The sequence below is a fragment of the Brienomyrus brachyistius genome, unplaced genomic scaffold (genome assembly GCF_023856365.1).
Source record: "Brienomyrus brachyistius isolate T26 unplaced genomic scaffold, BBRACH_0.4 scaffold143, whole genome shotgun sequence".
NCBI lineage: Eukaryota > Metazoa > Chordata > Actinopteri > Osteoglossiformes > Mormyridae > Brienomyrus > Brienomyrus brachyistius.
This window is the reverse complement of record NW_026042418.1, coordinates 1,901-143,910: the sequence shown is the minus strand read 5'-3', so window position 1 is coordinate 143,910 and position 142,010 is coordinate 1,901. Positions and strand designations below refer to the sequence as shown.

The 142,010-nt window shown below is 46.6% G+C and overlaps 6 protein-coding genes and 2 long non-coding RNA genes across 11 annotated transcripts; 2 read left to right on the top strand and 6 right to left on the bottom strand.

The window, feature by feature from the left end:
- Positions 1-12,050: 12,050 nt before the first annotated feature.
- Positions 12,051-15,459, bottom strand: sdf2l1 (stromal cell-derived factor 2-like 1). Its single transcript, XM_049005030.1, has 3 exons — positions 15,207-15,459; positions 13,959-14,155; positions 12,051-13,288 (listed from the first exon to the last, which is right to left on the bottom strand). Exons 1-3 carry the CDS (start codon positions 15,433-15,435, stop codon positions 13,010-13,012), a joined length of 705 nt encoding a protein of 234 aa, XP_048860987.1. The 5' UTR covers positions 15,436-15,459; the 3' UTR covers positions 12,051-13,009.
- Positions 15,460-17,044: 1,585 nt separating this feature from the next.
- LOC125728004 (ubiquitin-conjugating enzyme E2 L3) lies at positions 17,045-21,940 on the top strand. 2 transcript variants are annotated; one of them, XM_049005031.1, is made up of 4 exons: positions 17,045-17,202; positions 19,627-19,722; positions 20,278-20,464; positions 20,671-21,940. In XM_049005031.1, the coding sequence occupies exons 1-4, from the start codon at positions 17,176-17,178 to the stop codon at positions 20,823-20,825; spliced, it is 465 nt and encodes a 154-aa protein (XP_048860988.1). In that variant the 5' UTR covers positions 17,045-17,175; the 3' UTR covers positions 20,826-21,940. The 2 variants fall into 2 exon arrangements, with proteins under 2 accessions (XP_048860988.1, XP_048860989.1); XM_049005032.1 differs by lacking the exon at positions 17,045-17,202 and adding an exon at positions 17,216-17,335.
- Positions 21,941-37,789: 15,849 nt separating this feature from the next.
- On the bottom strand, positions 37,790-43,320 carry LOC125728017 (hypermethylated in cancer 2 protein-like). Its single transcript, XM_049005044.1, has 2 exons — positions 43,164-43,320; positions 37,790-39,882 (listed from the first exon to the last, which is right to left on the bottom strand). The coding sequence occupies exon 2, from the start codon at positions 39,851-39,853 to the stop codon at positions 38,243-38,245; it is 1,611 nt and encodes a 536-aa protein (XP_048861001.1). The 5' UTR covers positions 39,854-39,882; positions 43,164-43,320; the 3' UTR covers positions 37,790-38,242.
- A 1,793-nt stretch (positions 43,321-45,113) lies between these two features.
- Positions 45,114-72,333, bottom strand: LOC125728014 (phosphatidylinositol 4-kinase alpha-like). Its single transcript, XM_049005042.1, has 55 exons — positions 71,595-72,333; positions 70,852-70,968; positions 70,674-70,767; positions 70,205-70,293; positions 69,802-69,874; positions 69,449-69,711; positions 69,118-69,184; positions 68,797-68,945; positions 68,322-68,387; positions 68,130-68,226; positions 67,580-67,771; positions 67,397-67,497; positions 67,028-67,157; positions 66,602-66,728; positions 65,757-65,852; positions 65,399-65,582; positions 64,680-64,780; positions 64,014-64,182; positions 63,663-63,713; positions 63,276-63,384; positions 62,747-62,883; positions 62,234-62,367; positions 61,590-61,672; positions 61,158-61,228; positions 60,946-61,070; positions 59,803-59,884; positions 59,567-59,650; positions 59,245-59,334; positions 58,891-59,010; positions 58,630-58,722; positions 58,401-58,557; positions 57,054-57,181; positions 56,497-56,655; positions 55,696-55,847; positions 55,350-55,457; positions 54,728-54,948; positions 54,259-54,405; positions 53,487-53,566; positions 53,193-53,392; positions 52,657-52,747; positions 51,620-51,787; positions 51,299-51,352; positions 51,050-51,170; positions 49,809-49,938; positions 49,384-49,454; positions 48,963-49,035; positions 48,685-48,755; positions 48,331-48,440; positions 47,613-47,717; positions 47,175-47,300; positions 46,869-46,989; positions 46,501-46,660; positions 45,889-45,978; positions 45,532-45,615; positions 45,114-45,450 (listed from the first exon to the last, which is right to left on the bottom strand). Exons 1-55 carry the CDS (start codon positions 71,691-71,693, stop codon positions 45,399-45,401), a joined length of 6,372 nt encoding a protein of 2,123 aa, XP_048860999.1. The 5' UTR covers positions 71,694-72,333; the 3' UTR covers positions 45,114-45,398.
- Positions 72,334-72,726: 393 nt separating this feature from the next.
- On the bottom strand, positions 72,727-75,200 carry LOC125728007 (uncharacterized). The gene is made up of 3 exons (XR_007388895.1): positions 74,924-75,200; positions 74,653-74,718; positions 72,727-73,525 (listed from the first exon to the last, which is right to left on the bottom strand). It is a non-coding gene; the product is annotated as an uncharacterized LOC125728007 (long non-coding RNA).
- Positions 75,201-77,790: 2,590 nt separating this feature from the next.
- On the bottom strand, positions 77,791-87,011 carry LOC125728008 (voltage-dependent anion-selective channel protein 2-like). The gene is made up of 9 exons (XM_049005035.1): positions 86,838-87,011; positions 84,679-84,785; positions 83,949-83,998; positions 81,373-81,525; positions 80,128-80,180; positions 79,713-79,940; positions 79,486-79,636; positions 79,233-79,290; positions 77,791-78,840 (listed from the first exon to the last, which is right to left on the bottom strand). Exons 2-9 carry the CDS (start codon positions 84,743-84,745, stop codon positions 78,749-78,751), a joined length of 852 nt encoding a protein of 283 aa, XP_048860992.1. The 5' UTR covers positions 84,746-84,785; positions 86,838-87,011; the 3' UTR covers positions 77,791-78,748.
- Positions 87,012-90,171: 3,160 nt separating this feature from the next.
- LOC125728012 (uncharacterized) lies at positions 90,172-94,196 on the bottom strand. 3 transcript variants are annotated; one of them, XR_007388896.1, is made up of 3 exons: positions 94,073-94,196; positions 92,949-93,006; positions 90,172-90,642 (listed from the first exon to the last, which is right to left on the bottom strand). It is a non-coding gene; the product is annotated as an uncharacterized LOC125728012 (long non-coding RNA). The 3 variants fall into 3 exon arrangements; XR_007388898.1 differs by lacking the exon at positions 94,073-94,196 and adding an exon at positions 93,143-94,041; XR_007388899.1 differs by lacking the exons at positions 92,949-93,006; positions 94,073-94,196 and adding an exon at positions 90,963-91,878.
- Positions 94,089-124,109, top strand: LOC125728011 (zinc finger protein GLIS3-like). Its single transcript, XM_049005038.1, has 11 exons — positions 94,089-94,430; positions 96,622-97,040; positions 100,646-100,817; positions 105,097-106,255; positions 114,795-114,956; positions 115,068-115,178; positions 117,463-117,604; positions 117,904-117,994; positions 119,855-120,015; positions 120,900-121,079; positions 121,204-124,109. Exons 2-11 carry the CDS (start codon positions 96,683-96,685, stop codon positions 121,338-121,340), a joined length of 2,673 nt encoding a protein of 890 aa, XP_048860995.1. The 5' UTR covers positions 94,089-94,430; positions 96,622-96,682; the 3' UTR covers positions 121,341-124,109.
- Positions 124,110-142,010: the final 17,901 nt, after the last annotated feature.

Below are 142,010 nucleotides of genomic sequence, written 5' to 3'. Positions count from 1 at the left end.
GCTCCAAGCATGCATTACGGTAGACGTGCAAATGCAGTTCATTTTCAGTCGAACATTTATCGGTTTTCGTTACATTGGTCCATTCTTGACTTGAGTCTTCTACTTAACAGTGGAAATAACAAGCACCTATGAGCCCCCGCCCATGAGGTGTCAAATTGCCCTTTTGGTAAAAGGAGTAAGAATAGTGTATGTTAAATTATGGCGTCAGGCGTTGCATAGCGGAATGTGCACTTTGTCCCATTTATTTCCGTGTTTTTTTTCCAGGATTTTATTTTCTACCTTAATTAGACCACAGGAACATTTCTCATCTGTTCTGTGAAATTCTTTCCGTTTATCTTTTTAAAGAAAATTGTAAGCATTTTTTTCAAGTGAAGTCATTTCGAGCTGGTCTGAAACGAACGCCTCTTTATTATACACATTAACAACTTAAAATGTACTCGGTTGCGCACAGAGTTTCTTGTTAATTTGTAAATTCGAGTTGGCTTCATTCAAATGCGTATTTAAGCGTTTTAATGCTATGCAGTAAACGAAGTGGACATTTTTGGGAAGTTCAACAAAGTTAAGAATTGCCATAAATGTTTTTTAAAATACGTATTTATAATAAAACACGCTGAAATCAGAGCTGTAATTTTCTCAGCGTGCTTATAAATGCTATATATAATAATGATAAAAATCTTTAAAAAAAAAAGAATAGCCAAGGTATGACTGTGGCCTCATGGTTATGGTCTTGCTGGTTTTTGAAGTTTTGACTGGGACATACTGGGAAAGGGCTTGTTCTTTTCACTACTAAAGCACAGATTTCACCAAACCAAGCTCATGATGTAAAGTTCCCCTGTGGATTTTTCTGTAAAAATGTGGAGAGGTTCTTGGCTTCACTGATGTTGTTGTCCAAAGCCCTTTTTCTGTTGTACTACTGGAAATTTAAAACGAGCAGTGCAATGTTTAAAGGGCATTGGCTGACAGATGCATAACACACCATAGCCCTGACTGCCCTCACTTTAAGCTGCATCTTTTGTACTTAAACAATTATTTTCAAGTGTACAGAGGTATGCAGGCTTCAGAAATCTTAGCTTCTTATATCTAGGGCTAGGATTTGCTATAGTAATTTTAAACTGTGGGCACTGAGAATTCAGTACTTAACCCAAAGGTGAAAATGTGCTTCATCCTTGACACAAATGAATAAATAAGATTATGCACGTACTAAACAAAATTAAAAAAAAAAAGTTTTTTTTTGTTCCATAGATATAAATAGTGTAAAGGGGGCTCGGAATTGTAATAGATTATGTAAAAGGGTATTTTTTTTTAAAATTGCTGTACACTTAGTAGTGTTGAAATACAGCTTAAATATTTGCCTTTTTCAAAGCATGTTTTTAAGAACCAGTTATGATTGTTTTGCGAAGAATGTGTTTTTATCAGATGGAAGGACCCGATGTCCACATTGAGAAGGTTCCCACTGTAGTGCCTGTCAGAATGAAGGACAAGGAGGAAAGAAGCCTTCCCTTGTCATGTGCCGAGTGTGACTGCTCGCTCCCTAACAGTGGTGTACCGTGCGGAATCACACACCTGGAGCCTAGTCTGTTGAAACTGCATAGTTTTGCTTAAACACAGTAACGCATCAATAATGTGCTACACCCATTCGTACAAGTCTATATCTATTATATTGTGCAGGGGCTGTTGTCGCGTTACCGGTGATTTATTTATTTTTTATTTAAATGTTTTTTCTGATGCTGCGAAATGGTTCTGCTTGCTTTGTGTTGTGAGAAGGCAGCGATTTGGCCTGTTCTTTGTGTTCTTGCTCCCCTTTGGGCAGGATATCGCTTGATCCCTTCGTTTTCTGATTGTTGTGTACCTGTCTTACCAAAACACCTCCTCCCCCCAGTTATGTCAGTCCAGAAACTGCTGTAGCTGCACCGTATGTCTGCTTTATTTGTGTATATATATATATTTTTTTTTTTCGTACAAGCGGAGGTCAGTTGCTCTGACGACGTTGCACTACTGTTCCACCGTTGAAGCAGTGCAACAGTATTGTCATAGCATTCGCCCTCCGTGCTCTCAGCCCAGGAGAATGCAGGAGGATAAGGGTGAATGAGAAATCCTGTTTTTCTTTTTTTTGTGGGGGGGGGGGGGGGGTGGTGGTGGTCACTGGGAGCAAATGGCTGACTACATGTGTAAACAGTCACTGGGCCGGAGTGGTTGGGGATGTTTCTGGTGGCATTGACTGTTTGTGTAAGGTTTGTGTAAATGGCCACCGTCACTGAACACCAGTGCAAGTGAGTGCTGTCCTTTTATTCTTTGTGTTCCTTTAGGCTGAGCCTGATTGGCTAATGCTGTATTTCCATTTGCTGTGAGGTTCCCTAACACTGTGTGTGTGTGTGTGTGTGTGTGTGTGTGTGTGTGTGTGTGTGTGTGTGTGTGTGTGTGTGTGTGTGTGTGTGTGTGTGTGTGTGTGTGTGTGTGTGTGTGTGTGTCTGTGGGTTTCTTCATCAAAACCATGTTTTATGTGAATGATATGGGGGGGAAACAAATTGTTTTCTCTTTTACTTGTTTTTATAGGCTGAAATGTTACATTTCTTTTGTAAATATGCTGCAGTGGGAAAATTATGGCGTGAAACACTATGAAGGGATTTCTGACTTCTTTTATTCCCCCTGATGTAATATTACAGGCTGCTCGATATGTTTCCTCATATCGTAAGCAGAAGGTTATAATTTGTCTATCTCGCTTGGAAGTGTTTGAGGAGAGATTTTAACACTTTTGCCCATGGTACCAAATCCCCCATAAATTAAAGGTGGAAAATCCAAGAGTTTTTATTCCTAGAATTCCGAAGGTTCCGGAATAACAAAGTGAACAACTTTCATATATAAATACATAAATCACTGGAGAAAGTTTTTTTGCCATCTGTACCATTAAATGGAAACAGTATTTGTTTTTTAAAAAGCAGTTTAAATATATATAAAAAAAGGTTTGTTAATATGTGTATTTTCTTGAATTAATTTTAAGGTTAATTCTTGTTGACTTTTTTTTTTTTTAGGTTAATGGAGACTAAATGTTAAAATGTTCCTAATGATCTTTCATAGTTATGTGGTGTGAGAACATTGAGTGTGGACTGTGTGGTGGAAGTGTCAGGAGTGTGTCGTCCCAGGAGCGGTGTGTGATCTATCAGTGCATGCAGTGCGTCGTCTCAGCATAACTAGAAAGACTGTAAGGAACCGTGGCAACGGAAGGACAGAACTAATGTTTTAGGAAAAGGGGGCCAGAGGAGCCTGTGAGGAGTGTGTGCGCCCACGCCGGGAGAGCGAGGGAGAGCGTCTGGCTGGTAGCAGGTCGGTGGGGGGAGGGGGCTTATTTTTGTGGAATGTAAGGAAGGCAGGACCTCCACCGTGAGATGGGGAGGGGAGAAGGGGGCTCAATCCATCCTTGGTCACTGAGCTGTTCAAAGACACCCTACAAACGCTGTCGTGTTTTCGGTGCAGAGGTGTGTGTGTGTGTGTGTGTCTCAGCGGCGTCCTAGTGAATCTGTGGCTCTCTCTCTCTCTCTCTCTCTCTCTCTCTCTCTCTCTCTCTCTCTCTCTCTCTCTCTCTCTTTTCTCTCGCTAAATTAAGCCCAACGTGACAGAGTATTCTCCACACTTCATGTCCTCAGACCAGAAGTCAGTCCTGATTGAAGGAATCGAACGTCAGATTGCCGGAACTTCTCTGGCTTTCCAGAGATTTCCAGCTCGGTGTCCTGAGCCCATACTTGCGTGCGAATGCAGGCTATGGGTCTTCATAGTGGCACGCTCTATGTCCTATATGATGACACCTTCTGACCACCATTCCGAGTAGGAATATTGACTGTCCTTAGCTGCACAGCTTAACAATATACAGAGTAACAATATTGTCGTCCCCCAACCCCTCCCCCCAAATTTGTGAGGAAAGCTTGAAAATTCAAGCTAACATTGCTAATTAGTGTTAGCTGAGCATAAGAAACTTGAGGGGTGTGTGGGGATGTTAGATAGGAAAGTGATGGGGGGGGGGGGGGGGGCAACCTTACATGCAGGAAGGATGATCCGCGAAGAAGGCAACAGACTTGTTGCAACTTGCTGGAGTTTCTCTGTTGAAAATACCAGAATGTGCAGAATTGGAGAGTGTGAGCCTAGCCTAGCTGGGCTAACATGTCAGGCAGTTGGTAATGCAGCCGATAGCTGCATATGGGGCTGGTTGAACTGGGTGCTTAGGTTTTTGAAGCCTTTGCTTTAGTCTCTCATTCTTGGATATCAGTCCAAACTTGTCCTGAGAGCCATTTACTTATGGCTGAAGTGCAGTTTTGGTTTCTCTGTATTGAAAAAATAGCTGGGGAAAGCAGTACCCAAGTTCTGTGAGTGTGACATTGTGTAATGCGGCATTTGCGATCTACCCTAGTTGCGTAGCCTCTTGCACAAATCCAGAGACACAACATGAAAAGAGAGAATTTTTTTAAATCCCCCTTTTATTCCTTGAAGTTGTTTTTTGCTCATGTATGAAATTATGGTGAAACATCCTAACCTTCGAATTCTTGGTCATTGTTTAAGTGATTCAGCAGACCATTTAATGAGTTTATTTTAGTTTATTTACAAAGAGAGAATTTGCAGATTATAAACACCACACGGGAGAGAGTTGAGTATTAAACAAACCGAAGAGAAGCCATGATTTTACCATCTAGAGTTAGTTTAAATGTTTATGCAGAAAATAAAATCTCAGCTTAATGCACCAATAGCATGATGTTATATCAGAGGTTACTATAGATGTCCAAATCTTGACGAGTCTGTTAAGTACAACTAAACAAACTGAAATAAGTAAAACAATATAAATTACTAGGTCACTACAGATAGTGTTCATTTCCCTGTGGAAAGAAACGACAAGAAAATGATTTTGGAGGGTTAGATATGAAATGTTAATTTTAAAACTATTTCTTGGTTGCCTCCTTTCTTCCGTGGACCTAACCACTCCATGATGGTTTTCATAAAGGTTTTTTTTTGTTTGTTTAAGATTTGTACAACACTGAAAATTTCCCAAAAGAATAGGTGGGTATTTTGCAATAGTTATAGTGTAGGGAAGTAGCAAAATTGAAATTTGGAAAATGTAAAAATATGTAAAAAGCCGCGATTCAAAGGAGTCTGTTGTGCTTATTTAATTGGATGATCAAAATAAATTTGGAGGGAATTCCATACAAACAAGGTCAAGTGTTTGCAAGTCATTTACTTTATCATTGCTTCAAAATTCACATTGAATCATGATTTAATGTAAATGAATTGATGCTTGAATTGTATTTAAGTTTAACAATTTTAAATGAATCAAATTTCTATTAATTTTGTTTGAAATTTGAGGTTAATCAAAGGCATTTCAGTAACATTTACTACTGTTAGTATGCTTTCATGAGCACAAAATGTTTCAAATTCATTAAACTGTGGGTTATTTATGCCCGGAATGTTTCATTTGCTACAGACTCGTGTACACAATACAATGTAATCTTTTCCACAGTTAAACATTTTAATTGTTTACTTTCATCCTTCCATCCAAAGAGCAGAAGGCCTAAATAAATGTTATTACAGTATCACATGGACATTTGATCAGTCCCTCTAACTATATATTTACAGTTTTGTTTCTTAAAATAAATTCAATATAGCTGTGACTCATGCAATTTTTTTTCTGTCCTCTTGAAGATTAAGCTAGTGGATCCTGACTGTATCAGTGTGCTTCCTGGATGTGTGTGTTTCTGTGAGTGTATCACGCATTTATAACGCTCAAATGAGCCTGGGCGTGCAGCGGGTCGCCTTTTGGGGCCGCCAGGCAGTGTGCAGTTGCAGTGGCAGCTCGGCTGCAGGGCAGCAACCCCGGTCTTGGGCCCAGTGTCGAGACACAGCGAGCTGCGTTCAGTTTGGCTGCACGAGGTTGGAAGCCATGCAAGTACGTATCTCCCTCGCATACATGTGTGAAAGAGAACAACATGCCTACTGGTCGGAAATCTGTGTACCTCTTTGAAAGTCTGTATTGCCTTACTGGTGAGACCCTATCAATATTGCCTCTGCTTGTCTTTATCTATAAGTAGTGCAATATTGCTTATAGGGTCTTTTCTTTCAGGAATTCTCTTCTGCATCTTACAGAAATCTTACAGGAAACCACAGCAATGTTGTTATTGTTTATTGTTTTTTTTTTTTAAAAAAAAGGCAGCGATGATGTGTATGGCTGTGCAGGCAGCTTCTTACAGTTCCGAGCTACGGAGGTTGATGCAAACATCCAAGCAGGAATTGGGGCCTCAGAATCCAACAGCCTGTCTGCTTGAGACTAATGGAGAGCTGGGTGATACTACACTGAGCAATGGGGGTAAAAGATGGGGCTTTGTGTGTGTGTGTGTGTGTGTGAGAGAGAGAGAGAGAGATACCGACGTTTGTTTTAATTAGCCATTCTTTTAAGTCCCTTTTTAAAAAGTCATATTCAAAATATCTGCACAAGGAGGTGACCAGTTTACTAATTTGCCAGTGTTTAGCAGTCATCCGTTATCATAAATAGCCAGAAACGACATCAATGACCCTGTACATTTGTAAGCTTAATTCTAAGACCTTACGCTTGGGGTCTATGGTGCAGAAAGTTCCATATGTGTTAAGGCCGGTTTTGATGTGTAGGGCGGGATATCGCATGCTGCCGGAGAAGGTAAGACTTGTCCAACTCAAGGAAATGTATAATGAATTATTTAAAATTGTTACATTGAACCATTGCTCCAGGTATTTCACGACGTATGGCAGGGCTTTGTCTTGCCAAGCTACGTGTTTTCTGCTAACTTTTACTCTTTCCCTGTTGCACTACTGTGGGAACCGTCGCTAGCAGTGCAATAATGAAAGGGCATTGGTTAGCTCGACAGCGCCACCACCGGTGAGACGCGTCGGGATCTGTCCAGCAACCTCACGGGTCGTTCTGCAGCACGGAAGTGTCAAAATTCTAGAGAGGACCTAGTGCTTGTAATTATTTTATAAGGTCAATAAAAACTGGCTTTGGTTATTTGTATGTAGGTATAAATAATGTTACGCTTACAAAATACGTTGTATTTATAGAGTTATTACGGATAACGACAATAAAAAAGATTCCTTCCTACATTACATCTGAGTGGTTTTAATTTTCTTGAAAAATGGCTTTAATGAAAAATATACGAATGAAAGCATAAATAAGCTTATTTCATGGGGCATTATGCACTTTGTTACGGTCGTAATGCTTTTTCCGTGTACTGTCAACGATCCTAAAATAGTTCGCCACCAGCTGGACACAACCGGATGCGATTAAACATACTGGCATCGTGTAACAGCTGTCTGTCTTTGGGGAATGACCGTCTCGTTTCAAGAGAATCAGCGTTTATATTCCATTGAAATGTGTGCTTTACTTGCATTGGGTCTTTTGTAATCTACTGATTGTGACAAAGGAGTATAAGAGGCTTTTCTTTTTAAGGCACGAGTAAGCAATTAAGTGTGAATTACGGTTTAAAATGTTTCATGCGACTATCCTGTTTTTAATATAATTTTGTAAAATATTTTGCGTGCAGTAAATGAACGGCACGTTTTTTGGTATTCAAGTCATTTTTTTCTGCATGTAAATATATATTTTTAAAACTGACTTTTACCCCATGCGTCACAAACCACAAAAACTGCAATGAGGTGTAAAGTGTACTGGGTCAAATTCTGATGGCCATTTTGTAATCCCACTCGTATCATGCCATCTAAATATCATTGGAGAAGTTACGGAATCTCCATATAAACAAAACGGCATAGACCTGTCTAGGGTGTCCCTCCACCCCCCGAATAGCTTCAAACGGACCACACTGCGGACACAGACCTTACTGCGGAAAATGAATTTATACTGGATGGTGACCTGCACATACAATACAGTGTATTGTTTGAACATATTGTGTCTCCATTAAATACCTTTACGTAAAGAAAAACCGCTCGAATAATGGTCTGATTTGTATGTTTTATATTAAATGGGGCTATTGGGTGAACTAGAATTAAACCTTTATTTTAAATAAAGGCTTCATTGTTAACCATTATGTGGTTTCGGGTTTGTGTTGTAATTTAAATGTTGGGTGTTAAGTTGAGCATTTGGTTGATTTGCATACAAATTTTGCTTCGAGATAGGATTTAAAAATAAAAATCCATTGTTCGCTGTTCATTGTTTTGCAATTAATTTAAGATGTTTTAAGTGCTTAGTAGCGTGCCTAATCCTGTGAATGATACGGAATATCCAAAGGCAAGTGCCTTCTATTGTATTCCCGTCATGCAGTAATAATGTATTATAGTCAAAATCCAAAACGGCACGAATTAATGGAGCTGAAAGATGGAAATCTCATTTACGCGATCTATAACTAAGCTTTTGTTATATATGTCTTTTACTGACAAGCCTCTGATTTCAATACTGGTTAAAACGCTTCGGAAATGCTATGTTTATACTTTAATAATAACTCGTCAGCCTGCTTTGCGTAACTTCACAAAAAAATCATATTAGGCTATATACAACCGAAACTGCAAAATATATAGATGTCAAACGAACATCTCCCGGTTCACGCTGTTCCATAATTGACTGTGCACCTTCTTTTGCTTTATTGTGATGCGATATATACATATTCATTATAATGCATTGACTTCGTCCATGTCTTAAATTTTTAAAACACTGTGATTAAATGCAATGTGTGATTGACTCCCGAAAATGTCTAGAATTAATTATCGTTCCCATCTCATGCTGATAAGTTGCTAGTTTTTTTTTAATGTTTGTCCAGAGTTAAAGAAAAATACTCATATCAACGACTGTTGTACTCATTGACTTTTATAAAATAACCTTTTATAGACTTAATCTACAGATTTTCTTTAATGTTTTTAATATATAAAATCTGTGTACAGAAAAATGTCGAGCCGCTTATTTGTATAAATATCAATGACAAATTGTGTATTTTATCTGCGAGGTAAAAATAATCTTTATGGAGTCTGTAGACATTTTTGTACAGACGTGCGTATAAGGGGACTGGATGCAGCGTTTGGAAACGTTTCCAGTGGTTTCTGCTTAATGGAAAGTTGTGTTTTGATGCCATCTTCCGGACAGAAGATAAACCCCCCTCTTTTAACTACGGCTTTCGTTGTCATTAAAGAAAACCTTCCACCATAGTGACCCTGAAATAACATAGGCTACTTACCTGTATTAATTTCAAGGAAAACCGAATATGGAAGCGATTAATAATTATGACATTTATATATTCCGTAAATTAATATTTAGTTTTGTACCGAGTTATTTTCGAGGGATAAGGAATTGGTTTGTGGATAGTCTAACGAAGATGGTGTGTGTTGTTTAAATGTCATTAAATAAATGTATGCCTAATCAAACGACCAAAAATTAATAAGAATTCTTATTTCAGGTAGCTAGTTATCATCACCCCCCAAAACCACCGCGTTTCTAACGGTAAGCGAATATTTGCCCATATGCTAGACATTTAAACGACATCCGCTCTTTTTTGCAAATAACCGTTCGTGTCTTCGGCTTTTTCCATGCAAACTCTAACACACAAGAAACATTATTTTTATGCGCTTTATACTGCAGAATCAGTGTACGGGTGATGTATGCGATTTATTTTCACTAACACAAATGCGACCACGTGGGTCAGATAGGCTAAACAGGTATTTGGCTACACGTTATTTAATATAATACATTAAACTTGCTGTCGAGGTTACTGCTTTGCAGTTCCACTGCATAAAAGGTGAAATATTAAAAATGGGTATATTTTCGGTTACAATTTTTGTACCGAGTCCCTTGAAGAGTCACTATAAAATGAAAACGCAGCGGCTCCTATTCATTTTAACGTAAATCGGAGAGCATACCGATTTGAACAGGAAGTCTTTGTCCTGGACTTTGGACATCCTCGGGATACGTTGGTTTTTATTTTATCCACACGTTTAATACATTAGCCTTTATTAGGCTACGACGGATCGACGACACCACAGATAGCTGTCACAAATCACAATAATATTTATACAAGTAAAAAGCAATACTTTGCAGTCTGTCTCTCTCCCAGTTTACTTTTGCGCTCCTCAAACGATAGACTTATACTCGGAATTTGTTGGTCGTGTATTAGCCGTTGAGTTTCCGAATTATTCAGGGGCTGGAAGCAACTCGTTAACCTGGATGATTAAGATGATAGGTCACCAATACATAAAAGACGGTGGAAAGATGAGTAGAAAACAAACTTCCACATATGGTAGAGGGGGAGAAATGCTAATATGCGCCAGATTATTTTGAAACCTTCATCTCAAGCACGTGTTCTGTAGTGGGCTGAGGGAAGCTTGAAGACTCTCCCAGGAAATGCATGGCACATGGCAGGGGACCGCTCCGGTGGGATGTCAGTCCATCACAGGGCGCACCCTCCAACACGCTCGCTGCGGGAAATTTATGGGTAGGAGTAAAGCCAGGAGTATGATTTTCAGGTGAACTACAACCCCGATTCCGAAAAATCTGAGGCGTTGTGTAAAATGTAAATAAAAACAGAATGCAATGAATGATTTGCAAATAATATAAACGCATATTTAACTGGAAAATAGAACAAAGACAACATATCAAATGATGAAACCGAGAAATTTTATTGGCTTATGACAAATATATGCTCAATTTGTATTTGATGTCAGGAAAATATTTTTAAAAAGTTGATGTTGTGTGATGCTAAAACAAAACAGCTGGTTGAATATCTCACAACTAATTAGGTTAATTGGCAACAGGTCAGTAAGATGACTGGGTATAAAAAGAGCCCCCTAGAGAGGCAGAGTCACTGTGCAGTGAAGATGGGGAGAGGTTCACCGCTCTGTGCAGTGAAGATGGGGAGAGGTTCACCGCTCTGTGCAGTGAAGATGGGGAGAGGTTCACCGCTCTGTGCAGTGAAGATGGGGAGAGGTTCACCGCTCTGTGCAGTGAAGATGGGGAGAGGTTCACCGCTCTGTGAAAGACTGTGTGGGCAAATAGTGCAACAATTTAAGAATAATGTTCCTCCAATATAATATTCCAAAGAATTTGGGAATTTCATCATCTGCGGTACATAATATCATTAAAAGACCCAGAAAATCTGGAGAAATCTCTGAACGCAAGGGACAAAGCTGAAAGCCAATATTGGTTAGCCGTGATATTCAGGTCCTCAGGCGGCACTGCATTAAAAACAGACACGATTCCACAGTGGAAATCACTGCATGGGCTCAGGAACACTTCCGAAAACTACTGTTTGCGAACACAGTTCGTCGCTGCATCCGCAAGTGCCGGATGAAACTGTTCCCTGCAAAGAAGAAATGCATCTAAACATGATTTGGAAGCGGCGCCGATTTCTCCAGGCCTGACCTCATTTAAGGTGGACTGAGGCAAAATGGAAAACTGTCCTGTGGTCTGACAAATCAAAATTGCAAATTTGTTAAGAAAATCATGGATGCCGTGGCCTTCGAGCCGAGGAGGATGGGGATTGTCTAGCTTATCAGCAGACAGTTCGAAAGCCAGCAGTCGTGATGGTATGGGGGGGGCATTAGTGCCCATGGCTTGGGTAGCTTGCACATCTGTGAAGGCACCATTAATGCTGAAGGATGTATACAGGTTCTGGAGCAACATCTGTCGCCAACCAGATGACGTCTTTTTTTCAGGGAACGACTTTTATGTGTCAGTAAGACAATGTCAACCCGCATTCTGTGTGTATTACAACAGTCTAGGTGCAGACTGGCTGGTCACCCACTAAACATTTGGTGCAACAAAAATACAAAAAACCTCAAACTGCTGAGCAGTTGAAATCCCATATCATGCAAGAATTGGACAGCATTTCACTTTCAAAACACCAGCAACTGGTCTCCTCAGCTCCCAAACTTTTACAGAGTGTTGTTAAAAGAAGAGGTGATGCAACACAGTGGTAAACATCCCCCTGTCATGATGTGTTGCTGGCATCAAAGTGTACATATATTTGTCATAAAACAATTCAATTTCTCGGTTTCAATATTTGGCAAGTTGACTTTGTTCTATTTTCAATTAAATATGGGTTCAATGATCCGTAAATCATTGCATTCTGCTTTTATTTACATTTTACACATCGTGTAACTTTTTTGGAAACGGCGTCTTAAAAAAAGGGGGATTGTGTTAGATAAACCAGGTTAGTAAAGTCGTATTTAGAGATGAGCAGGAAGCTAAGAGCAGGCAAATGGAAACGTGGTTTTAGAATCGATAAAAGTAGGAAGAAACATATAAATGGGTTCCAGCAACCAGTTTTAGCAATAAGGCACTGCTGCCGGCCTGCTGTGAGGTCCCAGGAACATCACAAGAATAGGAGAAATGAATCAAAACTGTTAAATTCATAACCTCTATTGGAACAGCAGTGACAACTCGAAACACTTCCCTGCGTGATCTCACATGTACCAGATGCAGGAGACCCCAAACCCTCTTAACAAAATGAATGTAAATATTTCATCAGCCTTGAAACCAAAGGGGACATCAAACAGAATAAATAACCATTTATAGCTACGTGAAAACAAAACAATGAAAATCAAGCATGGTACTTTCTGGTCTTCATATACTATGGGAGGAGCAGTGGTCCTTATTCCATTTACACAGACACCAGATAGTTTATGAAATATTTCAGCACCATGCCCAAACTGTACATAAAGATACTGACCTACCTTTAATAACACATTGGGGGGCGTGGGGGTGTGTATGGTTCTTATTTAGGAAATTGCTTTTTTCATGCATCTAAAAAACAATGCACAGTCAAACCTGGGGTGGGGGAGGGTTGTACAGCTCAAAGTACAACTTTACACACAATTGTTCAAAATCTAAATTACAATTTCTCCTTAAAACACTCTGGAATTTTTCCCTTCGGTATTCACAAATGAGAGAACAGTAGCTGCAGAGGTTTTGGAACCAGAGCGGACAGAAAATTTAATTTTCTATAGAGTTCTTTCCAGGGCAAGGAATCAAGGTGAGGAGAAGATTATGTAGAGAACCAAATGGATGCTAGAGCTCATCATGGTGACCCAGCTCTGCACTCGTCTTGATGAACACGCCCTCCATGGTCTTCCAGTAATTGTGGTGGTTGGCGTGTGGCATGCCGTGCACCTCCCGCTGCCCGCGGATCGGGTGGTTGTACTGTTCCCCAGTGACACTGAGGAAAACCTCGGTACCCTTGTGCTTGAAGCGCACGGCCTCATCGCGCTCCCAGTATGTCCCACTGCACTGCACGGTCCACACATCCAGGTCGTCGCCCTCACCGTTCTCCCCGAAAGCACTCACCTCCTGGGGGTGGAATGGATCATGGTACGTCAGCAAAACTGAAACCAGACATAGGACTGAGGGACACTCAGCAGTGCCCCCTGGCCATATAGGCTGGCCACTTACAGAATACACTGTGGTTTCCAGCAGGCTGCTTAACATCAAAAAGTCAAATGTTACCGCTAGTGATGAACCATTTGCTATATTTTTTTACCCCACTAGATGGTGCTCTTGTTTTACATTGGGGCATGATTTGTGCCCTTTTTTGAACAGAGAAAATCTAGTGGGGTCAAAAAAGACAGCAAATGGTTCATGAAGTGTCATTTTGTCCATCACTAGTTACTACTAAAGACTGGCAGCTTTCATTTTTGGTTCAGGGTGAACCGAACCATTTTATGTTTAAGACAACACAAGGTCTACCTATAATCAGCCAATAAAACTGACCAGTCTCAAAACAGCACCATTTCACCTAATGCAAGCAAAACAGGCAGACTACATATTTAGCTCTCATACAGATATCTACCTCAGCTCTCTGCCAGCCATATGTGATTCAGCCAAGTCTTTAAGGGTTTGTTTCGGGGATTGACATGTCTATTATTGGGCATGTCACATAGCACCGCATCGGAACAGAAATAAAGAGTAGATTCTAGAGTCAACAAAAAAAAAAGAGGAGCATTGCCTGGCAACACCGTACCTGGTTGCCAGACAACGGAGAGACGAAATGATGAGTGTGGAGGTTGCGGCCTGTGTTCATGTGAGTGATGCGAATGGCTTGGCCGCACTTGATTGGTGCGCCCCTCTCACATGGTATGTTGGGCTTTCCCCGGATCCGCCAATAGCTGTTGGCGTCATCTGAGCTCTCCACCCCTGTCACCGACTGCTGTCCACTACCTGAAGAAAGGAGAAGAATCCTAAATCTGATATGTGAAACTTTGGGGCTGTTGTGAATCTCCAGAATCAAAACAGGGCCCTAGCAGCACAGCAATAATAATTTCAGTACTTATTTAGCTAAGAAATAAAAAGCCCATGAACATTACTGGAACTCTGGCTCCAATGTCCCAACCATCCAAAAACAGACATGCCCATCCAGCCCGCTGTCTTGCAAACAAAAATGCAATGTTTAAATGCAAGGTAGTTCCCATTTTTCTTCAGCCTAAAAGGGTAAAGTACAAATAAAGTTTCCCCAAGAGGAATATGCCTATGTAAAGAAATTCACTGTTTAGTAGCTAACTTGACGTAAGCGTAGTGGTCACATAAGCGACGTGAAGGTTGCCGGTTCAAAACCCAGAAAAAGCCCTGCGGTGATACTCTTTCAGAAACGTTGCCTACTTAAACGAAATCACCTACATATATATATATATATATATATATATATATATATATATATATATATATATATAAATGCCAGATATATAGATGAATGATGTCCGATAAAAGCGTCAGATGAACTACTAACAGCACGTATCAAAAGCGGGTCTGAAGTCTAAAATCAACCACTCGACTTATACTCGTTGATTGAAAAACTAACGCGAGGTGCCTCCTTGCTTGTCCCGCCCCCTACTTCCTCATCGGCACTTTCACCCTTCGGATGCGAATATATGCCGCCTTGGAGGCTGCCGGTCTTTTCTGGGGGACATACGAGAGAACAGTGAGGGTATGATGTGTGGAATTAATAAGATATTAGGCCTGCACCTTAATCGCTCACTTTGATGAACGATTTGACGGAGCTTCCTTCATACACGTTCAACTTGAGAAAAGACAGCAACGTGACAGCTGAAATTAGCTACAATCTTAAGTCGCAACAGAAATAACCATGTTAGTGATGCGGTGGTTTGAATACCACTGAATACGTGGGTTTCACATAGGCACAAAAACATCGCTGCCATGATCGTATTTTAAACACCCCACGCTGATCGAGCAAAGACTCACACAATGAACTTACCTGACCCATATTTAACGTCGTGAGAGTGCAGTCGGACGTTGTGCCGTGTGTTTAGCAACTTGACCAGGGAACCACACGTCACATAATTAAACTCCGCGTCTCGACAGTCGCACTGCAGCGCAATAAAAACGAGTAACGCCAGCCTTCCTAAACAACGTACAGACCTCATTTTGTTAAGCATTAGTTGTAGGAAGTGCTCCGTAGACGGGATAATACAGTCCGCGAGCATAATCAGACCCGTGATCCCAGCCAACCACAGCTTGACAGGTAGAGTATACGGAAGTAATGGGTCCACATGCTACTTTCTGATTGGCCACAGTGACTCTCGGAGGGATGCGAACGGCTTTGATTGGTCTATCTCTTCAGCGAATTCTGGAGATTGCGCGTGAACATTCATCTTTCTGGGTAGTTATGTACTTCAAGGACTGATAGGATTGAGATTGTTATATTTAGAACGAACATTTTAAATATATTAAGAACGACCTGGATTTGCATGCAACATACAAAACGTGTTACTTCTCATGTATCTCAGGTTACTTCGGTCAGTTTATTAAATGACGTGTTTTATGTACATACTTTGAAATGTATATACTGGAAAAAATGCGAAACTCCAGTTGAAAACTAAAAACAACAGCATACGGAGTGTAATGTCTCATATCATATGTTAACCTACCGAAAGATCATATGAGCAGGAATGTAAGAATATAAAATTGCTGATTTTAAAGCCGATTTAGGGCATGTGTGAAATATTATAGTGTTTGTCATGTTTTCGATAGTTGTTATCTTTAATCTATTTACAGTACGTAGCTTAATTTATCTTGCAGATTCCTTAATTCACAGTACATTTTAAAACATTTAATCCCATGCACAGTATTCACTCATTCATTTTCCGTATCCGCTCGTCCTATGCAGGGGTGCGGGAGTCCGGAGTCTATGCCGGAGATAACAGGTGAAAGGCGGCGAATAACCCATGACGGGGTGCCAATCCATTGCAGGTCAATTTGGCAACTCTAAATCACCTTGGCATGTTTTTGGACTGTGTGGGAAACATGAAGGAAACCTCACAACAACATGAAAAGAAAACGTGCAAACTCCACACGCTTGGAGCCGGGGCGGGGAGGCGAATCCTGCTCAACAGAGGTTGATTGAATACTTTAACCCTAACTACGGTACCACCCTCTCAACCGTACGCACAGATATCTCAGCCCAGTTCTATAACCACCCTAGTAGCACCAGCTAGTTTCATTCATGCCATTTTCATGTACTATAAAATAACAAGTTATCACTGTCGTCAAAAGCCTAACAATCAGGAGATTATGCAATCGAGAGTTTATCATCACGAATACTTTTTGTGGTTATTGAAAATGGACATAAAGACACCCACATGTAATTTTGATGGAAATCGGATCATAAATCCTCTACAGATTTTAATAAAACAGGGGCATGGAATTTTTAAATCTGGAACACTTAGGTGTTTCTTGCCTAAACCTACGAAAAGCATTTTAAACTCCGCAGCATAATCTTAAACAAACCATTTGCAATACATACAAACGCAATACATTTGCCTTTAATACTTATTTTTACATAACTGATGCTACTCTAGCTTATTCACAATCTTAACACAATGGTAACCTGTCTAATTGCGTGATGTGGCCATTCAGAATTTAAGTGTTTAATAAATGGCTTAGTTGTTTAACATCCTAGAACATTCTGTTTAGCTAGTTTGCGAAGGTCTTTAAACAGCTAATCGGTAGCACAATAAGGTAACATCCCAGGATTATGGGTCTCTAAAAGTATTTTTTATTTTATATAAAGTTATAGGGAGTTATACTACGCCTTGTTATTTCAAGGATGAGTCCACTACGGGCACCAGACGCCAGCAAAGCACTTTTACCGCCGTGCGGGAAACACAGGAACTTGAGACGCCCTGTCGCCGCGGTGCATTCTGGGAATAACCAGCAAATCCAAGATGGCGGCGAGCAGGAGGCTGCATAAGGTAAATTGTCTTATCCATTCCATTTTTTTCTTCTCCGTTCCTGAAAAAGTGTTATTGGAAACTCGCATTATCGTATCTGGTCATACGACTCTTTAAAGCGTACATTTTGAAGAGGACCTTCGACGTAGCACATGTGTGTGTGTGGGTCTAAGTGGTTGTCTGGTCGTTCATTACATGTAGCTAGCTCCCTTTTTGCGTGACAGTGAGTAAGCGAAGCACCGGCAAAATAGGCCGGGGCCGACCGGGAAGGAGCCAACTTCTGCGGATGACTGAAAGCAATTCGTTCTCACAACATGAAATGCCATCGTCTAACACACCTGGGGAGGCGTTTTTGATGTTAGTGACAGTTCGGCGTGTTATTGTGAGAATGATAAACAGCGCACTAGCTAGCGGGCTAGGTGGCTAACTAGCGACTTTTTAACGACACAGGAAGTGCCGTCTTATTGTCTGAATCATCGGACCCGCGTTATATGGCTGGCAGGACGGCTGATCTTTAGGGCACTGAATGTAAAATTTGTTGTTTTCGTGCAGTTTTCTTTCTAATTGAGCGGAAGTTTCTTCTCCCTTAACATTGACTGTGAATGTGGCGAAGGTAACGATGTTCCCATGGCGTGTTGTCTATCTGTTCCTTGGGTGGGTAAAGTCTGGAGTTAGGTACGATGTTTTGTGTGATGGAAATATACCCAATCGAAATGACGAATTCAGAAGAAATCAGGGTTTTCATGTGTGTATCCATTGTACCGGTTGGTATATGTATTTAAATGGATCCTCGAGTCATCCAGGAAGAGGTGGTTTCCACGCGTAATTCACCCGTCATTGTTGCTTGCTGTAAACATGTTATTTCCTTGTAGATATTTGCTTATTTATTGGGCTGTCTTACGTGTACATTTGTACACACATTAATATTTGTTCACTCTTAATACTTCATTGAAAACAGGCGTTAACCAGTGTTTAACAATATAATGAATAATTCGGTTCCTTAAGGGTGTTAGTTATAACTGGGAGTTTGCGTGTTCAAGTGGATACTCGTTTTAAATACTTTGAACGTGTAACATTAATTCAAACTTCTGTGGGCAGCGTTTGAACAGTTCAGAATGGGAAATATCTGTATACATCTTTTTAATTAATTTTTACGACCGACTGTATAAACCCGGTCGTTCAGCATCTGGCGAATGCGCTATACGCGCGCAGTTTCAATAATACGAGCCAAATACTTAATTTCCTTATTCGAATCAGCTCTGAGGAACCCAGAAGTCGGGATCTAATCGGTCAGTTGAAAGGCATTTCAAGTATCTAACAAACCGCCTTGTTTGTATTGAATGGAACAAAGTCTGTCACTGTCAGTTAGTTTCACTATAGAAACAGAATTGCTAATGGAACATTTTGGAAAGAAAAAAACTTCTTGGAAATCTGTAGCATTGTAGTAAATTGTAAACCAGTAATTAAACCAGTCATGTATATTTGCTTGACTGTTTCTATTGTTAAATGGAATAGGTATCTCGAAAAAGTCTATATATATATTTTGCAAGGTTTGTTGGGTATTGCTATGTGGTAGTTGGTCTGCATTTGAGATTTGGCTTAAGGAATTGTACAGGATTTGTCAGACGTGGCGGAATCTGTTTCTTTAGCTTCCAAATGCGGTACGTCTGAGGCAACACTGGTGTGGAATTCAAGGAACTTCAGAACACTTCCAGTAAGGCCTGAACTAACAGGTTCTAGCGCCTCGATGCACAGGAGTCTGTTTTGATGGACAGGAGCAGGAAGTCGTCTGCAGAGCGGACCGTCTCACGCGGGATTCTCATCTATGCGGGTCAGCCCACTGGGTTCCGACTCCTCTGAAAGCTCCCCCCGAGCTGAGATACGAGGGCCCTCAGCTGTGGTGTCCAGCGATGGTAGCTTCTTCACTTTTCACCCAAATCAAAATGAATGGGGGACATTTTGAGGTTCTTTTTCACAAGTTGGTTAAAAAAAGGCTCAGTTTAAAACTAAAATCAAAACAACTCATCCAAATCATTACAGGCAGATGCCCTGTTCTCATGACATAAACAAAATTCCTAAAGTTCATCAGCAAGCGGCAGAAGCATTTAACTAAGTATGACGTACAGCAATAGGAACAGGGTGATGATGCAGATGAAAGGACCCCTTGGTTCTTGTGGACATCCTCTAATGTTTGTTTTTAGGATGGGGAGCTGTGGATGTTATGTATTGCCAGCCACCGACAGGGGGTGTTGTGCTTTGAAAGCATGAGATGTTTCGCTCCCGTTTTCCCTCTGTGTTCTGTGCACGGTCTGGTTCAGCAGCTCTTTCGTATGAGGAGGCTTGTGAATATGGTGTGTGGGTTTGTCTCACCCTGCATGTTGGGGTTACAATTACTACTTAATTGCTCTGGATTCTCACCCGTTTGTTATTTCTTTCACCTCTCAGGAACTCGAAGAAATCCGCAAGTCTGGAATGAAAAATTTCCGTAACATCCAAGTCGACGAGGCAAATATTTTGACCTGGCAAGGTCTTATTGTCCCTGTAAGTATGTGGTATTTGTGGAATTGTGTTAGTTGTGGGGTCCCCTGGCTCATCCTGTGCCACGAGAGGTCTTAGAAACTGTTTGAAAAGGTTTTCCCATTAGAGGGGGTTCAGACTACAGAGAGAGCGCCTCTAGCTGGATAATAATAATGCCTGAGGTGTAAGAAGGAAACCGGCAGTAATTTATTGGAGGTATTTAATGTTGCTTAGAAATCGATGACAGACGTGCCTGCTTTCGGTTAACCTATAAGCTGATTTATGTGCGATTTCTCCAGGTCAGTTGAAGACTGCAGTGTTCATTTTTAATATTCAGATTTATGTAACTAAGCAGTAAGGTGTATGAGTAAGTCAGAGGTGGAAGTAAATGTCTGAGGATGACTAATAACTGAGTATCAAAGGTTTAGATGATAAAGCTTTTGTTGAGTTTTGTGGAACAAGCCTGTGTTTTGTTTTGTCGACTTTGCCTTAAGGAGCTTGATTGTGAGATAAGGGGCACAAAGCACTGGATACAAGAATATTTCTGGTCCTCAACCAGTTTCTGCCTCTTCCCCAAAGGACAACCCCCCATATGACAAAGGAGCGTTCAGGATTGAGATCATATTTCCTGCTGAATATCCGTTCAAGCCCCCCAAGATCACCTTCAAAACGAAGATCTACCACCCCAACATTGATGAGAAGGGCCAGGTCTGCCTGCCGGTGATCAGCGCAGAGAACTGGAAGCCAGCCACCAAAACCGACCAAGGTAGGGAGCGTGATGTCAGTCTTGGCAACTGCACAAGCCCAAAGTGTAGCTCCCTCCAGTGTCGAACATCTGCTGCGTTTTGTGATGCCTGAACGAATGGCGCGAGTGTGATTTTTATCTCATGCTTCTTTACTTAAATTTTAGTGGTTGTGTGTTACTTTCTGTCTAACTCGCACACTTTAACGTCTTTATTTTCTTTAAACTAGTAATCCAGTCTCTCATCGCCCTGGTGAATGACCCCCAGCCCGAGCACCCCCTGAGGGCCGACCTAGCAGAGGAATACTCAAAGGACCGTAAAAAATTCTTTAAGAATGCAGAAGAGTTTACAAAGAAACATGGCGAAAAGCGGCCAGTGGACTGATGAGACCCTCGCCTGCATCCCTGCCCCTTTAGTCCCTCCCCTTCCTTTCTCTGCCCATCTCTCTGACCCCACCCCTTTCCAGAACAAACCAACCAACCACCCACCTACGCACTTGTCATTCTAGCCAACCTGGAGCGCCACCGCTCCGCCCACCTCCATCTTGAAGCAGGACTTTGAACCAGACAAGTCTCACCTTTTGGGGTTAGCTTGAGGCTGTTACTAACTTTCTACTGTTTTCCTTTGTTGAGAAAAAAAATGGTTAGAGGAGAATCTGTAAAGATGGGGGAACGTAAAGAAATGAGGAAATAAGTTAATTTGCGTAACAAATGTTGTTCCCATTCATTTGTTCGATAACGGTAATGGCTGCGTAGCTAAACTCCCTGCTGTTGCAGACAATTTTCGCCTTTCAAGGAAGGATGCAAATCCATAACGGGGATGAGTATTCCATCTTTTTCATCTTTGGTGTTATCTCTTCTCAAACAACTCATATTTGTAAAAAACAAAAACAACAAAAAACAAGTAAACAGGAAGACACCTGAAGCAGCGAGGTCCTGGGGGTGTGTGACATAATGTTTGTTTAACACATTTTTTTTTTCTTTGCACAAGTTGCACTGTATTCTGTGGAATTTAGCTTTTTAGGTTTTCATGAATCCTTCTGTTTGTAACGCATTGAATAATCGAGAGTTGCAGCTTGGCCACTGATATATTGACTTATGTTCCCAAAGGGTAAAAGGGAAAAAAAAAAGATTAGGGCTGTGTGTGACTGAACATAATTATATATTTTTAAAGAATTACTGAAGTATTTTTTCTATATAATTCAATGCTTTCTTGAAACCAGGTTTGAGGAAATGTTACGTTATTTTGGCCTCGTCTTTTGCTGTACTGAGGAACACGACAGGGCTTGTCACCATCCAGATATCTATCGCCTGTGACCGTCGGACCCCCCCCTCCATGAATGTGTGCTGAGTATGATGGGGCATTAAGTAGTCAAACACTGCTCTGAAAGAAAATCACACATTAATGGGCAAATGATGTAAAAACGAGCCCCCGTTTCTCCCTTCTGTAAATTTCAGTGTGATCCTGAAAAATGAAATAAATGTACAAGACTAGTCCTACATCTCTGTGTATATGAGCGTATATGACACATTTCTTAAAATCTGTGTCTTTTTTCCCCTGCTAGTGATTTTCGTCGATATGATTTTGCCCCGCAAAAAACTGCAATTTACATTGCAGCTTAATACCCCCTGTAGTGACCCAAGTTGATTCTCCATTTAATAGTATTTTTCTTGGCCAACTGTTGTTTTTCCACCGATTGAAATTACAATAGCAAATTTTCATGTAATTGTCTATTTTCCAACATTGTTTATTCCATCTATCCATACATATATTAATATACTTGATTACTATGCTTTCGTGTAAATCATGAGCGCTTCGCGCCCCCTAGTGGGCAGGTCCTCCTAAATCGCAGTTTTTCTGTGACTCGGTCCGCTATAGAAGATTTTCGTGGACTTTTTATGAACGTAGATTGGGGTTATTTAACCACAAATGATTACAAAAAATCATCTGGACGCTGTTCAATTATGACCTCGTAGAGATAAACGAGTTTTCGTGTTTATCGTTGTGTTGATATTTAAGGAGAAATACGCCAGTATATCCGACCTACCAAATCGTACAAAGTCGCCCCCGTTGTTTAAAGAAGTTGAGAACAACGGTGATTAAAGAAGGTGAGGAATTAAATTACTTTTCAGAGCAAATGAAAGGTAGTAATAGAAGTGATTGGTGGAATGTGTGATTGAATTCTTTTGACTAACAATTAGTCTTAAATGTTTTTCTTCAGTAAAGTAGAATCGTAACTAACTTGCCTAATCTTTTTATAACAGTGTTCAGTGCCATTGTAAAACATTGTACCCTGACCTTACTTGAATTTTTAGAAAAGTGTGAAGACTTGGAGGTCCGAAGCAGGTTATACGTTGTCTGCAGTGTGTGATTGTGAGTGTGTGGTCTGTAATGGATTTGCATGCCGTCCAGGGTGCCCCCGCTCTGCGCTCTGTGCTGCCTGGCTCAATCTACAGCCTCGGTGTAAATGTGCCCAAGATGAGGGCTTATGGACGGCGGTTAGGTGGCATTAATCCCAGTTTATGATGGAATACATTCTCTTAGTTTACATACTTTTGAACTGATCCATTTCATTATGGTCAGGGAAGCTATCTGTCAAGGATATGAACCAGAATGCTTTGGGTTTTTCAAAAACGCTCGACGCCGTGAACCATTTTAATATCCCAGTGATTTATGAAAATCCCTAATCTAACAAAATGGTCAGATTTACAGAAGTTTATAAATCTGGACCGGTTTATGTCCGATCGTGTGTTTTGGTCAGCACCATGGACAGCTGCTTGGTTGTCTCTCTTGCTATAATTACATTTTATGTAATTTCAACAAATATACATACAACCCCAAATTCAAAAACGTTGGTACAGTATAGAAAATGCTAATAAAAGCTAAAAGTATTTTTAAATATGAACTCATGTCAGATCTGATGACTGCAATGTTTTCCAAAGTTTGGGAGAGTCGAATGTTTTATCACTATGTAACCAACATTTCTTTTAATGACACTTAATGAGCATTTGGACATTGATGACACTAGTTGGTTTAGCAAGTGGAATTTTCCCCTCAGTCAGAGACAGATAAGGACTGCAGGCAGGCTGCTCTTGTACTCGGCCTCTCAGCTTATGCAGGCATTCACTGGTAATCCAGGCAGAACGTGGTTTGGCATTGTCCTGCTGGAAAGTGCAAGGACAAGCCTGGAAAAGATGACGTTTGGATGGCAGCATATGCTCCTGCAAAACATACCCAAGCCGTGGACGCTGCCACACGGCCATCAGGACAGATGCTGGCCTTTGGACCAGACTCTGATAAAACCTTTCATGGTCCTTTTCCTCTTTGGCCCACAGAAAGTGAGGGCTGGATTTTCCTGAAACCTGTTTGACATGTTGGACCATAAAACACGATTCCCTCGGTCACTGTCCATCTCAGATGAGAGCTTCTGGCCAGACTTGGTGCATGACTTATGTTTCACATAGTAAAGCCTTAACTTGCATTTATAGATGCAGCAGTAAATGGTCTTGACTGACAAAGGTTTATGGAAGAATCCTCAAGATTACATGACGATATCCATAATTGATGCATCATAGTTTTTAAGACAGTGATGTCTGATGGATGAGAGATCAGGCTCATTCAGGAGTGGTTTTCATACTAACCCTTTGCATACCAAGATTTGACCAGATTCCTTAAATGTTTTCATTATATTGTGCACTGTAGTGGATCCATCCATCCATCCATTTTCCAAACTGCTTATCCTACTGGGTCGCGGGGGGTCCGGAGCCTATCCTAGAAGCAATGGGCATGAGGCAGGGAACAACCCAGGATGGGGGGGCAGCCCATCACAGGGCACAATCACACACCATTCACTCACACATGCACACCTACGGGCAATTTAGCAACTCCAATTAGCCTCAGCATGTTTTTGGATTGTGGGGGGAAACCGGAGTACCCGGAGGAAACCCCACGACGACATGGGAAGAACATGCAAATTCCGCATACATGTGACCCAGGCAGAGACTCGAACCCAGGCACTGTAGTGGATGAAATACCCAAAATCATACTCATTTGTCTTCAGGGATTGTTGTTCTCAAAATGCTGGATTTTGAACATACAGCGAAGGTTGGCATGCCTCAGCCCATTCTTGCTCTTGGAGAACTAGGCCTTCTTTGAAAGATCCTATTGTACTATTACATGATTGCTTCGCCTGTGTAGCATCACCTTGTCATTTCAACTTGTCACATTGTTATTAGTCTCTGTCTAATCTGACTGTCCTAACATTTTTGGAACAAGTTGCAAGCATCAGTTTCAAAATAAACATATATCTCCATAAAATATATATATACACACCCTATACTGTTTTTGTTTGAAAGTAAATTTACAGATCCCACCTTTTTGCAGATGTTTCATCAAAGGATGCTTTGATATGGAGGTTTTATCAAACAATTCGAATGTCTTTCTTCACTGACACAACTACTGCTAGCAATTTAGCATGATTAGCAGTGGTGGAAGTGGCTTGTAAGTGTCATAATCAGAATCAATGCATACTTTTATCCCAGAGGAAGCTGTGATGCAGCCTAGGACAGAATCCAGGTGCCCCCCCCCCCCTGTTGAATGTGTGTATTCGACACAGCCGGATCTGCTCTACCCACCCAATTTGTCAACATTAGCCTGCGCCACCTGAATCTGCCAGTCACGTTTATTTTATTCGTCCAGTCAGGTATTCTTCTGCGGAGCATCTGAAAAGTGGAGGACGATTCTTACCTTATTCTCATTAAAGCTCCTTCTTGTTAAAATGAAGTAACCTGAAGGTGTGAGTTTCGTGCCAGATGCATGAGAATTGGCAATCCAGTCAGCAATCAGTATATTACTACATTTAGTAGGTTAGAAAGATTATGTGTATTTCACTTAAATTAGTCATACATAACCATAAACAACATGCAACAATTTTGGTTTCCAAATCAAAGCTTGAATAACCATGGTTATGCAAGGCCGGTGTCTTCGAGTTGGCTGTTCCTGCGGGTGGTTCAGGCAGTGATGTTACACCTTCCCTGCCCACTTCTCCCCAGCGCAGTGCAGGTCGCTTCCTCCTTTGTTTGCAAAGTCAGTTTGTTTATGGTTTGCGAGTCTTTTTTAATGCATTTTCTCTTTAAGGAGCATCTTTCCAGTATATTACTGTTCATGTTGCATGTTATACTCTTATGTTCTTATATACCAGTTCATGAATTTGAGTTCCAAATTTGCCTTTAATATGCCAGTAGATGCCAGTTTATCTTTGTATTAAGTTTATGTTTGATTAGCAGACATTTCTATCCAAAGTACCTTACAGAAATCACATAATAATAATAATAATAATAATAATAATAATAATAATAATTTCTCTTTCCTGATTAGAGAGGTGTCCATGAAAGCATAATGTAGAGTCATAAATAATTCAAACATAAAATATGAATACGCCCAATGTGCCCCCCCCCCCCTATTTCTGTGGTCACAAGCCCCTACTGCACTGCAGTGTAACCCATTGTGTGAAATGCTGCCAAATCAAAATTTCTAATTGCCCCCCAACCTGGTCAGTCTAGGTCCAGGTCTGGTATTTGAATTCTCTCGGTTTAATATGCATATAAATCTCTGGATGTTTTGGTGCTGTGGGATCGCAAAGGATCTTTAAAAGTGATCATTAAGGTAACACCATAGGTTCTGTAGATGATTGTTAGCTTGGAAAATGACTAAGAAGTTGCAAAGCGAGTATCGCTCCTGATATAATTAATGTTAAAGTTTGACACAGTATTTCTCATAATGGTGCCACAAAGATGGAACAGTTGGGCAAGAAACGCCAGGGGGAGGGAAAGACAGAACAATACCAGGCACAACCGGAGTGTGGTGTGCTTTTCAGTGATGGGCAGCAGAGGGCGCTGTTTGTATGTGTGCGTAATGCACGTCTGCCTAGCTTTGGCGGGCGGGGGGTTGGAGGGGGTAGAGAAGGTGTGGACACGCTGGGCCCCAGACAGAGCCTCTGCTCTGCCCCCTTCTTTCACCGGCGTAAGCAGCCCCCTGGATCGTCATGGCAACCAGTAACCGACCTCTTAGGTGTTAAGGAGAGCCGTATAATGGTGGGGGTTGGGGGGATGCTATAAAAAGGAGACTGTCCAGTGCAGGCCGGCATTAACCCCCTCCTGAAGCCCTCGGCCGTCTTTGCTGCCCTTCTGGGTTTCACTGTTACGCTGAAACAGTCAGTCTGCTCCTGTCTTACAGTCACATGCCCCTCCCTCTTCCTAACCCCTTACAGGTGACTGTTTTGTTTACGTAATGACTTATGTATTAAAGTTATTCGGCTCATCAGACTTATTCTCCTTCAGTTGATGGCATAAATAAAAAAAATTCTTACCTGAAATTATTTGCCGATTTTCTGGAGGAATGGACATCTGAACATTCCACTCATATTTATATGTGGGTTATACAGCAGTTAAGGGACTTCAGTGCCATTGTCAAGGTTCCATTGAAACACTGAGGCTCTGTGTTAAATAACTGCTGACTCCACCAGACCCCCGGCAAACAGCTCTGATCTTGGTGGTGGGGGGTTCTGATTTAAGAGAGCAGTCGTCTAGCAGAGCACCTGGGGTTGTGCTTGTGTGGTCTTTGTCTTCAGTGCTCTCCACTTGTTATCCATCCACCTGAAAACATTCTTAAGACTGTTTTTGGTAAACAAAGTGTGTGACAGAGCCAAAGAGGATCACTATGTATGGCTTTTTGTAATAACGGACACCCTGATCTCAAAGGAAGGCAGGGAAAAAAATGCCAGGATACTGTCACGATCGGGGTGCAGCGAGCGCGGCGATCGTGCGTGTAAGGAGCAATGAGCATGCAGACAGGCGAATACGGGGCAAAACGGGAGTTTACTGGGGAAACAGGGACCAGGAAACAGCTCACGCTTACCAACATTAGGAAACATCAATGACGGACAACGCTAACAGGTAAGACCAGGACTTAAAACCAGACAAGACTAATCAAAGTAATCAAATACAGCGGGGTACAATCAGGGAAATACACGTGGGAAGGCAGGGGGCGTGGCACACACGAGGAGCGGACGAGCCGGGCATGACAGAGCCCCCCCCCAAAGGCGCGCTTCACCGGGCGCGCCCAGGAGGAGGCGACGAACGGGACGAGGGGACCAAGACCTGAAAAAACAAAACCCAAAACCAAGAACAAGAGACCGGGAATTAAACAGAGAGACAGAACAGGCACAAAGACAGGACCAGGGACAAAACCTGACAGAGGACGGGGAACACGGACCGACAGAGAAAGAGAGGGGACACAGAAGGAACCGGCGGGACACAAGGGCCAGGAGTGAACAGAGGGCACAGAGGAGGACGGGTAGCAAAGACAGGGGGAATACGAGGAGCAGAGACGGGCGGAACGAAGGGACGAGCAGAAAACGAAGGGACAGAGACAGGCGGGACAAAGGCAGGGGCATAGGGAGACAAGGAGGGGGAACCAAGGGGAGCCCGAGGGAGACCCAGCGGGCGACGGGCGGCAGCCGGAGGGGCCGCAGGCGGCCGGGAGGCCGGAGCCGGAGGGGACCTCGGAGGGGCCGAGGAGGCAGGGCGAGGGACCCGCGGAGGGGCCAGGGAGGGAGCAGGAGGGAGCACCGGGGAAGGGGACGAGGGAGCTGGAGGGGCCCACGGCGAAGGCCCGGAGGAGGGGGGAGCTGCAGCAGGCGACGACGTCCGGTGGAGGGCCGGAGGTAGGGGCCCCGCAGGCGACCGAGGAGCCGCCGTCGGGGAGTCCGCAGGCGACCGACCAGGCTCTGGAGAGGGGAGCGAGGCGGGGCGACGAGGCACTGGAGAGGGACCCGCAGGCGACAGCCGACCCGGAGGGCCAGGACCCGCAGGCGCCAGCCGAGCCAGAGCGCAGGCGAGGGAGGGCGAGCCAGGGGGCAGGGCGGGCGGGACCCCAGCCCTGCGTCTGTGTCCCCTTCCCCTGCGGGACACAGACAGGCCGACCCTAGTTCGGGGTCGAAGTCGCCGGGGCGAGGGACAAGGGGTTACAAGTTCTGTCCCCGAGGGGTCCCATTCCAGCTCCTCCACCTCCGAAGAGGGAGGAGCCAAGATGGAGTTGTCCGGGACCACCTCGGGGACTAGGACAGGGACTGGAGCTGCTGCAGTCGGAGGGGGCGCCTCTGGAGCTGCTGCAGTCGGAGGGGGCGCCTCTGGAGCTGCTGCAGTCGGAGGGGGCGCCTCTGGAGCTGCTGCAGGCGGAGGGGGCGCCTCTGGAGCTGCTGCAGGCGGAGGGGGCGCCTCGACAGGAACACGGTCAGGCTGCCGTGGCGCCGGGACAGGAACACGGTCAGGCTGCCGGGGCGCCGGGACAGGAACACGGTCAGGCTGCCGGGGCATCAGCCCGGAAACTGCAGGACGCTGCAGTGGGGACCTCGGCCCAGGTGTTGCAAGCCGCTGTCGTGGGGGCGCCCGCCCGGGAACTGCAGGACGCTGCAGAGGGGGCACCGGCACGGGCGTTGCAAGTCGCCGTCGTGGGGGCGCCCGCCCGGGAACTGCAGGACGCTGCAGTGGGGGCGCCGGCCCAGGCGCTGCAAGCCGCCGTCGTGGGGGCGCTCGCCCTGGAACTACAGGTGACTGCAGTGGGGGCGCCTCGGAAGCGGCTGTAGCAGGCGGGGACAGGAGCGTCTCGGAAGCGGCTGGGGCGAGATCAGGAACTGGGGCGAGATCAGGAACTGGGGCGAGATCAGGAACTGGGGCGAGATCAGGAACTGGGGCGAGATCAGGAACTGGGGCGAGATCAGGAACTGGGGCGAGATCAGGAACTGGGGCTGCAGGCAGTTGCTGTGGGGGCGCTCGCCCGGGAACTGCAGGGGACTGCAGCGGGGGCACCTCAGGAGCTGCTGCAGCAGGGCGGTCAGGGACAGGAGCGCGGTCAGGGACAGGAGCGCGGTCAGGGACAGGAGCGCGGTCAGGAACTGGAGCGCGGTCAGGAACTGGAGCGCGGTCAGGAACTGGAGCTGCAGGCAATTGCTGTGGGGGCGCTCGCCCGGGAACTGCAGGGGACTGCAGCGGGGGCACCTCAGAAGCGGCTGCAGCAGGGCGGTCAGGGACAGGAGCGCAGTCAGGGACAGGAGCTGCAGCAGGCGGCTGCAGTGGGGGCGCCTGCCCGGGAGCTGCAGGTTGCTGCAGTGGGGGCGCCGGCCTGGGAGCTGCAGGTGGCTGCAGTGGGGGCGCCTGGACAGGAACCGGAGCGCGGTCAGGAACAGGAGCGCGGTCAGGAACAGGAGCGCGGTCAGGAACAGGAGCTGGCTGCAGTGGGGGCGCCTGCCCGGGAGCTGCAGCAGGTGGCTGCAGAGGGGGCGCCTGCCCGGGAGCTGCAGCAGGCGGCTGCAGAGGGGGCGCCTGCCCGGGAGCTGCAGCAGGCGGCTGCAGAGGGGGCGCCTGCCCGGGAGCTGCAGCAGGCGGCTGCAGAGGGGGCGCCTGCCCGGGAGCTGCAGCAGGCGGCTGCAGAGGGGGCGCCTCTGCAGGAACTAGAGCGCGGTCAGGAACTGGAACACGGTCAGGAACAGGAGCTGGCTGCAGTGGGGGCGCCTGCCCGGGAGCTACAGCAGGAGGCTGCAGAGGGGGCGCCTGCCCGGGAGCTGCAGCAGGCGGCTGCAGAGGGGGTGCCTCTGCAGGAACTGGAGCGCGGTCAGGAACTGGAACACGGTCAGGAACAGGAGCTGGCTGCAGTGGGGGCGCCTGCCCGGGAGCTGCAGCAGGTGGCTGCAGAGGGGGCGCCTGCCCGGGAGCTGCAGCAGGCAGCGAAGGCGGCTGCGCAGGCGGCGGCTGCGCAGGCGGCGGCAGCGCAGGCGGCGGCTGCGCAGGCGGCGGCAGCGCAGGCGGCGGCTGCGCAGGCGGCGGCAGCGGCGAAGGCGGCTGCGCAGGCGGCGGCAGCGGCGAAGGCGGCTGCGCAGGCGGCGGCAGCGGCGAAGGCGGCTGCGCAGGCGGCGGCAGCGGCGAAAGCGGCAATGGCGGCTGCACGGGAGCGGGGTCCGCGGGCGGCAGGAGCGGAGGGAGCTCCTCGGGTCCGGCCGTTGCAGCGAGCAGCGGAGGGAGGTCCTCTGTACCGGCGATCGCCGGTCTCCTTCTCCCTCGCTGGCGCCTAGCGGTGGCGGGAGGCGGCGCGACGTCCGTAAAATCGGACGGCGGAAGAAAGGCCTCCGGCTCCGGGTAAGGGTAGAGGAAGGGCTCCTCGTCCTCGTCCTCACTGGAGAACCAGTATTTCCACACGGGATCGGGGTCGCGTGTGGTCAGCCTCCGGGCTGGAGGTAGGGCGGGTACTTCCCTTTCGTCCCCTGTCGGGAGCCAAAGCCTGGAGAGCGAGCAGGCGCCGAGACGGATCGTCTCCTGCGGGACTCTCCTCCTCCCTGTCCGCTTCTTTTTGAGGTCCGTCATTCTGTCACGATCGGGGTGCAGCGAGCGCGGCGATCGTGCGTGTAAGGAGCAATGAGCATGCAGACAGGCGAATACGGGGCAAAACGGGAGTTTACTGGGGAAACAGGGACCAGGAAACAGCTCACGCTTACCAACATTAGGAAACATCAATGACGGACAACGCTAACAGGTAAGACCAGGACTTAAAACCAGACAAGACTAATCAAAGTAATCAAATACAGCGGGGTACAATCAGGGAAATACACGTGGGAAGGCAGGGGGCGTGGCACACACGAGGAGCGGACGAGCCGGGCATGACAGATACAAAGTGGGGAAAAGCGTCCGGTCACGGTCGGCATGGTCGGCATGGTCGGCGTCCGGTCACGGTCGGCACTCGGAGGACGCAGCTGAGGGGGGCAGCAACCGGCGTTAGCATTATCAAACCATGAAAATACCCGTAAAAGCTGGCGAAGGTTTTTAATTTTACCCTCCCAAAAGCATTTCTCTATGCAGTCCTCACCCCTCCCATCGCCACCCTGACAAAAAAAACCCTTTATCTGCGGTAGCTTAAAGCAACGTGGCGACGTGTAAATGAAGGTGCCGGTGACCTTTGCAGGCAGCCGGACTCGCACCAACCCGCGAGCCGCTTACTAGGGAAGCTGCTGCACATTAAATAAATGTGAATGTGAGAGACCCAGGTGCTTAACCATCCTTCCCCCCCACCCCCGGGCGTAATCCACCCCCGCTTCCAGGACAGTCTGTCTTTGCCCATCACAGCGTGAAATAAGAAAGAGAAATGTGTCACCAAAAGGCTGGAAGCTCGGGTACTTTTCCCCAGAATCTGCGTTAATGGGAGACCTGGTGTTTGGGATGCCCTAGAAAAACCTCCAGGTGTGACCAGAGGAGGTCTAACCTCCAAAACTGCATCCCATTTCCGCCCATGTGTCCGAAGTTTGGTCTATCATCTGGAGGAGCCCAAGTTGCTCCTTAGGTGATCTGCTTGCCAGGGAGTCCAGGTGCTGGATCAGAGTAACAAGACAGTAAAATTCACAGAGTAACAGAGGTCGAGCAGATCTAAAGCTTTTCTTTACAGGGAAAATTCTGATAAATTTGGTGATTTGCTGTAGGGGAAAGTGGGTGGAGTTTTGCTGTAGGGCAACAACAGCCAAGAAAGACTTTAAAGTAGAGAAATAATGTGACTGGGCTGAAATGTGGGAGGGTAATTAGAGATAATAAACGATGGCTTGTGTGGGCGGAGCTTACCCGTAGACAACATGTAGTTTATCTGAAAAGTGGTGCTAAGCAATATTTTTAGGGATACTTCTTTCTTGTTGCTCATTTTAACTAAAGCTTTTTAAATTTATTGAGTGCTGCTGAATAAATTCACAGATTGCGCAGTCTCTAGTACCATGCTGGATTCCTGATTTGTTTACTTGGATTATCTGCAGATTCCTTGTACAGAATCTGGGATAGAATCCATGCCGACTGTAACCCTGTATTGGATAAGCTGTTCTGGAAAATGAAAGGATCAACTGATCACCTTGCCTGGATATATATGGGAGGTGTTTTCTACAAAAAATAAAATGGAAACGATGAAATGAAAATACAGTCTCCACTTAGTAATCTACATTTAGTTTCCAAAGTCTGCGCGCAAAAATCCTGCAAAAAATGAAAATTAAAATGAAAAAGCACCATTTGCATTTTAATTTTCCACTCATGTGAGTCAGATGTGAAAAATTTTAAAATAAAATGTAATAACCTTTTTGTCTTCTCATTTTCCAATTTGACCTCATTTCCGACAGTTTACAACATGCAAATATATGTTAATTAGAGTGGGCAGTGGGCGGAGTTATGGATCACGTTGCGGTTCCGTTGTTGTTGTTTCTTGTATATGGTGACCCGTGTCGCCGTGTTTTGCAGCTTACGATTCATGTAGCTTCTTATTCGTAACTTTACTAGAAGGGAAGGTTTGCACGGCACATCCTTCAGTTTTTACGTAAGATATCTTGGTAATACAAAATAACGTATGAATAAACGGTTTAAGCTGTAGCATGTGTATTTATTAGGTGAATTCATACAAGAGCTTCACACGTATTTACCCAGACATAATGTGACACTTCGAGCAAGCGTACACATTGATTTGAATGAGCCACATCTCCAAATGGAATGTGGAGGACATATTCATCTTGGGTAGGGCAAATGTGAAATGCATATAACACAGCAGGTACGTACACCACTGTAAGGACACTGAAATTAGCCCAGGCTAGATAGATGTTATAGGCTACCTAACTGAAAATGTGGCTGTCTGGGTCATTTGAATTCTAGTGTTTCCTTACAATGAAATACCTGCATAAATATGTGTGCTACCACTTAGAAATTCTATTCATATTTATTATATTTTCAAAATGTCTTAACTATAAACTGTGTAGCATGTGCCGTTGAGAACAGTCCCCTCTAGGGAAACTGGGAATAACTTAAGCCGTGAACGACGCTACAAATAAGAAGCTAAATGAATCGGAATCTGCAAATGAGTAGCTAAGTTAAGCCACGTGTGACTTTGTCTTTAGTTCGGGTGACACGGGCGCCCGTGTGCAAGGACAACGGGATCCGTAAACGACCCCCGAGAGAACGCAGCGGTGATCCATGGCTCCGCCCACGGTCCAATTAACATATATTTGCACGTTGTGAACTTGAAAATGAAAAAGCAAAGTAGGACATGAAAAGTCAAATTGGAAAATGAAAAGACAAAAAGGTTATTTAATTTTATTTTTTAATTTGTCACATCTGGCTGCTGCATGAGTGGGAAAATTAAAATGCAAATGGTGCCGTTTCATTTTCGCAGGACTTTTGTGCAGACTTTGGAAACTAAACGGCAAAGTGGAGATTGTATTTTCATCATTTCCGTTTTATTTTTTGCAGAAAATACCTCCCATACCTAGAAAACAACCACAAAATAGACAAAGCCCTTCAGTGAAATAGAAATGAAGAATCAGAGAGCAATGAACATTTTCAATGAAAACATTTAATGAAAAATATAAAATAAGTTCTTATTGATGTACATTTAAAAAAATGCGATTGTGAACGATGACAATCAGAAGGAAGAGCTTTTATGACACGGTGAGTTTCTAGCTACACACTTGTGTAACCCTTTACCCGAATCAGACGCTTTCTGAGGTTTAGGGTCTTACAGTCAGGGTGTTGCCACTAGCGAGAGCATTACGAACTGCTACATCTGAAGAGGTTATCGTAAAAAATGGATCTATACCACAGGGAGAAAACTGGTGTATTATTTTGAAAGGTTTCAAGTACTAGATTAGCAGCTAAGGTGTTTCCCTTTAAAACAGTGCACTTCCATTTCAGTTCCTGGAAAAAATGAGTTAAAACAGATTGCAGAGATCATTTTGTCAAACTAACCTCAACATTGGTTTTTCTTAATGTGATTTCTCCAAATATTACATCAGAACTGCAGACTAAGCAAGAAAAAGGTCCTTTGTTACTATTTTTCTGGCTAACAGGTTCTCTTTGGGTTACATCCACCCAGTCACTGCGAGATAAAGAGCAGTGATGAAGGAGGAGAGTTTGTCCTTTGGCAAATATTTCTGGGGGGGGGGGGGGGGGGGGGGGGCATGCACAGATACCCTGGTACTGAAGGGAAGGTGGAGTGATCACATGGGATTATTTAAAGCTCAAAAACCCTAGACTGGTAGATCACCTGCCTCCAGGTTCTGCATTTTTCCCACAATCCCTTGGGGCAGGAATTGCCTTTAACACACAGTGTAAATGGGAAGCAAGTGACTGCTGTTTAGTCAGAAAAGGATACAGGGAAGCAAAGAAAATACACAAAATTCCACACACGGGGCAAGGGGGGGGGTGTCTATATTCGAGAACCATTTAAAGCTTTTTCTAATCCTGTATGATGAAGCAACAATGAAGACAAGAACAAGGTAACTAACGGTAACAATGCAAACCAAAATCGCTTTTACACTTAAGGGAGAGCAAGAAAAGGTTTGGCCAACTGATTTGGTTTTAAGAACAGCAATAAAACACTTTTTGGCCGGTCGAGCTACAACTCGGAAACAACGAGGAATCCAAGGACGGACAGACAGGTGGGAGCGAGAGCAGAGCCGCGCCTCGGTAGTGGTTGCGAAAATGCCTTCTGAACCGGTTTCGCGGAGTCGGTTAACATGGCTTCGTTCTGTTAGACACTTAAACAGGACACATTTACGCACAAAGTAGCAGACAACTAGAGTAGGTCATAAGCTGTACAAAGCAGACCTGCCTCAGTCTCAGCTAGAGGGGGGGGCGATATGTACATTCATCAGCCACAGACGAGATAATCACAAACAAAACACAAAAATACATAACACTTGCGAGTCCGGTGCGAGTCACGACTGTCATGAGAGGCCGAAAACCGTGAGAGCGCCCTGCGTACGAGAACCGTGTTACATCCCCTCCCATGAGCACAGTGCTTGGTCCTGGGGGGGTGGGGTGGCACAGTGGGATCCGGCCCTGTGCAGCAACGCAAGACGTCCCCGGTTCTTCTCATGCCTGCTGAGGTACGGAACGGTACGAGTCTGTAAACAAGGAGAACCGTGCGCTAGTGCGCGTGACAACCTCCTCCCGCTCTCTGGCAATACAGTATCGGTGTCATTTCTATATCGAGCTGCCCTGCCTTGTATCAAGGCTGTTTTAACTAGATCTCTCAAAAAAAACCATGCCAGTGTATTTAGTAACAATACAAAGAAAATAATCAGAGGACACTCGAGTGGAGTGTCCTGCAGTCAGATAATGAACAAACCCTGAAGACAGTCACAGTCTGGAATTGTTTTACGATGCCCTTCCACAATAAAAACGGTTAAGGCTCTTGTCAACGCAGACACTTCCATCTGGCTAGCAAGACTTGCTAACCAGACCCTGGATTAAGGGCAGCGTGTCTTCAAACCCCAGGTGACCCACAGAGCTTTGTTAAGAACATCTGCTGAGATTTACCTGCTTAATTGGCACTTTTAACCAGAGGAAGTTACAAATTTGACACACTACTTGGCTACAGGCCCAGGGCTGCAGCTGCTAGGAGAACCAGCCATGGATTTGCAGCCTGTACCAACACAGGCCTTGTGTTCATCGGCCAAGTCTTTAACAGTGTGACACGTCGACTACAGAGCATGTATAGTGAGCGTCCTCAGAGATTCCTGACAGGAACACTTAAGGGTGCCTTGGGGGCTGATGAGGATGGGGTTAAGGCCTATTCAGCGTGCCTAAACTAGCCCAGAGAGCACATAAAACCTGAGCCCTTGATTTAGGGTTAGCATCTCCGGCAGCCATTTGGGGGAAGAGCCACCTGGAGACCGTAGTCCCCACAGGACCAGCCTGCGAGGCCTTTTCCTACAAAAGCTCATTACACCCCCCCCCCCCAAAACTCCAGCCACATGTGACCCCTGACATTCATTTAACAGGGACAGGAAACAGGCTGGCGTTGGCTTGGGCTGCTTTGGGATGCTTCTGGAAACTTCTGACACCCTGAAACTCACCCTTTGTAAGGCGTTTCATTGTCCCTTATTAAAAAAAAGGTATCGTTCCTTTTTTTTGACAATGCAACTCAGAGACAAAAAGCTGCTTTTTAAAACAGGACAAAGTTCATGTTTTATTTAACTACATCGGTACCTGATGTCATGCTGCTTTTGACTGAATGATGTCATCCCCGTGCTGAACTATGCCCAGTAAAGTGGGGGTGGGAATATCACTACCACAGGGGGCGTCCAGACAGATACACATCTGTGGGAATGTGTACAATTGAAGCATTACAAGAATCAGCTACAGGGTGTCGGAGAAGGGCGAGATGAAGATGGGATCTTTCCAAACCACCCAAATCCCCGATTCAAAGAGTCTCTAAAATGTTCAAGGGCCTCGAGTTTCCAGTTGAAAAGTGACGGCATGTATCTCACCCAGTTTAAGGGTTAAATTGGTTAGAAGGATGATGTCTCGTTAAATGAATACTCCCCGGAAAGAAATAAATCCCGTCTAAAAGACCCTCGTGTGAAAAAGATCTTATCCGAATCCCGTTCAGTACGAGCTTCATGTTTGGCAAAAGAGAAAAAGATTACATAAACTTCACATATTGTTTAAGGTTGATTTTTTTTTTGGTCTGACTTAAAATAAATGCCCTTTTGAAGACATGTATGAACTACACAGAGATTTCCTAAATTTATACAAGGGAAGAAAAATTTCCTGAAGCTTAAAATCAACGTTACCAACCCACCAATCAAAAGATGTTTGTTGGTCTGCAACTTCTCATTGGTTAATAAAAACACTCCAATCCTTCAGCTACAGAGCTGTTTTTTGCGGAACACCTCAATATCCCCCCACATTTACTTACATTAAAACTTTGGTTCTCAGTGCCCAAAGCACTCAGGCTACTGCTCTATTTATCGCTCTCTTGCCCTCGAGTTCTCGTCATTCTTTGGAAACCAAGCACATGTCCATTAGACAAGAATAATCCACCCAGGCTAGTCTGACTCCTTGAGGACCCGTAAGGCAATTTAAAGCTATTAAATAATAATAATAATAATAATAATGACAACGATAATAATACTAGCAAAATACAAACACAAACATCTTGAGTGGTGGGCAGGCTAAATTAATGCGCTGTTATGCTGCAACCTTTGAACATATTACTAATATTTAGGACACCCCACCCCCAATTTCGCTCGTCAATGTCTTGTTCGCGGAGAACAATTTAGAGGTAGTACGGTAAGAAGTCTATTCAGACAAATCCCTCCCGTTTCAGAAGGGGGGGGGGGGAGGGGGGTTAACGTGAATAAAATGGCGGAGGGACAGCGGAAACAGGTCCAGCAACAACATTCACAAGGACTTAAAGACCCACCCACCCCCGGAAGGAACCCCCCCCCATCCAGTTAAAACATTCACAAAGACATGTAAAGACTAACAGTTCGTTAAGACAAAGTACCATGTAAAGGTTTTCAGAATAGGGTGCATCCCTAGAGGCTAGAAATGAACATTAATAATAAAAAAAGCTCCCCCCCCCCCACCCGCCTTTCTGGGATTTTTTTTGTAAGCCCACAGATTTGGGGGGGGGGGTCAGGAGCTTTGGGGCCGGTTGTGTTTGAGGTACTAAAATGAGAAGAGTGAGGCTATCAGGCCCTACGGGGTTAAGTATGCAATGGCGATGCGGCCGAGGGTAAATCAGCAGAGCCGTCGCAAGGAAGACAAAACCCGACGGAAAGGAGCACCACCCCGGAGGGCGGGGGCCCCGGCGCAGGTCGGGAACGCTGGTATAAAGTGTCCATGCCCCAAATGGAGGATGACCACCAGCAGGCAGGTACCCACCTCACCCAGGTGAGGGGGCAGCACTGCTGGGCGGGCAGGCAGGGGGCTCTCTGGGTCTCTGCCTCATGCCGGGGTGGTGTGCATGCGCAGGTGGCTGATGAGGTTGCGCTGCTGCGTGAACTTGCCCCCGCAGAGCTGGCACTCGTACGGCTTCTCGCCCGAGTGCACGCGCATGTGCTCCGTCAGGCGGTACTGGCGGGTGAAGCGCATGCCGCATTCCTCGCAGGCGAACGGCTTCAGGCCCAGGTGGCTGCGCATGTGGCGCGTCATGGTGCCACGCTGCGTAAACATCTTGCCGCATATGTGGCAGGGGAAGGGCCGCGGGAGCCAGTGACCCTTCTCGTGTTGCCGCAAGGCTGCTGGGTCTTTGTAGCTCTTGCTGCACACCGAGCACTCGAAGGGGCGGGGCTCGGTGCCAGGGGGTGGGGCCACCCTTGCCGATAGGTCCTCGGCCTCCTCCTTGATGCACAGCTCCTCCTCGGTGTGCGTCTCCACATGGGCGTTGAGCCGCTCTGAGCTGGGGAAACCCTTGCCACAAGGAATGCAGACGTATAGGTTGTCGCCCACGGCAACCTCAAAGCCCTCCTGACGGTACACGTAATTGGTACCGGGACTCTCACCCTCACTTTCATCGCTGTGATCCTTCCCGTTTTCCCCCTCCTCGGCGCTCCCGAAAGCGTGATCCGAACTAAAGCTATTTCCATTGGATGGCTGATCGCCGGTGACCATTGACCTCAAGTTGGCCGCTGTTGGCTTCTCTGTGGCATTGGCCCCGCCCCCTTCCCTCTTAGGCCACTCCTTCTTGCGGGCAGACTGGCGGATCCTGGGACGTGGTGGGTCTCCATCTGGTAGAACCGGGCTCTTCTCAAGCGTCCGTTCCCCCAGCTCCATGGGCTCGCCATCCTCCAGGTCTTGGGGATGACCAGGCTCCTCAGATGTGGTGCTGTTGGCAGCTAACGGAGATTCGGATGGGGGCGACTCGTCCCTGAGGCTTGGGGGGCTGACCTCCTCCGTAACCGAGCTCTCTGAAGGACTCTTTTTGGACAGGTCCAGCCCCACCTCCTGACCATCCTCCTCCTCCTCCTCATCCCTGCCGCCGACTTCGCCACTGCTGCCCGTCTTACTGCCTGATGTGGCCCCTGGGGACCCACCCACGTAAACCTCATCACCTGACACTTTCTCGTCTTGTGGCTTGTCCTGGTGCAGCTGCTTATCCTCAGAAACCGAACGGCGGAGAGAGGCGGGCTTGGCAGAGGAGAGTTTCTGCTTGCGCTGCCCCCGCACCATGCCCGGCTTCACAGGGAGGGGCTTGCTGCAGCCTTTAAGCCGTTTCCTGCAGAGGGCCGCCAGATCATGCAGCTGGAGGTAGCTCGCAGCCGTCAGAAGGGCGGTGAACTTCTGCTGGGAGGCCTGGTCTGTGGACGGCAACTTGCCCGTATAGATGAAGTCCAGCACTTGCCGGAAGACCGACGGGCTCACCATGTCCATGTCCAGATTCACCAGGTTGTCGTGAAGCATAAGCGACTTGAAGTACATGCTGCTGGCGGCCAGGACGTTCTTGTGCGCCCTGAAGAGGGCGTTCTCCACCACGATGATGACGTCGCACAGGAAGCCCTTGGCCCTCTGCTGATTCAGCTGGAGCAGCAGCTGTCTAGCGTGATTTGGTAATTCCATCTCGCCTTCTCTTCCCTGAAAAGTACAACCTGAAATAAAACGGAAAAGAAACAATGAACTCCTAGAGCCAATCACACGATTCGACTACAGCCCTAACTGAAAGCCATACTAGTCTAGAACTATGCTTCACGGTCGTTCTTCATGCTTGCATTCTGAACTACATGCAGCATACCGCTGGAACATGGCTAAAGAGAAAAAACGTATTACTGCTCCAGGATAAAAGGAGAGCAAAAAAGGTAAGACAGTAACCCCTTTAATCTCTTTTTTATTATTTTTGCCTGGAGCCCAGCTATAATCTTTCAAAGGGATTCCGAAAAGTTCCGCCGCAGCCTCCATTAGCTGCCGGTTACGCACCAGGCAGGCCCAAGGCCCTTTGTCTGACAGCAGGGCGACAGGAGTGTGGGCACTCCACCGCTGGCTGTTTGCAGGATTAAGCGCAACTCAATCTGCACACATCACAGGCGGGGGTGTGGCGGGGGGGGGGGGGGGGTGGTGGAGGGCGTGGGCATTTAACACAGGGGGAAGGGTTTCTGACAGGGTGACTCTCGGGACGCAGGGAAACGGGTGTGATTACGAGACGCAGCCCAACATCTACCTGCCGTCGGGACCTCACTTAAAACCCCACAAAGGTGTCATTTATCGGGAGTGAGGTAGTCTGACGGGAACCACCCCACTGGATCAACCGTGTACACTTTGACTCCGCCCCCAAAAGCCGCGCACTTACAGAAACCCATCACCTCAGTATGGATCCGACTGCGTTTAAATCCTACTATTGATCATGTGCTGCATCTCACAGATGGGCCACATGATAGAGTGAGATGAAACCAGGCCCTGGCCAGCTCAGAAAACCTCATTAATGGTGGAGGCCAGCTGAACATGGCATAAACCCCCCCACTTTGCAGCACCTGCAAAGCAAAAGCACCCAGCCTAAACAACACCTCCCCAAGTGCCACCAGCAGCTATCCGGCCGACAATACACACACCTAACCCCTCTCTGCGAGTCATACTTGCCCTGGGCAAAAGATCTACAACTTTAAAAACGTTCTCAATTCAAAATGATTATCACATATATAGCATCAGCTTATAAACACATGCAACCCAAAAATCCACTTAGGTCATCGAAATTCACTACAGTTTTTGGTATCCTGTTATCTTAAACACAGCATGTACTTCACATTCAGGGACTGGAGCAGAAAAAAAAGAAGTGCTTAAATTGCATAATTTTGTCAAGGAAAGTATTTTATTGTGATTCTAATACCATCTTCTCAAAAAGCAGGTTTATCCGGAGAGCTGTTTTACGTACCCTTTCAAAAGCAAATGCTCTGGGGGGGGGGCGTGTGCGACAGCCCGCGGTGGGTGCCTGACCATTATCACGTCAGGCAGGCCTCTCACTAACCACGTTATCTGTGCACTGTGCCGCCCTGGTGGCTGCAGGGTAGCGTGGCGTGGGAGTAACCTCACAGGAAACCGAGACACAGCAGCACGCCTTTAGGAGGACAACACGACAAAGTATCAACCAGCATGTGTCTGATCCTTCACGCAATGCTTAGGCTCTTTCCATTATGAACCGTTTATGCGAAACCACAGACAAAAAGTCAGTTTATTTAAATACCAAATTAATGACCAATAATGCTAATTTCTGCCTGAAACCTAAACCTTCCCCTAAGACCTCTAAACCTTTGGTGGAAGGCTGTAGGTCACAAACTACATCTGGAAAGGGGGTTTAGACAGTAATCTCTAATCAAGAGCTTCCTCTCTCCTTAACCTTCTGTTTTAGACAAGTAACCTGTAACATTGTAGTGGTGTTTTACTACCACACCATTAGTTTCACCAATAAAATGACAGCATAACAGCATTTAGTGTCTGCTGGTGGCGATGTCCCTGTTTTTTGTACTAAAAGGAGTAATTGCAGGCAAAGCCAAAGCACGGGCGGGGCACATGCAGGCCAGCATGGGGGGGTTGGAGCGCACAGCATAAAAGGGCCGCCAACAGGAAATACTGGGCATTCCAGCTCTAGTGCCAAGCACCTGGAGGTCGCCGTGAGCACTACAGGGACTCCCCCCCACCCCCATCAAACCACACACGTACACAGCGGCCTCACAGAACACCTAAGGGGTCCTCAAGATCCCAATCCAGCCCCCTCTTAAAGGGAACCTGCTGCTCATCCCAGCAGCCACAATCAAAGAATCACACCCACCTCTCCAGAAAGAGAAACCCACCACGCAATCACCTGGAATAGGCTGGCAGAAACCAGCAGCCGCGCGCACACACACACACACACACACACACACACACACACACACACACACACACACACACACACACACACAAACACACACACACACACACACAAAGCGCCAAGACAACTACGATTCTGAGCATCAGCAAAAGTTACAAGTACACCCAATACAAACAGCGTAACACAAGCTATCGGCGTGACTTTAACAAGCCAGAAAATTGCAAACACATCGATAGATCGATCAAGCAAGATTTGTAACCCCGTTCTTAAAATGTTTCGGTACTCAGACTAGAATAAATCATTTCATGGGAAATTCCGGAGTCCAGCCTCAATCATTTCATTTCATTAACTCAAACCGTGGTATATCAGAAAGCCACATTACAAAGTAAAACACAGAAATTTGCTCACCTGCTTATTCACAAAACCTGACAAACCGTAATATGCGATTTAATATTGATTATTTGTCTTGGAGCGCGTTTCCCGGCGCACGATGGACGGACACCAGCCAGCCCGAACACACTTTCCTGCGCCCCCACCGTAACCACGCCCGATCTCTCCAGCTTTATCAGCTGCAGCGCGAACTTTAAGTTGCGCATTTAGGGTGACAGTATTACCGTGGATCAAAGGCAGGTAAGGGAGGAAAAGGGGGCCAACGCTGCAAAAAACACACCAAAACATATCAGTGTCTTCCTTCTACGGAGTGATACACTCGGCTAAGCGCATAAGTGCGATTCATATTTTCCCCCCAATAAAGCAAACCATTACCAGTAACCACCCACTGCTATATATAAAATTAATAAATATAATAGTTAATGCAAATCTAACATTTTAAGTGGCATGCTACGTTCTGCAATGCTACATAAGCAGAACAAAACGACATTTGCCAAGCTGGCTGACTGGCTTGCCCGGAGCAGGCACCAAGCAGGGGAGGTCCCGTCCCCCTGGCACGCCGTAGCAACCAAATCCCCCACCCCTCTTTTAAAAAGCACCGTAAAAGAGCTGCCCCCACACGGGGCTTGAGGCCGGTGAGCTCACGGGACGCCGCGAAGCAGAAAGCAGTCGTTCCGGTACCTTATTGCATTGGCAGGAGCCTTTCTGGTTTAACCAGCCCGGTTTACTGGTATCTCACAGCCGTCCGTGCGCCATCTTGCAAGCCTGTGACGTTGGTCTCTCACCCCTGACCCAAATTTGAATACAAGCCAGGAGGAATGGGGAGAATAGGGGGCGGAAAAGAGAAAAAAAGAAAACACACCCACCCACACACACACTCATCCACATACACACCCAACCCCCCCCCACACACCCACTCACTCATCCACATACACACCCAACCCCCCCCCCCCCCACATACTCATCACACACCCCCCCCCCCCCACACACACACACACACACACACACACACACAGCCATACGATCAGTTGCATTTCAGTTGCCAAGTTAAAAATGCAGAACAACATCTTATTTCATAAAGAATGCCAAAAACGTAACCACATGGAGTTGGGTACTTAATTTGTGCAAATAGATCAGAGATATTTCTTTGGAGACATATAATCTCTTTCTAGAGAGTAATAAAAATAATAAATAACTCACTATATTGTACCGTATTTTATGCTGCATGATACTGTACTATATATATATATGTTTAAGTTACCGCTAAATACATATAACAAATACATATAAGGAATCTTTTGCAGAACAAGCGCTGGTTTGCATTTTTCGTCCAACAACCCGAACAATATGATTTAGTCAAAAATATTTAAATAATTCTCAGATGAAACTTAAAAGCCTGTGTAAATTAGCCAACGACGTACAATAAATTACTGGTCAAACAAGGAGTATAGTTATAGTTTTATTAAATTATGACAGACAACACAAAGGACAGACAATTAATAAAATAATAATAAAGCTTTTCCATTTCTTTTCTAATTTGTTAGGCTACTATTCAGTTCTGCTAATATGAAAGTGTAATTACTCTTATCAATAAATCGTTGAAAACAGACTATTGATGAAAAATACTTCATTTTTTAGCTTGCTCTGATACTTTATATAGGACTACACGTTTACAGCCTGAGTCGGATGTTAGCAGATTTGTGGATATTTGAGTTCATTTTTACCTTTGTGGCTATGAAAAACACGTTTCTCTGGTTTCTGTGTTCATTTGGCTGAATCCCACCTTCAAAGGGACAACTTGCGGACACGCGTGAACCCGCTGGAAGACACAGACCGGGCACACATCTTACCTTAAGACGTGCGTCTTACCGTCGCGGCAGCCTTTCTGCCAGTCAGATGTTTTTTAAAACATAAAACGCTGTGAAAATTGTGCCTTCGATTCGATTCTGTTGGTAAATGCTCCAGTGTTCTAAGTAACGCGGCCACATTTGCCTCGCATTGTGAACCGCGGCATTAATTCACAAACGGCACTTCAGAGAGAGCGTCTGTGAATTGGACAATAAAACGGTAACGCCGACGCCTGACGGGGCGCGCTTTAAACAGGCTATATAATATACTGTTTTAGCCTTTTTCTCAGCGAGACCCTCTTGCACACAAGCACACTAGAAATACAACATCCCACATTCACAAGAGTACCGTCAACTTTTTGGCTTCTCTGCTCTTGAGCTTTTTTTTAAAAAGGTATTGAGATATTCAAGATCCTTCTTATCTGCACGATGTATATTATAATGTACTTATACTAACACTACCTACTCTCTACAATTGTGCATAACGTACACAAACACTGCGTCATCTGGATTAAATCTACACGTGTACTATCCTAAGTGACACTTTTAAAGAGACAGACAAGGGTCGAAGCAAAGCCCATTGTTTTCACTCTCACAGCACAAACAGTAACGTGCTACCCCTTAACAGAAATGACATCGCACTGGTGATTTAGAAACTGGCGCTTGATGTTAGGGAAGACCTGCCCCATACCTGGGACGTCAGAAAACCTGCAGGCTGAGTGTGGGAACGAGAGAACCCTCTTGTGGAATGGCTTCTTGGGTAACAAAAAAAACCCAATCCTCATTTTTCAAGTAAGACCCAATATCTATATACAGAGTGTAAATAATAATGAAAAGATACAATGAAGGAACACAGGTGACAGCGCATTTTTTAAAGGGATCCTTTCACAAGACTCGCAGGCAGATTATGATGAAGAAAATGGGCGACGCGACCTTTGCACTCGCTGGGAATGCTGGGTAATTTCATTTCACACTGGGGATGAACAAGACCATTGATAGTGACCAGTATACAGAATACACAGAATGCCGGTGTGCCCCCCCCCCCCCCCCCCCAGACATGGCAGCCTCCTCAGTATGGAATCTGGTTCTGGTAGTACTGCAGCATGTCGTAGGTCTTGCTCCTACAGGACACAGAAACAATAAGGCAGTCAAGCGGGCAGCTGGCAGGACACCCCTCAGTCGTCACGGTTACGGGGTCCTACCTGCTACTGAGAAAGCAATTCTGGATGATCTTGATGATGAAGGCGGCTGCCTCCTTCTCACTCATGCTGGGATTGAACCTCTGCCTGCAAGTGAGAAAAACACCCCCCCCCCCCAAAAAAAAAAAAACATTCAAGGGTAGGAATTGCGAGGTAGAGGCTCTGCTGACCTTGGTGACATACGTGGCAGAGATAAGAAATACAGGTATCTATGGCAGGTCTGACAGGAGTGACGCCTCTTTACAGTGGATTGTGAAACCTGTCACCATACATACATCAACAGCTCGGTGTGTGAGGAGAGTGTAACTGTGCAACGCTGTTGTAACAAGCCCCGGGATCCGGTCTGCACAGGATACTCACTTGAGTAGTTTGATTGTCTGACCCCTGAAGCACGGGAGGCCGGTGTCCAGCATCAGCGTAACCAGGGAGACGACCGCATCCATGTAGGGCCTGTGGAGAAAAGATGGGAGGCGTTGTACTCTGCACGTCACCATATCACGAACCGCTGCTTGCTGCTGATCTCATTCAGGAGATATGGAGTAACCATCAAGACGAAAATGCAGGAATACTATGGGCTGGACTGTGAATGCAAAAAATGTTACTGGTCGTCAGTGTTAGGGGAGTTACTCACGAAAGTACAAATCCAGACCAAGGCTTTGTTTCAGCCAACCAGTTGAGTATAAAGAGTCACAGTCATGATGGACTCAACTGGTTGGTTGAAACAAAACCTTGGTCTGGATTTGTACTTTCTGGACCCGAACTTTCCACCTCTGTCTGTAATGGATTACTTTTGCTGGCCGCTTATGTAATCTCACGCCACAATAATAAAGCTCGCGGATTAAATCCTTGTTCAATGGGGTCTGGTCCAAGAGAAGCAAAGGGAACATCGAAGGCTGCAGTGAAATGCAGTGAAATGCTGACATTACAGGGACTCTGAAGGGGGGGCAGCATTAAATCCAGCCACCGCCTCACCTAACGGCCAGGAATCCCCGCACGCACATCTCCATGAACCACCTAAAGGGCGTAGCTTCCATCTTCCCCCCCATTATCATCACCATCTCGTCTGTCAGTTTGATGTCCGGCTCCCAGCCCAGGTTTCCTCCAGGGGAGCTCTCAAACATAAACCCGAAATCTGCGGGGACAGTCAGAACGATTGGTATCATGCGGAAGATCATTTACCGCTCAGACACTGAGATTTGACTGTATATCCCCTAGGAAATGAGACAATCTATTGAGATCGAATAAAACGGGAGAAAGGGTCTAACATGGCGGAGCGAGATGGACTGTCGACGGATATTCTGGTAATATTCTGATATTCAATTGAGACAGACAGTACAGACCAATGTGGATGAGGTGGCCTTTGCTGTCCAGCATAATGTTGCCGTTGTGCCGGTCCTTTATCTGCAGCAGGAAGAGGAGCAGGCTGTAAGCGGCCATGCTGCGGATGAAGTTGTAACGGGCCTAGAGGAAGAAGACAGGCAAACAAACCCATTCGTCGTTACATTTAACAGGAAAAATATCAGTCGGTCATTCTGCCGTAACCCTATAATACGTCCATGACCAAAACTTCCTGCTGGACAGGAAGTACAACCCCCCCCCCCCCCGATCTAATCGTTGCTGGAAATTGCCAATTCCCACATCCTCACCTTCTGGAAAGCCAGTGTGGATTCATCTCCGTACTGGTTCCTGAAGTAGTCGTACATTCCAAAGTCAGTCTGGCGACCCAGTTGGTCTCGAGACTTGCAGTCCGGGATGCACTCGATGACGCCGCACTGATTCATGGGAAATTACGGCAAGAGAAGATATGAGAGCCTTCGCTTCAAAAATAAACAACGAGAGAGACGAATTGCAGGAAAAAATGCATGCATGCAGCAAAGTTAAAAGCATTCACAACCCAGTGATTTAACAAAGTGATCTCTGCTTGGCATTTCTGCTGTTGGCTGTCTGAGATGCCCGAGTCCTTTCTGAATACATTGTGTGGTCTCTTTTCTGCTAGGCTGAGGCCCGCGCAGGGCGGGGGCAGGGTTGGGATTGGTGGGGGGGGTTGTGGGTGCCACAGCATGGGTGGCCAGCTGCTAACTTACCCCGGGGGCTGTGGCCACTACTCTGTAGGGGAAGACAAAGAGATCCAAGCCAACCAGCTGGAAGATATTTTTGAAGAGGCCAATGATCTGCAGAGCCAGCATGTCCTGCAGGAACAACCAGGGGCCATGGGGGTGAGCAGACACACTATATATATATATATATGTACACACATGCGCGCATACACACACATGCATATATATACCATCAGCTAGTAAACAAACAGGTAAACCAATAAATTAAGTTTGATACCTAATTATTAATTTCAAAGACATAACAAACTGCCAGTATTGTGGCCTTCGTCTACTGGTTCACAAAAACACACCCGCTTTTAAAACTAATTTAACTATACATGAACATGGAACATGCATGGTGGTGCAGTGGTTAGCACTGTTGCCTCACACCTCTGGGACCCGGGTTCGAGTCTCCGCCTGGGTCACATGTGTGTGGAGTTTGCATGTTCTCCCCATGTCGTCGTGGGGTTTCCTCCGGGTACTCCGGTTTCCCCCCACAGTCCAAAAACATGCTGAGGCTAATTGGAGTTACTAAATTGCCCGTAGGTGTGCATGTGTGAGTGAATGGTGTGTGAGTGTGCCCTGCGATGGGCTGGCCCCCCCTTCCTGGGTTGTTCCCTGCCTCCTGCCCATTGCTTCCAGGATAGGCTACATCCTCACAGCAAACCCCAGCCAGGCACGTGGACAGACAGCAGGGGGCGTTTACCTGTCGGCAGTCATCCCCAACTTTGAAGATGGCCGCCTGCCAGCAGATCCTCTGGGCTAGATCCCCGGCCTCCTCCCCCTCCTCCAGGGAATCGGACTGGCAGCGCAGCCCTGTGGCAGCGCGGTAACAGGGTCATTAGGAAGAATGGCTTCGGCAACCTCTGAATGCTTTGTATATGGAATTTCCCTCCTTCTGAGTATATTCTCATTTCTTAAATTACCCACTATCTGTGATGATGGAATTAGTAAAGGCCAGCCTATTACTGATAGCATATAATTATGTCAGACTGGTGTGTGTGTTTGTTTATTTGTGTGTGTGTGTGTGTGTGTGCGCACGCATGCATGTGAGGCCCACCTTCCCTCTCCAGCTCGCTGACGCCACACCGCTTCACTTTGAACCTGGCCAGGTAAGGTGCTTTGGCAGCGCTGAGCGGGGTCACATGACACACATCTTACTAAGGCAGCACAACTAAATTAGGTCCATAAAATAGCAAACCAGCAAGGCCAGACTGAACAGCAAAGCATGGCTGTTTTATCCGGGTCAGCTTTATTCCTGACATTTAAGTCACAGGGGGTGAATCCTTGTTACCACAACTTCCTCCTGAAGATTCCGGAAGCCACAGTACTGCTCACCTTTGCATCGGTGTCCCAGACTTGTAATCGATGTCCAGGACGATGGCCTCTGGGTTACTGGGCAGATAGCATCCTGGAGAAGGGGGTGGGAGGTGGAAAAACAGGTCATCCCCCGCATCTCAGATTAGGCCGTATTGCATGAAAATCGATGAATTATGGAAATGTCAGAACTGAAATTTCAGTAACTGCTACCTATCCTCCTAATTTATCATATTTTACTGAAATCAACCAGCTGAAAACATTTTGGGAATCAAAGGGAATGATTTTTGGGAATGATTTAAAGAATCATCTTTAAGCAAATGTTGGTGGGCTGGACTTTCTGCAAGCTGCCAGACCCAGTGGGACTGAATTAAATTGCCATCACGGCTGTAAGGAAACCAAACCGAATCTGAAAAGCAGCAAAACTGGGAAAAGCTCTTACCAGGCTGGACTTTGATCTCAGACAGAGCCTTCAGACACGCTCTCTTCCTTTCCTCACCCTTAGGGGTGGGTCTACAACACAATTAACCACCGTTAGTTTTAACATCCCCCATGTACCTTGTCATTCTCAACCTCTTAACTCAAAAGGCTGACCTGGTAAATGTAAGAGGCGTGTGGAACATCGCTCACTACCTTAACAGAACTACTTGAAGATCTTTACCTGGCACTAGTCATGTACACTAGTACACAGAGAGTGAGTGTGTCTTCCTGAGGGCTCATTGAGAGTTTGTGTGGTTTTATATTAAGTTTTCCAATCTCAGCTGCACTATTCACAAAACCTATTCAATCTTCCGGGAGCAAACGAGAAGCTGAGGGAAATCATCAAATTCACAAGTTTGGGGGAGGTGTCAGTAATAGAGGCTGTACTTGATGATGGCCGAGACGTTGGTGATCTTGTTGAAGAAGTCGAACTCGCGCTGGTAAAAGTCCTTGGCCGGCCCCGACAGCGAGCCGGTGATCTCCTCCACCAGCTCTTCCAGCAGCTCCCCAATGTCAGCTAGAGATGGGGAACAAAACTGATTCGGATTTCTGAGAGAGTTATTGACCTCCCTCCAGTTCGGAAGGGTTAACTGCAGCTTAACTCTTAGGCTTCGCAATAATCCTGTCAGCATCCTATCTAGAGTCATGACATGAACTCTGAAAACACAAATGGAGCCAGATTACCTACCAATAATGAGCAGTAATTATACAAGCTATTTATTCTGATTACAGAGACAAAAACCTATTTAAAGACGCAAAATAATCAAAACATTAGGCCACAGAAGGCATGATGACATACAGAGAAGAGCGAATATAGGCAGGTAAACCACATCTAGAACTCGGGGGGAAAAAAAAGCATATTTAAAAGTGGAAGAGGAGTGAAATGGCAGTTTGCCAACCAGAGAGAAACCTCCTGTGGGGAAGATTTAAAATCCAAACAGGAAGCTGACAGAAGGATATAAACAGAGCGATCTGAGACAGGCGAGCGTCAAAGGCAAGGAAGAGAGAAATAAAATGGAAGAGTGGGGTAAATGAGAAAAACCAGCCTCACGCCGGCTCTCCCGGAAGCTGGAGTAAACAACCTCTGTGAATTTTATCAAGTCAATGGAGAAAATGCTAGGAGAGCAGTAGCCAAAAGGAGAAGTTGAGAGGGTGGGGGGGGGGGGGGGGAGAGACAGGGAGGGTTATATCATGAGAAAACAAGCTTAAATCGTCAAAGTAAAATAAGAAAACTGTGGTAATACATTCAGAAGACGTCCGATGGCCAGTAATCCATCACGAAACCTGACGATCAGGACAGCATGTACATTAGAATTGGGAGAACAACTCAAAGCTATGATGGAAAGCAACATGTTACAGCTTTTTAATATCCTCAGTCCACAGATTAGAGGAAAAATCCCATCTGCAAAAACTGGCATTTCCTGAATTTAATAAATGTGGCCATTGGGAGCAGATTCATGTTAAAGACGATGCAATTGAACAGTGACCCACTGATGATAGGTTGTTCTGGAAGTTGTGTGTGCCTGCATATGTCTTTATAACACGGTTTTTAATCTTTGTCCCACATTTACTCCTGTGCACATTTACTCATCAAGACGGAATCCCTTCTCCACGCTGCCTTAACGTACGATCTTTCTGGTGACCCTCCTCGTCCAGAAAAATGTTGGTCTTCATGTTCCAGATGAACTGGTGAGCCAGCAGCTGGGATTTCTGGGCGGCCCACAGGATGTACTCGCGGATGTAGCCCATCTGCCAGAAACATCAAGGGCCAAAGGGCGGTGAGGTGGGGAGCTGCCCAGCTGACAAAACCACCCTGCGATTAATGAGAAACTCGCCCTAATCCTCCCACCCACCCCCCCCCCAGGACCAACGCTCACCTTATCATACCGGAGAGCTTGAACTATTTGAGGAATGTAAAACAAAATGGCATCCTGAAAAGAACGACAAAGCATGACCCTCAGCGCTTATCACATTTCTGTGGACGTTGCTTATTTCATTTAACGGCTATTAATAAACAAAAGAATGTAGTTTTTCAAGGTTTCAATAGGCATCTGTCAGCAATACATTTATGGCACATTAGGTACTCATGGATAATGTAGTTTTCTATTCCATGTATGTCAAAGGACTACATGTCTTTTTATGTTATACGAAGCAACAGGGTTACAATCCCAGAGAGCCACCGGGAGCGGACGCCTTACCGGGGGGAATGAGCGCAGCACTTTGACCCCATACTGCGCTGTGAGGGGGTGGGGGGGGTACATGCTGGAGAAGTAAGAGAGGCCTGTGGGGGGGTCGGCAGGTGCCCAGCAGAGGACGTAGCTCAGTTCTGGGGAGTCGGCGTCGATGGTGTGCCACGTCACCAGAAACTGCCCGACAAACACAGCAAGCAGACCTTCATTCCCAAACACACATCTGCACCTTTAAGTCAAACATGGAACCATCCATCCATCCATCCATCTTCCAAACCGCTTATCCTACTGGGTCGTGGGGGGTCCGGAGCCTATCCCGGAAGCAATGGGCATGAGGCAGGGAACAACCCAGGATGGGGGGCCAGGCCATCGCAGGGCACACTCACACACCATGCACTCTCACATGCATACCTATGGGCAATTTAGTAACTCCAATTAGCCTCAGCATGTTTTTGGACTGTGGGGAGAAACCGGAGTACCCGGAGGAAACCCCACGACGACATGGGGAGAACATGCAAACTCCACACACATGTGACCCAGGCGGAGACTCGAACCTGGGTCCCAGACGTGTGAGGCAACAGTGCTAACCACTGCACCACCATGCCGCCCTCAAGTGAGAACATGCTTGTAACTAAATCAGATGGCAATCCCACAGTATTTTCCAAATACATAAAAATACACAATAACTTTTGCACATCAGCCCGTTTTCCAGCTGCTTTAACTGAAACTCAAGCAGAGTTAAGTGCATATCTTAGGGCACTGTTTCCCAATCTGGTCCTCGGGGACCCACAGACAGTCCATTTGTTCCCTCCCAGCTCCCGGAGCTCAAATATGGAACTTGGGGGGAGCAAAAACGTGGACCGGCTGTGGGTGCCCGAGGACCGGGTTACGAAACATCGTCTTAGGGGACTGCAATTTCTACTCAGCGAAAACCTTTGAGGCTGAAGCCAAAGCCTCTATGCAGATTTGTGAGACACAAAATAAAGGAATTACCCCCCCCACCCCCACCAACCCACCCCCTGGCACATAGATACTCAGAGCGATACCTTGACCGCCTCCGGGACATCACTGACCACACCCGGGTCCAGCCGGACCAGACGGGTCACCTCTGCCTCAATGGCCTCTGCATTTTTGAACCTGAGGGTATGGAGAGAAAGGTCCTATTAAACATCAGCAGGCCAAGCCAGCTCCTCACAGACTGAAACCTGAAGAGAAAAGAGGAAGCCTTGAATGATAACTTGACTGAAGCTATTGACAACTGAGGGAGTGTGGAAAACACTTTATGGAGAGTGAGTCACTCTTGAGAGTTTTCACACCTGGGTACTGAAAGCTAAATCTCAAAGGCATTAGAAAAGAATCAAGGCTTAGTTCAGTGTTTCTCAACCCGGTTCTCAGAGACCCCCAAACAGTCCACATTTTTTCTCCCTCTCAACTCCAGCATGGGAGCTGAGAGGCAGCAAAAATGTGAACTGTCTGGCAGGGAGCTGGGAGGGAGCAAAAACCTGGACCGTCTGGAATCTCCGAGGACCGGATTGAGAAACGCTGGCTGAGAGGCTTCTGGCCGCATACGAAGGGTGATCACCTTGCTGGCAGCTGCATGGCGAGGTACGGAGAGATGCTCCAGGCCAGGTTCACGTTGTCCTTCCACTGCTTCTCGTTCAAGTTGATGTACTTGGACCTCCAGTTGGCGATGCTGGTCTCCACAGTCTGCTCCATCGAGATGGCCAGCTCCTGCGTGCCCAGCGGGTTGTACCATGTCGTCAGTCGCTCGATCTCGCTGGCCTGTGAGGAAGAAGCGGCAGAAAGGGCGGGTTATTCCCACGTCATGCAGGCTGCTGAAGCTCCAGAACTTCCTGTGGTACGAAGGGTCCATTACCAACAGGGTCAGCAGTAGCGTCCTGCGTTTCATGTAGTACTTATGGAGCTGGGTGCCCTGGCTGCCCTTCTTCGATTGCCCTGAAATGGAGAAGCGCATTGATGACCATCTACCATCAATCCCAGGTCCTTCAAAACCACAAAAGTGGTTAATTGAGTCTAAACTAAAGGTTAGTAATCTAACGATGTAACCGAGTATTAGCACATCATACATAACCCAAAATAAAGCTCTGGAAAAAATGACGAGACCACTCTATATTTTTTTTAAAAGTCCATTCTTAAATCTTGGTTTAATGGTGGTTCTGCTGGCAGAAGGATACACTGCGAGGCAGGCTGCTTCCAGGGTCAATGTTTCTAAGGCAGCAGTAACAAGAACGAGGTGAAGCAGGAGACACTGGGAATGACCAACAACCAACCAGATACAGGACAGAAGCACCTCTTCAATGCCAGAGATTTCTGTCAACTTATCCGACAGTAACTTATAAATCGGAGGATGACGTCAAGTGACCATCAAAAAGAATGGGAAACATTAAGTGGTGTGAAATGTATAGCTAGGACAGTGTGCATCAGGCTCCTGAAAGCAGGACTGAAGACCCATAAAAGATTAATGAGAAGTAGGAAAGAGCCAGGCTGGAGTTTGTAAAAAAAATTATATTTACACAAGTATATATCCATAAATTTGGGAAATGAGTGAAACTGAAAATTTTGCTTTGGTTTCTTAATTTTCTTCTCCAGAGCTGTACCACAGCCAGGAGCCCTTTCCCCCGGCCCACCTGACTTTTTGGAAATGGTGGACACGCCGCTGGACAAAGGGTAAGTGTTCATCCAACCCTGGGCAGTCTGCTGTCGCGGGTCCATGTTGGCGCGGGTGTCAGCGCCGGCCATGACGGACAGGCTGTTGAGGGACGAGTCCTGACTGTCTGTGAGAACAGAGCAGAGCTCTATTGGATATCACGACTGTCACTCACATGCTCAGCACTCTATTGGATATCACGACTGTCACTCACATGCTCGGCACTCTATTGGATATCACGACTGTCACTCACATGCTCGGCACTCTATTGGATATCACGACTGTCACTCACATGCTCGGCACTCTATTGGATATCACGACTGTCACTCACATGCTCGGCACTCTATTGGATATCACGACTGTCACTTACATGCTCGGCACTCTATTGGATATCACGACTGTCACTCACACACTCAGAGGTGTTACTCATCAGTGAGGGAGGATCTTACTCAGTATGGATATGGGGGTGGTGCTGGACATGATGAGGGAGCCAAATATTCCACCGGACAGTGAGCTTTGGGGGGGGTTCACGCCGGACTCGGTGGGGGTCACCAGCTGGCCCGCTGCCAGGTACTTCTTGTCTGACAGGATGCCGGCATAGAACTTGGTCATGATGCTGATGTCCTCGCGGAGCAGTTTGTCCCCCTGAGTCGGGAACTTGGGTGGGACGCTGGAAGAGGAGCAACTGGCTATCAGGACACACCCCCAGGGCTGTGAGCACGCCCCCTATGTGCAGTGATCATTAAGGCATGGAAGGGCAGAGGTGAGCTGGGAGTAGGAAAAGTGGCATGCTTTTCAAGGCAGGGTTTGTATCGTGTTTGAGGCAGGCTATTCGCATAATCAGTCGACAAAGAAAGTGTCTCAAGACCCACCCCAAAGTACAGAGGTACCAAAGAAGTACCTCAGCTGGTTTGGCACTGTTGGTACTGGTACTCGGCTGGCAGTCAATGGAAAAGCGAAAGTACCGAAAGTACCGAAAGTACCGTACCAAAAGTATGGTACTCGGTGCAATGGAAAAATGTCCTTACTCATTACAGGCATTGCGTAAACTCCAGCGTAACTCTGCCGTACCTGAAGTAGTCGAAGGCCGTTGAGTAGGTTTTTTCCCGGATGACGTTCCGCACGGTGGCGTTGGTGATCATGTCTGAGTGGAGGAGCGTCAGGCCCAGACTGAGCAGCCTGGGGGGGGGGGAGCAAACTAAGCTTAATATCAGCAAAAGGCCAAACCTGAACTTTCACTCTAATCATTTTTACTGTGACACCAGGGAACCTCCATCAACTGCATTAATTAGCAATATAATAATATGAGTACTTAAGTGTAGTGGGGGGGGGGTAATGAGGCTTCGGGGAAAACGGATTTTTATAGCCTCAAGTAACGTGACGGGATGAGCACTGAGAACTGAGCACATGCTGTCACCTGAACCGGGGGCCGATGGCTGCCACGTGGCGGTTCAGGGGGCAGGTGGGGCCGCCCACGCTGACCGACAGGGACCTCTGCAGGAGGCTGCTGAAGATCTCCACCTGGTCGGCGCTGCTGTACTTGGCGATCTCGAACCTCTGCGTGAGGAACTGTGAGGATGTGGGTGGGGACACGGTATCAGTGACCGACCTGAGGTTCCTCTCGGAAAGCTGGCCTTCGGTCCAGCCCAGCTTCACATCTGGAGCAAGAATCTGGAAATTTGGAGGGACCTCGAAGTACAGCCGTCACTCCTGGGAATCTCGAGAGGAGTTAGTAGAGGTGATTTGGGAAAGTCACAAGGGTGTAGGGTTAGGGCAGAGCTGGGACACCTGGGGGGCTATATCACCCGGGTGGGATGGTCTGGGGACCCTCAGAGAGAGCAGGACTGACCTCTGCACGAGAAGCAGTATGATGATGATGATGATGATGATGATGTATTACATGTGCAAAAAGCTTATTGTATGTTACCAAAAAAATTAAAGCCAGTTCGGAAACAATGTAGAGACACTATATTTTCTTAATTCTAGCAAAAACCTTTTGAATGCAATTAGAGTCTTCATGAAGCTTCAGTTTAGTGTTATTTTACTTAAAACTCCTTGAAACGTAGGTAATCTGTGCAACCACCATCCTGACAGAGGCCAGTTAATTCAGAGCTGAGCTGGACAGTAAGTAAGCAGAGACCGAGGGGAGTGAGGACCAGTGGTGGGCGAACATCTGGCAGATGAAGGAGCGGTCTGGCGTGCGGATGAGTAGGCCCACCTCGATCCAGATGTGGTGGGGTTTGACATCGGGGGGGCAGGGCATGGGCTGGCTCTCCTCGGACGCTGCCAGTGGATCTGCCTCCGCCTGTGTCTCCGAGAACAACCCCATCTTCAGCTCCACTGTCATCTGCCACGCCCCGGCCATCTCACGTATGAACTGGAGGTACATCGGTGGGAGGAGAGCAGGCAGGAAAGCAGAAGCTTACACGCTAGAAAACACCTACTGAGAAAACAACTCCCAATGAAGTACAGTGGGGGGACCTGCTGTTGGACCTTTGGGTGAAATGATTAACATCATATCTAATATACAGATATATATGTGAATATATCATTTACTGTAAAAGTAACTTTGGATAAAAGTGTTGTTTGATTAACATGAAAATAATCACTGCAGTAACAACCTGCTTGCAAGCTGCTTTGGATTAAATATTATTTTCTAATCAAATCATGATCGAAGCCATTTAAGATGAATTAGTTTATCATTTAGGTTCAATTAGCTGCAATTAGTGACCAGAGCGCCCACTGCTGGCCGACGCATGCGTTGCGCTCCCCTACCGGCACCTCCACGTCCACGCGGGCAGCCAGCAGCCACTCCCAGCAGGCAACAGCCGTCTCCATACCGTGCTCCGTGAACATCTTCAGGGGCGACCAACACAGGTGGTGCAGCAGCTGGGGGTCATGATCTGTCGGCAAAACCCCCACTCACTCACTTCCTATGTTCCTGTCATTGTGGGGACTCTCCATTCATTTCTGTGGGCATAACCCTAACCCTAACTAAGATAACCTTAACCCTAACCCAGCCCTGAACTTACCCATAAGTAACCAAACAAAATACATTGCATTCACAGATTTTTGATTGCATTCACAGATTTTTTTATAAAATTGAGGTTTATATTGTGGTACCTGAAAAATCTCCCCACAAGCCTAAAAGTAACAGAATATTTGGCCCCCACAACGTGGGAAATACAAACCTGCACAGACACAGAGGCAACGACACGCACACAAAGGTAGATTCCTAATTCCAGTAATCTTCTTCAATCTACGATTAATTTCTCACTTTGAAAGGCTGCTGGTCCTCACTACTTAATTCCATTTTTTTCTCAGAGGCTGGGAGACTGATAAACTCTGTAGATCAATTATTAATAGGGCTACTTCTCATATTACACATCAGGGCATCAATTGCAATTGTTAACTCCTGCACTTCGGCACTTTTGGTGAATCGTCATCCATGGTAAACAACGTGCTGCTATAAATTACCAATGTTACACATCAGGGCGTTACTGCGATAATTAACTTTACTGCTGCACTTTATTACTGTGAATTAGCACCCACAGGTTGCTGCCTCTACAGCCAGTGTTACATTTTTCAGAGCATTTGCACAGACGTCAATAATATCTTCTGCACTCACGCTGTTCAATTTATACTCATAGTCGGAGATATTCTCCTAATGTTATTATTAATCCTAATGTTGTTATTTATTTCTGTCTTATTTTATTCATTATATTATATAATATTGCTTTGGATTTTCTTACTATCTTATTATTGCCACCTATATCGGGACCCGAGTGCCTCATTCTGTCCCCTTCATGTACAACATGTTTTGGAATGACAATAAAACACAATTTATCCTTTACATAACAATCTTTGCTGCCACAGTAAAAGTGGACATGCATCCTCCATCAAATCCTCCTACAGCAAATATTCAGCTATCAGGGACCAACTTATGTTTGTAGATTAATTTACAGGGTTTTAGGTCATGAGTCATACAGGTCAGTTTATGATGCATATACCCCCCCGAACACTGCAGTACATGATGGATAAGAATCCAGGGTGATAGAGATGAGGGGAACCAGTGATTGAGTGATTCGCTTTCAGATGAAGACCGTGGGGGCTGTGGCCAACCTTTGGGGTTGATGAGCAGGGCGGCTAGCTTGAACATGGCTTGGGTGTAGACCTGAGGCTGCCCCCCCGCCAGGGCCTCGTCCATCTGCCGGATCACCACTCTGCTGAGGTCCGGGGAGCTGCGCGTGGCCTCCGAGAAGTGAATCATGCCCGCCACCTGTGAGCAGGGCAGTCAGTATTTGTTTGGAAGCCCGTTAAAGGACATGCAGGGAGCCCCCCCCATCCATACCTCCCCCGCGTAGCGGTTGCGAAGATTCAGAGATGCCATGAAGTTGGAGTAGTCCTTCTTGATGCAGGTCGGCCTTTCGCTTAACTGAGTGCTCTGTGTGAAGAGGAGCGAAGCAAAACGTGTGAGAATCATTTAGGGAAACGCCAGGAACTGAAGAGTATAACAAACAGTAAAAAATGCATCCACTGGCCACGCCCATTGGGGTCAGATAAACCAATGGGGAGTGTTGAACACGCCCATTAGCCACAGTCTGTGACCCACCCCCAGTGTGATGCTCTGCCGATTGTAGCCAGCGAATTGCAGGATGCTCTCGGTGGCCATGGCCAGGCCTGTGTGCTGAGACAGTCCCGAAACCCAGTTCTGGTGCTTGTTAAGGTACTCCTGCACGACAGAGAGACAGCCACACAAGCGATGTCGACCCAATCTGCCATCGCATATATGGGGCTCAAACTTGTCACTTACAAGAAGGTCCAATCTTTGAGCGCCTCACACACAGAGGGACCCAAATATATTACTCCTCATAAACTGTAGAGCAGCAGGTGGAGAACATATTCAGTTACGCTGAATGTGATTGGCTGAGTGGCCCGCTTCTTTTGTTCGCAGCGATTGGCTGACCTGAAGGTGAGATTTGGTGGCAGAAGGAGCCCACTTCATCGCCTCCCTTAGGATCTCCCCACAGCGGGCAGCAAAGTCCTTCACAATTCCCTAAAGCAAGCAGAAATTTTATGACAGGTGTCAGATTATGGGCCTTCTGGTTGAGCAAGTCCAGATTCTGGACTACTATGCGAATTAATTCTCCAGTAATAATGTCGCTTGATGGGTATAACTACACCTCACTCCTGGCTGCTGGTATAAAAGATTCCACACGATATTCTGACACTTAATGATCATCCAGCCCACAATGGCGTGAAGGACATGTATCCATTGCACACATTACCTCTCTGGCCTCCTGCGTGTCCGGTGCAGTGATCCTGTGAGGCGTGTCGGGGATGTCATAATACGGCTGGTCCTTGTGAATATCCTAAGCGTGGAGAATCGCAAGCCGTCAGCCTATCAGCATGCTACGGCCTGCTATGGTTCACGAGCGCCGCATGCTGAGACGCTCCCTGGAGGACGTTTCCTAACGGTACCAGCATGTGGCCGGTGATCGGCGCCACCGGACGCGACACGTACAGAGCTGAGGGACAGAGACAGCGTCTGCAGAATGTCCAGCATGGTCTTCAGGACGCGGCCACTCCACAGGAGGTGGGGGAAACTGACGGGGAGAGAAGACAGCAGAACAGACATCAGCAATATCTCTCAGATGCTACTCACTGAAATTTGTAAGTATTTAGATTATCTTGAAACCTGTTAGTAAACATAATTTAAGTAGGGAATGATATTAATATGTTTAATGGAACAGTAATGCAATTAAGTGTCATCTGAAAAAAAATTGAATGTCTGAGAAAAGGCTGGATGAACGCTGACTGACTCAGGGTTAGATGCACATATATGCTAAGTAGTTGTGTCTCAGTGTGTACACCTGCGGTTCTGTGCGTACACCTGGGGTTCTGTGCGTACACCTGGGGTTCTGTGCTTACACCTGGGGTTCTGTGCTTACACCTGGGGCTCTGTGCTTACACCTGCGGTTCTGTGCTTACACCTGGGGTTCTGTGCGTACACCAGGGGCTCTGTGCTTACACCTGCGGTTCTGTGATTACACCTGGGGTTCTGTGCTTACACCTGCGGTTCTGTGATTACACCTGCGGTTCTGTGCGTACACCTGCGGTTCTGTGCGTACACCTGGGGTTCTGTGCTTACACCTGGGGCTCTGTGCTTACACCTGCGGTTCTGTGATTACACCTGGGGTTCTGTGCTTACACCTGCGGTTCTGTGATTACACCTGCGGTTCTGTGCGTACACCTGCGGTTCTGTGCGTACACCTGGGGCTCTGTGCTTACACCTGGGGCTCTGTGCTTATACCTGGGGTTCTGTGCGTACACCTGGGGTTCTGTGCTTACACCTGGGGTTCTGTGCTTATACCTGGGGTTCTGTGCGTACACCTGGGGCTCTGTGCGTATACCTGGGGTTCTGTGCGTACACCTGGGGCTCTGTGCATACACTTGGGGTTCTGCGCGTACACCTGGGGCTCTGTGCGTACACCTGGGGTTCTGTGCGTACACCTGGGGCTCTGTGCGTACACCTGGGGTTCTGTGCGTACACCTGGGTCGCAGTGTGTGTACCTGGGTCTCGGTGTGTGTACCTGGGGTTCTGTGAGTGTGCCTCAGTGTGTGCTAGAGGCACACTTGCATCGCATGACTTGATTGGCTCACTCACGTTTCAGCCAATCCAGACAAGTACTTGTCAGCCACCCGGCGGATCCTCTTGTGGGTGTGGTTGAAGTTGACCAATAAAAATTGGGCATGGCGCTCCAACTCCTCCTCATGCTCTTTGGTCTTGGGCTAAAGGAAGATGATGACAGAGGGTCACCACTTCCGTAGAGAGAACCCAGCTCTATTTTCATACTCCCTCCTCGTGAGAAGACTCACCTTTTCTGCCATCATCTGAAGGAAGACCTCAAAGACCTTGTCACCCACAGCAACCACACATTGCATCATCCCTGGGGGAAATATGTGGAAAGGGGGGTGTTCGATATGTCGATGGCATCTACAGCCTTGACAACAAATAGCTGATTAACTATTAACTGACTGTGCTAACCAACCAAATGTTAGCGCAAGATCATGTTCTGCTTCGAGACCGGACACAATGAGCAGATCCATTTCAAGTACTTACTGAGCCCTGAAAAGAGTATTAGAGTCAAAGGAAACCGCAACACAAATCAATACAGCAGAGTAACTTTAAACCCCAAAGCCCCTGCAGCATCAGAAGATGTGGATATGAAAGGTGGGAGAGATACTGCAAAGCAGCATGGCTGCGGCCGGCCAGCCTCACCGGCAGCCCGGCGGCCTGCTTCCGCCTACCTGACTTGTCTTTCTGGATGGCCTTGTCCTCGAAGTAGCGAAACATCACCTGGAAGCGGTCCAGATCCCACGAGTGCAGCACCCTGGGGGGGGGAGGGACATAGGAGAACAGCTGCTGGGGTATGTGAAGCTGAAGCTGGCCTGCAGGCTAGTCTATCACCTCACCCTGTGGTGACCCCCCTACCAACCTGTCTCTGACGTAATAAAATTCCAGGGCTGTCTTTTAATGGCACTTCAGATTCCTGTATTTCTATTCCTAATGATTTACTTCCTGATTGTGTGCTGTGTAGGTTTTTTTTTTGCAGCTTGTTTGCCACAATGTTTACCAATCTGCACTATGTGTCTACGCACTTTTGTCTTGTTTTGCACTACATGTTTGTTTGTCTACACTCTCCCTACCTCGCTTTCCCCTGGCATCAATAAAGTTTATCATATTGCATCACATGTCAAAACAATCAATGCTTCACATTTACTCTAAATGCTTCCTCCTTGCTATACGATCTGGGCCGCATTTACTGCGTCCTGGTGTCGCAGACCAAAACGCACTCAGTGAACGAGGCCGGCTCTCTGGCTACTACAGGTTTACCTCAATACTCGCACCCAATAGTGGCTAAATCAGCTGAGAGATGGCAGCCAGCCCTCACCTCATGTACTCCAGCCGGTAGACAGACAGCAGATAGGTGGACATTGCAAAGTCCAGCTTGTTGACTAGTGCCACTACTTCAGGGGGCGGGTCGAGCAGGTTGATGATGGTGCTCCTCAGGTCATTCAGCTCTGCCTGGCAGGGGGAACCCAAGTAATTTCCTGTTTACATCCACTCAGCACGTCCTCCTCAACCAATAACCTGACCAATGAAAATTCATGAATGAACCTAGATCAGCGTTTCCCAATCTGGTCCTCCGGTACCCACAGTCGGTCCATGGACTATGGATCCCTGAGAACTGGACTAGGAAACACTGACCTAGATGACCAGGCTCTCAGCTCAGCTTAACACTCCATCAACTCTACTGCATTTCTGTCCTGTAATGGCATCTTATTATCCTAATTTATATGTAATTTGTTTCATTTTCCGGATTGAGAAACACTGCTTTAAACCATCCATGACAGACTTATGACAGAGCAGGGAAGGTAAGGGATTGGAGACATGTGCCGCATACCGGGGTGACTGTGTCGTTCTTCAGTGCCGAGTTGTACTGCAGCTCTGAGCGCAGTGGCTCCCCACTGGGAAAGGTCAGTAGTGGGGACTTGGTGGCGATCTCACATACCCCTTCGTACCACTCCTGTGGCCAAAGGCCTGTGGGCAGGGGACAGGGAGTCCAATTTACTGCCCAAATCATTTAACCCAAATGAAACACAACCCCCCAGCATTAGCAATCATAATATACACCAGCCAACCAGCATCCAGTCTCATCCTGAGAATATCTCCACAGCTCCTCCAGCAGCACCTTAAATGGGTCAAGAAGGAGCAAACCAGGCTACATGTTGTACTGTTCATGGGAATTTTACTTAGACAAAAATGTTTTGGGGGCGGAATGAAAAATGATTGGTTGTCTCTCTGAACCAATCATTTTGTTTTCTGCCCTCAGAACATTTTTGTCTAAGTAAAATTCACATGAACGGTTAAACACTGGCTCTCATTTCATATCATAAACCCTGCTTTGATTATGCCCCCCCCCCCCCGTATACCTGAACCCTCCACGGCGAAGCCCATCACTACAGAGTACAGCCAAAAGTCCCGAAACAGCTTCTGCAGGCGAGGTTTTGCTTCCTTGATGGTCGGCAGCCGGCGGGTCAGCTGAGGGGTGGAGGCAAAAAGGAGGGTGCAGACAGATGTGGGCTCCGGCTCGGTCGGCAAGCGCGTTCGCACCTTTCGACGGGCCACATCTGCACTCGTTAAGGGGTAGGAAATGCATCTTAACACATCTTCAAGGGCAAAACCAGCCTTGAGTTAAGCGGCAGGGAGCCTAATATTAGACAAGCTTTCTTGTCAGAAACTTCCCCAAACCAATATTGTCACGGCTCTCATAAAATTACTGTCATGATTACATAAAATAACAAGGAACTATTTCTTACCACAGCGATGACAGGTATGAGGACGCCGAGGTTACCAGCGCTGCTTGAAGCCTGAAAAGAAAAATCATCAGATCCTCACTGGAGACCAGTAATGGCCAAGTGCCAAACCAGTATTTTATCCACTGTAAGGTTCACTGTCTGGACAAAAGGCATCAGAATCCCCTCAGTTATAAACAATGGGGCCGAACCTTCAATGAGCTGTTTATAAACACCTACAGGAAGATCTACTTTCAAAACAAGGTCTACATCAAGACTGACCACATGGACCAGAACCTACACCACGATTTACTGCCGGTACCAGGGCTTGCGGTGAAGCTAACCACTTGGACGAGATAGTCAAATGGGGCACACCTTGAGGGCCGGACCTTTCTCACTGGCCCGTTCGCTGGCTCGCTTGCCCTCCAGGCCCAGCTGCACGAACAGCTCCAGCAAGTTGACGAGCAGCTCATCCACCATCTGCTCCCCCTGCAGGTTGGCAGCGATGTTGGCCAGGGCGTTGATAACAGCCAGGGAGCAGTGCCTGCAGGAAAAGCCACCCCATCACTCTCTTAAGGAGGCCACCGACAGAGCTGTTTACGCAAGTAATAGCTACTGGAAGCAAGACAACTGAGTGAGCATTTCCTGCGTGACTGGATTCCCACCGGGCTGTAACTGCGACCTCAGCAGATGCATTACTCCGAAAAAAGAGCAGATTTTCCAAAGGCAGGTCATCCAAAACGCATTTATATCTACAATAAAAGAATTATTTCTCCTTTCTTGAACACGAGGGCACAACTTTGGGTTGAGCACTGGGGGGGTTGAGGTCTCCACCCATTTAAGGGGGTCCAGGAGGTTATATTGGCTGATTTTGATTTCCCACATAATTTTCACCCATGCGTGAAGATGTACCCCCAGCTGTCATATGATATGTTAAAAGGTATCCAGAAGTATCTAGGAAACTACAAAAAAATACATCAGTTTCTATGTTAATGCCTGTCTCACCATTGCTTTACTGGTGTGCCACCCCTTTTTAGTCACCTGTATCCATGGTCTCTGTAGTCTTTTGTGGAGTACACCATCGAGCTGGCTTTGACGCTGATCTGCTGGAATAGGTTCCACACTTCCTGGTATATATATTGCTGAAAAACAAACAAACCGAAAGCAGACGAATTAAATGAGAATGTGAGTTTTTAGGTAAGTAACTGCATCGATCATCTGTGAAGAGCTATTGGTCTGAGCGGTCTATCACTGATTCCCAGGCTAAACCAAGCTGTTATGAAAAGCTCTCTCATCAGGGACGGATTATGGGTTGTGTGGGCCCCTGGGCAAAACGTTCGCGAGGGCCCCCCCCCACCACCACCACCACCACCACCAGCACCACCACCACAACCACCACATTTCAAGGGCCCTTGGCAGCCAAACGCCCTTCCTATAGGGTCAGGGGCCCTTGTTGGCAGAGCATCAAAGAATGTAGGCCCTCTAAAATAGACAAACGAAAATACATTGCTGATAAGCGTTGCAAATTGTTTTGGGCTAGGGGCCCCACGGACCCCCTGCACCCCAAGGGCCCCTGGGCAGCGGCCCCGCTGGCCCAGCCCGTAATCCGTCCCTGTCTCTCATCCACCTTGGAAGAATCAGGGATATATGAGGTATTAAAGAAAGCCAGGAGACCATCGGTAACTCTAAGATCTGATCCTTGACCACTTGGTTCTGGGTTCCTGAGCTTCTGGGGCTCCCTGAGTTTCTGGGCTACCCACATTGCCGGTGATGACCATGCAGCCCAGTTGGTCCACAATGAGCACGTCCAGCTGGGATGGAGGCTGACAGAACTTCTGCTGCAGGACTTGCAGGATGGGCTCCATCACACGAGGCGTGTCCCGCAACGCCACCGCAATGTGGCCCAGTGCCCGGATGGTGTGGTCCGGGATCAAGTGGGCGTCCCTTAAGATTACACATCATCATCATCATCATCGCCATCACAGCTCATGTCATTATCTGCTGAAATACCAACTGTCACCTCCCTGGCCAAAAAATCCTGTCTGCACACCCCATCTTCAACTGGACACCATACTTCTCTCCGCATGATAAGGAGAGCATAACCAGAGAGCTACTCACTTCTCATTCTCCTGAGAGATGTACAGCCGGTTAGAGAGGGTGGCCAGGAATGCCTCCACAATCACAGGGTCCATGGTCAGACCTGCCTTCAGGCACCTGTAGATGAGCACAACACGACCACTGCTATGTTCAGACATCATCTGCAAGGTTCAAAGATCAACTAGAATTCTGTAGCCCCAAGTATTTTCAGAGTTTTGTTGAAATTTTCAGCACACTGCAGCTGTACCTCAGCATGCCATGCATTAGCTGTATCTCAGCATGTTCTGTAATGCTACATGCTAGCTGCATGTCAGCATGCTCTGTAATGCCACGGGCTAGCTGCATATCAGCATGCTCTGTAATGCCACGGGCTAGCTGCATATCAGCATGCTCTGTAATGCCACGGGCTAGCTGCATGTCAGCATGCTCTGTAATGCCACGGGCTAGCTGCATGTCAGCATGCTCTGTAATGCTACATGCTAGCTGCATATCAGCATGCTCTGTAATGCTACATGCTAGCTGCATCTCAGCATGCTCTGTAATGCTACATGCTAGCTGCATCTCAGCATGCTCTGTAATGCCACGGGCTAGCTGCATGTCAGCATGCTCTGTAATGCCACAGGCTAGCTGCATGTCAGCATGCTCTGTAATGCCACGGGCTAGCTGCATGTCAGCATGCTCTGTAATGCCATGGGCTAGCTGCATATCAGCATGCTCTGTAATTCCACGGGCTAGCTGCATATCAGCATGCTCTGTAATGCCACGGGCTAGCTATATCTCAGCATGTCAGCAGCTAGCAGACATACTAGCAAGGCACCTTGTACCAAAGAGTAAGGACCAAGTGCTGGAGCCTGTGGTTGACTCGCCTGCATATGTTGTCGATGGAGATGTCCCTCAGCTGCTCGTACATGGAGGGCTGGCCCTTCTTGCTGGACACGCTGAGCATGGACTGGGAGTGCTCATTGGTCACACTGATCCTCAGCTCCCCAGGCCCTGGTCGCAAGAACACAAGAGAGGCTCCATGTTTCCACGTCTCTCAATTTCTCACTCAGTAAGTGCTAATCAGATCCCATGCAAAGTAGGATTTGTGTCAATGACAAATTAACAATTTTGTGCCTATGCATTATTCAGTTTTAACCATGTAAACCAGTACAACACATATCTGTTAACTGCAGGCATCTCTTGATGTTTCTGGTCCTACCTGATCTTCATCCCTTTGCACATGGTCTGACTAACAACACAACCTTCGACACCTTAACGAGCTTTCAGAGCCTTACTTGTGCCATACCCACCTGTGCTGTACTGGCTGTGGTGTTTATAGAGCTTGACCAGGACAGGTGAAGGAACCACCAGGAAGTCTCTAAGGGACATGGTGACAGAATGGGCCACCACAGGGAATCGCTCACAAAGATGCCCCAGACCCTGTCAGAAAGCAGAGCCAGTAGATGTGTATTGGGACACTAGCAGACTACCCTTTAAGGTAATATAAGTAGCATTGAGACACTAGCTCACTGCCCTTAAGGCAGTATAGGTAGCATTGGGACACTACCACACTGCCCTTTAAGGCAGGATAGGTAGCATTGGGACACTAGCTCACTGCCCTTTAAGGCAGTATAGGTAGCATTGGGACACTACCACACTTCCTTTTTATGGCGACCCACCTGCAGGCAGCATATAAGCAGTGGCATGTGTGCCATGATGACTGTGCTGGACGTCTTGGACTGCAGCTTTTCTGACAGCTTTGTGCAGAGGTTCTCAGCCCCTGGAAATAAACGAAAGGCTGGAGACCATGTGACAAGGGCCCTCCATGAGGCATCATGTAACTGCAGAGGGGGCCCTAGTACCTTGTTCCTCAGTGACGGCCCACACCATGAGGTCCACGCAGGCGGCACTGGCCTGGCAGCGCAGCTTCAGCGGGCTGAACTGAGCGTTGAGACGCTCGGCGTCGTGCAGTATCTTCTGCAGTTCTGCTTGGTTAATGCTGAACTGCTCCAGCACGAAGTCATGCACTTCCTTCACGAAGGAGGTAGGCAGGTCTGCCAGGGATGGGGTCAAGGGGGTGTCAGGTACCCACACGGAATCATCAGGCCCACAAGCCGTTAACCGCTGCAAACATCAGACTCACTTCACAGTGGGGCACCGACGGAACATCAAACGTTACCAAGGTGAAGATACGCAAAAGCCTTACAATTGCTTCTGATGGAAGATGCCAATGAAAGAGATGTTCAGAGAGGAGACTCTGTGAGATCGGCTCATCCAGAGCTGAGGTGGGACTCACGACTGTGCGTCACCTAACTGCTGGATTTCGAACGAGTTACGTTTCCAGGTTTCCAGTTCCCTCCAAGCTTCCCGAGACGGCAGAACGGGATGTGGACGCTTACCGAGGGGACTCACCTTTCACGTAATACAGGGAGTCCCTCAACATCTTAAACGTGGCCACATACATGGAGTCACTGAAGATCCTGTAGAACAGGTCTATACCTGGGTTTTCCTACAGTAAAAGGCGAAGCGTTTCAAGGATGAGATGAGTTTACCCACAGATCCTGAGTTTTTTTTTGTCTTTATGAAAGGCTTCACGGTGCTCACCTCCAAAACCTCAGCCATGGTTGCATCCAGACTTTTGAGGAAAACCTCTGCGACGCACTGTTCAACCTGAAAGAGTTAAAAATCGGTTCTGAGACACCACTTACGTCAAAGAATACAAAGAAGTTACTTCATAAAATATTCTTGTCTTCCGAACATATATTTTAAAAACATCTGCATGTGTGACAGATTCTGAATTTCTCATGGTCTCACTGCAGGTGCATAAAACCCGGTGTTTTCAGTCCCCGTAACACACAGGGAATAAAAGGTGGGGCCACTTTTGCCGCTTATAGTTAGACAGTTAGCAACCTAAATACCAAGAGGGCATCTTAATTACAGTCCTTTGGTCGCAATGGCAATTACTTCAATTAAGTGCTCAGCAGGATGGATAAAGTAGTACAGCCAGCAGGCTGGGGTTCAGATGCCCTGGCTTGAGGGGTGAAGCCTAAGGGGGGGGGGGGGGGCAATGGGGGCTCACCATGCAGAGCAGCTGCTTCAGCAAGTCCAGCGGTACGTGGAATTCCCAACTCTGGCTGCCTACGAACAGCGGCGAAGCAGAGAAGCTGGAACTGATGGTTGAGAAATAGTAGTCGGGGTCCATGGTGGTGCCGTCGGGGATGTCGGGGGCTGCGAGGGGGGGTGAGAAGCACGGTCAGCACCCACTGTACGCACCACCTGCCCCAGGCCTGAGCTACGACTACCCTGAGCACAGTGAACTATATTTCACATTTAGACTCCATTCCTCTCCTTCGTAATACTGGTGCTCGGTAAATGAGTCTTCAAAAGTCGGGTGGGACACCTTCGAAGTAACGGGCGGATGAGTCCAACGGGGAGGTGGGGGCATGCCCGCTGTGATCCGGACTGGCCTGCGACACAGAGAGCATGAGGCTTAGGGAATAGCATGTGAGCAAGGCTGCGAGGTGCAGGGTGCGGGGGAGCTTTCAAAGTCATACTCGGCCTAAAAGCACATAATGTTCTACAGCACAACTCCCAGAATGCCTGACATCTGACAGACTGAAAAACGTTACAGTTAATAGAGCAGAAATAGGACAGAGTCACTTTGTGACTCATTTAAGGGTGTGAGCTTAACAGCACCCCCTGGTGGAGGCGTAAGAAGCGGCGGGGCCTACCTGCTGAGAGGCAGAGGCGCTGCCGACTTTGCGTCGGGCCACGTCGCCCTGATAGGTCGTAAGCAGGGAGCTGGGCAGTATGGGACGGAATTCGTTGAAAGAGCGGCGGCGGGTGGTGTCGGGGTTATCACCCCCGCACACCACAGGGGATGGTACGGTCCGTGGGAACAGCTTAGACAGCAGAGACTCTGAGGAGTTGCTGTATCGACCAAATGCGCGGACGACCCCCAGCAGGCTGGGCACCGTGTATCTGCACAGGTACTCTGGGAGAGGGGTGAGATTTCAGTAACCATGCCCATCATTTCAGAGGCACACGGTGGAACGACATGATACGAATGTACACACAGGAATACCTTTATCGCGATCCTCTGGCGTCTGACAGATCCCCAGCAAGACACTCATGAGGTCCATCACAGCTTCTATAATCTGGAATAAAGTGCCTGAGAAGATGAGCCGCCCACATTTTCCTCCTTTCCCATTTATCCAGCTGGATAGAAATTACAAATCAAGGGTACAACAGCCGATCCCTTTGGGGGATCTGACCCCGTTTCTTCAGCGTGAGCATTGGGATTAGTCTGGCTTATCCTTGCACATGAATAACCTGATGAGTTTCTGCGCAGCTCCGTTACATAACGCGCGCGTCCTAAATCCCCAGGGAAGCCAGGCTTGACGTGAACATGGTGGTAAACGTTGCACATGTCGCCCCTTTTCAAACAACCAACCACCCACCGGCACCAACCCTCGTTAAGGACTGACCTGTCCCCGCAATGCCATGTCTCTCTGTGCCACGTCTGACAACAAGGTCACCAGGCAGAAGCAGAACGTCTCGGCGACAGGGAGGGTTGCTGAGCAGCAGGACGAGGGAGACCCATGTGTTCAAGACAGGGGTGTCGTTAGGCCTATTTTAGGGGGGCTTCAGCCCCCCCTTTAATGTTTTTCAGCACCACCCCCTTCCCCCAAATAAACATACACTAATTATTTGAAATAATGTGAGCCATTGCCACCAGAACTCCCTAATAAGGGCCAACCCCCCCCCCCACACCCCCCCTTACATAAATCTCTAGTGATGCTCCTAGTTCCTGTGTGACTCAATCTACATTCCACAGCTAGAGAAACACCGTTATGCATTTCTGAAGCAGAACCAGCAAAGCTGCCACCTTAAAACGCAGAGAGAGAAAGATGTAAAATTCTGAGCTGGAGATTATTATGCCTCAGATTTCCATACCTCTCCCCCTTCTCTGGGTGCTGTCCTCTATCCATTGTACCCGGGGCAGTCCCCTCAGCAGACCCAGCAGATAGGGAACAATTACATCTTTGTGCTGCGGGGAAATAAAAACGCCAAAGTGGGACATCTTGGCACCGTGGCAGTTCGATCGAGCCTAGATCAGGAGCCGCCAGCTCACCTGCAGGTCAGACTCCACCAGGAAGATGCCGAGTCCGATGACGGCGACCCGGCGCCGCTCGTCCAGCTGGAATACCCCTCGCTGGTCCACGGGACACATGCATTGCAACTTCTGCACCTGCTCGTCGTTCGGATTATAATGCAAAAAAAATCGAAACTTTTTCCTTTAAATCGACAGACACGTGGATAGCCTTGTTCCACCCCCGTCCCCCCATTGCAAAATCCATGTTTTGACAGCAGTTATTCTGCACCACATAGTAACACCAAGTCGACTATCGAAGTTTCACTGGTGACATTCAGCGGGTCAGCCGCTCGCTTTTGCACGCAAGATCGGTCACACCCATCTCAAAATGATTGAAATACCTATTTTTAAGGGGGGAAATTATCACGTTTTTGTAGCGGCTTTAGGGTACTTTAATCAATAAAAAAAACAACTAGGCTACGCAAATTCCCCAAGAGAAAGTGGATCAGCACCCCGCCGGCAAACTGATTCCGAACCAGATCGGGCCTCGCAAATTGCAATACATTTAATTACATTTGATCCTTGAGACCTATAAAAGTAAGAGAACCGAAACCGGGTCCTTGTATTGCCCCGGTTTGGGAACAAGCGAGCTTGTCTAGCTGTCTAACTATGGCGATGACATCTGCTTAACTAAAATCCCAGCAAGAGCCGGTGCCGTTAAAATCCCGACAAGAAATGCAAATATAATTGAACTACCCAGCAATTCACACACACACACCCACCTTTTCAAGGGCAGCCGGCCGGTTCGCTGCCAGGGATCGAGCCAGAGACAAAACGGTATTAAAATAAAACCGGGTCGTTCCGCCTCCTCTCACCGACATTTTTTTCCTCCATCCAACGGAGATAAAAACGATGGAGCTGAAGGTGGACGTGCCGGGGCACGATGTGTCTGCTGCGGCCGACGGACTGACGGCGAGCCCCGCCTCCACCCCCCAGAGCCGAAATACGCCGTTAATACACCCGATGGATTTTTTTTCCTTGATGATGCACTGGCCACGACCAGCTTAAAATATCAGCAAATCCCCTTCGCTAACTGGAACCATCTGTCTCCTCCAGTTTGGATTTTTCCCTCGAGGAATAAAAAACGGCATATTTTCTTCTTCGGTTAATGTCATACAGCTAACACATCCTATTTAAATTTGCTTATATGAAATATGTTTTACCTATATTGCCTAATCTGCTGTACTATTTTAAATAATTTTAAATGAGAAAGCAACCCGATTCTTACTTTAGCTAAATTATCGAGTCCGTTCTAATTCATTTTTGTATTATTAATTTCTTGGTATATTTTCGAACGTCACCCATGTAAGTCGTTGAGAAGATGACGGATGTTTTGTATATCGAAATGGTTTTATGGAACTATGACACATTTTGACTCATTTCCATAAATGACTCAAAGCGTTAAAATTAAGCACATTAAATAAATGTCATGCATATGGAACCTCAATAAATGGCTTACACAATCTAACCTTAATTCTAGACGCAAGAGTGCCCCTTATTTCAACGATAGTTCATTAATTGCGTTCGTTTTTATCCACCAATTAAATTAAATCAGGCAAAATTGAATCTTAACGTGTTTAAAAATAAATGATATAATCGATCGTTAGGTGTTCCTGTTACCCTTAGGATCTCATCGCCCATTGTTAAATCTGCATGGTACAGTTCTCCAGTTTAAAAGAATACGACGGATAGGTTAGTTGTTGCATTTTTCATAGTCAGACAACTTTTCAGCAAAAATGCAATACTGTAAATATCAACAATGAAAACTGAATTCAAAGAACGCCTATATCAATACGCGTGACTTCTTAAATTTAATGTAGTAGAAACACACTAGCAAATACATCAGGTGGAATATTGCAGAGTAATGGTCCTTCCGGTACTTTCATTAAGTGAAATGCAAATAAATGAATAAATTCCAACATATCCATCAAGTGAAAACAGGATCATGCCACTATCACAAGAAAAAAAAAATCAGCAAATCAGTTTTATTTCTTTGGTATTTTCATCCATCCATCCATCCATCCATCCATCCATCCATCCATCCATCATCTAATCGTTTATTGTGGACAGGGTTACAGTGGCCTAGAACCTATCCCAGGCAGCACAGGGCGCAAGGCAGGGGAACATTCTAAATGGGCTGTCAGTCCATCTATGGGCACATACACACATACTTTGGGGAGTTCAGAGGTGCCAGTTAGCTTAACTTAATGTCCCTGGACTGCGGGAGGACAGCAGAGTACCAAAAGTCAAGCCACCTGACATGTCGAAAGGCGAGGAAGTGGTACAACCCTGACTGATGCTCTCATTTTATTCATAAAAATGTGTCTGTGCTTACTATTTACTGACTAAACATTTTTAGCTAAAAATAAATAAAGCTGGATATGCCAGAGGCCTAATTCTCATTAGAATAACATGAAACAGCAGCATCAGAATGATATTTTACGTTGGAGAACGTCGCTTTGAAGTTAACAGAACGTTTCCTGGATGTGTCCCTCAGGGAAGCGGCAGCTCCAAGATGCTCCACGCCGCCGTCACCTTTCAGTGCGTCTTCCAAACCATGTCGAGGAGCCTGACCGCCTGATCGTAGACCACGAGCACTGCAGTGACATCCATAGACACGCGAGCCAGGCGTGGAACGTTCCCCATGTAAAATCTATCAGGAGGAGAAGAACATTTAGCAGACCAAAAAATAAAACTTCCACAATGCCACCGTGCAGGGTGGCCCTGTGGAAGACCAGGACAGATCAGATTTTACTGACAACAGACAGATGTCAGGACAACTTCTGTCCTAATGATTTTGAGAAGAGGATCAATGGCTTCCTATTCTTGGTAGTCAGCCTTACCAATGACCTTGCCTAGATGCAACACATCTCGACGTTCATCCAGATGCTACAATGACATCTTAACTTCTCTAATTCTCAGATAACTGAGGAAAGCTTTAGTTGCCGCATCCTCACTATACTTGTCCGTCTTGTCCCTGTCTTTCAGTTTGGTATACAGCTTTATATGCATGTAAATGGTCTGCAAAGCTTCAAGGCCCAAAGTACACAAAGGGAGTAACTTTCACTACAGAAACCACTCTTCTTTAATCTGCCTGAAATGCCTCGCAGGAATTCCAGCCCTTACTTCTGTGACATGGTGAGGTGACCTCCTAACACAATCCTTATTGGCTGTTTACCTGCAAGGCTCCGCCTGCATACTGCAAGATAGTGGTGGAATATGTAGGTCAAGCAGATCGATCAGGCAGGCTGGCCAATCAGAGCACACTGTGCTCATCAAAGGTGGGATTTAAATCTCTATCACAGTGTTTCAGACGGAGGACGAATAGAGATGTATAGCATGAGAAAAATAATGAGTTTTTGGAACACTGAAGCATGTAAAGTAGATCCCAAAAATAAAATTATTAATAGTGAAAATTAATTAAGACGCCTTTAATATACTTTGGTTGCTATGCTGTTTTACTTTGTTTGTTTTGGATGTATTATCTATGTTTTACAGAGAAACACGCGAGAAACGTGCATAATACTAAACTCCTATACGATGACCACAAGAGGGTGCTGTTTTGCGGTCTTGTGTCCAAGAACTCCTTTGCCCGTAATCAAATTACACTTGTCTTTGCATTTTTCTTTACACGGGAACTGGCACGCGTACAAATTAGCCAACGTTTTTCGCATAGTTCATGATCCATTCTGAAACATTTTGTTTCTTTTCGAGCAAGTAATGTAGAGACTGGGGATTGTGTTGCTTGTACACACTGCGTGTTATTCCTCTAGTACTTACGCCAGTGGTCCTTCATATCTCATGATCTTCACTGCACAGTCAAGGGTGCTTTTGTACTTCCAGACTCTGTCAAGGAAGATGCATGTGAGGATGTAGCAGATACGTGGAAAAGCGATTACTAAACTTTTGATCACAAGATGCAGAAACGATGTTGATGATACTTCCCACAGCAAATTCATCCACCAAAGTTCATTAGATAAATACAAGGCTAACCAGGCATATGACATTTCACCAGTGACTTTCACACAGTTCACCGAACGGTCAATCTAACCTGCATTCTGGTCTTGATCACATCCAGAGGGGTGTTTCCCAACACGCTTGCTGCATGACTCCGAACACCGCAGTTACCAGCGGGTTGATTGTCTTTTTAGGATTATCGCCTAGATCAGGGCAAGAGCCTGGTTTCAACCCAGGCGCCTACCTGGGTCTGCCGTGGATAACGAGCTGCAAGTTAAGCATAAACCATGTGCGCTGCTTGCCCGTTTCTGATGTTTGCTTGCTTATTCATTTTGCCCATAAACTACCTTGTTTTCTACGGCCATGAATTTTCCCTCAAGTCACCACCAGAGGGCAGCACGTATATATTGATTGAACCGCTATTAAACTACGGATACAATTTTCGAAAATTACACAGAAAAGTAAATGATACTGAACCTGATACTGAATGATATAATTCAGCGATATTGAATAGCAATACAATGTTTTGTCACACATCCGCTTGCTGGCACCCCATAGCCCAGCAAAGTCCAGTCAGCCATTCCCAGTTGTAAGAAGAAGCTAGCCATTCCCATGGCTGTGGCCCTCTCCAAATCCAGTGACTCTGGAGCCTTGTCCCAAGGCCACTGCTGTGCCCCCAGCATCTGGGCCAGCACAGACCCGGGTGAAACCACTGGTATGCCTTTAGAGCTCGTCTTCGTCTTGTTGTGTCTTCACTGCTCGTCAGTGGTGTCTCCAGATTCCTTCCATGCTGCTGGTGCACCCTCTGGCCCAGAGAAGTTCCAGGCTCTCAGCCCAGAGAGGGTCTCTCTGCCCAAGTCCCAGGCTCCCGGTCCAAGAAGGGCCGCCTAACACTGCAACAGCCATACTACCCAGACCAGAATCAGGTGTCCCGGCTGTGCCCTGCCCACCTCCATGTGTCGTGACCTTGGCCTGCCCGCCTCCTGGTGTCGTGACCTTGGCCTGCCCGCCTCCTGGTGTCGTGACCTTGGCCTGCCCGCCTTCTGGTGTCGTGACCTTGGCCTGCCCGCCTCCTGGTGTCGTGACCTTGGCCTGCCCGCCTTCTGGTGTCGTGACCTTGCCCTGCCCGCCTCCAGGTGTTGTGACCTTGGCCTGCCCGCCTCCAGGTGTCGTGACCTTGGCCTGCCCGCCTTCTGGTGTCGTGACCTTGCCCTGCCCGCCTCCAGGTGTTGTGACCTTGGCCTGCCCGCCTTCTGGTGTCGTGACCTTGGCCTGCCCGCCTTCTGGTGTCGTGACCTTGCCCTGCCCGCCTCCAGGTGTTGTGACCTTGGCCTGCCCGCCTTCTGGTGTCGTGACCTTGGCCTGCCCGCCTCCAGGTGTCCCAGCCACACCCCATCTTCTGATGTCCCGCCAGCACCTGCCTCTTCGTCTACAGGACCCACCCCATTATCTTCTGACGTCCTACCTGACGTCACTCCTGACATCCCACTGGTACCTACCTCATAATTTCCTGACTTCCTGCCAGCACCCGCTCTGTCAACTCCTGACGTGTCACCAGCACCTGCCTCATCTCCTGCCATTGCCATGGCATCTCCAGACCAGGAGAATACCGCTCTGGAAGACTTACAGTAAGACCCCCTGGGCCTTGCCCTGAGTCCTGCTCCAGTTCAGTGGTCCAGAGGGGGTCCTGCCTCTCCGGGAAATTGGCCCAGGAGACCCCACAATTTACGTTCTTCTCCCAGCAACCCAGGGTCCAGAAGACTCCCTGTGTATCTGTCTAAGCCTCAGTTCCTGTTCCTGTCCAGCATTTTTGTCTCTCCAGTGGTTCCTACTTCTGCCTCTGTCACCACCTCTTCTCTTCCATGGTCCCCATTGAGGTCTAGTGTTTGTCCCTGGTGCTTGGTTGTGTCCCATGTCTGGTCTGTCTTGTTGGTGTGGTGTGTTCTGTCCTGTCTTGACCCGCCGGTCGCTTGTGACATTTATCCCACGTGTCCCATCGGTCCTGCCATGCCGTCTAGTCCGTTGCCCTATCTGTCTCCAGCCCTGTTCAAAATTATTTAACTAGTACAGTCATGCTTGTATTGGTTAAGGAATATTGCCAAATTTTGGTCAGTCCTTAACTCCAAGAACACTGAGAAATTGATATGTACGATTATTTTCTCACCTTGACTACTGCAATGCCTTGGATACCAGTTCAATACAGAATTAAATTCAAGATTTTATTGATTAGTTACAAGGCATTACATGATCTGGCTGCACTATATATTAAAGAACCTTTAGCCCCATATCAAAGTCAAGGATCTTTTAGATCGTCAGACCAGGGTCTCAGGTTGTTTCGAGGACTTGGCTAAAAACGAAGGGTGACATAATGGCACCTAATCTCTGGAACAACGTCCTTTAAAGGATCAGGTCACAGTACCTGTTTTTAAATCCTGTTCAAAAACACTTTTATCACTTAGCATTTTTTAAATAACAGATTTGTTAGCACTGTTGCCTTACACTTCTGGGACCAGGGTTCGAATCTCCGCCTGGGCTCTGTGTGTCGAGGTTAATTGGAAGTATTTCAATTGGAGAATGTAGCCGTGCATGTGTGAGTGTTCCCTGCAATGGCTTGTCAGCCCGTCCCGGTTTGTTCCATGCCTTGTGCCCGTAGCCCCCATGTGAGGGGCTCAGGACCCTCTGTGACCCAGAATAGGACCAGTGGTTATTGAAGATGGATGGATGTTGCTGTTTTGTCATCATCATTTTATATTTTGTGTTTCGGTTTATATTTTTTTCTCTTGCAAAGCACTTTGCACACTCTGGCTACATAAATAAAGTTTAGTATTATGCTCTTAACACTAACTGGCTTTTCGAAAACGCCACCTATCGAACGCCTGTGCTTTTGCAATGTTGTGCATTGCTCATCTAAGCGAGTGCGACAGATATACCAGCTAGAAAATATTCATAAACGCGGGGTAGTAGTGCGAAGAGCCTTTAAAGTCTTTATATTTATTTTGAAGTAAACACAAGAAGAGAAACTGTGTCCCCGGGCACAGATCATCCATCAGATCAATCATACTTAAAATGATAGTACCGATACGTAGAGCAACAAAGGGCAAGCGATCTTCTGACCTGACAAGGGTGCACAAATAGGAAATTGAAATCATAACCATCAATAACACGACGAGAGGTAAAGACGGCGTCCCACAGCCATTCAGGCCCATGTAGAGGATCGCAGTCAGCAGCACGGGTCTGCTAATGCATGCGCCGCTGCACAGCGGCCGTCCGGATGAAAGTCACAATCCAACCAATCTCTCCACCTCATTGCATAGCGTTTCTGTGTCCTGTTAGTGTTTCTCAACTTCAGTGATGATCCTTATGCAACCTCTGCTCCGTTGTTTTGCCTGTAAAGCATATCTGAAGCAAAATGAGAATCTAGTGACCTAAAAAAAACTCAAAAAACGTCAAAATGCGATATTGTATCCTTCAAGCTATTGAGATAACTGCACAGAGGGGCCTATTTGAATCGTTAAAATGCAAGGAAAAAAGAAAAAAACACATTATCAATAGACTCCCAGTACTGGCTAATGACACAGGGCCCAGTAAATTATTCAGTGAGGTAACTGGTTTTGGCTAAACCCAGGAGTTTTGAGGATGTGTTATTTAAGGGGGGCAGTTCAACACATTTGTCACGCAACGCTAAGAGTGTATCATGGCCGTCTTTCCTTGAAACGTTCACCGTTCAGCTGCTGTCCCATCATCTGTGTCATGGTGACCCTGGACCAGACCAAAACATTGGCTACTATAAGGTTTGCATGTTTGCCATGTTTGGTGGTAGGGCTTGGGCTGGGGGGGGTGGGGTGGGGGATGGAGGTATTGCTATCTTCAGTAGGCGTCCTCAGCTCTTCATCACTTTGTTGCTCAGTTCGTTCCCTCTCTACACCTCCAGCTCAAAGCCCAACCCAACTTTGTGTCCCCCAGTATTAAAGCTTTTGCCATCAATCAGCGCAGAAAGGGTGAGCTTCACACCTGAGCCGGGGAGGGAAAGTGAGAGAGAGGGTAATTTAGACCAATCGTTCCATAATTAGTATTCTTAACAGCCATATATTGATTATCTTGCATCACTGACAGCTTCTTGGAAGGGTTCTTCTGGGGTAAATACCAGACACATCATCCATACAGACGTTTTTAATAGTTTAAAAATAAATTGTGATCAGGGCATCTTCGTCTGCTCAACAGAGGGTATTTTCACTGGTTCTGAAACAGCCAGTCTGGACTATGGTCCAGTTCAGTGGGAGAACCAGGGCCCACATTCAGCCCAGCGGGTGATTAATCGTGCTTCAGGAAGCAGCAGGTTCACCCTGAGATGGGCTCAGAGACCTGCACCCGGTTTAATTACAAAACTGTAAGTGAGGCTTTACCTGGCCGCAAGCTATGCGTGTAGCCAATTCCAACTAAACTTGCGTTGTTCACTTTGGCCTGTAGGGGGCGGTAAAGAGAACGTTATGCAAAATATATTTGTATATCCACATGATAAAACTGAGAATGAATGCATCAGCTAACCAGGGTTTGAATGTATAGCTTTTCCAGTATGTTTTCGGGCACATCGGTAGCATTAAACACATTATCCAGAGTGCACTGGGGTTCATGTATCTGAGGAGGGAAGACGCTCACCGACAGAGAGGTGTCCTGGTCCAGCTGGTACTTGCCAGCGATGCCGAACCGCGTGTTGTTGCTTCCGGCAGTCCAAGCCAGGCTGACTGCTGTCTCCAGTTTGTCGTTCACCTTCTGGTAGATGGAACCTCCGAATTCCGTACCTTCGTTCCTGGAATGAGAAACGGCTCCCATGAGGAGCTGGGATCCCCAGCCGGACCCTGAGGGACCCCTGTCTCGCCACTCACACATTGGTGTGCAGCTGGAAGTCGCCGGCCTTGTAGCCCAGCGCGAAGTTGTTCTGGACCAGCTTGGACTTGGCCGTGTCGAAGGCCATCTGATAGCCCACCAGCCAGCCCTCGTAGCCCAGCACCGCGGCACCGTGCACCGTGGGCCCCGCGAGGTCGAAGTCCACGTCGCAGCCCAGGTTCACGTACTCCCGCTTATAGCCGGCTTTCAGCTTGCCGCTTTTCTTGCTGCGTGGGGGGGGGGGGGGGGGGGGGGAATAGATGCATTCATACTGCGTCAGTCTCACTATCGATGAAATGCTGAATCCCGGAGCTCATGCTGGCTGCATTACCAGTCCTGAACACATTTAAATTCATGCTTTCGTGACACAGTTTACCAGGCACTAAGGAAGAACACAAATGGTCAGAAACTTACCCTGTGTTCGGCACAAATGAGGTGTCAAAAGTCAGCTTCAAACCCTGAGCGAGCTGCAGTGCGATTACAACAATAATTAAAAAGAATCTGTTAGCTTTGCAATACAGGTTGTACAGTAATTTTTATTATAATCTGCCTGTTATTCACTGAGTTAAGGGGAGGTGCAGTGACATGCCACAACCTCCAGTCATACACAGCTGCAGACCCCCTGAACCCTTCCAGTTAGGGTGACACATGCATACGGAACCAAAAAACTTTAGTTTATTGGTGTCACAAGTTTTCAAACTGTAGATTATCTGTATAACATGTTTGAAAAACATTCCTATGCATATATTTGTGTGTTTCATAGTCAATCTATTTTAAATATAAATATTTAATGTTTTAATTTTGTTTAATTTTGATTTTGTTTTTTGCGTTTATGCGTATAAATTCATACAACAAAAAACATGAATGACATTTTTTTTTATTGATATTGGCAGTTATCTGCGATATTTTGTCAAAGTCCTGCAAAAATATTTATTAATCATTTTTAAAATCTGAAACATTCTGGATATTAATTAAATTATTAGATTCTCAATGGTATAATGTTTTGGAAACGTGTTATTCAAGATTAAAATACATTTACATCAAGATTAAAACGGTACTGCAGCAATATCAATAATTTCAAACATGGTGATATTTATTGTTTTATTTTATTCTCTTTTGCATATGTGCAATCCTAGGGTTGACTTGAGAGTTGTGAATTGTTCAGCACAGAGAGCCGTGGGCCTGAGAGCGGTGGGGCCTGAGAGCGGCGGGCCTGAGAGCGGTGGGGCCTGAGAGCGGCGGGCCTGAGAACGGTGGGGCCTGAGAGCGGCGGGGCCTGAGAGTGGTGGGGCCTGACAGCGGTGGGGCCTGAGAGCGGTGGGGCCTGAGAGCGGCGGGGCCTGAGAACGGTGGGGCCTGAGAGTGGTGGGGCCTGACAGCGGTGGGGCCTGAGAGCGGTGGGGCCTGAGAACGGTGGGGCCTGAGAGTGGTGGGGCCTGAGAGCGGCGGTGCTGAGAGCGGTGGGGCCTGAGAGCGGTGGGGCCTGAGAGCGGTGGGGCCTGAGAGCGGCGGGGCCTGAGAGCGGCGGGGCCTGAGAACGGCGGGGCCTGAGAGCGGTGGGGCCTGAGAATGGTGGGTCTGAGAGCGGCACCAGCAGCCAGACACTATTCTCAACCTCAGTGAATTAAAGGGAGTGTATTTTCCAGCTGGCTAACTCACCTGGTCCTCCAGGGTAATCTCGCTGGTCAGGTTATTGTCCGTGTTCCACTTCTGGCTGAAGCTGAGCCCCAAGTCAGGCAATTTGTACTTGGTTTCCAGGTTTCCAGTGGCCTTGCCAGTGTCTACGCTACTGGATCCAGAGGTAATGAACTCCTTAGAGACAGAGACCCAAGGGGGGTTGGGCAGAGATAGAAAAAGAGAGAGATTGCGCGATGCAGCGGGGTCCAAGTGAAGCGCAAGCAAGGGTAGAGACAAGGTCAGGAGGCGACAATGGAAGAGTGAAACAGAGGAGAAGGAGGTAGAAGAGGAGGGCAGCGAGGAGGGGGCAAGAGACAAGAGACAAAAGAGATTAGGAGTGGATATAGCCCTGGTGAGTATAGCTACTGCTACAACACTGCATTGTGGGAAAGGCAGAAAGAGCCAGGCAGCGAGAGAGAGAGCGAGAGACAAGGAGAGAGAAAAAGGAAGAGAACAAAGGGGTAGAAAAGAGAATGTAAGAGAGAAAGAGTATAAAAACGACTGTCTTTCCTTCCTGTTTTCATTTCCAAAATAAATCACTGTGTTGTGCAGAATGATGACTTTTCCCCCCCCCTCCTAAGAGGAAGAGGCGGGGGCTGCCTGACGGCACAGATGCTGCTCACACATGGCAATAAATGAGCAGGAGCTCAGGTTCTCCACACATGGGCTTTAACGTTCTGTTCTTCATTCTACTTTTTTGACATTCTCCTTTTCATTCCATGCCATTTCTGGCTTCTTATATCTGTCTTCCCTGACTTCAACAAACAAATGGCCTCATTCGCTCACTCACACACTTTCACTTACTCATTTGATCATTCACACGCTCACTCACTAATTCAAACACTTTCATCTTCTCACTCATTCAGTCATTCGTACACTCATTCGCGCGCTCAATCATTCTTTCTCTCACTTGATCTGACACTCATTCACTCACACGATCATCTTCTCACTCATTCACTTACTCCTGACACTCACTCACTCACACTTACCGTCTGGCGGCACGATCCAGAATGGAAGCAGGACAGGGAGACAAGTCAGAAGTTAAAGAAATTCACACAGTCTGACGTCACTATACCATGGAGGTGCACAAATATGCCAAAAAAATGCAGAGTGAAAATAAACCGTGTGTCTTAAGGCGACTCGCAAGCCTGTCAGTCAGTGTGAGGCACCGCTGAGGTAAAGCACATTGCAGGCTTTTCCACAAGCAGAAATGATCTCCTCTGGCATATTAACATCAGTCTGCTTTAGTTAAATTTCCAATTTTCTCAGGAAAGGAATCCCGGTTGCTAGAGACAGACAGACAGAGACACAAACAGAGAGGTATAAAGGGAGAAACTAATAATGCAGAATGTTCATTCTTTTATTGGTAATAATTAATGCAAATTGCTTTGGCAAAACAAACATTAACTTCCACTGCAATTAAACTGAAGGGAAAACCAAAATCAGAGGTAGGGATGGACATCACAGAGAATGAAAAAAAGCAGGTTGATCTCCCACAGGGAAACCGTGGAGGGACGTAATCTGCAATCAAGTTTCCCTGTTCAAAATGTCTGCAGCCCTCAAATTCAGCCCACACAAGACTGAAGAACAGAGGGGCTCTGGACCAGGCACATGGATGGGGGAGATTTAACCATTTTACTACACGGGCACCCAAAGTCTCAGAAACACACCAATAACCACACAGGCCAAGAGCAGAACGGACGTTCCAGACAGTCATCGTGTTGGGTATTCACAGGACGAACCATTAAGCCGGAATGTTTGTGGAGCTTGTTAAAGCCAAAAACAAATAAACAATACTTGAAATGGTTTGGATCACATAAATATCATATCATATATAAATATTAGTGATACATAATGTTTGTTAGTGTACATACATACTATCTTTGCTGTCGGTACCCAGCCTCACATGCTAACTGTCTCAGTGACTGTGGAAACTTGTGTTTCTTGCAGTAGCTTTTAAATCTACCGTTAATTTTGCATTTGAGGAACACTTAATAATGGGTAGTACTCCCATATACACTAGTAAGTAGTGCTCCCAGTGCATACAGTACTTTGTACATACAGGGCATCATTCGGATGGCTTGTATATTATATGAAAAGATCTAGACAGGAAATGACAAAGCATTTCATGAAGTTTACAGTACAGTTCTGCTTGTGCAAAAATTGGTAAACAACTTTTTATGTCATGGCTCAGGCTTGCAGACAGTTATAGATTGAGGTGGGGGGGGGCAAGCCTTATTCACGGATTTCCACATTCGCATGGATCCGCCCCCCCTTGTGACTGTACAAATGCAACATTCAGCCTTCTGCAGAATGTGGGCATTGTCTTAAAAAAGGAGAACGTCTGTCTATGGTTCACTTTACGCTGCAGGTTTTTAACACTATAACAATGAATTTTCCTTCGTATGTCTGAACATCGACTCACAGATAATCGTATTCTGTTTGTTCATCTAAAAACGTGAAAAAAAGTCCGTCACATCCTGATGAGCTCGGAAAAGGTGGTTCGCCTGTAAGTGAAGGTTAGTCTGACTCGAGGGAAGTACTACAGGCTCACTTACGACCCCACTCTCCGATTTGGTCTTCAGGTCCAGCTTCACAAGCCCAAATCCTGCAGAGAGTATGGTGGAGACGAAGAAACAACATCAGTGCAATGAGTTTTGGGACGTGCGTAAATCAGAATGGAACCTGTGACGGTCCACAAGGGAGTGCAGTGTTCATATCTCCATCATAAACAAACGATGGAGATCTTTGCATGTCTAGTAGAGTCACACTCAACGTTTGATATTCAGCGGCAAGACACCAGCAGGTCATCTTATTAAACCTTTGATTTAGACTAGAATCCTGGATTAATTAGAATAGTTTTGGATGACAGACCAGTCAAACACACTACCTTGCACTTGTTGCTGATCACCGGGAATCGTCACCCACTGTCATATCGAACTGGTCACAATTTAAGACCCTGACTGGTACGTGTTTTTGCGAGGCCGCTAACCCGCGTGCGGGAGCCCACCACACGCACCAGCAGTGGATGAACCTCAGGTCAAGTAGCTGAAGGGGAAATCAAGCTAGTTGGCAACACTAAGAAGCAGCCGTATCATCGCACAGGAAAAAAATCCTTTTTCAAGATTATAAACAGGTCGCTTTTAAGGGCATTAAATCCAGACACATTATCGCAAACAGAGCCTGACGCATGCCAGGCTTTCGATCGCAGCCTGAGAAACACTGCGTCCGTTGCATCACTTTTTCTGCGCAAACCAGGTCAGGGCCGCTGTGACGTTGGTTACTCACCGTAGCCCTTGCTGAAGACATCCTTGGCAGATTTGCCCAGGTCAGAGTATGAGGGGGGGACAGCCATGATGTCTGTGACAGGACAGGTCGGAGGTCAGTATCTGACTCTGAGGGGGGGAAAATGCAATATTCCTTCAGTTGGCAGCAAACTCGCAATTCTTGAAAAACGGTCTCTCTATTTCTGACATCGAGACAGAAAACAGGCCACAGTCCAAAAAGAAAGGATATATTAAGAATATACTGAGTTCTCCTGAGTATTTTAGCAGTCTAGCCATATTTCATCATGGCACATGTTACAAGAACGCTACCATGTTCCGGTGCCCCTGCTGAAATCCGCGCCCCATAATCACGCAGGGTTTCCGCCCTATTTGTGTCACCTCTGTCCGCGCCCATAGCAGATAACACAACCGAACGAGTCACTTCAAAAATATGTTCAAACTACACCGTCTGGGTAAGCATCCACCTGACATGCGGTGATGTGGTTGCTAGGCGACCACTGTCATCCAACCTCCATCCGCAATAGTTTTTGAGTTGCTGGCCTGTTAAGTTACTCTCATTGAGTACTGCAATTAAACACCCTCAAGTCCTCGACCTTCAACATCTGTCTTAAGCTATATGACAAGTTACCGCCCACACAAAGATGTTATATTCTACAAACTCAACCATTCGCTATTATAGTACTTACAAGACAACACCTCAAGGCTCAATATTGCTTCCATGATTTAAAGAAATCAAGAATTTCAGTTCCCTGTATTATGGCTAGCAGCCTCTGGTCCAGCAGTGCCATGGAACGGGATGGATCGGGCTCGATCTCAGCTCATCTTCTCACGTGTTACTTATGACTTGCGTGTTAGGTCACATCAACTTGTGTTCTTGGTGACAACAGGGTGATCAATCAGACAATTTATGGAAGAAAAATTGCCTCAATAGCTTCTAGTTAAGCCACTCAGAATAAAGATCCGGACCTCACAGTTGGTGAGCAAAGTTTTGCGCTTAAGGCAGTCCAGTATTCCGCAGTGTCTGCCTTGGGCAAACAAATTCCTTTAAACAGAACAACCTCTTAAAATCGGTAAACTAAGAAAGAGGTGTAAGTATATAGACTAACCATGGCTAGAAATTAATATCTGAGTGAAGGTGATATAGGGACTCTGCAAATGCACCTCAAAGCGAAGTGTTTATTAAGGCAGATGACAGGTAACCCAGGTCACACTCTTCCGAAAGTGATTTAACACTGTGTACTACTTCGTTTTCTTTAATCAAACTGCGGAGATGTAATCATCCAGTCTCTTTTATTTTGCCATTAAGGGATGTTAAAGGCTTTCACTTCCGCAAAATTATACATAAGGATACACAAGGATCAATATCCGAAACATTATATGCGCGATGTTGGCCTGTTTAATTTTCATCGAACCGCGTCCATCAGTCAATCGTCTAATCTCACTGTAACTCGGCATCGCGTTTCAGGCCTAAATAACCTGCAAACGAATGAATTTGCAGAACTTCCACAGAGGTGCAGTACAATTACATTAAACGACTGCAAACTGGGTTTAGGCAGATATAGAAACATTATCTTGCCGGAAATAATCCGGAGGACCTTGGCAAAACAAGCACAAAATTCAATACTATGTGCAGAAACAGCCAGTACAAGTGCGTTATAAGAACGGATATATTTCACAATTAGGGCTACTATATATTTTAATCTCAATGTCATCGTCACCAGCTTGTTTAAATTTCACATTCAGATAAAAGGGCAAGTTTCGCTACTGTACAGTCTAATTCTACGGACATCTGCTATTTATAGTTTTAGTTAATCGCATCCACAGTTTAATCTCGCCGAGAACAAGATCCGTTATCTCCGCATGGTCATGTCATTGGGCTTGGACGATCGGAGGTGCAAAAAGCCTAAAAAAAAATCACCAAACCAGTCATGGGATTGACAAATAAATGGTACCAAAATACATAAATCGCTTAAACATTGATTGATATAGGTACATTCAATTACGCCGGGCCTGTTATTGCACCTAATATTGCAGAATTCAACGCTGAAGTGTCCAGGAACACGCTCAAGAAATAATCTGCGCTTTAAAAAGAGAATCCTCTTTTTACAAAATGTTTTTTCCCCCCACAGTCAGACTTGGCCGGATAGCCAGTGATCTTACCGCTTTTGTTCCGCAAAGGCAGCGCCTCTTTTTGCGTCTCACGGTAGAGGACAAGGTCTGCGGGAAGGAGAAGCGGCAGCGAGCAACACCCACTGAGCATGCGCGTTCGGCCCCACGCGGTGGTGCGTGCTGCTCATGCAGCTGCAAACACTGGCCGCAAATTTACTGTAATAATTATATTATAGGCTTATTTAATTTAGACAGAAGTGGTGGAAAAATTCTTTCAATCTAACATACAAATGAAATGCATACTTTGCAAATGTTGATTTTGCTTTAATATGTATGGTTATTCAGTGCGGGCGTTGATAGGCCTATTTCTTTAAGAATATTTTGATCTTTATAGCTTAAAATTATTTTTAAAACCAGATAGCAGATTTTCCTTATGTTATGTACGTGTTCTATTTAAACTGTGAAATGGGCGTGTCGACAGACAGACGTGAATTTCAGTGGGCTGATTTGCGCTTCCGTGTTACATCCAGAGCTTGTAGCCTACTGCAAAATCCTAACACATTATATGAAAAAAATATATAATAAAATGCATCGTTCATAGGATGAGTGTAATTTAAACTAAAAAGTGATATAAGCTAAATGGGCTAAAAATGAAAATGTACGAATTTGTTCAACGTAAATCTGTTTTATTAAGCTAAAATTTGGATTTTTGTACTGTTCCACTCCCACTCTACGTTTGTGGAAAGTATTTTCTGCCGGTGGCGAACGCACTTCCCCCGCTTCCTCCCGCGATGGGCTGGTATTTCGTCCCGGACGTACATCAGCAAGGCGCCCTGTGCTGCTCGGGATAGGCTCCACGCCCCTGCGACCCTGCTCAGGATAAATGGTTGAGGATGAACGATTTGTTGCTAATTATCTTGTATATTAACCGTTCATATTAAATGTAACCTGTTCACTGATGATAGTGTTTAAAGCAGCAAAATGTAAACAATATATATCATATACCTCCACCAGAGGTCGCCACACACCAAAGAGTACTTTTTCCACGTAATGTTTATTGTTGAGGACTTGATATATATCTTTCGGGGTTTTTGTTCTGCAAGCAAATTCATCATGCTTAAAGCACTTAAACAAGACACTTTTATAGCATGTTTACTGTTAAAGTTAAGAACATTTGACTATTTCTTAACCACCTGTTATAATGGCTCTCACAGTTGTTCTTTAAAAAGGAGGTTTTCATTTTAATGGCCTGCAATGCATCATTCCAATTCAGTTCTTTTGTATAGTTTATACTGTGTCAGCACATGAACTACAGTTGATCTTGATATTTGCCAATATGTTGTGCTGCACTTTCCAACATGTCTTTGGACAACCCAATTCCAATCCCAGTCCCAGTCCCATTCCCAATCCCAGGCTGGAAGCCTTGTACCGATCCCAGGAAAACATAAAGCACAAGGCATGGGAATACCCTGGATGGGACATCCCTTAATCACAGGACACACACAAACTGGGCAATTTAGAGGCACACTCATCAGTGAATACATTCTGATTCTGGTTCAACTTACTTGAAAACTCTGTTGTTAAGTAATAAATTTTTTTAAGGAGAGTATAATCCTGGAAGTGCTAATCCAAGCGCTTCCGAAAGAGGTAGGTGTTTAGTTGTTGTTTGAAGGCACCCAATGACTCAGCTGTTCGGACATCTAGGGGACGTTCATTCCACCACTTAGGTGCCAAAACAGAGAGGAGTCTAAGTAAATGTCTTCCTCTAACAGACGTTGGCATACCTGTCTAAACGGGGACTGTCCATTCATTTCTGTGGGAAAATCCCTAATCCCAATCATGACACCCTTAGCCCCCACCCAGCCCTCACCTTAACCACAAGTAACCAACCAAAATACAAGACTTTTCACGTCTTTGACATTTTTACTTTTTTGATTGCTGTCACAGATTTTTATAAAATTGAGGTTTTCCAAATGGGGACCTGAAAAATGTCCCCAAACGTAAGGAAGTTTCAGGTTTTACCGCAGTTTGGGTACATTTTGGTCCCCAAATGTCATCTATGTAAACCCACACACACACGCACACACAGCAGTGCCTAATTCAAAACCATAACCCTGGAGGTGTGAAACAGCATCGCTCCGCGTTGAGCCACCTGTATTTTGAACTATATGATATTAAATATTAACTCTGTCTCAACAGTTTTATTAAATGTGCAATAAATGTGATTGGTTGACTAGTGCTTAAAATGCAGTCTGTGCAAAGTTTCTGCTCTTACAGGAGCCCAGTGCTCTTACAGGAGCCCAGTGCTCTTACTGGAGCCCAGTGCTCTTACAGGAGCCCAGTGCTCTTACAGGAGCCCAGTGCTCTTACTGGAGCCCAGTGATCTTACAGGAGCCCAGTGCTCTTACAGGAGCCCAGTGCTCTTATTGGAGCCCAGTGCTCTTACAGGAGCCCAGTGCTCTTACAGGAGCCCAGTGCTCTTACTGGAGCCCAGTGCTCTTACAGGAGCCCAGTGCTCTTACTGGAGCCCAGTGCTCTTACAGGAGCCCAGTGCTCTTATTGGAGCCCAGTGCTCTTACAGGAGCCCAGTGCTCTTATTGGAGCCCAGTGCTCTTACAGGAGCCCAGTGCTCTTACAGGAGCCCAGTGCTCTTATTGGAGCCCAGTGCTCTTACTGGAGCCCAGTGCTCTTACTGGAGCCCAGTGCTCTTACTGGAGCCCAGTGCTCTTTCTCTCTCTTCCCAGTGTCTTATTTATACATGATGTTGCTCTTCTTAATGCACGACGGTACTTAGTAAAGTCCCCGACACTTTGCTGTTAAAATGAAATGATCAAGATGTATTTCAAATCCAACCCATTTGATCCAAGCCCCCTGTTACCTCCCCCCCCCTCCCCAAACATGATCAAGCAGTGGAGACTCTGAACCTCCTATCTCACGGCTCCCCCCACCCCCACAGAGCTGGACATCCTGGTGACTCGCCCCGTTGACTCACCGCAGCCTGCCTGGCTCCTAGGGTCCGGGGGTGGATCGTAATAAGGTAATCACCGAGAAACGTTGTAGCCACCAGATATACAAATAATTTGGAATGTTGGGGTCACGTGACCCAACTCACCCTTCTGACAGTTAGCCACATCAGCAAGAAGGCTCATTAAAAGCTAAAATGATACATATTTCAGTCATTGTGGGTACAGTACAAAAGGACAATTACACTGTATGTTTGTTCAAACTAACCACTTAACATAATTCTCCGTAAACTGCACTTAAGCCCGCCTTACCTGACTTAATCATTCTCTGTCGCATCAGTTTACTCCACTTTGAGGTACCTTACCCAGTTGCCACATCTGTGCTTTGCACTCCATCTGCAGCAAATGGCCCCATTTATGACGTTTTTTTTTTTTTTTGACCTCAGCGGCTCTTTATTTCCGTACATCTGAGCGAGACTGCTGAATCTTTGCGGCTCTGAACAGTGTGAATATGGAAAAACAACACAGGCATACAGATTTGCAGACCTATAAAGAATAAATTCGTCTAACAGGGATGGAGTATTGATTTAAGGAGGGCTTCGCTGGCATGCAGAGCTACGTAATTATGCTTAATTTCATCATGATTATATGCTGCATCTACAGGCTGTCATTGTGAGCAACTTCAGAGCTGGGCACATAGACTGTGTCCCCTCTGCCCGCCTTCAAAGACAGAGTTTCTCCACCCGGTTTCCAGGCACACGACCCTACCTTACCGCACCACCGCAGGGTAAACAATGTGGTCGTCATACCAACCTGGGAGCAGGGCCCGCTCTGTACAAACACCTCCCCCGGCATAGCCCATAGCGAGCGAGCGGCTCTCAACAGAACATGGGCTGTGGAGGAAGGGGATGGAGGCAGAGTTATGGGTGAGCTGGGCTGTAGGACTGAGACCTACAGGAATTGGACTGAAATGATCCGAATGTGCTGTAAAGGATTACTAAGCTACGCTGTCAGAATAGAAGGGTATAATTTTGTTTCTCATGGTACAAACAACATTAATGTACCCTCAATGGTACAAAATGTTCATCACAGTCCTTTACCAGAGTACTTTAAATTAGACTAAAGGTACATTCAGCTACGATAAAGTTCACAGACCCTTGAAGATACAGCCCCAGGCACAAGTAACGGTACCTAAAAAGGTACAACTTAGTACCTTAGTAAAACTGTGAGTGACACGGAGAATCGGGGTACATTCATTCCTTCTGTAGCGATCGATTAAAGTTGTGTTGTTGTACTTTTCTCACAGTTCTTTGTGATTTGCAGTACTTTCTCCTGTTGCCAACACGAGCCTAAACAATTTCAGAGAATGAATATATCCATAACAGCCTGGGTTTCTTCGAGACGACTCGTACAAATTTCATGACAGTTCACGTCTCACCATAAAACAGGCGGATTGTTCCGTTTCTCCTGGCTACAAACTAAAGCCCTTCCAATGAAAACACGGTGATGCAAGACGCCAGGTTATTTCTCAGAGCAAGCTGCATTCCAGCAATAAACATATGGTTTTCGAAAACATTACACTTAAACCTATAAAGAAATTTCACAGAGAAGCGGAGGGAACACTGGACTTTGAAAAAAAAAACAGTTCCTTCCTGTCTCAAGAAACAACAAATAAAATAATCTTTCCCAAGTGCTTTCACCTCTTCATATACACATTAAAAGAATAGAATAGTTGTCAGTGGCCGCCCGAGGAAACCCCTTCTGTCACGATTTCTTTCATCCCAAGACACTCAGAGGAAAAGTTTTCGACACAAGAAAACCCACCGGAGGTTTGAAATTGATACCAGGACTCAGAAACACCCCCTCGTCCATTTCTGCAGTCGGTGTAATTCATGACATCTGTTCTCACCACAAGCAAACATCATTGCCATTCCGTAAAAAAAAATATATAAAAAACTCTGCCCTTTAAAGAATTTATCTCCTTTCTCGTAAACATTGCGACTCTTAAGCGCTCTAACGGAGATATACCGCCCACACTAAACAAGCAGAGCAATTAACAGGGCACGAGATCCCCAATAAATACGAGGCAACCAGAATGAACCACTTGGCACGTAGACCTCATAACAATGTATTTTACGGCCTCTCAGACCTTACTCATTAAAAGCCCCCATTTATGTGTAATTTGCTGAGTTTCACTGAAGAGTTTTGGTTTGAGTCAAACGCGTCTGAGGTCTCTAAATTAAGCCAACTAATGTACACCGAGAAAAAAGATCTTCTAACATTAATTTTCGTAACCTTCATTAATTTGACATTTTTTTGTTCTTTCGTTTGCTTCTGTTCATTTTTTGAAAGCTTTTCTTCGTATGTCACTAAACGAAAAACAGTTCTTGAATCACCCTTAATTGATGATTCATTCATTTTGGCAATTAGATTCCAAAAAACATCTATCCATCCGTCCATCCATCCATCCATTACAGATTCGCCTTGAACTAAACACATGATCGCACTAGTCTAAACTTGCCCATTACGAATCTAGTATGTTGCCATGTTCAGGTGCGTAATGGCCCCTCTTTCACCCACCTGTGGGACGTGCCAGTGAGACCAACTGATCTCAGTACTATAGGTTTAACTTTATATCCGAAAGTGTCCCGACAGCCAACACCTCATCTGCACCGGATAGCTCGTTAGGATGTTGCGGCAATACGTTCAATTTTACGAGAGTAGCGTTGATGTGACAGGCAATGATCGACATAGTCGACTTTATACAGATTTTTTACAGGAGCAATGCACCCAAAGTGTGTTTTTCTCCAGTACACACCAGCAGGGAGTCTCCAAGGATCTTGACCAGGCTAACTGAGACTTATGCTCTCACGATCTACTGCCCTTTTGGGGGTTTTTTCCTGCCCCAGATACAAATATGTTATTGTTCGACTCCAGCGAAGCACATAAAAATACCGAAATCATCAGTGCCGTTTAGATTTTTCAGTACCTTCACAATAACATAACCCGTTTCCAGGCAGCTGGTTTCCATTCAATAAACAAAAGATATTTTACTAGCATGTTAATTTTGTTATCCATTGCAGAATGATCAGATTAGCCGAACTTTTGTATGAGTAGATTCAAGAAAATTCTAGGCTTTTCTGTCAATATTATTCACGCGTTATTCCAACGTACAGAATTGAAATGATGTTCTTACTACCTGGGCTGATTTGCTGTCTATAGGGGGGTCCTCCGCCTTACTGCTGTCTTCGGGTGGTCTAAGGGTCCAGGGTGAAGCATTACAAATCAGTGGATTAATATTTTGTTGAAGAGAAAGGAAAACACTGGGTAAACAGATTGATTTCTGATTTAATGTTTCGTGACGACATTCTGACACTGACCGTGCAACTTTACCTGTTTTAGTAACAAATTGCCTTCAGTAACAATTCCGGTGATTCATCTGTTTTTTCTTTGTTGGCAATGTCAGTTTATCCGCCAGTTTTATGCTCGCAAACGCAAACGTTTCTTGGCACTAATACTAAATGCATAACCCGTAACATATTACCACACAATACATTCCCTCAGGTAAACACTACACCAACAGTTAAGTCCTTACAGTGGCATGCGGTTCTCGTTTTTGTGATATTCCAAAACGTTTAATTCTAATAACAAACCCACTTGGAACGGTGGCTTCTACAACGTTAGATTTAGCAGAGCTACAATTAAGTCGTTCGTGCAAAAATGTTGTCATGTAAGCGTGCCGTTCCTGCCGATTTTACTTTGTGTTACGGACATAGCATTGCATAAAGAACCAATTTAATGCGATGGATATTTTCCCAGAAGGTTGTTAGTTTATATCTCTCCTTTAGTTTTTGTTTTGTGCCAAAGTGGTCAGTAGTACTGACTCCAACTATTTTGAACGACAACAGCACATACAGCTATTCAAAAAGGGCAACAAATTAAATATGTCATGTGTAATAATTAATCTAACATTATAGTCAATCATTAATTATTATCGGCCATTATATCATCGACATGAATGCATTGAAAATTCCAAAATGTCATAGACGTACATAACACGCAGGTAGACCTATAATTTTTCTACGTTTGATGCTATGCTTAATTAAATTTCATAAACCTATGTAGTGCAGTAATAGACGGGAACTTTAAACGGACGAAAACAATAATTATAACTTAGGAGTTCACGGCAGCTGTTAAAGGTATTCACACATTACAATCGAGTATGTTCATAAAACGATGCACTAGCTTTTGGCGCCGGCCCCCGCTACACAGCAGGTGTCTACAACCGGGACTTAGAGAATGAACTAAAGAGTAAGTGATTACCCGCCCCTGGAGACGATGACAGCAGTGTGTGCGCACTCCCAGCAAAGCGCCGAGGATCGCAGAGCCCCTGCAAGTAAAAGCAGAACATCTACTCCGCAAACTCACGCAGCAAAGGACAACAAAAAGACTGAGAGGAGGCACGCGATCATCCGACCGACTGTCTGAGGATTTCTGGTTTTAATGATGCTGCTGCATTAGATGACCAATACTGGCCACTTCCAGCCCAGAGGAGAGTAGAGAGAGAGTATCTCGCTACGAACAAGACGTGACACTTGAAACTTTTAAGGACGGCATGATCGCTGCGGTTGTGGGCCACGTCGAGTTTCTGTTTTGTTACAATAATAACCATGATTACCAGGTAAGTGCGATTTGTACAGAGAGCGGCGAATCTCTAGTATATATACATATATAATATATATATATATATATGTAAACAGAAGTGTGACTGTCCTAACTAAACTCAAGAATTTCACTTATTCGTGCAAAACTGTCTAAGTAGAACTGCGATCCCTTTCCCTAGGTAGTTGTAGTGTAACAAGGTAAGCTTGGATGAATTATGTTCTGCTAGAGAAAGAAACCCATCGCATATTTGGATTGAACATTGTTTTGCCACGGAGCTGCCGCTCTTCTCAAATATTTCTTAAATGGTCGTCTTGGCCGTTTGCGTCATGTTCAAGTTATTCTCGTAGGCATGCCTATTCTTAACCATTTATTTGCATTTTAAACACAATGTCATAAAATGTATTCTTTTTTTTGCCGTGGCCCTTTACTGAATGTGTCAAACTGATGTTTGAATGAGGGCTAAAATTGTTTACGCCAAGTTTCACCATTTATTTTAACTTAAACGGAATTTTAACAGAAAGTGGTTAATAATTCAACTTAGTCGCCCGACTTCCTTTAGTTCTTAAGAATGTACTGCAGGCGATTATCGTATGATTTTTTCCAACGCAACGCAGACACGCTCTCTGTTTTAGCAACGGTCGGCAATTCAGTTTAACCTTTCGGCCGGACATGTTTGACTATAACAGTAAGACCTAAACCATACATTTTGCATCCTCCTACAAACCCCAAAATCCGTTCCCAGTGCTGTCAGGTACTCATGAAATAGATAATACCGTAACTCCTTGCGGACAGCAGGCATGCAAACTTCATAGACGTTATCAGATTAGCCACAATTAAGGCCATAATTTAAATGTCATTATAAGCTTTAATACTGAATTCAAAGAACCGTGTGAGGGTCTGCCGTGTCATTAATTACTCATGTCATTACTTAATTAAAAAAATGTAATTAGCGTAGTTTAACAGTCAAGCGATCGGGAAGCACAAGTTCAGTTTCTTTTAATTATAATTACTTATTTTTCACTTTCTGGTTTTAAATGGTTTATTTATTTATTTGTTTAGCCCAGCCTCTCCGATGTCGCCGTGTAAATTGCTTAAGCCTTAAGGTATTAAATGGCTCACTGGGGATACTGTAATTATGCTATCTTAGCACTAGGAGGCGCTATGCACGTAAAACAGTACTCGGGGCAATTCATACCTTGATGGTACAGCATAAAACATTTCGTAGAGAAGGTATGACTCGCAAGATTACACAATAATCTCGGGAATTTGCGATGAATTTCGTTCAAATGTCGAATTTTGAACCAAAGAAATAATGCGAGCACTTTAATGAAAATATTTAAAATGAACGCATTGTCTGCGCCTTTATGTCTTTTATAGTCGCGTGCTCTTGATCTCATTGTATAATGTAATACGAAGAGGCAGCAAGCGTTGTAACATACAGAGGCTGTTTAAGGGGTAATACCTGAAATGTACTTGTGGACAGAAAGGTGGGTCTCACTCACTGCCATGCCACTGTTATCAGTACTGTCAGTGGCTGTGGTGGTTGGTGGCGGTTGGTGGTTGGGGTGATCACTTTTAAGTCATCTTTGACCCAAATGGAGTTCAGTACATTACAGTAGGATGCTGTCCTTTATAGAGTGCGTCAATGTTGATTCTGCATGAAAAAAAAACACACACAAACTGCTTTACTTCTGTGTAACTTTCTGGTTTTCAAAAGATCTATTTTCCTGCTGGTTTGAACTGAGAACATTGCTGTCGTATTATTTTACCTGGTAGAAAACCACAGCAGCTATCATAGATGTCCAGTTTAAGGGGGGGGGCACATTATGCAGTAATAGTGATTTGACTTTGGGGGACACAGTGCCCCGCTCAGGCCCCCTCAGGCAGAGTTAGCAGTCTCCTCTTCCTATGTTCCCACACGTCGTCTGTAGGTAGGGACAGGCACTCCGAAGTGGGTAATGCATGTGACACCTGCAGAAATGAGTCCAGACCGAGCCATTTTTTCTAGCCTGTGTTTCCTGAGAGCATGTTTGGATCAGTACTGGATCAGTAAGTGAATAAGGAGTTAATATGAACTGGATGGATTTATTTCCTTGAAACGTGATTGGATAGCTGTAAACCAAAAAGGGATGGCCACACATTGGCTGAGTCACTCCTTCCCATGATTCCCATAACCCCCCTACACCTGTGCCTGTCTGTGTGAATAGGTGGCATAAGGTCTGGCGCAGGTAGACCGTCACAGGACCGGCCCGTGCTTCCCCAGATGAGATGAACGGGAAAGTGTGCAACCTGGTGGTTTCCCCAACCACAGTGCCCCGGTCGATGGGCGCCATGGTCAGGCATCAGACGGCTCCCGTCAGGGTGCATGGTGGGAGTTCCGGGCATCATGGCCTCCACAGCCCTGCAGTTAGCCACAGCAGCTCCAGGGGCTACTCACAGAGGCAGAGCTCCACACTGCTGCCTGCCCTCAGTCTCCGGAGACAGGCGCTGACTGGTGGGAAGCAGCAGATCGCTTTCAGCACCCCCCAGCCACACCGCCAACAAGCCCCCACCCATCTCCTCTCCCCCAGCACCTCCTCCTCCAACCAGGACCTCCTGCCCAACTTTTCCGAAGCAAGGGTTAAAGGTACGTTTCCCTTCAGAACCCTGGAACAAGAAGGTCGCTGGTTCAGATCTCATGAAGATTATGCTGCTGAACATTTGCAAAAGACGCAAACAACTGTAATCAAATATCTGTCTGATGGGAATCATTCTATATTACTTTAGACAAGAGATTCGATTTTAGATAAATGTATTGTTAAAGATCATAATGTCATTTTGCTGGTATTTAGCTGTCTGTGATTGTGATACAAATTGACCATGATATCATATGTTCATATGCAAGTTGACCTCTTTGCATTTACAATGTCAGCAGGTTTTAATCCAATTATCAACAGCAGAAAGTTACGTTGGGCATTTTTATAGATTGACAGAACTGGATATTATGGTCAGGTGTAGACAGAACGGGGGCGGGGGAACATAAGTGACCTTCTTTCCCTAGTACTTGCTAAGTATCCTATCAGCTTTGGCAAACAAAATGCCAAAACATTATGAACTAAAGCGATAAGCATCCGATGTCAAGAATAGCTGCGTGTCGTTGTGTTAAGTATCTTCATGAGGCCGTTCAGTAGGACTCATTTGCAGGTTACGTTGTCAGAAAGCACCTTTGGTACAGGATGTTTTATTATGCTTTTAACTGTGTAGAAAATTGAATAGCATGCTGCATGAGTATGTCTGCCGTCGCCATGGAAACCTAAATGGAAAACAGTCAATAATTGACCTGAAATTACCTCCATATGCTTTGCTGAACCGCATGTGAGAATTAAGCTATGAAAAGACTATAATAACAGTTCAAAGTAGCCACTCAACGAATGTTGCTATTGTAATGGGCGACTGAAGGGGACATATCAATAAAGCACTGTCATAGAGAGGTTTAGGCAGGCTCAGGCCATGCATGTAAACACACAGGCAGCCCGAACAGCCAATCACGTTGAGTCTGCATCTGCGAGTGGCCTATTGCAACAGCTGGGTGGGTGGGCAGATAAACGATTGTTATCTTGTTAGCTTAAAGTTTACACCAAAAGACAAGGATTCAGTATTAATGCTCACGACACGAATTCAGCCGGCCCAGGCAGGCCGAGAACAAAATGGATCCGAGAAGATTGAGGAGCGGCACAAGGTGGTGTTATGGACATATAAGCTTTAGGAAATGGGATGGAGAATGTCTGAATCTCCTGCCGCTGGAGGGGAGGTGTAGTATGACTGGAAATGGTCGCCCAGGAAGGTGGTCAAGGTTTCAGTAGGTCCCCAACGGTGCATCGCGGGAATGAATTATGCAGCATTGATGTCATCCTGCCTGAACTCTTGCCCATTTTATCACATATTAGTGAAGAACTGCAAGAGATCTCAAACTGTTGAGGAAAAAAAAAAAAAAAACAGGCCGTTCACTCTTTGGGTCACTCCTGGGGACTTGTTTCCTTGACAACAACTGACCAATCAGATTTCACTTCACTTTTGCTTTATTTGTGAGGAGCAGAGTCGCCACTGAGTTCATGGCTTTGTTGCGCAACAGGCTAAATAGTGACCTCATGCAGCTTAGTTGGGAAGAAGTAAATTAAATACTTATGTAGTTTTAAAATTGATTTTACTCTTGGTTTGGTGAATTATGTGAGTGGTGATAAGATGCTGAACCAAGTTTCTGTAGCAGCCTGAACCTGAACCTGAACCCCCCCCCCCCACCAGCTCCAAAGTACTGCTGTGGCTTTGCAATGGCTGGAATGTGCTAGAATGAAGTCCTGTCTGGAGGCACTGCGGATCCCACTCACACGAGCGTTAACCCGCAACCTGAAGAAAACGTGAGACTGGTGCCAAGTGATTGGCCGAGGTTGGGGATTTTCACCTTAAGCTGATGGACAGACCGTTTATCGAACAGGGTTGAGGGTATAAACCTTGGTGCGATGTTGCTCTTTGCCTCATCGCTCACGTTGGGTGAATGAAAAGGTCGTTTTGAGTTCTGTCTTCGTGTGAAATGACTCACCGCGCAATTCCTCAGAGGGAACGTAAAAACCCCTTTAAGCTCGGTGCTGACGTTGAAGAGGCAGAAGCCATGGCAGGCTCCAGAGGCAGGTTGTGAGGATCGATCAGTTTCCTCTGTGTCATTCCAAGGTTTATAGAAACAGGTGTTTTCTTTTCTCCCTTCCTGGTGCCTCTCTGTGTTTTGTGTTATGATGTCATGACCCCTTTCCTTCCCAATCCCTGTTAAATCAGAAGAGGAAATCCCAGCAAAACCATCCTGCCATCCCATCCCCTTGTCTAGTTCTGTTAGAAATGTGCTCTACTTTCAACTTTGGCAGCAGTTCTAAAAAAAATTTCACATTGCAATTATGCTTCCTGAAGTGAATCGTCCAAGAATGCTTCTTGGTCCTGGCATGATGTTTTTGGCCTCGGTTTCCAAAGAAATGTAGCAGTGGCACATCTTGCATTCCATGTTGCGTCCCTGACCCCCTGGCTTGCGGAGGGGTTGATTTGCATGCCCCGCCCCCATTCCTGACCACACCCACTCGAGCTTGTCCCTGTGTACGTCTACCGTCTTTATTGATATTTAACCAGGCATAAAGTTGTCCCCAAACAAACCATGGAGGCAAAGTAGGGGCAATGAAAAGCAGCGATTAGTGGCTAGTGGAGCAGAAAGCATAGCTGAGCATGCGAGGACACCTGCGTTTCTCTCACGGAAGTCAGTAGCACTATGTTCTTCTCAGGTGTTCGGAAGCCAGAGCAGTGAGCTTCCAAAGCCCAGGTTTAATTTTTTTCACCTGATCACATTAGTGCCACGAACTAAATGAATGGCTAGCGAAGAGCTTGGGTCACAGTGCAGGTCTGACCCCGAGTCGGGCTGTAATCCATCGCGTTCAGGTCAGCGTTGCTCTTCTGGAGCAGCATGTACAGCTTCATGGCAGTCAAGTCCGACTGTTGAGGATGAGCTGCGGAGATGATCGTTCCAAGGTGTTGGTAGATTAGTCGTATCCTGCACTCATTCCACCACTCAGACGTTCGAAAGGGTCTAGGGGCTAACGGCAGGTCTTACCTGAAGAAATGGAGAAATGAATGGAGAAAAGGGTTGCAAAGGGGTGGTACATTTCCAGGAACTTTACATTCGATGGGAAGTTAATTTGTGGAATTTTGGAAATACTCCAAGTTAGAAACTTTCCATGGGAATTACTGGAAATACATGGGAATTTCATGAAAATTTCTCGAATTGAATCGCGATAATCCTTCTCACCTCTAAGACACTCAGTAATCTTGCTCCCACTACATCTCTGATCTTCTCCTGCCCTATCAGTCCTCTCATGCTCTTAGATCTTCCTCTTCTGAGCTCCTCACTGTTCCTACTTCCAAACTCCACAGCCTTGGTGACCTCTTTCGCGGATCTTAGTCTCTGTGATCCCCTTCCCTGTAACACCCCCTCTCTCCCAGTCTTCAAATGTCATCTTAATTCCTTTCTGTTCTGTAAAAATTTCCAGTTCACCGTCCTCTGTATTTTTATTTATTTTTGTTAATATTGTCATCATCCGATGTATTATTGTTATACGTCAAATCTGGGGGATCAGTGCTGTACCCCTGAGTTAACATGAATGGCTACACTGGAATGAGCTTAGTGTTGATCGCACCCTCTGATGTCCTCAATCTCCCCAGGAAATGCTGTTTCTGGAACCTGCTCCTTGACACCCAGGTCACTTGGAGCCACCAACCTGGTGGTGACCAGTAGCCCCATGGTAGTCTCTCCTCTGTCCCAGTTTGGTGCCCCTGGTCCTCAAGCCCTACCCTGCCATCCAGCCGGCCTGGCCCCGCCCTACACTGATGCCAGGTCAGCCTGCCTTGTCTTACCTCTGATATGCTTACTCCTATACCTACCTAGCCCCCTCCCCCCATTGCTTCACTAAAAGACAAAAAACCAGGGGGAGGGACTCAACATTTATCAATGGCTGTCAAGAGATACAGAGTTTTACTTGGGGAGTGGAGGGGGGGGCAAGTTTCACCACTTATCGCTTTTGTTTCCATAAACTTTTCAAACAAATAAAACATCACCCTCCGTTCATCGGCACCCTCTAGATGCCAGTACCCCTCCTTCTGCTTCTGACTGAGTTTCACAAGGTGGAATTAGTCAAGAAGGTCCTGTTATGAAACTGCCCTGTTTAGACACTCTTCTGACAGTAGGTTTGGTACTACTTTAATACATTTTTATGTGTCACCCGTTCCAAAATGGATGACCTGGGACGCATGTCACAACAACCTAACAAACTCACATCTTTAACAACAGACTACACTACAATAGACCGGAGCTGTGTTTCCGAATCCGGTCCTCAGGCACCCAAAGACAGTCCACGTTTTTTGCTCCCTCCCATTGCTCGGAGGGAGCAAAAAGGTGGACCGGCTGTGGTTCCCTGAGGATCATATTGGGAACGATGGACTGGAGAGTCATTAACATTGTAGCGTAGCAGTCTGAGAAAACTGAGGCAACGGCGAGGCAACAAGAAAAAAAAATAACACACACGCCCAAGGCAGTCATCTTAAAAGTAAATGGCTGGGGGCTTTAAATATCTCAGGCAGGATGCTATGCACCCCAGCCAGCTGTAGGGGCATCGACACCATAGCATGATTGATATCTGTTAACAGTGTTTGCAGTTTATCTAAGAGGTAAACGGTGCAACCTCATCATTATCCATTCGAACGAGCTTTTGTTGATGCAGCAGAACCCATCCACTGCAGGAAAAATGCTTCCTATCCTCATCTTTTGGGGTTTCGAGTTCCAGAATCCCTGGTACGGTAGATTATGCAGCAGCAATTCCGGTACCTTAGTCCTGTAATTTTGGTTTTAACAGCTCTGAGCTGGTCAGTACCACCCATCTGTGCCAGGTCCTTTTGTGCGGCGTTTCCAGCCGGAAATCAGACTCATCGATCCAGTATATGAATTTACAGAAGCCTGTATCAGGCCTTGGATTTGTGTGTTTATGTTTTATGAAAAATGTTACCCATTATAAAAAGCCAAACTTATCACAGCTAATAAGACATACTAACTCAACTCAACGGGAGAGTTATGTACATTTTCTAGAAAGCAAAGAAAAAACAGAATCCTTTTTTCCAGTACCATTTAGTCATAAGCCTCCTGCTAATGCTTTTTAATGTACATGACAGCAGAACGTTATTTGAAATTTGTTTAAGTGCACAGCAAATAAGTGTTAGTGCTTAGCTAAGGAGGCTAAATTGTGGGAACACCCTGGATTTCCCAGTACAGTATTGGGAGATGGTCCGTATTGTACCTGGGATGAGAGGAAGGCTGTTTTTATCCCCCAGTACATCCACCACAAAGAGGTCTGTTCACACTCTGTGATGCTAAACCTGGAAGTCAAGTGGAATTCAAGTGCTTAGTGACTTCCACCACCTTCAATGGTCTTGAAAAGGCAGATTTATAAATGGCAGGTGCCTTCATGAAACATCACGCTTTTTTTTTTTCCATTCAGGAGTAATTTTAAGTGTCTGTCGAATGATTCAGCCATTTTCCGTTCAAATTACATAACTCAAGAGGAATTGTGTTTGTTGTACGTTAATCTTTACTCCCTCCCCTGGGGAAAAATTTCTGCAATGTTGAAGGAATGTAAAAAATCTTGAGCGTTAGTGGATGGGATCCAAAGAGCACTCAAGCGTGGACGAAGCTGGTTCCCGTTAGGGTGCAGTGGAGAATAAAACCATTAGGTTTAAATTAGAGCAGTGGGCTCTATCATTTCCTCCTTCATGTTAGCCATTAGCATTCTGTTTTAATGTGCTATATCCACCATGTTGGCCACATTAGCATCTTAATTATACTTTTTTTTTTTTAAAAAAAAAGCTATGTTATTGTTTTGAGTGTAGTATTTCTTCCATGTAAACCTCGTTATCAGTCTTGTATTTGAATCTTACCCAAGTCCGAGTCATTTAACAAAACAAGTCCGAGTCGAGATCAAGTGCAAATGGGGGTCAGTCGGAGACGAGAGCGAGTTGGCTACTCTGTGACTGTGTCTCTTTATACTCAACTGTTTGGTTGAAACAAAATCTTGGTCTGGATTTGTACTGTCTGGACCTGAAATCTCCATCTATGCTTTTAATACACTTCAATAAAAGTCAGATCAAAGACGTGAATTTCGAACATGCGCAATAACTCCCTGTAACATATAAAGGCACTATTTTCTTGGCATTTAAATGTGTAAAAGTGTCTTAAGTCTTATCATGGGGGATCAACGATAAAGCAAATTTTATCTCCATGATTTTAAAATACTGGAATAGCATTGCTTTTGAAAATACTGTGCCGATACAGTGCACCATACCAAACCATACCATACCTTCAGGATAGAGTAAGAGTATGAAAAATATCATCCAAGTCTCTCCCTGCCCAACAACTGACCCCAGTCTTCCCTAAAGCCTTTGAACATGACTTCTACAGGGAAGTTGAACAGCAGAGGTAGAAAGTTCAGGTCCAGGAAGTAAAAATCCAGACCAAGTTTTTTTCAACCAACCAGATGAGCATAAAGAATCACAGTCACTGAGTTACTCAATCAGTTGGTTGAAACAAAATCTTGGTCTGGATTTTGTCTCTCTGGATCTGAACTTTCCACCTCTACTGAACATTGCCTGTATCTCTCTAGTGACCATTGTTTGCAATGTCTAATAGAATGAGAATTTTGCAGATGGGGATTAATTAAGTACAACTATAAGATGCTGCCTAGACATTAGCTGGATACCTTCCGCTGGATTACTATGTACAACAAATTCTGGCTGGACACTTCGGCAGGCTCGACAAACTGAGTTCACGAGCATTAGCCTACAAACCTGTCTTGATGTTTAATTTCCGGATATAGATAAAGTGTTTTAAGTGTTTTCCCGCCACATCAGTTATCGATGCTTTGTGATATTTTCGTTCCACAGTGTGTTTGTGTGTGTATGTGTGTTTTTAACTGGATTTCTTGCACAGAAATTCCTCATGGTTTATGTTAGGCTGACCAAACAGTCCATGTCTAGGAGGACGCATGGAGCTAGTACAGGATTTGTTAACGACCATTTTAAATAATAGGACCTGAATTTCACTTAAGCACTGAGTTCTTGCTGTGTGCTGATTGGTCAGTCTTCTATAATCATGCATGTGTCACTAATGTTAATAAGAAACAGCTGGATGAGTCTCTCAATCAATGAAACAAACCAGTAAAAGCACAAGAACTGAACTATTTAGCCAATCACAGAAGACTTTCAGTTTTAAAGTAGTTTAGGGCTGGTTTGATCACATCGCGATGTAATCACGGTTATATGGCACATGGGCAATAATCACCAGGGCTTTAGATGGAGAGTGAAATGTTTGTCTATTTTTAGTACTATACGGACTTTTACTTACGGTAAAGCAGATTAGTAGTATGCCTAAAATATTAATGAAAGGTGTATTGTGACAGTCAGATGTTAGCGATGTGAATAAATTCAGTGCATCCTTAAGTTTAATAAACGTTCCGGACTTTAAGCTGCAAAAAGTACCACCTCACCACCCACATCTTTTACCTTGTCTATCCACAACATCCCCTCATTCAATGTAGTGGCTGCTGAGCTGTCCTTTTCTTCACCGCCACTTCAGTGCTAATCGCTTCCGCTACTTACCAAAACAGCGGCATGCGGCGTGCTCCGCTAACCAAATAAACATTATCTATACAGACAACTTACTTCTGGATGTCACAATAAGCATCTCATTAATATTTTAGGCACGCTACTGATCTGCTTGCCAAACTGTCGGCGCAAGTAAAGTAGCATCGGTATAGTACCGAAAAGCCAGCGTCTGCTCAAATATTGTCATTTAAAACTGTCATTTAACGCCTAGCGATTTTTGCGCCACGCGTGATCGCAACAGCCCTAAAGTAGTTTGTAAAAACTGAAGCAGCTCAAAGTGTCCTCGCTGAAACAAATGATCTGTTCACCATATTTTATGTATGCAGAGCAGGTAATTGTTGACTTGGCAGACATGATAATGAGTGTGTGCGCACAAATAACGCTGAAGTTGATATAAGAAAGTCCTGTGTATGTACATTTTACATGCAGACGTCCTCACTGCTTACGCTCCTCTACCTGGCCCACAGGTCCCTGATGTCCCGGGATTCCCTGGCCTCCACCACGCTCAGCCTGCCCGAGAGCCAGTGTACCCTGAGCAGCAGGCAGGAGTGGCCCTTCGGCTACCGTGTGCTGCCCCCCCTGGCCGCCCACCAGCCCCCCCAGTGCGGAGGCGAGGGCCCCGACCTACCAAGCCTGCCCCTCGGCAGCGCTGCATCCGGGCCCAGCACCACCTCCAACTCCGCCTCCTTGCCCGCCTACCTCTTCAAGGGGGACAGTTCGCCGTTCCCCAGCCCCCGTCACTCCGCGCGCTCTAAGAAGAGGGCGCTCTCCATGTCACCGCTGTCTGACGGCATGGGCATCGACTTCAATTCCATCATCCGCACCTCCCCCACGTCCCTAGTGGCCTACATTAATGGTTCCCGTGGCTCCCCTTCGTCCCACCTTGGTCTCTCCCCCCTGCAGTCTGAGGTGTATGGTCATTTTCTGGGCATCCGGGGTAGCTGCATACCCCAGGTCACCCTGGGGCACACCGGCTCCCCCTGTCCCATGCCTGGCCCTCTCCCGCTTTGCCCTGAGGCAGAATGTGCCCGCATGCAGCAGCTTGAGGAGCAGGGCGTCCCGGAGTGCCGCACACCTTTGCCCAACATGGTGGTCCAGCCACAGGTTTTACCACAGGAGGTTGGCATACTGGTGCCTTCGACAGAGTGCCAGCCTGAGTTGCCCAACAGCTGCGCCATCGTTCCATCTGGGCAGCTGGATCTCGCTGCCCTAAAGGCCACTCCGTCGCCTCAGGGGCCCCCGCCTCCATATCACTCTCACCGCCATGTGCAGCAGTTGCCGGCGGATCTCCTAGGCTATGCCCAGCTGCCCTTGATCCACCTGTCCCCAGGGCAGAGCTCCCATCTTCCACCCCTCCCTCCCTGCCCCATGCTAGAGGAAGAGGAGGCCGAAGCTGAGGACTTGGGCACGGGGCACTGCTGCCGCTGGGCGGACTGCAGCGCCGAGTACGACCAGCGGGAGGAGCTGGTGAGGCACATTGAGAAACAACACGTGGACCAGCGTAAGGGAGAGGACTTCACCTGCTTTTGGGCGGGATGCCCTCGCCGCTTCAAGCCATTCAACGCCCGCTACAAGCTGCTCATCCACATGCGCGTCCACTCTGGGGAGAAGCCCAACAAATGTACGGTATGTAGCCCTTTCCGATGGCTTTGACAGATACATGCCAGGGGAGAGCAGTATGGCTTCCTCTCTACGCGGAGAAACGGCCACACCTTGCACTCTGCATTCTCCCGTGGTTGCAGCCTCAGTCTCAGTGCAGCATCTCCTGCATCTGTGTGTGTATAATTGGTTTCCTCCATGATTTGTTTGCTCTGGGGGCGGGGAGGGGGGGGGTTGCTGTGTGCCTGTTGTAAGCGTTCACGTCAAACCCCAGGGCCAAGGAATCCAATCAGCAGAAGTGTTCCTTAAACAAAACCAGTAGAGGAGGTGTCCCATCATGCATTGCGTCACAGAGGAGTTAGTGGGGTTTAGGCAAACATTTCCTCTCTCGGTTATGCAGTTACAAACTGACCACAAGAGCCGTCCCAGAGCTCAGCAATGTCCTCCTGTGATACTCTGCAGGAGGTCTTGAAGTCCAGAGCCCCACCCAAGCGATTGTGTTCCGTGTAGTAGGTCTCACTGACTCCCCTGCTTGGTACCCGCCACCCAGGCCCGGAGATGTTTACGGGAACCCCCTGCCTGGAGATGTCCCAGCCTCCACCCCCAATTTCCCCAACAAAAAAATCGAGAACCCTGCCTGTTGAGCTGTACGGGAGAATAACCCCCCATAAGTGACCACACCCCCCCCCCCCACAGCTGTTGTTCTTGGCTGCGGTGAGCCAACACAGTGCGATGAGCAGCCTCTACCCTCGTCCCATTCCGCTGCCTTGGGTCTGTCACTCATTAACACGCCACATACCTGTGGTTGACCTTTCTTTCCAAACACTCACTTATTACTCAGAACCGACCCAGTTTCCATGGCGGCCATGGCAGCCAGATGGTTTGGTGCACGGTGTAATCTGGGTTGGGGCTCGGGGGGGGGGGGGTGAGCTGGGCTGGGGGAGGGTCTTGCCTAGAGGGGGGCAAATCAAGCATGGCTTGGCTGGTGGTGTGCACTAGAGGCCCAGGAAGAGGGTTCTGAGCTTCTACTATTCGGCGTACCTGAGCGTGATTGACAGGAAGACAGCCAATCGCAGCTCAGAACACCTTCATTACCCCGCTGTTGTCATGCGCCGCACTCACAGACGTGCCCTGGCTTGCCTAGCCTGCTGTTTATTTATTGATGTCATTAAATATTTCTGAATTTAGAATTTGTTCTGATATATTTCAGGATATGGATTTAAAAATGTGCTTTTTGTTAAAGACAGCGGGAGGGGGGACCCAGAACTGTAATTATGCTATTTAATTACCACATACTGAATCGTGTGACAGATAAATTGCAACTTGTGACCTTGACAAAAAAAAAATAATAATTACTTTGAAATTGCTAATTTCTTAATGGTTAACAGACCTCTGCAGACGAATGTTGCACTTTTTGCCGTGGTGCATTGTGCAAAATGCTCAAAGTAATGCCTGTGTCTGATATTAGGAAAGACAGGGGTCAGATTCTGGCCTTGAAGAAACATAGGATTATCCCCCCCCCCCCCCCATACGCAGAGTCCATTAAAATGGCTTCTAACTAATTCTTCCCATTCTTATTAAATCATACTATTTTCCTACAGTTCTATGTAATCGAGTTACCCTTGCACTCGTACAGATTTGAGCACCATTTGGAGCTCGTGTCCAAAAGCATAAAGGCAAAGAATGGGCTCCGGGTGCCCTGCTCTCACATGCCATCGCGATGGAGTCTGTCCCCTTTGCTGTCAGGAACTGCAGGAATTTGGCAAAAGTTCCGGAACCCGGTGCGTCTAGGAAGCCGCTCTGGGGCGACAGATCACAGACACAAACAATGCAGACTGTAATGTCCTTTTTAAAGTAATGCTAGCACTGGTAATTGGACTTGACCCGACTACCTCACCCAGCACACTACAGAAAAATGACCTGTTAAAGGGCCCTGACCTGCTTCACCGCTTTTCACAGCAGGCTGTGCAAAACGTATCTAGGTACCGTTAATGGCGGCGTCTTCGCTGTGTGAAGGCTTGCCTCCCATTGTTTGGTGCTCATGAACAGGATTACATTCATTTTACACCCACCCTACCTGCTCACCTTCCCCACACCCCTAATGAATCCTGTTGGTTCACGCCCAACTTTTCGACGCGCTTTCTGCTGGGGAAACGCAGCACTTGCTGTGTTTAGGACAGCTAAGCGTCGTTTCATTCTCGATTATTTACGCGTCTCCACATGCTTTTAATTATCCATCCCATCCGCCAGCTTCAGGCCCCAGTAAGTTGTTCTTATTTCCCCATCAATTTAACATTGTGGTTTGAGCCCCCCCTCTTCATCACCCACCCCCTTGTCCCTGCATCCCTCCATATTTTATTGGCCATCTCTTCATAATCGTCACCCCTCCTCGTTTTGTCGACGAACTTATTTTAATTTAAACACCTGAAAATATTTACTGTGTGTATAACAATGGAGGCTTAAGAAATTGGGAAATTCCAGGAACTGTAATAAACCGATACGGTGCCCATAAGAAAATATTATTTTTTTTTAAATTCCCATGATTCTCTGTTTTGTGTGCCGTGCGGATTTTCCCAGCTGTGTGTGGTTCATTCCCTGTTGTTTATATTTATTATTTATGCATGGGCATGGTTACATATATGAAGAGGTGAGTTTTTTTTAGCCATCCCTCAATAACGGTTTTCACGTGGACCCTATCCTAGGAAACAGAGGGACCCCCACCCCCCCCCGGACAGATGCCAGTTGATCGCAGGGCACACTCACTCACACAGAGACACCGGCTCCCCTAACTGCAAGTTTAAGGACTGTAGGGGGAAGCAGAACATGTAGTCTGCACGTGAATAACCTCTGGAGTTCTTGGCTCGTGAAGTCATTGTTAAGCAGCGCTTGTGAAGGAGAAATTCCAATGATTCGCCAGACGCTGGAGCAGAGAAAAGTGGCCCAGCGTTTCCTTATGGCTCATCTGCAGCGGGTTAAACAGTAGCCACCCCCCCCCCCCCACCTTCACCATTCACCGCAAACTTTGTGAATATCTCCTTAATTGGATGCTATATTACTCACACAAATGGAAGACGTCTGCGTTTGTTAAACACAGATCTATCTTCTGCAGAGGCTCCAAAGTGGGTCAGAAATGTAAGCAGAGATGCGTTAGTTGAGGAACAGTAAGGGAAAGCGAGCGTGTAGGTGGATTCAAGATTTTTAATTGTGTTGAAATCAGTTATGGCAGAATTCTCCCTCAAAGAGAACAAAAAGTATCTGCAACAATCATAACCCCTCTCTCTGTGTGCAGAGCTGGCTTTGAAACTCAGTGAGACACACCAGATCACTGGGCCCTATTTCGCATCCTTCGCTACATACAGGAAACGTGGAAGACAAACACCGTTAGACACTTCCTGGAGGAACACTGCAGAAGGTGTCTCATCTGTAGATCTCTGTGGTGATTGGAGATAAAGTCACAGGAGGCGAGTGGCAGGATGCGGAAGGAATGTGGGATTGGTGGATTAGGAGTATTAACGTGCAATCTATAATACAATATCACATTGGAAGTATGTTGAGATTTAATTAAGAGGTGGTTTATTTTCACGAGTATGAGAAGGGGGGTATGGCCATGACAAGTCAGGTGACCTGTGCATTATTTCCAGTGAAGTAAAATAGCTCAGCTTTGGGGCCCCCACCCCCCAGAGCGCATGTCTGATGCTTGCTGTCCTTCTGAAGACCGTCTTTTGGTTTTGTCCACTGTTCTTGCAACCTGTCCCTTTTCCGTTCTCCTGGCGCGGGGTCGCCTGTTTCAGCCGGCCGGCTCAGGGGGGGGGGGTGTAGCTAATCACAGATCGCACCCGCCTTTTGTAGTCGTCTTTCTCTGGCGTTTCTGAGGCGCGGCTCTCCGTGGCAACGGGACCCGTCAGGGTGATGAGCGCTAATCCAATTCCGAGTCGCTGCGACGAGCAGCTTGAAATTCTAACCCTGTCCTGATTGCCCCTCCCATGCCTCCTAACCCCCCACCCCCACGCCCCAAATAACCAGGCTGGCTGACATTCTGGTTCGCCAAGCTTTTCAACGGCGGCGCGCCCACGTTGTGGAGGGAAAAACGAGGCGCCTGGCGCCAGAGACGAAGATTTTGGAGCCCAAAGAAACCCCCGATTTAAAAAAAAAAACCGAAAGGTTTCTTTTTCCTTTCTCTTTTTAATTCGGTCTCTTATCTGTATTGAAATGTGTCTCTCTAAAGAAGTGTGCGAGCACGTTTATTGGGCTAAGAGGCTGTGCCCTACCCAGCCCACCCCCAAAAGCTAGACAGGATTTCAGCTAAGAAAAGACTCGCAAGATGCATTGAATTCGTAGCGTGGTCGATGGGGTCCAGCCCAGGGAGACTGGCCGGAGTGAGGGTCCTGGTGCCACTGCCTTGCCAATTTCTGCTGTCCTCTTGAAAAGCAAAGTTGGGCACAGTGTCGACTGAAGTGGCTGTGGTTAAGCTTTTCATTCAATGGTCCAACAGCCTTTCCTCTTGTGGCATTTGAATAGTCCATTTGCAGGTCAGATGCCAAACTCTACAACTGCGTCAGCAGATCCTGGGGATCTGTGAGGATGGTTTAGCCTTAACGCACTGTTAATGACCTGATCTTCACCGCAACACCACAGGGAACAGTCGTCCCCCTTTTCAGCCGGTATCCCTGGCATATCCTCTCTGTCTTGTCACCCCTCTGAAGAGCAAAGTTATTGAGTCGCCGAGAACTCAGGTAGAGCTATATTGATCACAGACAAATCCCAGCATTCCTCAGCAATGGCGGGGGAGGGGGGGGGGGAGTTCGCTGGCAGACCATGGCGCAACCATTGTGACCCCCCCCCTTGCCACCAGCACCACCCGTGTCCCAGCCCGCGGTGGACCGCTGCCACGACCTGTCAACACGGGTCACGCCATTGAGTGGCGTTGGGCAGCTGCTTCAGCGTCTATTCAGGGCTCCCGGTCTCTCGGGGCAGCGAACGGGAATCCGGGCCGAACAGAGCCTGTCTGCGGGAACGCTTCACTGATGTCATTCAGCTCCAGGACCCCAGACCCCTCATGACCCCCCCATCCACTCACTCACACCTCCCCATCTGTTGGTCCATTTCCCTTGCTGTCTCTGATCAGGCCACTTTGTTGACTTTATTCAGTCATATTTTTTGTTGTTTTGCTTTTTCAGTAGAAGTTTGCTGAGCCGTGGACTACACAGTATTTCAGTAACACAGTCTGTGGTTCTCTCCACATAGTCAGTAGCTCAGAAAATGGAGACAAAATTCACCTGACTGTCCCAGTTCCCTTTTTTGTTTTTGATCACAGGCTGGGAAAATCAGCATAAATGCTCCGAAAAGTAACATTTTCCCCGCCATTGAAACTAAAAGCGTGTAACGGCCAATGAGCCGGTTTCATTAGTGCTGCTCACAAGCAGGAGCCAGGAGGCAGCACCCTGAAAAGGTCCAGGCCGTGCGTGAAGAGCCTGCGAAACGATTTGGCCTTTCTCTGCCGTCTTTAACAAACAAGCGCTTAATCCTGTCCCCAGACACTGGGCTTCACTAAATAAACAACGTGTAATGAGTCGCCGGGCTGAGGGGCGAACGCAGGATTGATGCAGCTTCATGTGCCGCCGCCGGTGTGCGATGCTGGGATGGACGGGGGGCCGGCTCACGCTCCGGCTCACGCTCCGGCTCACGCTCCGGCTCACGCTCCGGCTCACGCTCCTGCTCACGCTCCGGCTCACGCTCCGGCTCACGCTCCTGCTCACGCTCCGGCTCACGCTCCGGCTCACGCTCCTGCTCACGCTCTGGCTCACACTCCTGCTCACACTCCTGCTCACACTCCTGCTCACGCTCCAGCTCAGCCCCCAACTCACTGGTGATTCAGGACCACCCCCCCCCCCACAGCATTTTTGCTTCCCTGCAAGCCTCACACTGAGGGAATGAATCTGGACAGGGTGTCGTCTCAGGTCAACATGAACAATTAATACAATTATCACAGAGGCTTTTTGTAAATAAACAGATTATGTCTGTGTTTGCACAGTACCAGCCATCTCTTTCACCTAGATTCACCCCCACATAGCGCCCAGTATGCAGTTTTGTGCAATTTGTCTACATCCTGACTGCCATGAGGTAACGGAAGGTGTTTATTTGCTGTAATTTATTGCGCCTTTGCCTTACTCACTAACCTTGTGGAATGTTGGACTCAAGTTATCTGCATATGGTACTTGTTTGATAGTTAGCAACTCAGAGTTTTGAAGCCCTAGCCTGTTTGTCTCAACATGTGTGTATAAGTTGTTTAGTAAGCTAATTGGGTCCAGGGAGATGGGATTTGAATAGAGTGGAATGTCCAGACCGACAGAGACAAGTTGCCTAGAGTCAAGACCCTCATGGATAAACCGGTTTGTGTCAAGACCTCGATGGACAAATCGGTGAGAGTCAAGACCCTGATGGACAAATTAATGTGAATCAAGACTCTCATGGACCATCCAATGTGTAACAAGACCCTCATAGACAAACCAGTGCGAGTCAAGACTTTTATGGGGGAACCAGTAACAGCCAGACAGATCTCTGCTTAAGCAATTCCTCACCAGCCCCCCTCCACCACCACTCACTGATAGGATGTTCTCCTCTTTATCACTATATGCGATTTGACAGACCCTTTACTGGAAGTGAGGTCTCAGTCTCACAGTTTCATCAATGCTGTGTTCGAGGCTAACAGCCTCTTGACATCTTTACTTAAGCTCCTGGTTAAGGTAAGCTCACTGGTACCCGACTGGAACTAACCCAGCGTTGCTGGGGACTGTCACCATCATTGGGAAAATGCCTGCTTACAGCAAGAAACCCTGCTGTAGCCTGAGTCTGATAGTGGAAGATTAGAGATGAGGCAGAGGGGCCATTTCAGTGGAGGAGGATCAAAGGATATGAAACTAAATCCTTAATAAGACAAACATTGCTGAGACAATGACTAACTAGCAGTGGTATTTCACTTACATATCTGCCTGTCTTCACTATCCCCTAACCCTTTTGATCTGAGCCCTTTGGATTGTGTCAAATAAGGAATCAGAGATGAGTCACTTTGGCCTAGTGAGGCCAGTTGCCGGCCCCCATTGTTTCCAGAGGCCAGCCTTTTTGTGGAGACCCCATCTATTATCGTAGCACAACATCCCGCTGACATCTGCTCATAGGGCAGCTAGCTGAGTCACTCGTGCTCATTCTCTCATGGAAAATTAGAAGAATCTCCTTCCCTACCCATAATCCCCTTCCCTACCCATAATCCTCTGCATAAAGTGTGCAGCGGTTACCTCTGATATTGTGGACATTCTACAGTTTTGGGTCCTATTATCTATAGGTACAATTTTATGAACCTGGTTTATAAAAATCATATTGAAGGATGGGCCCTTCTGGTTTGGCCTTAAGCAAGACCTTTACTCTAAATTGCTTCTGGGGTAAAAAAAAAAACGGATAGTAAAACTAAAAAGGTCCGTTGGACAAGAGTCCGTTTGAAAAATGTGAGCTATTTTCCCCATAAGGCACTGGGTTGTTCATAGCTATGAGATTTACTCAGCTGGCTCATTTGTTGGTCGGTGGTGGCGTAACGTCAGTGGAATGCGAGAAATGCGCGCAGTCGACATAAAATGTAAAAGCTCGCGGTTTTATGTGATATTTATTCCTGCGCAGCGGCCAAACGCTAACAGCCACTACCCAGGGGCCAGGAGCACAGAGGAGAAGCGGATTAGGGTGTCCAGGGTTGGCAGAGAAGTCGCCGCTTGGTTTGCTGCTGTACATGTGAGAGAGAACAAACAACCTGATGTGTTCTAATGAAATAATAATAAGATTAAATCTGCTGTCAAATATCTTTAGGTGAGAAATTGGGGCAATACTAGTAGCAATGATAAATGCACTGACAGTAGGGAGCAGTGTCTTGGCATATATGGTCTATGTGTGTGTGCGTGAAATGGCCACGAGAAGGCTGGCTGACTCCGGATCAGTAGGATCTGGCCATTAAGCTCCCTTCCCCACCTGCTAGATGGCAAGTTTCGATCTTATTTTTGATGAAGAAAAGATCTGGAGGGTTTCATTCCAGAAGAGGTCTCCCTGAACCATGTATCTGAGTCCCAAATAAGTGTGTGATGCTTTTTTTTTTTTAAATCCTCAAGTAATGTTTGTTAAGCGAAGGACTGGCATCCTGTCTATGGTTTCCACTGACTTGTGCATCCTGGGACAGGCTCAAGGTGTGTGACTCAGAACTGACCCTTAAGAGGTCGTTAGAAAGATCGATACTCATCTAATGATTTTACCTAAAGATTTTACCTAGTGTTTCAAACAGCTGGATGTTGCACTAAATTAATTTTGGTTCTTTGCTCTGTACTGCAGTAAGAGACACTTTAACTGGACCTCTCCTGGGTCTAGTTCTCAGTACCCACAAGTCCACTTCCTTGGTCACAATGCATGCTGAACTTTCTTCATAAACTCTCTAGTGCTGTGCTCCTCCTCTTCCTCTCCCAGTTTGACGGCTGTTTGAAGGCATTATCATCTCTCTCCCTCTTCCTCTGTACTCCTCCTCTTCCTCTTCCAGTTCGATGGCTGTTTGAAGGCCTTCTCTCGCCTGGAGAACCTGAAGATCCACCTGCGCAGCCACACGGGGGAGAAGCCATACCTCTGCCAACACCCTGGCTGCCATAAGGCTTTCAGCAACTCCAGTGACCGCGCTAAACACCAACGCACCCACCTGGACACCGTGAGTGTGACATACACATAACACACACCCATGGCCTCAGCATCAGCCCATCCGTGCCATGCGCATGTGGCAGTTACGCATGCAGCTGTAGCGGTGTGTCTGCGTTTTCAGAAGCCGTATGCGTGCCAGATGCCAGGCTGCTCAAAGCGCTACACGGACCCGAGTTCGCTGCGCAAACACGTGAAGGCACACTCCTCTAAAGACCAGCAGGCCCGGAAGAAGGTGAGTGTGGCGAAGCTCTACCTCCTAGTCCCAGAGCCAGTGCTTTCACCTGCCTTTCCTGCGCCGTCCTCCAGGGGGGGCTACGGGTCGCTCTCTTTAGTTTGCTCAGCCCTGTTGTTAAGGCTGCAGGTTTTTTGTTTTTGTGTTTTCCATTCCTAAATGTGTGCCCTGGGGAAAATATATCCACACTCCTCAGGTTAGAGTGTTTTATTATCTTATTTATTTATTTTTTTTTTATGAAATGATTTCTTTTGCCGAATGTACTGCTGGCATCCGAGGTGAAGGTCGTACGCTGACTCACGCGAGTAATGGAAACTCTGCCGGAAATTCGGTGTGTGAGGGAACAGCTGTTCCGATAAGCCACGGCTAAGGGGCTTCTCAGTGTGGACATGGGGTGGGGGGGACGTGGATGGGAGGGGGGGGGTTTATATTAATACAGTGAGTATCACTGAGCAGGGAGAGGGTTTTACTGCATGAGTTTATGTGGAACTGAGTCCACAGGGACCAGGTGGGAGGGGGGTTAAGGTTGGCCAATCACAGCACAGGCATAGTTTTACTGCCAGTCCTACTTCCAACCATGCAGGGCGGCATCAGATGCAGCCAGAGATCCAAGTAGGAGATGCAGTGAGGGGTTCAAGGCCCGACCCCAAGTCCACTAACTCAGAATGTGTTATGAGGCGGTGGGTGGCTAATTTATCCTGGGTTACTGTAATTGCTTATGTATCGTTTTCGGGGATGAAGCTCACAGCCTACAGGGATACCAGCCTCGGCATAGTAAAGGCTGCTTAAATGTGTGGGCATTATGGACTCCGCATATGGGCAGAATAACATGACACATGAGTCACTGTGTGTCTGTGAAGCGTGAGGACTAGACAGTGTTAGGGAAATAACATGACATGTCCATTAAAACAACAGATTTCAATGAAGTGGCTTTATGTAAACCACAGCTGCGGAAAATCAGGCTTACAGATACAGTGGGTGGGATTACAGTGGCCTGTCAATCACTGGCCAGTTCAACAAGAACCAGTTATATCTGTGACTGACAGCACATGAAGGTTTTGCCCATCCCTGGATTTCAAAGCATGTAATTCCTCATATTGCTAATGTAAATATATGAGTTTGGTAGCTGGGTAGAAATGCCTTCCTCGAGCTCAGCGTCGACACTAGATAGGCATTTTTCTGGTAGGTTCCGTGTCCCGCTGATCCAGCAACAAAATCACGACTCCAGCTGCTGAGCTCAGGCCAGCTGTCACAGTACAGATGTCAGAGGTAGTGTTAAAATGATCGCCTGGCTTGGTCTGGGATGAGGGGATGTGGGGGAGGGGCGGAGCAGCACTGACCTCGCAGTGCTGATTGGCTAAGGGGGTAAAACATAAAACAAACCAGTTCACAAAATACCTAAGGACTGCGGAGTGACTACTAAATTCTTATCTGCTTTATTACTTACCGATTTTATTTTTAGTTTGGGGCCTTGGAAAACTTCAGCTTAATTTTCTTACCAGTCAGGCCTTTTGGCAGCAGAGCTGGGAAACAAGCTGTCAGAGAAACTCCGACCGGCAGAGTGAGCGTGACCATGTGATACTGCGACCCGGTACTGGGTGACACGATTGTTAGGGGACGTCCTCTCCGGGAGTAAAGGTGATCACACGAAGAGTGAAGGGGGACGTCAATGGGGGGTGAAGACAAAAATATAGAGCAAAACCTGGTGGTGAAGGACGGAAATGAATCAAAAGTTCATGAACCACAACGTGGCGACGTTAATATATGTTAATATAAAAATATATGTGATTATTTTAAATAATCAAAGAACTATTTTCATTCACAGCTTCTGAACTGTTTATGCAGTACTGAAGCTGATTTACCTGTTTAAATTTCAATAAAAATTTCAATGAAAGTATTTTATATCTGTGTTTTTTAAAAATCATTTTTTATCATTTGTCACCTAATCTAATTATTGAAAAAATGAAGTGAAGAACACCGTCAAGACCCTAAACAGTATATTGGGTTAAAGTTTTGTGAATCCTTTCAGACAGAAGGTAATTAAGAATGAAATGGAATTAAATTGAAATGAGTTAATGAGTTAATTGGAATGAAATTTCATGTTGGATCCAGTAGCACAGTGCCGGAGATTTTGGACGGGAAGAGAGAAAATGTTCCAATTCCGCTGCTGGCTTCCGTGTTCCCCTGAGGGCCCGTCTTTTCTGGGGGGGGCCGGAAAACGGCTCTGAGCCTCCGCGTCTCCTCTGCCGCGATGCCGACTTGGCGATTCGCTCTGTTCCCACAGCTGCGGTCCAGCGCCGACCGCGAGCAGGACGGGCTGACCGACTGCCTGACCATCCAGCCCCTGCAGCCCCCCCTGCCACCGCAGGAGGTGGGGGAGTCTGTAGGCGGCCCGTCACCCGCACCCCCCCACGACCTGTACAAAGGTAAACAGACACCTTAAAATTCCCCTACAGTATATCACTCACGTCTGCTTAAGCGCGAGGAAAACTGCCACGTCTCTGTATATTCATACGTACGTTGATTATTCATCGGACTTTAATCTAAAGGATTCTTTGCAGAGCTGCCTGTTCCTAGTCAAGAACTTCCCCTTGGAGTGTTTGGCTCAAGGGTACACCAACTGATTCTCTTCCCAGGATTTGAGAATGCAGCCCTGTGGTCAAACAGCTCTGTCTGTCCAGCTCTCAGTTTCGGTGACCATCCATCCTCCCCCTCTTAACCTCAGGACTGATGTCCCAGTCGCCCGGAGCACCATCAGGTCACCTCTGTGCAGGTCCAGGTCCAGCACACCTTCGCCCACTGCAGGACAGTCACAGGTACAGCGCCTCCGGCTGCCTCATCTCACACGCAACTGACACGTGCAGGATTCTCTCTTAAAACGTAAGCCGCTAAAATATCCTGATTCCCGTCCAGCAACCGATTAAGTAGCCCGAAGGCAGGTCTCCATTCTCTGTGGCAAAGACGGCAAACAGAGCAGAGGTGATTGTGAAACTCGATATCGTTTGTCCCATCGAGTTGAGTCGCAGCCATATTTCTGCACGATGGAAGCGCTCCGCTTATTGTGTTGCTTAACTTGTTTATAAAGGCTATAATCAAATCGTGTGTTTTGTTGTCAGTTGTTGCTACGATGGGTTAAACAATGCGAGAGCTTAGCAACCACTGAATAGGGAAAGCGCTGAGAGGGTTCGCTGATGCCGTGGCGGAGTATGGAAGCGGACAACTTTTACTATGTTTAACCGCGGCTGGCAGTCCCTCAGGAATCCATCCGAGAGGATCTTTTATAGAAAAGTAAGCGACTTAGAGTAGAATGTTCCTGTTTGCTTTGAATGCTGGGTAATGAAAGCACGGCGGTGAGTCCCAGAAGAGCCCCCCCCCCCCAGGCTGCACTCCCCCCCCCCCCCCCCATTCCCGCTGGGCTGCTGATTGAAACTCCACTCAAGGTTTCCATTCACACAACATGAAAGGAGAGAGAGAGAAAAACATATACACACACACATAAGAAAAGACTTATAGTGTTCAAAACGGCGTGATTATGAGAAGAATAAGGGAAGGAGAGGGTGCATTATGCCGGAGGAGTAACTATCAGAAATAGTTTGTGGGCTATTGGGGGTGGGGGTTGGCGGTGGGGTTTGTCTCAGAATCCAACTTGCAGTGCCCTAAATGACTACAGCCCTGGCTGCCCCACACAGAGACTGACTAGCCCTCTCTCACCATCTCACCCCTACACACTGAGAAATAGACAGGGCCGGGTTATATGCTGCTAAGTGGGGGGGGGGGGGGCTTGTGCGTTTGCATCCGATCTTGCGTCTGCTGGCACCCTGTGCAGCCTGACGCGGGGCGACAAAGCCCCCAGCCCACGGTGCACGTAGCCAGATTACCTCTGGGGCTCTTTTCCATCTCTCCCAATCCGTGCTGAAAGACGGGAGGATTCCGGTGTGTGGGGTGAGCGGGAGCAGCGGGATATCTAGTGATTTTGGGGGGGGCTTCGAGCTGCCATCAGCTGCCGGCGAGAGGAGCCGATCGGCTCAGCGCGGTCAGAGAGCCCCGCCCTCACTGCCTCTCGCCAGCCCCTGATTGTTACCTCAGTGGCGGTAAGCCTGGGGGGGAGGGGGGCTCGCGGAACCCAAACTCAGCCCCTTCTCTGTTTTGCCCCTCTCTGGGCCTGCATCAGTCTGTGCTACTATCCACCAGCAGGAGTCGCCCAGGAATTCAATAAGCAATTCATAAAATCTGGAAAATAGCGTTAAAGCTTGGCAAAGGGGATTGGCGTAATGGCTTTCGGGATGTTAAATCGATTGTTAAATCCCCGCAGCTGCTTTCTTCTCGCCTCTCTGCAGGTCTTCCTTCCTCCTTAAGCTCTTTCTCCATAAATGCTCTCCCGGCAACACACGCACTCCCACAGACAGTGTTTCCATAAATCCCATAAGTCTCTGGGAAAAAAAAAAACATTAAATAATAATAAAAAATAAAGTGAGAAATTCCTGCGGTTCCCAGGAATCTCGGGCCGGGGGGGTTGTTCTGGGTGTTAGCCGTGATGGAGGGGCGCAGAGCGAGGGGGCCGTACCCATCATGGCGGCACCTCCCATGTGATTCCTCGCAAACAGCAACCAGCGCCAGGCTTTATGTAGCCATATGTCTTTTTAAATTTCACCCACTATGTTGTTACTGTGCCGCAGTTATGGTGCCCTTTCGCCGTTCCACCTCAGCCCTGGGCAGGAGAGGCTCCCGGCTCCGCCCACCCCCAGGCCACGGAAGACGGAGGCCCCGTGCCAAGAGACCTGCTCTCCCCTCGGCCAATCAGGGGACACAGCCGTGGCCGACGCCCTCCTCCTACAAGGTCAGTGCTGCTCTGCACCTCCCCCCATCCTCATATTTATGTATTTTCATATTGGTTACTGCTTGAAGAATCCATTCCACCTTCACACACCTTCTGATTACTGGGGGGGGGGGGCAGAGCAGTGTTGCATTTCCAAAGGGTCACGGACCTGATTCAGTCCGTATAGACAAATGCCATCTGATTTCCTTATAAGAGCTGGATTTTCCAGGAATGGCTGTACAGCGAATATTACTAAGCATGACACAGCAGACCCTCCTTATCAGGCAGCCCATGATTAACAGCTTCAGCCATCCTGGTGGTTTTTCAGAGACCAGGACCCATGTGATCTGGCTCAAAGGAGTTACATTTAAGCAAGCTCCAGTGGCACGTCATGTGACTTACCAGCTGTGATGTCATCATCGAAGCTGGATCAGATTGGCTTTTACAGATTAATCGCCCTGCCGTTCGATTCCCTTGTCTGGATATGTTGCGCAAATAGAAATGTACTCGTTTATAGGCAGAAATAACATTGGGAGAAATGTCAGTATCTGGGATGCAAGTCAGTTTTGGGAGAAGGCTGGAGAAAATCCATAAAAATGAATATGATGGAGGAATAAAGTTTGTAAAAAGGGACATTGTTAGGGGACTTAAATGCTATTGGATCTGACATTCGTGACTGGCATCCATCCAGGGTGTCTTGTGCCTTGCTTGGGCTTTTGGGGACAGTGCTGGATAAATGCCCATGGATGATGAAAAGCATGATGGACACATGACTGCTGCCTCGTCCCGGGTGCCCTGCACTTTCTGAAAGAGCTTCAGGCTCCCTGACACTGTAATGGACAAGCGGTCATACACGTACCATGATGTGTGCATATAGCATTTCTGCATCTATGGCTTTTCATCAGGGTTCTACGGACAGATCCACAGCACGTGTCCCCCGCTGTACGACAGCGCCGCTGGCCCGGCCAACCCGGCCACTTCCTGTCACATGACCCCAGATGCTGGCTTCCAGGACGGTCTAGCTGCCGGAGAGGTGGCTCAGTACAGTCTCGACATGTTTCAGAAGGTTCTGTCTGGAATCACAGGTAACTGGTTAATGAACCGAGGAATGTCACACCTAGAGAAGGTGCACCAAATATGAGACCCATCAACCGTGTGTGTGTGTGGATGTCTGTGTTTCTGTGTGTGTGTATGTGTGTCTGTTCACAGTGAATGACTTCCACGGGGTGCCCCAGGAATTTATGGAGGACCAGGGTCTGGCCATGGCTGAGGACACCAGCTTCCTGCAGATCAGTGCCATGGACCGCTCCACCAGCCAGCTGTCCTGTATCTACTCCGAGGGGTAAAGCGCAAGTAGGAAAGGAACGTTCTAGAACATGGTATTACAATCAAACTGACTGGAAAGAGCTGAGACCTCGAAGGAACGTCACATCCATACCCAAAAGAGATCATCTCCATCTGGATACGTGGAACCAGAACCACTAGCGTTGGTCAAACAAGCCAATCACAGACATCCGAGTGGTCATGTGAACAAACAACCTCCACGCCCTCTACAGTCCTTCTGACTGCGCCTCACTTCCTGTCAGCCGTCCAAGTCTGACTGCGACTGGTATTTGTGAGCGTTATCATCAGAATCGCCACACGCCATGACATTCCCAGCAGGTCCACTGGCAAACATTTTGCAGAGCATGGGTGTACAGATTTAGACGCTTCAGTTAAACTCTGTTAAACGTCATGAGAAGCGGAAATAATCTCCGTGTCTGAGGGAAAGAGCAGCTTGTGTAATGTCGATTGGTAATGTAAATGCTGCCTAGCTGCTGGCTAGCTACACTCATCAGTATCGGTGTGTTTGACAGTGACATACTCATTCCCCTAACTGAGAGGGAAAGAAGTCTGATTCACAGGAGGAGAGAATGGGTGCCTGTCTCACTGCAGTAAGTAGGCACAGACGGACTTTTTTTTTCCAATTTCCCGGTGCTCAGAAAATATTTAGTATTCATTGTGCAGGATGATGGAAGACACTGGGCTTTCTGCTTGTATCATTATCTTGTATTATCATTTAATATTTTAAAGAAGTGCCTTAAAATGATTTCCTATGAACTCTGCAAACTTCTACGGAAACGCTACTGTTGACAGCAATAACAAAATCTGCATATACCCACAATTCCCCTTAAGTCTTTGTGTATGCGCCAAAGGTATTTGATTGGAAAAGTATCCCAGAAACCGTGACTCGGATCCTCTAACCTCATCCCAAATGACTCCTTTGATTGCCAAGAAAATGTGAATGTTACATTTTTATGACTGGTTACTGATATCAGTGATTTGGCAGTCCATGGGAGGTGGAGGAATAAATTTTAAAAATGCTGCTTATATCCCAAAAGTCAGAAATCCACGCAAGGATCTACTCCCTCGCGATTATTCTTGTCTTTTTCTTGATCTTTCCAGTTACAAACCTAAATACTCTGGAGTAAAAACCGGCTGAAGAAACTGTTTTCTGCTGAGCAGATGTGTATCTCATCATTAACAAGCCAGGATCTGACCGGTACAAAATGCCCAAAAAACATTCTCCTGCGCATGAGCACGCTCTTTACGAAACCATTGCACAATAACTGAGTTTTTCTGCACTATTAATGTTTCAAAACGCCCGTTTTCTGAGTTTAAAAGGGAGAATGGCACTGGTATCATTTTCCAGCAAACTTACCACACCCACTCACCCCCCACGATACCGGCAATTCTTGCGAAAGAACCATTTTGAAACTGGAAAAGACCGCCACCTCCTGGAAGAATGTACGAACTACACAATACAGAAGCGATCTGAATCGCCTTCCCGGGAAAGGATTTTTAAAAATGTGTTTACATCGAGTAGCAATGCACTGTGTTCTTCTGAGTAATTTAAGCGTTTTGTACATTTGTTTCGTTCAATATTATGCACTCAGAAGCCACTGTTGTTTCATGACCATACTTCTCTCCAGCTGGGTCAAGACTGTCTGCAGTATGGCTTTCACTGTGATGTCATCACAGTCTAAAATCAACGATGGGATATTAAACTTTTTTTTAAGTAGAACATTTTAGGAACTGCGATGTTATAATGTTGGTTGAATAGATTCTGTGAATATCTACAACTACAGTAGATTTACTGTAGATTTTTCATTTAGTATCCTTTGTATTATGTCTATGAATGTATTAGTCCATAACAGTACTATGTCGCTCTTAATTAATACACAGAGCCAATTTAAAGCCGCATCCTATGAACTGTGCAGTGATACCCATGACTTGTATCTCCAGGTCTTCAGCCCCCACTGCTTTCATTTTTCAGGTGGGACTGACCTGCAGCAAAATCAGCCATGTGCCTTACTATTGGGTGTGTGTGTGTGTGTGTGTGTGTGGGGGGGGGGGGGGGTCAATCGCATGCCTCACTTATGAGGTGAAGGTTGGGTGAATCACACATGCCTCATTATAGAAGTGTAGATGCATCTGGCCACTGTGCTGCATGAGAAGAACCAGGCTGACCTGGATGTGCAAACTGATCGACCATAACTGAAGCCTCGCCCATCAGGCGCTTAATGCTACCATCAGCTGCTGGGTACTGAGCATGTTGTCCTGCAGATTTACCTGGTTCTTTAAAACAAACAGTAATTTCTTCCACAAACAGGATGGTCCAGGTGCATCAATTATAATACTTTATGCTGGATAAAAAAAACGTATGTAAATTCGTAACTCCAAATGTGATCATTCATTTGTTTTCATTCTTATAAATAATATAAAGCCCTTTTGTTGTATACATGCATTTAAAATGCACAACTGATTCCCTTTATCTTTGTGGGTAACTGTAGCAAAACAGAATCAATGTGTAATTGTAATGTAACTAACTGTGCTCCATTTCTGTGTTTTCCTATGAAGTTTGGCAAAGGTGCCATGTGTGTTTGATTGAAATTCCAACTGCTGTTTCAAAAATGTGCTTGATTTTACCTGAATGAAAATGAAAAACATAAATCAATTTTGTTTTTTTTCCCACATCTTCAGTCAATTTGTATATTTTTCTATTGTTTTTTCAAGGAGAGACTAATGTTGATATATGCATGTTCTTTTACTTTTATCATAAAAAAAAAACTTTTGGAATCGATATTTTGTAGTATTATTAAAAATTACCATAAACACATTCTTACATTTAAAACCTTCTCATCAGCAGTGATATGTAATATCGGTAATATTGGCCTACAGTGTTATGCTTTAGGTGTTCGACATCATTTAGGCCTGACGGAGAACAAGCTGGAATCAAGGACTTAGCAATGATGTTGCTCTAGACCTTAACCAGGATGACACAATATAGGCAGTTATTTCTTGTCACAATTAGCAAGCTATTCACACTCCCACGTGGAATGTAGGACGGTGTTGTAGCCTTGAAGCGCGGCGCTGCTCTGCGCTTGTCGCTCAGTCATCAGAAAAATAAAGACTCGACTTCCACAATGTAACAGAAACATCAAAATAAATCGCAATAATAATGAAAATTCATTTAGAGCATGTAGCGTTCCCGTTTATTTTGGCTCGTTATATTTTAATAGCGATATTATACATATCGCATCTGATATTACGTGGCGAAGACAGCGTGAAGTATGAAATCATTTGCATTTCTGAATGAAGAAACATGAGCGACTGATCTGTGGATAGCTCATTTTTAGCTGGTTTTGTGGTAATGCGCGAGGGCATGCAGGCTTTTAATTCCCTCAACAAACTGAATTGTCGCTAAATGTGAGTTTTGGGATATTTTCAAAAATCGACATTGTTACAAAAAGTAGGCCTACATATTATTTCGTAAACAGCTTCATAATTTAGTATTATGCATTCACCAAGATAATGCGCTCTGTATGGTTATAATGAAGTGTACTTCTTCGGTTTTCGGATCCACTGAGTAAAATTTAGTTATAGGCCTACAGCAAGCCTGTCCATTTAAGTCTATTCTTAGGGAAAAAAAGAAAAATCCCGTAGTCTTTGTTTTGTCACACGCGAGATTTGCTTAGACTTTCAGAGCTTTTCTTTTAATCGGAATCTTGTATTTTAACTCATGTATTAGTACAGAGTTAATCTATAATGAATGTATCACACAAGCCAGATGTGCAGAAAGTCTGCAAAAACGGAACAAACTGGTATGTATTGATGAAAATACAATCACACATTCCCGAGGGATTGCAAACAAAGGGGACACTTTGAGCTAAACTAGAATTTGTAAACCACCATTTCAATTAAAACGACATAGATTTCACTGAAGCACTGCGTTTTTGTTGAATGCTGATTGATCTGTCTCGTATAATCGTGTGTGTCTCACTAATGCTATTGTGAAATAGCTAGATGACTCCTTCCATCAAGAAAACAAGCCAGTTAAAGCATCGGGAGAACAAGAAGCTTTCAGTTTAAAAGTAGTTTATAAAAGCCAAAGTAGCTCAAAGTCTCCTCTATGACGTAGATTATCTGGTCACCCGTATGTTAAAAAGGGCATGCATTACGTCGATGTGTTCGGGGGTTGAGGAGGGTGGCACGCGATCGAATCATACCTTTTAAATAAGCAGGCCTCAGGTGACATGCGCACACCTGCCTGGAGCATCTCCACCACTGGAAAATTCCAGAAAGATGGATAACAACAGCAACAACAATTCTTGTGGGTGTGCCTTGTAGTGCATTCTTTAAGATATATGCATATTTGTACTTTTCGCGATAAATGCAGAGTTCAAATAGAATGAAATCCGCTTTCCATGCATTTAGTATCGAAAACACAAGCAATGCAACAGGCAGCAATATTTGTGTGCTCCTGAACGGCAGCTGGAGGGGGGGGGGGTGTTCCACGAAACAGGATTTCTCGGTTAGCTGGGTTTAACTTAACTAGAACTCATAATTATCCAATACGAGTTTAGGTAAGGAGCATTTCTATTGGACAAGCATAACTTCTAGCTAAATTAAGCCCAGCTAACCGAGAAATCCTGTGGCCTGTACTACGAAGCGGGGTTACTGGCTTATCGGGGTAACTTGTCGGATTTAAGGTACCATAGTTTAAACGGACTTCATATGCGTTCACTTATATTTTGCCCAGACTACCTTAAATCTTACAAGTTACCCCGACAAGCCAGTAACTCCGCTTTGTAGTATAGGCCCCTGCTTCGTGGAACACCCCCGGGGGGCACATTGAAACAGGAACCTGTAAAATAAAACAAATTGCATAACATCTTAAAGCTGTGCTACTCCTCTGAATCACAAACAATCATCAGAGGCGGGTTTACGTCAAAATACAAGATAAATTGCAAAACGAGAGTCTGGTGAATTATTAACTAATTATTAATATGCACACGAATACTCCACATTATTATTATTATTATTATTATTATTATTATTATTAATAAAGTAACAACAATAATAATCATAATAACAACAATTTTCAGCTCCGACTCATTTCAGGCGATTGTGTCCAAGACCCCACGCTTAATTTCTCTGGTATGCGTTTCGGATTACACAGTGCATCTCATTTATGAAGAAGGGGAACCGGGCGGCCCCGCGCAGTCACGGGTAACGCGATAGCACCTGGCTGCCTGAGCTTTGGTAAAGCCTGTTCTTATACATCGGAGATTTGATTTAACAATTTCATTGTAGGTCTTTATTGTATGTCATGTTTTTGATAGCCCTGTTTTGTCTTATAATGATTTGGATTCGACAAGTAGGCCTATGTCTTATCTCATATAGGCCTAATTTATGATGAAATGTTACGTTTTTAAAAAATCAAACTTGTTCTGCGACCAGGCATAGGTTAAAGAAGGTAAAAACGAAACTCAACGCAGTGTTAAAGCTGACACTATATGACTGGAAATTAACATACTCATTCAACATACATTTCCTTCGTCTACTGTTCTTAAAGTTTACTAGTACACTAATCTTAATTAGTCATAGAACACAACCCCCTTGTCCCACAAATGCAACCTCCAATGTCAAAATCTAGATTCCATTCTTATGCAATGAAAACACTGTTTATTGAAGATACTTTTTTTCCTCAAATGTCTTGACAAGTAGGCAACGGGTATTGCAAAGCATCTGGTTCTCTCTCTATTTTATGAAGCTTTCATAACACGAGTAGGATTACAAAAAAGGGGGCATTGTAAAATTTAAATAGCGTCGTGTCAATCACTGCCAGGTTTTATTACTGTTATATTATGTTAAACCCCTTGTGTGTTAGTCTATAATATGGCTGCCTAATTTCGCGGCTTTGTCACTGTTCCCTGTTCTCGGTGACTCTTGGTGCACATTCACTAAACGGCGTGTTTCCAACCGTTCAAAGTGCAGTTCTTCTCGGGGTATATGCCATTGCATCTGTAACAGTGCCGATCTGTCTCACTATATGGACATTAATTAGATATTCTTTACTGTGCCGGTTCCGTATATTATGTCATAACGCCAGTTTGTTTTACACAAATGATCGATGTCCCCATGCATGCAGGTGGGTCACTAGAATTTACCGATGGCCAAATGGCTTTAGCAGGAACCACAAAGTTACGGGAATCAAAACCGGGTACCAAAAGTCAGTTTTGACTATTCCCTTTCAGTTTTTAGTCTGACTGTTTCTTCTTGTCAGAAAAAAAAATGTTTTTAAAAGTTATCTTTTTAACTACAAACGGAATGTCATAAACCTAAAAGTCAGACACTGGACAAAACCGTAACCGTAACAAGTGTAAAATAATGCGTCATTTAGCAAAAATATTGTTTATGGGTAATTGAATCGGTATGAGGTAGCTAAAACTGACACATAATAACTGGAAGGCAGGTCAATAAACAGATTAGGCACCATTTAAATGGCAAAACAATAACAACGTAACCGTATTGCATTTTATTTAGTTTATTAAATAACTGCACATTCAAGGTTTTTCCATATGGCAAACAGGTGAAAACATGGCACCATTAACCGAGTTTTTCCATGTATGTCCACTGCTCTGAATTCATCCAAAATCGACTCATATATACAAGCATAAAACTTTACGTAGTCGCATTTATACCGCTGCAATGTCATTTTCAGCACGTCTAATATTTTAATTAATAGAGAACGAGCATTAAGATTTTCAGCGGAATACAGATAAATATCGCAATATAAAAATTCATGCATCTAGAGGCTGCGTTTGCATAACGGACATTCACAAGATAAATTATGTGTGGAAATAAAATAATAATAATAATAAAAAGGAAATGCTAGGTTAGACTATAAATGACCAGTAAGCCAAGGAACTAACAAAATATAATTTTGCCAGCAATTCGTTAGATTTAGACAGTCTTCAAACAGCTTTGATTAACCAATAACAGCAAACCTCCGAGGGAGAAAGGAACAGTACATGGAGAAAGGGAAAGGGACTTCTCTCCCCTTTCTCTGTCTTCTCTACCTATCTTCGCCATGCAGCTGCGACTGAAGGAAGTCCCGCCCCCGAGTAAAATACAGAGGCTGCGACTGAGCCATCGACACCCCCCCCCCAATCTGCTGCACGTCCCGCGCATCATGCTGGCGCTTGCTGTCCATTTAATACGTTCGTTTTTTAAGATTAAAGATTAAATACATAAGCATCGTCTCTGCCGAATAAGTAGCTCGGTATGAGTGTGAAGTGCTAAACTGCAGGACTTGAAGTACTTAGGTTGACTCTAGTTGTTAAACCTGCATGCGAGCGCAGTAGCTGATCTACGCGTTCGGCCGAAGTCCCCCTGTCCCGCTCGTATTGTCGGTTTACTTGTTCCTGCACCTGCTGCGGGAAGGTTAACTGGGGGGTTAGCGGGGCGGAAGCCAGCAAATTTTCCGGGGGGTGGCGGGGTGCAAAACTGGCTGTCGGAACCAGTCAGGTTAAAGACCACACTAAGGGTCGGCGAAACAAAGACCCCGAAGTGAGGAATGGACACAGATCGGCAGGCGGAGCCGAGCGCACGCCACCGGCGCCCCCCCCCTCTTCCACGCCGGCGCCGCCTCTTCCCGCGCGCCAAGTTAGGTTGCGCCCCCCTCCCGGTGAGCTTTATAGCAACTGTTGCCCTGCGAATCAGCGCCATAGTCACCGTAGTCCTGGCGACTGTAACCCACCAACAACAACAACCACCTCTCGCTCCATCACTACCACCTCCACCATCCTCATCCTCATCAACACACCAGTTCTCAGTCCAGGTGAATATATTTATTCTACCTATATGTGTATCTGTATATTCTCATCTCTTGACTTGCTGATCGTTAGCTGTCTAATTTTTTTTTGTGCATCGATTTTCGCTTCGTTATCCGGTCCTTCTTCTCCTGCGAACCGAAAGGCTTACTGGATTAATTATTTCTTATTAAACTGGCTTCCCCGGCTCCGCTTCGGCTTTCTCCTTTTACGCAGATGGATCTGATCGCTACGGCAGGTGGCTGCAGCTACGGACAGCCTCTCCACTAGCTTAGCTGGCTTCATTTTGGCTAACCAATTTTTTAAACAGATTTTTTGTGTGTGTGTGTGTATGTGTGTGTGTTGGCCTCGGATGATCTCATTCTCAGCCATGCATTTCTTTTTTTTTCCAGAAGGGAAATGCCCCAGTCTTTATTTTTTAAATATGTGTGCAGTATTTCTGCCTTTTTATTGTTCTTCTTAATAGCCCCATAAGTTAGCTGGGTAAGGTGGTTCGCTGGTTAGCTGGTACGTGTTATCACTCTTTGTTTTAGCCCCGATCGTGCAGCTAGCTCCCTGCCCGGCTAGCTGCGAAAGCGCTGCCACCATCAGCACTTGCAATCCCCAATGTCCGTCACAACTGCATCCAAACCGTCGCCGACAGAGCATTTTATCAGAAATAACCCGCGCCGCACGACGTGCCCCTTAAACACAGCCCCGCCAGCCACTTTCCACTGCAAGATCTTCTTTTGAAAGGGCCTCGCAATAAAAAGTAGCGATCTATCTTGGGAAATGTACATAATGTTATCTTAAGCTGTGTAGCTGCTGTATTATGCGCCTCCAAGTTAGGGTGATTGTGAGGGAAAGCACATTGCCAGATATCAGCCGATTCATTGTTATTTTCAGCTCGGTTGCATTAGAAAATACGGTTAAAGTATTCTGCCTGTGTCGTTTCTCACAGTCGAAACGGGCTGCCTACTTACCTACCTGTCGGTTCTCGTTTCATTTTTATTATTAAGAGAAATAAACTGTTTGTAAATGTAGGAGAGGAGCGCAGGATTGGAGATGCAGGGGCAGTGTGAGGACTCTGGAGAAGGGGGGCATTATGTAAATCTCAAGAGTTAAAGAAGTAATGGCACTTTGCATGGCTGGGGACTATTGTTCTCGTTTATATTAACGGCGTTCTTCTAGATCCGCAGAAGCCTCGTTGGGTTTTCGGGTTTTTTCGCACTCCATTGCTGGATGGGGGTGGGGGTGCGCGGTTTGGATGCCCCCGGTTTAATAAGCCTCCTTTATTTACGTCGGACAGCAGATCGAGCGGGTTTACAGTTTGATGATGCAGCCCTCAGCATCTTCCGTGTGCCCGGGAGCGTTCAGCACCAAATAGGGAAAGAAGGAGCCGAGATCGGTGCAAGTCATGCCGAAGGAAGTCTTATAATAAAAGTGGAGAGGGGGGCTGCTTGGATCATTAAGTTATCATGTCACCCGTCCCGCCTGCATCGTACAAATGAACAGATATTTATGGAAACAAGTCTTTTGACTCGGATTTGAACTAAATGTTGTGTCGGGATTGGAATAACAGGTGTTTCTGCTATGAACATCCAACTCAATTCCGTAATTGTCCGCGTGTCAGGTTCATAGTGAATCGAGGCAAGGATACAACCTGAACGGCATGGCAGGCCGTCACACCAGCTGCTTAAAACACCTGTTGGATATTGGATTGAGACTCGATTGCCAAGAGGTTGGACATTTACTGTGGAATGGATGTTTGTGAGAGAGATGAGACAACATGTTGTTATGTGGTTTATTTTTTACCTGGGTTTCATCCTGCCTTTGTATATCAGTGACGTAAAGTAAATTTCAAAGTGTAATATTCTGAAATATTGCTTTTCCAAAGATGCACTGGTATGAATTGCCTACAATCTCAGCATTTCATGATGGGTTAATGATGTAAAATTTGAGCTGAGCAAACACTCAGTTGGGCAGTGTGGCTGTACGAGTCCTTTACATCCAGCTTAGGTCGGCAAACTTCTCCAAAGATTTATAACTTTTGTCAACAACCTTTTTAAAGAGACAAGTGCAGTCACATTCCCTTCGGTTTATCTTTTATACATGACTCTTCTTAACATGCTTAACCCGTAGCACCGAACTACATTCATGATGTAGAAATCACAAAACAAGTAGATTAGAAACTATGAACAATTATATAAATACAGAGGGATTTAATTGCTAGAGCTATATAAGTTGATGTAAAGAAGGAAGATGCCAGAAGACATTGTTGGGGGCAGTTTTTGTGCATGCACTCACACACACACACACACTCACACACACACACACACACACACACACGCCTGTTGTGTGAGCTAAGGCCTCTTCCATAATCCTGGCGGGTCTCGTTCCTGTCCCCGTGGGACAGCCCACCCTCCTTCCCAGCGCTGGGCTGCTTCTGGTCTCATTTTTACTCTGGCAAACTCGGCACAATAGATGATGTCCGAGGTCCATCGTGTTTGTGGATCAGTGTAAAAGTCACCCAGTTCTCCATCGTGTGCGAGTAGTGAGACAGACAAGTGTTTACGGACGATTCATAAATGTGCAATGAGTCATTTAAATAATAGTAAATAAAGATAAATTAAGTCTTTGAGAATTAAGTACATCAACAGAACAAAGTAATTACACTTTTTGCTGTTGCTCTTATGTTGCTATCATTGTGATATCTAACTTTTCCTGTCATATGACCCTCCCCAGGAAAAATGGTGGGGAGAGGATGATGATGTCATTACTATTCATTTATTTTCGCAAGAATCATCCTCTCTGATTAAACGTATGGATGGCTCCGTGTGTCGTCGTGGTAACCCCACACCCCAGGCAGGCACTGCAACACGCATCACTTCCTGCCCTTCTCTCACCACGCGTGCTCACCGGCACTCCTGTCTGAACAGCAGCGCAAACTCACCGTGAGAATGAAGCATTCCAGTCGGCATGGCAACGGCTGTCCCTCGAGCCCCGGGGGGGGGGGGATCAGACACACACGCCCTAACATGCGGTACGGGGGGGGCACTGCTGGTACGCCATCTCAGTCGCTGGGATATGAGCGGGGCTGTCCACGGGGTGAGGGGATGTAGTAAAGATGCCATTTATTCTCATCCTCACTCCTCTTGGTGACAGTTCCTTCAGTGTCATCGCTGGTGGGGGGTTTAATGTATGTGAACAATGGCAGATGATTTGCTGAGCCCTGTGCTGTATTTACGTCCAGAAACTATTTTGGACCTGGACGTAATGCCTCAAATAGATTTCTGACGGTCTCAATATCGGTGCGGCATGTCAGCCTTAGCTGGTGGCGTGATCAGGGTTGGGACGGCGTGGGGAAGACCTCGTTAGCTTAACAGGAGAAAGCCTTCCGTAAGACATCAAAACAGCACTTATCTAACGTGTATCTGTGCTTTTCTGTTAAGGAATCTTCATCTGGTCGTTTTCGAGACAGCTGGGAGGGTTAGGGGGTTTGGCCCAGTGGGAGCGTAAGCCAGCGTGGGGTGTGTGGTCTGCTGTGGCCGGATCGACCCACGCCATGTGTCGGGGGGGGATGCTTGGTCTGGGGGTGTCAACTGTTCTTCCGGTAATCTCGTTAAAAGAGGAAGGTATAACAGCGGCCTAAAGCTAAGCTCATTATGTCCCAAACGGACTTCTGTGCGGTGAGGAACGCAGTTTCTTGCCGTAGTGTGTGTGTGTGTTTGTGGGGGGGGGGGGGGGGGGGTTTGTACAGTGGGTTCTTGTCTGAAGATTTCTATTGCACTCTGTGCCACATATTTTTAATGTGGAGCCAAGCTGTGAAGCGGGTGAGGTTTGCAGTCGGTCTGTTCCTGGGTGACACGATTGTTCCAGACGAGGATCAAAATGTGGAATTCCGTCTTGCTTTCTCTTCCGCCTTATTTCCTAGTCGGCCGTCCTGCCTTCCCATGCCAGGCCTTTCGTGGGACTGTAATGAAAACACTCCCGTGATCAGTCTCGTCACTTCCTCACGCTCCCTTCTTCGGAAGTTCCCGCTGGTGGTCCATCCACATGACGCAGGGGTGCGTCGGAGCTGAGTGAAGCTCAGAGTAGAGCAGCAGTATGACCTGCAGCTCACAACCCACTCACCACCAGCCCCTCGCCTGTCCTGACTCCTGATTTCAGCCGACTGCGACTCTTCATTTAAATGACCTTTATTTCTCACACCTGCCTGCTTCTGTGGTCCGGAGGGTCGGGTGGTGGGTCAGCGTAGGTGCAGTGGTACCAGCTGTAGGCAAGGGGTGGACAATAGGAGAACTGTAGGGTGCTGGGACAGGCCCGGCCTGCAGGTTCCGACCACTAAGCTTTTCGTTACCCTCATCCCAATCATCTATCTATCTACCTATTTATCTGTCTATCTATCTTTGAATCCCTTGTGCAGTATGGGATCTCAGATACCCTGCAGCCTCTCCCAGACGGGTGTGAGCACCTTCCTGCCCAGGCTGCCAGTCCATCGCACCAGGGTACATGGACCCCCTTTGGGAACTTTAGAATCGCCACTTCGCCACATACGTGTCTTTGAATCGCGGAAGAAATCTGCGTGACACGGGGGGAACGTGCAAACCATACAGCGGGGGTGGGATTCGAACCCCCAAGTCTGAAGCTGCGTGGCGGCAGAGCTACCCAGTGTTATTAAACATGTAATTGGATTTTATGCACTTGTGTGTGTCTGTCTGTGTGTGTGTGTGTATGGGAATCTTTTAATATGGCTTCGAAGAATGTCTCTGAACATATTGCTGATCCAGATTTACCGCAAATATGGCAGTAGGAACGTTAAAAATGTTCTCGATATCACATCTGTTTCTATGACAACACATCCACATCAACTCTAGTAGAAAACGCAGATAAAGTTGCGGCACGGAGTGGCAATTTGCTAGCGGCTTGCTAACGTTAGCGGCTGCCGTGATACACCCTTAAGGCTGTTACTTCCTGGAGCTCCCCAGTCGTGACCCCCCAGCCCTCGGTGGCGGGGCTCTCCCCCTGCCCCTCCTCCCCACCAAACCCGTTTACGTCTCCGTACACGTCAGGCGCCGTGTAGTGGTGGACGCGGCTTGCCACGACTTTTAGAGACGCGCCCCTCCGGGCAGACGCTCTGCCGGTTCTCGCCGTCCTGCCCCGCTGCAGGTAAGGCGGCCGGCGGCCGTTTGGGATTCGTGCGGCTGTGGTGGTGCCGTGTGACGTGGCAGGTGCCGGTGGCTGTTCCCTGGCTGGCCGAGGCTTCACCTCTGGGACTCCTCCTAGTCCCTGAGATTTGCTTCTCGAACAGCTGGGATTCTGATAAGCATCTGCGACTCAATACTCAGCTCATGTGCTGTGTAGCTGAAGGCCGTATTTGCCTGATTTATCTAAGTGGACGAACCGCAACTAAATGCGGTTTGAGCCGGACCCTGGCCGCAGGGGAGCTCTCCGGTCAGACCCTCACCCAACCCACAGATCAACATCACTATTGAGTGTCTTTCGCCAGGCCCCTGACAGTGTCATCATCCCTATCTTCAGTCCCTCTGGCTGCAAGCTAATGACCCTCGCTGCTGTGCATCACGTTCATGATGTGTGTCGCATTCTTCCTGTCGTGCTTTTATGTCATGCCCCTGCATTTATAGAATTAATGTTAGATTTCAGGATTATCGAAAAATATCCTAATACAGTAGCTTTCAGCTTAAAGTGCTTGAGTTTATTTGAATGAATATATTATTCTGTTAAATAAAGTTACATTAGAAGTGAGAGTAATTGCTGCTTTAAAATGGTCTGTTTGGAGCCCGTCCCATCTTACCATTAAAATGGGATCATCAAGATGCAGCCTTATTATAATTGACAGATATTTGGCTCCAGAAAGCGACTTTAGGATCTTAAAGGGACGGCAGCGTTCAGGTAGCCTTCAGGTTCGACGCCCATCCCTTTAACTTCTGCATTATTTCCTGAATCTGAATCGTACCCCTCGGTTGGGTATTAAAGTATGTTTTTGAGACAGAGGTAACCCAAATCAGCAAGGGGTGACATCAACCATCAGGAAATACCCAGAATCCTTTGCAAAAGCCACATGGCCGCACCAGTGCGCAGACCGTGACTGTTTCGTCCGTGTAAATAGATGGAGAATGTACCAGCGCGACGGTGTGCATTCATGTATTTGGTGGACATTTACCCGTCTGGGGCCAGCGTGGAGGCATTCCAGAAGGCCGCTTGCCGAGCATCTGCACGGCTCAGCTTGCGTTTCCCCGGACAATCTGTCAGAGTACCTGCAATATGTTGCGGACGCGGCTCTCTCCCGGGCTGGGAGTCGCAGGCAGTGGTGCAGTGGGCCGACTTCGCAGCCAGCAGGATGCAGCGTCGCCGCTGCCGCCGTCGCACTGCGCGCCAGTGCGCCTCCTCCCACTCCTCGCCGGCGATTTATACCGCAAACACGCCGCAGCGAGTCAGAGATCGAGTAAACAGCGTGCGGAGCATCCAGCCAGCTGCCACGGGCTGATTGCCGGGCCAGTACTGCTGCTGCTGCAGTGCCACAGTGCCACAGTGCCACGCCACAAGCGGGCGCAGTTCAAGGATACAGTTCTTTCTTCACGATGTTTTGCAGTCGCCTCCTCCCCCAACCTGTTACCTAGGTGACATTCCTTACAGCCACGACTTAATTTCTGCTTCGTTAAGATGTCACGCCACGGCACGGCAGCCTGACGTTTCATTGGCTGGTGTAATTTCCGCCCCAGTAAATGGTTTCTCTCGTCGATTTTCATTTATGTTCATACTTGCGGTGGCGGGATTGACAGATTGTTAGGGGGAGGTTGCTCCCGCTAAACGACTTTGGGCCACAAATCGCTGGGTCGTTTTTGGTTGATGGTGGGGATTCCCAGCCTCTTGCGGCTGCTTGTTACACAGTGTTAGGTTTCCTGATTAGGTGCGGTACCCGGGTAACCTCACCCCTTTGTGGCTGGGGGGTTCGATCTCTCCTGCTGCTTTTCCACGTTCTCCCTCTGCTCCTTGGGGTTTTATCCCGGAATTCCACTTTCCTCCTGTCCTCCGGAAACAGGTGAATTGGGGCCACTGGGTACATGGCCCCATCGCTTGCCTTGCGCCATGTGCTGCCCGGGGTGCAGTGCAGGCACACAGTGACCCTGCCCTGGATAAACAGCCAGGGATGGATGAATGGAGATGCTTAAATTAACCCACTGTTTCCCGAGAATAACATCGACAGCGGAAGAGGCTCCTTCTGCTTGCTGAATCCGCACGATTGTAAATGTGCAACATTACTTTGCGCAGCATAACTGTGAAATATGCATTTCATGAATTAGCTGGGAATTCAGAGCTTTGAATACATGTCCGACAACACTCAGTACTCAACTGTTTAGCCGCATAACTGTTTAATTAAAACGTGGCTCCCAGTTCGTCTTGCGGGGAGACGGTATTCATCCGCCGCCTGCCCCATTGTTGGGGCCGGTTGCCGAGATAATGCATCCGCGTTTAGCTCGAGATGAGATGGAGCACTGAGCTGTGGCCTTCAGCTGCTTACGGAGTCTTCTAGAAGGTAATTAAAAGGTCCTATTAGGGCTGCCGTATCTACACTGGCGTGTCGTACAGCAATAAGGATTCAGAGAAGTGACATGGAGTTTTTCCAAAGCAAATGGCGTCATTATGAGAGCAAATGTCGCAACGCTGAGGTGGAGGTCCAGCATCGGAAAGTGCTCCATCCACAAACAGTTTTACAGGAGGGAGTCTGGCATTTATTTGCCTGCGGGGTGTGTTTTTTATTTAACGCAAGCCGCTTCATGCAACTTAACCGCATGATGACTTTGTTGGGGACATGATGGCCTGACTGAGGAGTGTAATTAGTGTGATAGACTGGCTGCATTTACAGGATTGATTTTATTCATTTATCAGTCAGGCTTCTGACTTGCTGGCTTCCCAGGATGAGTAAATATGCATTTTTGGTTTGGGTTAGGATCACTGTCGTTTAGTTGTGGCCCAGTTACAGCGAGCGGTGCCATTAGCTTGATGGGATTTAAGATCATTTCCTCTCGGCACAAGTAAGTCTTTTAAACACCGTTCAATCAGCCTAATTTGCAGACAGGTTTCGCCATTCGCTGCTGTAGTAACGACTCGATGCCCAAGCGTGGAGAATGAAATACAAGACTGGTTGGATTTACTTTGAAGGAAATGGCCAGTGTGTGTTTTGTTGTGGGATGTCAGGTTTATTCTCGGACCACGTTCTGGAGGTCCGCTCTGACGTGGCTGTAGGAGCGACCACAGTGCAGATGGTTGCTCTCTCCCTGTTGGGCTCTACACTCTTATTGCGCTATCATCTTATTGGGTGCTTGATGGTGATGTCAGCAAGTGTGCATGCTGCCCTTCATTCTCCCTGCTCACTTCTCACATGCTGTACTGCCCCTTAGAAGTTTTCCTTTAAAAATCCTGCCTGAAGGGGGCGTTGGTGGGGTGTACCCCCCCCCCCCATGCTTTGAGCCGCTTTGAGATACTGTCCCGCACCATGCTGCTTGCTTCTGGACTGTCTTCCCACCTGGGTCCCCCTCCATCAATGTTTTTACCAGTATTCCCAGTATTCCCAGTTCCCGAACCTCGTCAGGATCCTCTTGCTCGCACCCGTGCCTTTAAGCCGCAGGAATTCCTGATTCTGTCTTTGAAGCACCTGCAGAATTAACGCGACTGCATCCCGTCTGGTGTGACATGTCTGTCCCGGCCAGAGCAGACGCCAGTGAGAACCTCGTCAAAGCGCGTCTGTTCTGCCCCCCCCTCCCCCCCCCCACACAGAAGCTGTGCAGTGATCAGATCCTATTACCACCTACCTGGAATCGCCTGTGTCGCTAAAATTGGCCTCACCACCTGCTCCTTGTATCCAGTTCCCGTCTCCAAATGATTAACAAGTGCCTGATTAAATTATTAATTCATCCATTTTTTGCGGCTCTGCGGGCTAAATTTGTCCCGTCTGCCTGGGGCCCTGACCCGCCGGGCCGTGTCTTGGTGGCGGGTGGGCGCTCGCTCGCTCGCTCCCTGGGTAACGTGGCGCCCTGAATACCCTTGACTCCTGCTTCCTTGGCCTCCTTCAGCAGGAGGCCGGTGCTGCTCACAGGATCCCCCCACCACCCTGCTCACTGGATCCATCGCGTGACGCTGCTGCTGCTGCTTGTTAATTGGAGGGGGGGCTGTGCTTCCCCCGGCACGGATAGCGGGGGGGTGGGGGGGTGGGGGGGTTAGCTTCCAGGGCTACAAACATCCTTGCTGTCGTTGACATGGTCGTTTGGTCGTTTGCCTTGAAAAAGTGAAGGAGGGTCCTGTCTTTAATAGTTAGGTAATTAATTATAAATTTATATTAATAACACCCCCCACCTGTCCTCCCTCCATTCACCTGAAGAACATATTCTGGATTTTACATCTTACAAGGAGGGGATTACCAGGAGATGCCCCCCCCCCAGTGGACCCCACCCAGGATGGACCCCCCCATACACATACAAACAGATGGATCAGCTCCAGACTCCCCTGCTTCCCTGACTGGATGGAATTAACAGCATTCTTCCTTGTGCTTAAAGTTCCTAAGTGTAAGATTAGCAGGTGTGGCAGGATTGTACAGAACAACCCATGTCATGGTGTGAGGCTGAAAACCAAGACCTGCTCTCCTTCATAAGACCTTCGAGTGCATTTCTTTCTTTTTTTATGATGTGAAGTTTTCCTCCCAGTATCTGTTCTAGCTGCGGGCTTCTAAGCAGCCGTCACCCCCAGCTTGAAACAAGGAGCGTGAAGGAGGTCCTCGTTTGCGTGGCAGTCGTGCTTCCGGCATCTAGAAGGTTCTGAAGGCAGGACAGGCCCATGATCCTGCTGGGGCTCGCAGCGGGGAGGACTGTCCCTTAGAGGGAGCGGCAGGGAAAGCGGCGAGTTTCTTTGCGTGTCGCTCGCTGAACTTTGACTGACCTGCTGTACCTAAAAAAATCCTCAGAAGCGTCGTGGCAGGTGAAGGTGCCTGCTGGTAAATTTATTGTCTGTTAATAAAATTACTAAGGCAAATAATTTCAGGGTCTGGTATGTAAAGCTAGGTGGCTAATTCCCCCCCATGCCTCCATCTCTGGCCGTGTGTTTATTACATTGTGTTATTCCCGAGCCTGTCACTGCCACGCCGGTATGTGCGTACACACACACACACACACACATACACACACACACACAGGCTCCTTGTTTCCCTGTCCCATCCGGGGCCTTTGTTGCAGCCTGGGCCTGGAGCAGTAGGTTTAAGTGGACCACGGGGGAGCGTGATGAGGGGGTGGGCCGGGGCACAAGGCAGGTGGCTGTTTACAGCAGGTCTCTCCTCTCCTAATTAAAACTCAGCTCCGCTGCAGTGGCCCTGGGGGGTGGAAGCTGGCCTTTGTCTCAAACCCGAGGCCTAATGTGCTCGTGCCCCCCCCCCCTGCAGCTCAGTGTCACCCAGTGAGCCCAAAAGCACCCAGGTGCTTGGGTGGCGGGCAGGAGACCCTCACGGAGAGAGAGGAGATTCTCTGGCAGTGGAGTGATGTGTGGCAGTGGAGTGCTGTGTTGCAGTGGAGTGCTGTGTGGCAGTGGAGTGCTGTGAGGCAGTGGAGTGCTGTGTGGCAGTGGCGGGGTCCATAGGCTGTGCTGATGTCCCCCCCCCCCCCCATAGGTAATTGCTCTATTGGAGTAATTACCTGGGCAGTGAGCCACCTCAGCTTGTGCGTTGAGTTGGGAGGTGGGATGTTATTTGTGGTCTTTAATGACATCGCCGTCGTCAGCCCTGTTGCTCTTGATGCACGTCTTTCATTTGTGAGATTCTTACCGCTTGAGGTTGTTTCTGTTTATTTATTTTATTTACTTCCCTCCCCACCCTAAATGGATCAGGCAGTAGTTCAGCAGTGTAGCTACATGCACGTCCATGTTGGGGTGAAGCCTCGTGACTCACAAGTTCATCACCTCCTGCTGGCCCAGGGACCCTTACGCAGTCGCTTAGCACGTGCCGAGTGAGACGTGCCTGTTTATCCCCATGCTTGCTGCACTTCCTGTTTACCACACTGTTCAGTGGACTTCCTGTTTACCACAGTGTTCAGTGGGCTTCCTGTTTACCACAGTGTTCAGTGGGCTTCCTGTTTACCACAGTGTTCAGTGGGCTTCCTGTTTACCACACTGCTCGGCGGTCTTCCTGTTTACCACACTGCTCGGCGGTCTTCCTGTTTACCAGACTCCTCTGCCGGCTTCCTGTTACCACACTGCTCAGCGGGCTCCCTGTTTACTAAACTGCTCAGCATGCTTCTTCTTTGCCACACTGCTTAGTGGGCTTCCTGTTTACCACACTGCTTGGCACGCTTCCTGTTTACCACACTCCTCGGCCGGCTTCCTGTTTACCAGACTCCTCGGCCGGCTTCCTGTTTACCAGACTCCTCAGCCGGCTTCCTGTTTACCAGACTCCTCGGCCGGCTTCCTGTTTACCACACTCCTCGGCCGGCTTCCTGTTTACCAGACTCCTCGGCCGGCTTCCTGTTTACCACACTCCTCGGCCGGCTTCCTGTTTACCAGACTCCTCGGCCGGCTTCCTGTTTACCACACTCCTCGGCCGGCTTCCTGTTTACCACACTCCTCGGCCGGCTTCCTGTTTACCAAACTCCTCGGCCGGCTTCCTGTTTACCAGACTCCTCGGCCGGCTTCCTGTTTGCCGCACTGCTTAGTGGGCTTCCTGTTTACCGAGCCTGGTGTAATTATACATGGGGGGGGTCTCACCTGAACATGACAACACCTGTCCCCCCCAACGTGAGTAAGAGGCATGCAGATCGTTGCAATAAGGCCCCTGGGACGCGCTGGACTGGTAATTACCCATCTGAGACCTCCTGCCATGGAAACCACGCCAAGGAAGGAATCCTGCTGAGAGCCGCTCACTTCCCGCTTTGGTGCCGTTTACGGGGGGGGGCATCTACAGGGTTACAGGGATTAAATCACCTGCCTAACGTGACACACCTGTGGTCGGGGGTGGGGGTCGCTTGCAGAGTTGAGCCCCTAGACGGGTCTGTAGGCAAGCAGGATATTTTACTGTCAGTTTCTCAAATAACAGCGTTTAATGCCCTTCATGCGCTTTTCCTGATGGCGGCTTTTCAAATGTAAATGAGATGGAGGTAGAGCCAGAGGTGGCCGCCCAGGGCCTCGTCTGCACCAGTGCGTGTGCTGATGATGAGAGGCGCACGCAGCACGGCAAACCGGTGGCCTGGAACTGAATGCCTCTGCGAGACTCATCTCTGCACTTTTACATGTCTCCTATTTCATGATGGCAATAAATATTTCTACTAGGACTCCTGGGATTTAATAAAGTGACATGATGTTTTATTTTTAAACTATCCAGTGCATTTCCCTTTCCTTTTTTCCCGAGAAAAGAATTGGGCAGGGGCATGCTTAATGTATGCTCACTGTGTGCTCAGTGTGTGCTCAGTGTGTGCTCAGTGTATGTGCAGCCCATGTGCAGCTTGTGTACAGGGTGCGTACTGCGTGTCCTCGGTGTGTGTACACAGTATGTATAGTGTTTTCTCGGGATGTGTGCAGTGTGTATACAGCATATGTACAGCATGTCCTCAACATGTATATAGCGTGTCGTCAGCTTGATTACAGCATTTGTGTAGCGTGGTTTCAGCTCATGTACAGTGTGTGTATAGCGTATGCACTGCATATCCTCTGTGTCCTCAGCATGTGTATAGCATTTGTATAACATGTCCTCAGCTTGTGTATAGTGTGCGTATAGCATGTCCTTAGCATGTGTATAGTATGTGTATAGCATGCCCTTAGCATGTGTATAGTATGTGTATAGCATGCCCTTAGCATGTGTATAGCATGTCCTCAGCATGTATATAG

Coding starts and splice junctions, on each gene's coding strand:
- sdf2l1 (XM_049005030.1), bottom strand. CDS start 15,435: ATGCTCGCGGACTGTATTATCCCGTCTACGGAGCACTTCCTACAACTA. Junction 14,156..15,206: donor CGACGTTAAATATGGGTCAG/GTAAGTTCATTG, acceptor TCCTTTCTTCAG/GTAGTGGACAGCAGTCGGTG. Junction 13,289..13,958: donor CTCCGTTGTCTGGCAACCAG/GTACGGTGTTGC, acceptor TTCCACCCCCAG/GAGGTGAGTGCTTTCGGGGA.
- LOC125728004 (XM_049005031.1), top strand. CDS start 17,176: ATGGCGGCGAGCAGGAGGCTGCATAAG. Junction 17,203..19,626: donor CGAGCAGGAGGCTGCATAAG/GTAAATTGTCTT, acceptor TTCACCTCTCAG/GAACTCGAAGAAATCCGCAA. Junction 20,465..20,670: donor AGCCACCAAAACCGACCAAG/GTAGGGAGCGTG, acceptor TCTTTAAACTAG/TAATCCAGTCTCTCATCGCC.
- LOC125728017 (XM_049005044.1), bottom strand. CDS start 39,853: ATGGAATTACCAAATCACGCTAGACAGCTGCTGCTCCAGCTGAATCAG.
- LOC125728014 (XM_049005042.1), bottom strand. CDS start 71,693: ATGTCGGTGAGAGGAGGCGGAACGACCCGGTTTTATTTTAATACCGTT. Junction 56,656..57,053: donor GCGTGGACGTGGAGGTGCCG/GTAGGGGAGCGC, acceptor ATGTACCTCCAG/TTCATACGTGAGATGGCCGG. Junction 54,406..54,727: donor CACCCCCATATCCATACTGA/GTAAGATCCTCC, acceptor CTGTTCTCACAG/ACAGTCAGGACTCGTCCCTC.
- LOC125728008 (XM_049005035.1), bottom strand. CDS start 84,745: ATGGCTGTCCCCCCCTCATACTCTGACCTGGGCAAATCTGCCAAGGAT. Junction 83,999..84,678: donor TGTCTTCAGCAAGGGCTACG/GTGAGTAACCAA, acceptor TACTCTCTGCAG/GATTTGGGCTTGTGAAGCTG. Junction 79,637..79,712: donor TTCCAGCTGCACACCAATGT/GTGAGTGGCGAG, acceptor TTCTCATTCCAG/GAACGAAGGTACGGAATTCG.
- LOC125728011 (XM_049005038.1), top strand. CDS start 96,683: ATGAACGGGAAAGTGTGCAACCTGGTGGTTTCCCCAACCACAGTGCCC. Junction 115,179..117,462: donor ACCAGCAGGCCCGGAAGAAG/GTGAGTGTGGCG, acceptor CTGTTCCCACAG/CTGCGGTCCAGCGCCGACCG. Junction 120,016..120,899: donor CGACGCCCTCCTCCTACAAG/GTCAGTGCTGCT, acceptor GCTTTTCATCAG/GGTTCTACGGACAGATCCAC.